Here is a 144,179-nt window from a genome sequence, read left to right on the forward strand (position 1 = left end):
ATCACCATGTCTAAGATAAAATACTTTCTGAGTGTCAGAAAAGAAAACTTGGGATCAGAAAATAGAACACTGAAAGCTAGAGAAGAAACTGAAAAATGTATTGAGTAGATATTTGAAGATAATAAATGAAATGTCAGGGAAAGAGCATGTCATACAGTTAACACAAGGAAGGATGGGGTTGAATGTACCATCATCTGCTTCCTTGTCCACTGTAAATGACAAATTTCACAGACTATTGGAAAAGGGAAAACAGACAAACATACTTTAAGCTAATTATTATATCCTGGGGACTTTGAGCCCCTAATTATTTTGATTAAATTGTTAAGCCTCCAACGGGGTTCAATAATTTGATGTATAAAATTTGCATAGAATGACTACGTTTTCTAACTGTTATTGTTGAAAAAAAGCAGTATTCCAAATTGAACTTTTTTAATTGAAGAAGGGTCTCTTTTCCTAACTCTCACGAACATGCTTTGCGGGCGGGGGGGTGGTCAGGGGCTGAAAGGCAGGGCACCGGGGACTATGGGACTGGGCAAGCGGAGGCGGCTTCTAATCATGCGTACGTGGCTGTTACTTTAGCTTGTCACAGGCATTTAAAATAAACTGAGGGCTTTATTTTCTTTAGCTTTTCCCACACAGACACAAAATCTTAACATGTGGGGAGGGCAAAAGAAAAAGCGACAGCTGTTCATGCAGAGAATATTTCCTATCTGCCTTGGGCATGTATTCTACGCCAAATTCGTATGTAATAAAAATGAAAAAAGCAAGAGAGTACAACGCTTTTCATTTTTCAGCAACTGTGAGTCTCCTGCTGCCCTGGCGGACATGTCAAGGACATACAAGGGTCTTCCTCAGACACAACTCAGACACAAGAGGGCACAAGCCAGACACACAGACGCACAAGAGGAATGGAGGGAACAGGAGGGAGGCTGCGCTCAAGAAGATGGCTCTCCAGAGAAGCACCTTACGTCCAGCAGGGCAGGAGCCGCACAGCGGCAGCGTGGGAACAAAACAGGGGGCGTCCAAGTCCAGGCGACTAGAACAAAAGCCCTACCCCCAGGACACGCCCATCCTACGGACACTGTCAGTCCCCAGAGGCGCTGAGGACAGGGAGAAATTCAGTGAGGAGGGATCTAGAGGGGACCCTCTGACCTTTGGTAATGTATGTATTTTTATAAACCAGTTCAAGTCCTTCATCAAATGATAGAGAGGGGAGAAACAGAGATACAGGGAGACAGACAGACAGACAGACTGAGAGCTAAGTCTAACAGGATTTTTTGGTGGGGGTTAGTGAGTTCTATTTTGGCTGTATTAAGTTATGAAATAACTATGGGATATCTAGGTGGAAATACTCAATAAAGAATATACAGATTGGATGAAGATCTGGAAAATCCTTTCTTCCAAAAAGCTTTGGAAATAACATAAATATTAATACCATGGGAGCGGCTGAGATTAGTAAGGGAAACGGTAGAATGAAAAGAGAAAAAAGATCAAAACGAAAAGGAGGATGGACGAGGTGCTGTGAATAATTAGCAGGAATTTCTTTCTGGACTCGGGAAATACCTGCCTGACTGCCCGAGGCTAAGCAGAAGGTTTCTTTCCAAGTAGGTAGCCTGGCACCACCTGTCTCACAGCCGTAATAACTTTTTGCTCTTATTTCATCAGTTTCATTTAATTCTTATAGTAGTTCTAACTCCCCACCTCAAAACGGAAGGGAGGAAATCACTATGAAACTACTTAGCCTCACTTACACGTGTCCTTTCAGAATGACTAACTGAAGTATGGTTCAATCAAGCGAGCATGTGAGACTGTGTCCATAGGACAACCCACGTTCCATGTGCATCTGGAACTGTCCTCACAGCACATCCTGGGGCTTGGGCAATAAGTTCACTTATTGTGACCTGTTGGTGCATTTTGAAACTATACTTGGGTGGTTTACACAGTGAAGTATATGTCTGATTGCCGTCCCTCCCCACTGCGTGTGTGCACACGCGCACGTGTTTGTGTTTCCATCTCGTTCGCTGAGAACGCTGGCTGACAACACTGGTGCCCGCCATATCCCCCACTCTCTCCACTTTCGTGTAGTTTCCTAGGATTAACTGCCAGCACCTGCAGATGTTGGAAAAGCACAGGTGACAGGCCCTGAGCATCACCCCAGCTTCCGCTATTTGGAAAATATTCCTTTTTTCATGGTTGCTATAACGAGTTTCCACAAACTTCATAACTTAAAATAATACAAGTCTGTCTATCGTACAGTTCTCTAGGTCATTAGTGCAGTGTGGTTCTCACCAGATTAAAATCAAGGTGTCAGCAGGGCTGCAACCCTTTCTGAAAGCTCTGGGGGAGGACAACATTTAAAAAAAAGCACAACGTGAGAGTTGAGAGTTGTTTTATTTGAGGCAAAATGAGGACTATAGCCCAGGAGATAGCATTTCAGAGAGCTCTGAGGAACTGCTCCAAAGAGGCAGGGGGGAAGGTCAGAGTATATGTGATTTTGGTGAAGGGTGAGTACATGAATCGAGCACATATTTTTTGCAGGTTTCTGCTAGTCTCGTGAAGGTTGCTGCAAGTCACAAGGAGCAGACATCACCACGAAGAATTTTAGTGCTTTTCTAGATATGCGTAGATACAAGAATTGGGCTCATAATATCAGCTCCTGAAAATATCTAACTATCTGAAGACCTCTTCTGCCAGTTTTTCCCAGAGCACAGAGGGCCTCATTCCTGCTCTCCACCCTGAACTCCTTTTGGGGGTGTTGAAGCTGCAGCAACACATGATTTAATCCTTGTAGAGGTAGAAGGCAAGTGCCCATGGCAAGTGCCCGTTTGTAGTTGACAGGGAGAGTCTGTTCCCTTGCTCATTTGCTTGTAGACAAACGCAATTCCTTGAGGTTGTAGGACAAACATCACCGTTTTCTGGCTGGTTGTCATTTGGGGGCTTCTCCCAGCTTCCAGGGACCACTCGCATCCCGCGTCGCCTGGTCACCATCCTCCATCTTCAAAGTCAGCAAAATGGTCCGCATCCCTCTCGCACCTGGGATGAATCTCTCCTCCGTCCTCCCTCTCCTCTCCCTGACTCAGCCAGCAATGATGCTTCACTTTCAAGGACTTACGTGATGAGCGTCGCCCAATGTCAGGCACCTAGTAAGTAGCAGCACCTGGTTTGAAACCTGGTCTCTCAGCCACGGAGGCTGGGCCCTTAACCACTCAAAGACACTGCTTTCCTAACAAAAAACAGCAAAGAGAAAGCAGGGCCAGGCTGAGACACATTGTGTACCGAGGTGGGAAGAAAAATCAGCTCTGTTGATCCTGTCTTTACCTAAAACGAGGATACTCTGTTTATCGTGGATACTTTGCATTCGTTTTGGTTTTTAAAATATTTCATAAAAATGTTATTCATCTTGATTACTGAGTTTGGGGCACCACCACCCCAAAGCATGGGCCTGAGGTGAGGGCCTCGTCTCCTCACCCTCCTCCCTGGGCCCTGAGAGCAAAGAACACACTGCTGACAGCCCTGTGTGTGAATCTAGGTACACAAGCAACTTCCCCAGACCGGGAATTATAAGCTGCTTAAAAATGACTCCACATGATGGAAGATGGGAAATGGAACCAAAATTGTTCACAACAGGCTGACCCAGAGAGAGTGACAGATCTTATCTTCATCTTTCCTGGTGATCCAGAGGAGAGATGAATAATGCACCTAGGAGACGGAACTCACTCTCCTCTTTACGGGGTGTGTTTCACTTTCCTGGAAGGCGCCCCAGACGTGTGCACAATTTCATTTGCTCAGAAGACAGAGCTCTCGGTTTTTTGTCTCCCCAGCACCTAAGGATTTGGGGTCTTTGTTTCCTTGTTTTGTAAACAGAGGATGTGTATTAAGGAGTCTGCATAGAAAGCCAAGTCCCCGTTTGAGCTGACCACACGTTCCTGCAGGAAACGTCCATCTTCCTCCCACCTCCTGGTCCTTGTGTTCCATCTGGGTCCCGTGAGCTGCCATCTGGAGGGACGTTGCCCGAGCCGTTAACCCTCTGCGGCCACTAGAGGGCCACAGACACCCACCCAAATGGATTTCAGATCCGCAAACTTCAATACATCGGTAACTACTCTACAAAGGCATTCTTTGAAGACAATCGTTCCTCTTAGTCTTTTAAAGAATTTGTTTCTTCCGTATTCATTTTATAAATAGCATTCATTTCGATCTCAAGATCCCCTAGGAAGTCCAATTAAGTTTAAAATAAAAAGCTATTGACACAGCCTCCGAGGAGTCCAATATTTAAACATTTAAACACAGCGGCAGGCATTCTGTAAGAGTCTGTGCTAGACAGTGAGGCCACAAAATTGAGCAAGGGTCAACACTCGTCTTCAGGAACAGATGAATTAGAAGCATAAAGTCATTACGCATCGGGTGGCAAGTGTCCGCGTAGACACAGGCAAAGGCAGTGCTGGTGACAGAGGTTCAGCACCTTGTAGGGGAGGGAGGTGCAGGGGGCTCAGAAAAAGACAATATGACCTATGACCCCGATGTAAAGCAGCATGCATTTCCTGTGCAAAGTGGGGCAATCTAAATACTCCCGCAGTGTTTGTTACTTGAGAGTCAGGGCGTTTCTGTAATCACCGCACACTCTCCCACAGAGATGTGTTCACCACTGGATTTACCAGAGAAAACAAATAAAGAAACAAAACACCAGGCTCATCCCCAAGACCTAAGTGCGTTAGAAATCTAAACAGGCCTACCAAACACCGTAAGAAATGGAACTTTTTGAAACCCTTTAAAGGATATTTTTAATTTTAGAAAGGGTAAAAACAAACTGTATTTTCTCCAAAAACCATGTCATGTAGCCTGACGGGGACGCTCCCTCCCCTCCCACTCTCCTCCCGCTTTGAGAAGCCAGAGGCATCTGGATCCTTGGCTGGTGTCACGCTGTGTCCTGCTTGGCGAAGGGGGACATGCCTTCTCTTCTCTTTGGCACAGGAGGAGGTGACGGAGTCATTAAAGAAAGGGAATGCCCGCGCAGTCCAGAGGTCCAAAGGGACGCTGCCATTCGTCCCACTCACCTCTGCCCCAGACTCCGAGCCAGCTCAGATCAGAGACCCGCCAGGGGAGGTCTCAGCCCTGGGAGGCCTTGGTTCAGCGCCTCTGTCCCCAGGAGCTCCCTGGATTGTAAACAGGGGCAGAGGCACCTGGGTGCAGAGACCCACCTGGAAAACCACGTCTGACACCAGGTTCTGGCCCTCAACTGTTGGAGCCACGGGCTGGGGTAGTGCCCAATGGGGGTACCTCCCTCAACTCCGGACCCTGGGCCAGCGGGGGGACTCGCAGGCAGAGGGAGAGAAGGGTGGCAGAAATGTTGGCTAAGCCATGCGGGGGACACACAGCTCAGGGCGGGGCTGTGGGGGGAACAGGTGGCTGCAGAGCCCCACAGTTCAGGCTCCTGAACAGACTTCTCTGGGGCAGCAAAGGCTGCTATGCTTTCAGGCAGGAAGACACGTGATCAGGAGGGGACGTATCTGCAGACACGAAGCAGAGGAGGAGGATGGGGCGAGAGAGCACACTGTGACTGAGGGCATCCCAAGGAAGGCCGGCTTGGAGGACACAGTCCAGCTCTGTGAGTGACCTCTGGGCCCTACACACTTGTATTTAGGCCTAAACCCCAGGGTCCTGGGGAGCAGGGTCCCAGGGACGGTCACTTAGATGAGCCCACAGCTTTAGTCCTCAGGGAACGGGGGGACACAAAGGCCGCCGCCCCCCCACCCCACAGTGAACCCTGCGCAGCTGCGGGGCACAGGGTCCCAGGTGGCCCAGGTGGGAGAGCTGAGTCGGTGGCAGCGGAGTGATGCAGCCCTGCAGGAGAGGGGGGAGCTGGCAAGGAAGCCAACAGTGGGCCCCCATGAAGTACCCAGGCTGTCAGGGAGACTGCACACACCCTCCGGGACATGCAGACATAATTATAGGTGCTCCGATGGGAGCTGGAGGTCCTCCGCTAGTGGGGATGAGGGATGAAGCGGGGCCGGGGGGCCCAGGTGACATATGTCATAGGGGGACCTCTCTAGACACAACGCAGAGGACGAGCTGAAACCGTAAGCTCTTAAAGGCAGGATCCACATGCTGTCATTTTCGAGTCACTTTGACACTTTGTGCAGTTGTGCAAAGGGGAGAAGCAAGGCTGCTCCTCGGGTGGGCGAGGTCAAGAGGAGGCAGTGAGCAAGGTAGCAAAAGTCCAGGGAGCCGTCGGGCGGAGCCGGCAGGGGCTGGGCTGGGGCCACCTTGGAGACGTGCCACCAAGAGAGGGGCGCTCAGGCAGTCAAAGAAACAGGACTTGGTTCTGAATGACAGGGAGGGTTGAGGGTTGATTTGAAAACCCAGCAAGGTTTCGAACTTGGACAAGAAGGACAGGTTGTCAAAGAGGAGTTTGGTTTGGGAAACACTGAAGGCAAGGGGCTGGGAACAAGGTAATGTGAAGTCGTAAAAAGTCGGAGGATAATACATGTCAACTGCATATCCAGGCTGATTACTGTCAATTACGTGTCGTAACTAAAATCAGGGCGCACCTCCCAGTGCAGTCCTGGGGAGCCCGAGCTGGGGAATGCACAGGAACGACCGGCAAGTGGCACCCTCATTATAAACCATGCTCCGGACACACTTGAGGGCACTGACAAACATTCTATCCATCACTTCGGTGTTCAGAAACACCCTTGAAATTGTATTCACCCCGCTAGCCTGTTCTGCCCGTGCAGGAACACCTTCCTGAAGAAAGCTCAGCCTAGCTCATCCTGTGATCAGCATCTTCATAAAGGAAAGGCCCAAGGCTGCCAGAGGATAAAACCTTGGTGATGGAGCTATAGGGCCAAGAGAGAAAATGGAGATTTTTAGATGCTGCATTCCAAAATAGCATCTTACTCCTCTAAAGATGGGCTCTTTGTTCCTGGGATTGTTTTTAATTTTGAATTTCATCTATTTCTACTCCATGTTGGTGCAAACCAGTTCCAAGAAGAGGCTCATAACCTCCAAATATTTCAATTAGGAGGTACAGAGTAGAAGTGGAGAAGCATTTCCAGCCTGTCATCGAGCTGAAGAGGCTGCAGAACTGGTAAGAGGACCAGAGTTCTCACTTTTAAGTGTCCATCTTGCCCCCTCCCCACACCAGACACAAAGTTGACGCACATGCCACTGATTTGAGAACTATGGACCGTCTCACGACTGTCCTCTCTCAACTTCGAATGCCCAGGGAGGCGGGAAGCGTCACGGCTGTGCTGTGTGGCCTCTCTCTCTAGGTTGCTCCCTCCAGCCGTCTGAGTGAAGGCTTTTACTGTCTGGGGAGAGGACGGAAAGACAGAAGAGAGTGCAGGAGATGCCAAGCTAGACTGACGTGCCATTCTGGAAACCATCAGACAACGCAGAGAGTTACAGAAGCTCTAGACATGCCCCTGAATTATTTTACCTTGGATGATGAGGAGAAGAAAGCAGATGTCACCTTGGAGGCTGCAAAGTTTCCTGCACAAGAAGCCTCGTGGTGATTAACCGCATGCAGCCTGGAGGTCTTATTAACTGAGAGACTTGGAATAAGTTCCTCAGCCTCTTGGTAGCTCTGTTTCCTCTTCTATAAATAAACCAGGACATCTGCAGTCCCTACAAATCTTCCTGGGGGGAAGGCAATGGGGGAGTAGATATTGAGCACTCAGAGGACTCCAGGCTCAGCACGCGCTAACCATCGTTGTTATGACCGCCGTCCCCCTAGAAAGAGGAGGAAAAGCCACACCGGTCATGTGCACCTTACGAAGTTCAGCATTAGGAGACAAGAAAAATGTGTCTTGTGTGTCTTGCTTAAAAATCTTATTTCACAGCAATCCCGCTCTGTGCCAGCGGCTCTCAAGGTCTTCAGACGTGTCGTGAAGAAGCTGAGCCCCCTTCCTGGGAAGAAGAGACGGGAGAGAAGCAGATCCTACCCTGCAGGCCGGGGGCCGGGGGGGTGGGGGGGACACGTCCCTAGAAACGGTGGAGATTGGGATGATGGGGGGAGCTCTCGCTGGCCTCGGGCTCTCAGCCCAGCAGGGAGATCTCTGTGGGCAGGTCTTCCCTGGGGTCTGGGGTCTGCGTAGGGCAGAAGGTGCAACTTCTAGCTTTGTTCACAAAACGCAAATGCATAGGTCTCCTGATTTTCTTCTTAAGTGTCTAATGTAAGGAGAGCTCAACTTAGCCAAAATCCATGAGAAAAAATAAAGACAATTTTTAAGAATTCATGGGGCAGGAAAAGTTGAAATACGTGTCTGTAAATTACTCAGATTTCTACCCCAATAGTCACAGCAGCACTACTCACGATAGTCGAGACGTGGACGCAGCCTGAATGTCCGTCCACAGATGAACGGATAAAGAAGTGGGGCATATACACAGTGGAGTAGTATGCAGCCATGAAAAGAAGGAAATAATGCCGTTTGCAGCAATGTGGATGGACCTAGAGATGATCATACTAAGTGACGTTGGACAGAGAAAGACAAATATCATATGATACCACTTATATGTGGAATCTAAAAAAATGGTACCAATGAACTCAATTACAAAACAGAAATAGACTCACAGACACAGAGAACAAGCTTACAGTTACCAAGGGGGTAGCGGGGAGGGGGGTGGGAATAAATCAGGAGTTTGGGATGCGTATATACACACTACTACATATAAAATAACCAACTGTATAGCACAGGGAACCAAACTCTATATCTTATAATAACCTATAATGGAAAAGAATCTGAAAAAGAATAGCTATATATGTATAACTGAATCACTTTGCTGTACACTTGAAAGTAACACAGCATTCTCAATTAACAATACTTCAGTTAAAAAAAAAAAAAGATGTAAGCTCCTCAGATTCCTGCCAGGCCGAACAGAGCAGGGGAGGGAAGCTGGTACAAAAATCCTCCCTTCTTGTTGTTTAGGATGAAACCTCCTCCGAGGGCCTCCTTTCCTGGGAGAGGCCTGAGGTCAGAGCATCTGTGTACCTTCCCTGAGATGTCTGTTAAATAAGTAAAGTGGGTCGCCCTTCACTGCATTCCTCCCCTCATTTGCTAAACACCACAATCACAGAACAAAAGGCTCTCAGACTTAACATTCTCCTCGTCTTCTCTTAGGCTGGCCACGGTCTCTCTTGCTGTTCCAAGAACTTTCAGTCACCCGAGTGTCGATGGGGAAGCCTGGGTGACAAGGTCCTGCGGGCTCTCTGCCCCCGGAAGGTCCTCTCCCCCTGACAGCAGAGCCGGCTCTGCAAGGGTCCCTGCCCTGGCCTGTAGCATGCAGCCCGGGCGTCACCCTCAAGGCTGCTCTCACCGCCCTGCCGTCTTCATGCTGGGGTGTCGCTCCCCCATGCAGGCTGTGTTGGCACCTTCCCTGATCACCCAACACTGTGGAATCTTAGCTGAGTCTGTTGTGGAGACGCTTTTGTGCAGGTGCTGCAGGCTGGAGGCAGACGGGAGGGGCACTGATTCTATTTACACAGAATTGGCTTTGAATCCTGCCTCCTACAAACTAAAACCTGAAGAATGACTTCACTGCTCTACACGTTGGCTCACTCACCTGTAAAATGATGGTATCTGGTGGGGTTGCTTGTGTCCCCCAAAAGGATACGTGAATGTGGCCTTAAATGGAAATGGAGTCTTTGCAGATGTAACTCGTCTGTAAATGCAGGCAGGTCAGACTGGATTAGGGAGGGCCCTAAATCCAATGACTGGTGTGCTTCTGACAAGAGGCGAGGACAGACAGCCACAGGGAAGAGGGAGGCAGAGACTGGAGGGGTGTGTCCATGAGCCAAGGAGCACCAAGGATTTGCCACCAGGAGGTGGAAGAGGCAGGAAGCATCCTCCCCTGGAGCCTTCCAGGGGAGCCTGGCCCCACCAACACCCTGATCTGGGGCTTCTGGCCTCCAGAGCTGTGAAAGAATAAGTGTCTCTGGGATACTTTGTTATGGCAGCCCTGAGAAACTCATACAGTAACCTAGTTCACAGGCTGCTTGGGAGGATTAAAAGCTATTATGTAAGTAAATGCTTATTGAGTGTTGGGTATCCTCCCTTTTCTTTCCTCCTCCCCGGGGACTAGGAATGTAAATACTTTCAGGAAGGGCTTTGATAGCCTTGCTGTCACCTGAGAACTCAAAGGTGAGAGCCACAGGGCTTTGATTAATCTGATTTCAAATGCACAAATTACACACAGCTGTGGGCTGCTTCTCCCCTGCATCTAGCCTTACAGGAGAGATTCTAGGTCTGAGCTGGTGACTGAATGCTTCCATTGGCTTAAATCCTGCCCAGCTTGGCCTGGGGAGTTTGGAGATGAGCAGAAAGAAGCTACTAAGCTGACTGTCCTTCTCTGTGATGGCAGAGGGACCTGAAGCCAGTCCCCTCCCAGCCTCCAGGGACAGGTCTGTAAGACGAGGGACACCGGCCACATGATCTCCAAGTCCGCCTCAAGCTCTGATTTCCGTGGCAGCAGGAGTCCAAGATTTAGGGGTCCAGGAACCCCAAAAGACCAGCCCCAAGCTGGTGGCACCTTACAGGTTGTGCTGTTCCAACAAGGACATTTCAAACACATTCAAGAGTTGTCTGCATTGTTCTGCAGGTTTTGAGACAAAAGTATCCAACTTTTTTTAAAATGCAAGCATATCCAAATGTAAAAAGTACTAGTGAAAGCAAATTAATGCATCAGGGAATAACTGTAGTTTGTTATAATCGAGCAGTTAAACAATTCATAATGGTGAAAGTCTTCCCAAAAGAAAAGTTCTCTTATGAACAAAAGTCATGAGACAGAAGTCATAACTGTGAAGTGACTGAAAGTCAGGCAAATCGGTAAATGCAGCCACTTAGCTTTGTGGATCTCATGCACTGATGAGGGGAAAGAGTCCTAACATCTAATCATTATTAAGAAATAAAGAATACATCCAAATAAGTTGGAGCTTTAGATTCCTTTAAGCTTGGAAACAGTTTAACCAAATATCAGTCTAAGAAGAAATTAGCATGTAGCTACATACCAGGAAAATGATCAAGTACCTTCTAAGCATATTTCTAAAAGGAAACTCTCCAAGAAAGAAAAGTTTAACATCTCCTTATACATCTTTAGAAAGCAATCATCTCATCTGAAAAGGTAATTTAATAGTTGAATATAAAAATATATGTTTTCACAAATGGCAGGATTTCCTTCTTTCTCATGCCTGAATAATGTACCACATTTTCTTTATCCATTTATCCACTGAAATGTAGGTTGTTTCCACATCTTGGCTCTTGTGAATAATACAGCAATGAACATGGGGGTGCAGATAACTCTTCCATATCCTGTTTTCCTTTCCTGCTGGGTTTCTACCCAGAAGTGGAAAGGCTGGATGATATGGTAGCTCTGTTCTCAAGTTTTTGAGGAACCTCCATACTGTTTTCCATAATGGCTGTGCAATTTACCTTTCCATCAACAGTGCACCAGGGTTCCTTCCCCCACATCCTCACTGTCACTTGTTACCTCTTTTCCCTTTGATGGCAGCCATCCGTACAGGTGTGAGGCAACAGCTCATTGTGGTTTGACGTGCATTTCCCTCTTAATTGGTGATGCTGAGAACCTTTTCATGTACCTGGCGGTGACAACATAGATGGATTTTGAGGACATTATGCTAAGTGAAGTAAGTCAGACAGAGAAAGACTAATAATACTGCATGGTATCACGTATATGTGGAATCAAAAAAAAAAGTCAAACTTACAGAAACAGAGAGCAGAAAAGTGGTTGCCAGGGGTGGGGGGTTGGGGGAAATAGGGAGGTTGGTTAAAAGGGTACAGATTTTCAGCTATGAGATGAATAAGGTCTGAGGATGGAATGTACAGCATGCTGACTATAGTACACCACGCTGCTGTATAATTGAAATCTGCTGAAAGAGTAGGACTTAAATGATCTCACACACGCACACATATACACACACACACAAGATAAATATGTGAGGTGGTGGTTAATTAACTAGATGGGGGACTCTTTTCACAATGTATATTATATCAAATCACCACTACGTACACTTTAAATATCTTACAATTTTATGTGTCAACTAGACCAGTCTAAAGCTGAAATTTAAAAAAGTATGCTTTAAAAATATGTTTACATTAAGAAGGATGTTGTTACACTAAGAAATGTGTTTAGGAGGCTGGTGAGCTGCACAGGTTCTAGAGAAAAGAACACTGGAAGGGGAGAAGCTATCAGCTCGTGTGTTGCAGGCCTGAGAACCAGGGTTATTAGAAGACCTGCCTTGAGGCAAGCACACCTCGCATGGCCCCTCTCCGACATCTGCTCACCTTCCAAGTGCTGACTCAGCTCTCGGGTCAGACAGCACCCACGGACGGACGTCTGGATGCACGCAGGCGTGCTGTTCAGGAGTAAACCGACACCGTGCATGACAAATTAATCTTGTGCAAGTCAAGCTTTTAGCTTCAAATGTACAAAACCAGATCAACAAGTTTAGGCATAAAAGAAACTGAACAGCCCCTGGAATCCAGGCTTGAACAGCCAAATGTTAGGGAGGTCACCTCCCCGCCCACGGCCTCCGAGCCTGTCCCCTGAAGCCACCCCCACCCCCACCCCCACGTGTGGTCTCACTGGGAGCCCAGCAGCTCTGCCAGAGCCACGTGGTTGGAATGGGAATGGGAGGGGGAGGGGGAGCCACCCCCCAAATAAGTGGCACGTTGTTGGGTGGGGGTGGGGAGGAGTGGGGATGGTGCCCACCTGGCAACACATAGACATTCATCACATGGGTAACCAGACGACAAGTAAGGAAGCTGATGTGGGGTGTTTATTTTTTTAAGACAACTTTCTGGGGTCAGATCATACATAACTCAGATTTTTATATCTTTTCATCAAGAGCACTCTGTGCTGAGACCGCTATTCAAAACCATCTTTCTGTTCACAGCCATTCAAGGCAAGCGTATGTCAGGGCTTATGACCAGTGCCGAGGACCCGCTGATCAGAGGATCCGGTCCTTCTCCGAAGCCTTCCACACCGTCACTGGGTGACTTAGCCTCTCAGAACCTCAGTTTCTCGTCAGAATAACTGAGACAGTTAACACCCGCCGTCCCTGCTGTCACAAGGAGACATACTCTAAAACTTCCAAGATCAGTTATGTTCTGTTAACTGGTGATATTAAACATGTCTTACTCTCTTTTCATTTTGGAAATCCAATCCTGGTAAATATTGTTTACCTTCCATTTTCCACAATATTAAGTGTATAATGATGATAATTAAAATAAATTCAAGTTACATTTGAAACATAATGGACAGCTTGGGACAGTTTCGGTTATCCAATTAAATTAATAGGTCATCAAAAATATCATGTCTCAATTATTCTGAATTATTAGAGGCTGACAGTCATAACAGCAGGACAAGAAAAATAAGTCTTTGTAAGTGAAGTGAGAGTTTTAAAATAATATTTAAAATATTTTCAAGTTTTTTTTAATGTGAATAATGTCACTCAAGTGTAAGAAACTCTAGGAGGTGCAATGAGGCAGACTTTGACCTTACTGATATGTTATTTTTTAGATGAAACTTAATAAGAAGTCATTGGTCATGGTCATTAGGTTTAAAGAGCACTTTTGTACTTCCCAGAGATTAAAAGTGGCCTGGGAGTGAGCAACTCGCTTTTTCTCAGAGCCATGAGATTAGTAAAAATTTTGTCTTTCATTGGCTATGACTGAGCACCTGGGAATCCCTCTAGAAAATTCTATGACATAAAGGGCAGCAGGGATGGGGGGTTGGGGGGGAGGCAGAGGACAGCAGCAGATATATGCAGACATTGACACCAGGGTATTATCAGCAGGAGTCAAATTGTGAGACATGTAGCTTTTCTTTTCCAAAGAGCAGATGTTTTAAGATCTTGAGTACTGTCAACCAAAAACAAGTCAGTATGGAAGAAATGGCATCTATCAGAAAAACTATACCGTGTGTGACACAGGAATATTATTTCTAAGCCCATGACACATAATCAAAAGAGGGTAGCATGTCATTCAAATGGTAGAAATTAAAAAGCCCAGGAAGGACAAGGTCCAACAGTTTGGTTCAGTAAACAATGAATAGTGAAATCGCTCCTGTTCATGTTCCATTCAGCACTAGAAGCAAAAACAGCTTAAGAAAATGAATACCCACATCTGATAATAAAAATGCTGAGTGTTTAACAATAATCTTAGTTTCTTGTAAACATTCATCAGTAAGGTGATATAATTGTATTATCCTACAAGCACTCAGAATTAAAGATCTTCACAGGAGAGATACAAAGTAAAATAACAGTTATTACAAAATGTTTAATTTGAACTAGTGCCTGTTGTGTAATTCACATTACCTTTGAAAATGCAATTATATATCAAAATAACCAGGCATAGTTTTAACTGTGGGAAATGATGTATAAAAGAAATTCTGTTTTCAGATGTGCATGTCCAGTAACAGTCTTACGATTGCAATCTTGGCCGGTATTCTAGATTTAGAATATTTTCCACTCTCAAAATAGAACATGTATTGGCATGTGAACTATATCTCAATAAAGCTATTAAAAAACAAAACAGGGCATGTACTGTATTTAAAACACAAACAGGGACTTCCCTGGTGGCGCAATGGTTAGGAATCCACCTGCCAGTGTGGGAGACACGGGTTTGAGCCCTGGTCCAGGAGGATCCCACATGCTGTGGAATAACTGGGCCTGTGTGCCACAACTACTGAAGCCCATACGCCTAGAGCCCGTGCTCTGCAACAAGAGAAACCACCACCTTGAGAAGCCTGTGCACCGCAACGAAGAGTAGACCCCACACATCGCAATTAGAGACAGTCTGTGTGCAGCAATGAAGACCCAATGCAGCCAAATAAATAAATAAACATATTTTTAAAAAAACCACAAACATACAAACAAGAATCACAGATAAAACACGTATACCTTCAAGAAGTATTTTCTAAACTGTGGTTCATTATTTAGCTTTCACCAATCTGAACATGTTAAAATTCTGGCACAGAACTTGTGCCTAGATAAACATCACCTAACTACCAAAACCCGGGTGAGAGCCAACATCTATTGCACACTTACTAAATACCATGAGATGTTCCAAACACTTTACATGAACTCACTGGATTCTCACAATGGCTTTAAGAATTAGGTGCCATTCAGCGAAAGAAACCATAAACAAGACTAAAAGGCAACCCTCAGAATGGGAAAAAATAATTGCCTATGAAACAACGGACAAAGGATTAATCTCCAAAATATACAAGCAGCTCATGAAGCTTAATACCAAAAAAGCAAATAACCCAATCCACAAATGGGCAGAAGACCTAAATAGACATTTCTCCAAAGAAGACATACAGATGGCCAACAAACACATGAAAAGATGCTCCACATCACTAATCATCAGAGAAATGCAAGTCAAAGCCACAACGAGGTATCACCTCACACTGATCAGAATGGCCATCATCACAAAATCTGGAAACAACAAATGTTGGAGAGGGTGTGGAGAAAAGGGAACTCTCCTGCACTGTTGGTGGGAATGTAAGCTGGTACAGCCACTATGGAAAACAATTTGGAGGTTCCTTAAAAAACTACAAATAGAACTACCATATGATCCAGTCATCCCACTCCTGGGCATATACCCAAAGAAAACCATAATCCCAAAAGAAACTTGTACCATAATGTTTATTGCAGCACTCTTTACAATAGCCAGGACATGGAAGCAACCGAAATGCCCATCAACAAATGAATGGATAAAGAAGATGTGGCATATATACACAATGGAATATTACTCAGCTATAAAAAGGGATGAGATGGAGCTATATGTAATGAGGTGGATAGAACTACAATCTGTCATACAGAGTGAAGTAAGTCAGAAAGAGAAGGACAAATATTGTATGCTAACTCACATATACGGAATCTAAAAATGGTACTGATGAACTCGGTGACAAGAACAAGGACGCAGATACAGAGAATGGACTGGAGAACTCGAGGTATGGGAGGGGGCGGGGGGTGAAGGGGAAATTGAGACGAAGCGGGAGAGTAGCACAGACATATATATACTACCAACTGTAAAATAGTCAGTGGGAAGTTGTTGTATAACAAAGGGAGTCCAACTCAAGGGTGGAAGATGCCTTAGAGGACTGGGGCGGGGAGGGTGGGAGGGACTCGAGGGGGGGGAGTCAAGGAAGGGAGGGAATATGGGGATATGTGTATAAAAACAGATGATTGAACTTGGTGTACCCCCCAAAAAAAATAAAAAAAAAAAATTAAGCAAACTCTAAAAAAACAACAACAACAGCAACAACAACAACAAAAAGAATTAGGTGCCACTACTGTCTCTGTTCCATGAAAGAGGAAACTCAGGCACAAAGAGTTTGTACAAATTGCCTGTGATCACCCCGCTGGCAAGGGATAGAGCCAGCCTCTAAGCTCAGGCAGCGTGGCTCCAAGTGCAGACACTTAAGTCAGGTCTAGGCTAGTAGAGCCCTGAAAACCAACATTAAATGCATGCTCTGTCACCCAGTCAGAGCCCACCTGGAGTTGAGGCCACGTGCTGACCTCTGGCCATATCCCCACACCACTGATGCCCTTTCAAAGCTCCACAAAAGATGCCACGGGAAGGCATTGAACTGGAAGTCGAAATAAGGGCCCCTGGAATAAAGCAGCTGTAAAATATTAGGGTCGGCCCAGAGGACAGCTAGGATACCTTGGGGCACCATCAGCATTGACATCCCATAGCCCTAGAAACTCCAGGACCTTCCTTCCAGAGCTGATTTGGGTCAGAGGCTGCTCTAGGAATGAGTTTGGACCAGGGACTCCCAAGGCAACATGGAGCAAGGCAGGGCTGCATGACCGGCAAGTGACCGGGTACTGGGTCAGCTCCACCACAGGCTGGCTGAATCTGAGGACAGCCAGCTGTATCATCACACCAAATGTTCCCTCAAGACCACGAGCCTGGAGGAGGGAAGCAGGGCTGCTTCCTCCCTTTCCTGGACCCTAGAGAGGGAGTCCTGGAAGTTTCTCTGTGCATTCTTCTCCGTCCCATCAGCATTCCACCCTAAAGACTGGAGCGACCCACATGGTCCTGCTGCATGTCTCTGATGGGCTGAAAACTTTCTAGAGAGGTGACTCGGCCGTTCTGGAAAGATACACCAATGTTTAGCAGGTAGAGACATCCCTAACTAGCCCTAAGCCTCCTTCCGAATCGTAATGTAAAAACATGAATAAATAAAAGTGCCCGCTTTCTCCCCTGCTTCCGCTCTAAACACCTGCTGCTAATTACAAATTAACCTAATTACTACTTTCTCGTTTGCATTCAAATATTTTCATGCTAAGATTTGTTGAGTTTACCTAATTTCAACCCTTCCTTCCAGGTGATCAAAACATGGTATTACTCCACCTTCAAACTTTCTCAGCTGATGAAAAGGTAGCTAAACAAAGTTTATCTAGAATCTCTCCTGTAAGGCAAGATGCAGGGGAGAAGCAGCCCACAGCTCTGTGTGACACAAGGAATTCAAGACAGTCAGGTGGCACATGAGGTAACTTCCGACTTCATGGAACTATGGTTGTGTCCCTTGATGGAAGCTTTCCCCTCTCCCTCTTTGTTTCTCTCTCTCTCTCTCTCTCAATTTTATTGAAGTATGTTGACTTACAATGTTGTGTTAATTTCCTCTGTGCAGCAACGTGACTCGGTTGTACATACATATATATATATATTCTCTTTATATTCTTTTCCATTATGGTTTATCACAGGATATTGATTATAGCTCCCTGTGCTGTACAGCAGGACCTTGTTGCTTGAAGCTTTTCACTCTTGAAATGAGAACTGAGGCATCTAAACCAGCAGACCTCAAGGCTGTGGGAACAGAAAGCAAAAACTCTTCAGAGGGGAATGAGGTCCTCTCCTATAGTTCCCAGACTGTGGGACAAAGATCACCACCAACCCACCACTGGCTTAAGACACACACCATGTCCTGTGGGATGGTACCCACCTTCCCGAGGGGCTGCCTCCCAGCCAGCACTGGCTGCTCCTCTGTTCTTTCAGGCCACTGATGGGGTACGTGAGGATGGTGTAAGTGGTGAGAAGTGAGGAGCCCAAAGCTGCACTTCTTCACCTGGATGGAGGATGCTCCCCCATGCAGGGTACCATGGCCATGGGCAAGGGGTGTCTGAAGCCCACAGAAGCATTTCCGTCAGGGAGGACAAATCCATACCCGGAAAGGATGCCTTTCCATTCAGGACGAATCCATCATGATGAGATGAGCACAGCGTTATCCACTCACTGCTAGGTTTCCGGCAGCACCTCCCACCCCTGCCCTCCATGGCCACCAGGCAATAGCATCATTTCAGGGACTCAGTATTGGCCTTGCTGTTGGCAGATTGGGCCCTCAGTAGTGCCTGTACCCAGGTTAACTTGAGAAAGAGGATGTCCATGCTGAGCCGTAGAAAACCTCCATCCCTGCTGCCATGGCCCACTGAGCCTCCAGGTAGCGGGAGGAAGATGCTGTCCTCCATGGAATGGACCATCTTGTCCATTCATTATTGAGTCTTCTCTACAGCAGAGGTCCTTTGATAAGCATTTACAGGAACAAAGATGCTGAGACCCACTGTGGTTATAGGTCTGGAGGCAAAGGCAGGTGGCGAGAAGAGACTCCAGCACACAGTCCTTACACAGGAAATCCTACTTTCCTCAGACAGGGAGGAATCTAGCAAGAGAGGCTGGAGGAATGGGGGGCAGGGGTTGTCAAGGTTCTCAGTTGAGTCCACTGAAATGTCTCCTTCCCAAATCCCTGGGTCCCACCTCTCCCCCACTAACGCCACGAATTTAACATAAGGGATTTAGTATGGTTGCCATTTCTGCTGCCCACACAATCAGATCTTGGGCCTGATCTTCAGCCATGCCTGCCTTGTGACTACAAGAAATGAATGATGGTTTTAAAACAGGCTGACCTCTGGAGGCATTCATGCCTAACCCAAGACTTCCAGCTCTGAACTGGGCTGTCGTTTAGGACACTCTCCAGCACCATCCTTGAGACCATTATTACTGCACATCAGTGGAAGGCAGCCTCTAGTTAGTATCCCAAAGCCTTTAACCCAACCAGCATCCCAACTCAAACAACAGGGGATGGTTTAGGCAGTCGTGACGCAAATCCATGTCCTCAGTGACAATTCCCCTCCCCCATCTGCAGGAAGGGCACCTCCCTGTGCTCAAGCAGGGAAGCAGCCCGGTCCCCTAATCCCGTCCTGAAGATCTGATTCCGGCACTAATTCTGGTACCAAGAACTCCATCAGCCAGGGACCAACTTGAAAAACAAAGATCATTTAAAGATTAACAGTAGAGCGAATCTAATGAAAGGAATTGGTTATACAGGTGATGGAAAGGCAGAGAAGCCAAATCAAGGACCCAGTCAGAGATCAGTCACACAAGAAGACACCCCCATGCTGGACTGGAGGGACAAAGGAGGCGGTGGGGCTCCTGGAGCCCAGGGAGGTGGGAACCATGGCAGGCCCATCTGACAGAGGCTAGTGCCAGAGAGGAAGTGCAGCCACTGCCTGAGACACCCCAGGAAACACGGAGGGAAACCCTGACGACTTGTCCCTTCCTCCTGCTCGGCCAGTCTCCGACCATGCACCCCATTTGCTGAATCAGCTAGAGTCTGGGAAATGCAGCCTTCTGGGGTCACCCCCCGAGTGACAGAGAGCCAGACAGAGGACAGGTGAGGAGTAGACCTGATAGCAAAAACTGCCAGGAACCAACACCCTGCCTGGCAGGCTTGGGATGAGTAGAACCCAAGTGCTAAAGCAGGTTGTACTCAAAAAGATGCGCTCTGGTGTGCAATGACCCCAAGGATTTGGGGTGACGCTTGTGAATGAACTCTTTTTTTTTTTAACACACTTCAAGATATCTTTAATTCCAAGAGATTAATCTAGATGGAACAGTATCACCTTCTACTATTTCTACGTGTACAGTAAAGCAAATAGTGAAACAACTTTCATAATATACTACACAGATTTTTGTTTCTTTTATAAATGTTACCTTGGTATGTAATACGTATTTTCATAAATTATTAATGACCTGGTTCCATTTAAAAAAAAAAAAAAACAGAAAAATTTCAGCAAATGTGAAAAAAAATCTTGTTGTTTGTCAATTCATGATGGTAAAAAAAACAAAAGAGAGAGAGAATACATTCTTCCACAGAAAAAAGTAGGTTTAGAGACCAGTTCTGACAGCATTTCACATGGTAAAGTATCAAAAGGTCTGATAAGTAGCCCCCTTCTCAGGGAGAAGAAAAAATTATTTCAATGTGTTCCTCCTTTGAACTTCTCAGTAACCCCAAGTGATTTTTAAATTGGGAGGTAGATTACCGGCAATAAGTTCATCAAATTTAGATCTATCCTGAACAGGCACACTATAGAAATCAAGAACATCTCTGACCCTGCACATCTGGTGAAGCCTGGAGTTAGGCACTGCATGGCCTAAGTCATCAGTTAAATGTGCCAAGAAGCTGAACTTCAGATGAACATCTTCCAGGGAGATGTCCTGCCAATTGCTAGGAGTGTACGAGCCAAAAACTTCTTTGATGTGAGATTCCAAATGACTCTGGAGATCTTCAGGTGGTATGTATGTTTGGCTTCGTAAGGGCGGACACACCAGGATAGGTTCTTTCTTCACCTCTTCTACTGTCTCAGCCACCACCGGCTGTTTCTCTTTTCTGAATCGAGACCAAAATTCTCTACATGGAGCCCCTGAGACTATCCACGTGAGGCTTATTCTAGCAGCGCCGGACACCCAGAGCACCGCCATCTTCGATAAGAGCTTCAGGACCGTGAATGAACTCTTGTGACCTGCAGATAGAACTACTGAATGTGAATAAACACTAAAAGCAAAGAAAACATGATGTAGGAAAAAATCGAACAAGCAAATATTCATGTCAGATAAGCAATTCATCATTTCCAGTGTGATGTTCTGGGCCCAGCGGATCCCTTTAATATGCAACGGAGGTGGGCCTGGACGTGCTCTGGGGAGAGCTGGCCCAGGCGGCCATCTCACCCTCAAGACACTATCTATTTTCAGGAGGAAGAAACCTCAAACATTACATTCACAGGCAGATACAGTGTTGTAACTCCTGATTTGTAAAGTTACCGTTTATTTCCTTTTCCAAAGGGAAACTGTGAACCATGTTTTCCTTAAACTGGCTCTTGTGCAGCACGATGTGCTCACCGCCTTCCGCTACCCCACAGCGGAAGACATCTGCACCCCAAGAGGGGCGTGACTTGCTGCCCAAGGTCACACAGCCAAAGGCAAAGCCCAAATTTAAAGCCCACCTCTGCCAACTCCTAATCCAGTGCTCCTTTCTGTTTCAACCAGTGGTGGTCGCCAAGAACAAGAGAAGTGCTTTCACGCGTACCCTGGGAGATTCAAATGAGGCCACAGCCATCTCAGCTGCCCCCGTGGCCCCTGAGGCCAGCCAGCCCTGCGAACCATTGCACCAGCCCAACCTGCGTCGCAAGAGGACTTGAAATATCAGTCACGACTGTAACAGACAGTACTTCAAATGAAAAATCTGTTTGAGAGAAGGCCAGACTTGGGACCACCCTGGCTCTCACGTGGGAAGAAAGCACATGGTACAGTATTTCGAATTCTACGTGTCACGTACATTTCTTTATCTTTTGTCTGCTTCTCATTCTGGGCTCTCGTGGAACGTGGGGCAAAATGTCTGTGAGAGCAGAGGTCCCACAGCACTGCCCCTCCTTCCTGCACCTGCCCCCCACCTGCTCTAGGTGCTCACCGCTCTGTGTCTCTAGAAACAAGTGGTCCCAACACATCGTAGCGCTTGAAAATACTTGCTCAGTAGATGAATGCGCAAAGGAGTAGAAGGTGATGGCCAGTCATCACACTTTCTGGAGACTGACACTTCCTGTAGCTCTAAAGATGATGTGCCGCATGTACACAGTTGGCTGCTCTCTTCCATCAGCCAGGCAATATGGGTGAAGCAGGAGCAGGTTAAGTTAACAGTCTTTGATACTGATTTCTAACAAGCCTAGATCTGACACGTATAATTCCTAACGTATTTGTTGGAAGGATATTCACAGGCGGTTTGTTATTGCCATATAATATCATATAGCATTCTACCTTAGGACCATATAAAGGGCTACTATGAACATTCTTGCTTTTAACTCAGAAACTTTTCTTAACTATGGAAATATGCCCTTTGATATCTTGTTTTTTAAATTCATTAATATTTTACTGAGTGATTTATTTAGAAAATTATTTCTAGAAAGGAAAACGAAAAGAGGAACTCAGCAAACATTAACACAGACACAGATTGGAAGGAACCTGAGCTCGTGAGCTTGGGTTGTTGCCCGAGACGCCCGTGGTCTCAAACTGTGCGCCCCCGGATGTCGACCCTGGGGCAAGCCCACAGGTGCAAGTAGTGAATGTGGAGGTGAGGCCTGGAAGGGAGGACAGGCACTGAAGGCTGTGACAGTGGGGCAGGGGCACGGGCACAGGCAACAAGGACTCAGCAAGGGCATCCCGGATGACTCAGCACCGTCCCCTGCAGAGGAGAGGACGCGGGGGTACTCGCCCACCCACCCCGTCCTCACAGGTCGAGCCGCCCCTAGGACAGCGTCTCCCTGGCACCTCGAGCTGGCCAGCCATGGTCCCAGGCAAAGCCAAAGCCGACAGCTCCGAGGAGAGCCGGCCGGGTAGGCCGGGAGGACAGGGGCCTGACCCTCTGCCCTTTGCCCTCTGCCCTCTGCCCTTGCTAGGCTTGGGAACGCCGGGGCATCTACACACACACAGGTATTATGAGGCCTCCTCACTGGCGAATACCCACTGCGGTGGCCAGTCATTCTCTAGAGCTTATCTCGGGGCCGCCCGAGGTTCCCTGGATGGTTCTGGCCACCCCGAGTGAGGAGCGCTACAGTCCAGTGGGGACAATGTTGTTGAAATACTACACTTTTTTAATGAAAACCATGCACTCCAATTATATACACTTCTGTATCAGAAACGTCATTTCAGAAACAAATATACTGAGAACTGATTCACTTGCAAAAACAAAACCAGGGAAGCTACTCATTAACTACTCTCTAAAAAAATGTCAAATGTGCTAGAAAAAAACATCGTTTAGCTTAACAATTGGCAGCCGATCTACTAAGTAAGAATGAACAGTTTGTACCTTTTGGTACTTTTCAGGGAAACCTCAAGGAGAAGAGAAGGACAGAGACCTTGGCTCTGCTGCAAAGGACAGAGACACGAGGAGGGGTCGGCCCAAGGAGCGTGGAGGGCAGACCACCGCAGGGCAGGGGTGTCCCAGCTCCTGACGGGCGGCTTCTGCAAACACACGTGCAGTGGACACAGCGAACCCAGTCTTGCCCCGGGGCCGTGCCGGGGCTCACAGGACACCCTGCAGCCATCGTGAGAAACACTCCAATCCCTTCCTGCCACCACTCCCAGCCAGGGCTCCATCTGTATTCTGATTTTTGCTGACGGACCCCCTGATACCCTTTACAGCCTTTTTCCCCCCGGCACAGCAAAGCGCCCAGGATCTGCTGTGGCATCCCTTCGCCACGCCTCCTTAGTCATCTTTACTCTGGAACATTCCAACAATTTTTTTTTTAGATCTTTTATGACGTTGCATTTCTTTTTTTAAAAATAAATTTATTTATTTGTTTATTTCATTGGCTGTGTTGGGTCTTTTTTGCTGTGTGCGGGCCTTCTTTTTAGTTGTGGTGAATGGGGGCTACTCTTCGTTGTGGTGTGTGGGCTCCTCATTGCTGTGGCTTCTCTTGTTGTGGAGCACGGGCTCTACGTGCGTGGGCTTCAGTAGTTGCAGCACATGGGCTCAACAGTTGTGGCTTACGGGCTCTAAAGCGCAGGCTCAATAGTTGTGGAGCGCGGGCTTAGTTGCTCCGCAGCATGTGGGATCTTCCTGGAGCAGGGATCAAACCCGTGTCCCCTGCATTGGCAGGCGGATTCTCAACCACGGCACCACCTAGGAAGCCCCATTGCATTTCTGAAGAAGAATTTCCTCCCCCTTTTTAATGGAATTGCCCTCATTTAGGGTTTCATGCATTCCTGGCCAGTAAGCCGCATAAGTGATGCTGTGTCCACTGCAGACATGAAGCACCCATCAAGGCATCAGCCAGCTTCCCTACTGCATGGTTCTACTGCTTCCCTGCAGTTAGCAAGCAGGCTGTGGGGCGACACAAGGGGGCCGGTCCTCGTAAAGTGTTGCCCTTGGACTTGGCATCCATCAGTAATTCTTGCCTGAATCAGTCTTTACTGCGGTGGCTGCACACGACTTCCGTCGCTGGCACTTCTCAACATCACCACCAACGCTCGGCGTTCCTGTAACCCTTTCTCTCCTGTTTACTTATCCTTTAATTATCATCATGAATTATTATCATAATTATCATCAAGGATGCCTACTTTTTTTTTTTTGAACAGTTAATAAGTCATTACTGTCCTTGTTTGGCTGCCGAAATCGGGCCAGATTTAGCCAATGACAGTCCCATTGAGTTGGCTCCTGTGTCCTTCCGACGTGCCCCATCTTTTTTTTTTTTTAATCACTCCTTATGTTGTGGCATAAGGTACCCAACACTCATGGACCTACACTGTCCTAGCTCTGAAATCAGCCATTTCTCGGAGGAGTCCTGGCTCCTTCTGGTGGGAAACAGTACTTGACACCAAGGTCTGGGTACAAAGGTGCTCACTGTTCCTGAGGTGTACTTGCTTCTAGGCCTTTCAGTGGACACAGCACTCAACGATGCCTTTAGTGGCTGAACAAATGAGTGCATTTCTGTCATGGGGGTACCCTTTCCAAGGTCAGTTTTTATTGGAACCAGCATTAGAAAACACAGTTCTATGTTCTCTCCCAGGAACAAAGAGTCCTAGAGTTCAGGCTACAAGGAGAAAATCAATACAGACACTGATAAAGGACTGGGCTCTGGGTGCAAAAGGGCACCGCTCTGAGCAGGAGCTGCCAGGCCTGAGAGCCCCGCTTAGGTCGGGGCTTTCAAAATCTGACCCCTGGTACCAGTCACTTGGGTTTGAATCTTTCCTGGGACTTTGGGCAGCAAGCCACCAGATTATTTTAACTAGAACGCAGAGCAGTGAACTTTCTGGGACACGTATGGAAGTGACGGGAAGCTCCTTGAACTCCTCACCTGCCATCCAGTCAATGAGATGGACTTGAGGACACCCGGGCACGCACCTGGGGCAGCACCTGTGCCAAAGAGCACGTGGCCCACGTGCATTTTGAACAATTTCAAACACACACAATCATGAAAGACCCTATGTGGCCTCACCCAACCATTCTTAGTTTATCTGCAACCCTTGCTCCCCCATACTTTTTGGCAAGAAAATTTTAAAACAAATTGTAAACATACCCCAACAGTTAAGGACACCACCATTATCATGTGCAGCAAAAAGAAAAGCAATAGTTTAATGATCTAATATCTAACAGTATCCAGTCCATGCTTAATTTTCTCCAAGTGTCTCAAAAATGTCTTTTTACACTTGGCTAAAATTAAGGTCTAAACAAACGAGGCCACACATTCGATGTGATGGATCTATCTCTGAAGAGTATTTTAACCCATAACAGTGCTCCCTCTGTTTTAGTCCCATTTACTTGTTGAAGAAACTGGGTTCTTACAGAATTTCCCACATCCCGGATGTGGCTGACTGTCAAATTGGCTCTTAATATGTGAGGAATGTTTAGCTCAGGAGAAGTTATCCAGTAACCCAGTGAGTGGTAAACCCAGTGGGTGATACGGTGATAAGTTTGAGAGAAAGGTCACATCCCTGGAGGCCATTTAGCAGGTGACAAAAGTCCAAAGGAAGGGACAGAAAGAAAGAGGCATTTCTTTTCTTTCTTTTTTTTTAAGTTTATTTATTTATTTGGCTGCATTGGGTCTTTGTTGCTGCATGCGGGCTTTCTCTAGTTGTGGCGCATGGGGGCTACTCATCGTTGAGGTGCGCGGGCTTCTCATTGCAGTGGCTTCTCTTGTTGCAGAGCACAGGCTCTAGGCTCTCAGGCTCAGTAGTTGAGGCACACGGGCTCAGCAGTTGTGGCTTGAAGGCTCCGTAGTTATGGCTTGCAGGCTCTAGAGCACAGGCTCAATAGTTGTGGCGCACAGGCTTAGTTGCTCCGAGGCATGTGGAATCTTCCTGGACCAGGGATTGAACCCATGACCCCTGCATTGGCAGGTGCATTCTTAACCACTGCGCCACCAGGGAAGTCTCAAAAGAGGACTAAGGAAAACGCCTCTAGGAATTTGACATGGGTTCAGCTGAAGGAAGGTGTACCCCCGCAGGCAGCTGACAGCTGGGCACCAAGAAACTGGTTTTCACAGGAAAACCCAAGTCCTCTCTTTCAAAGCTGTGGAAGTGGAGTCTTTCCACCCGCTTCCACCATGTGGCTGCCAGCACGCATTTCTGATAAACTGCTCTCTCCATGGTGGTTCATGTTACAGAAAGCATCACATTACCACCGTACTTATCACAAACAAAAACACACCTCAGTTCATTTTACAGCCTTGCAAACAGAATGCTCCTTAAAATTCTTTTACTGTTCATTCTTATTTAACTGACACCCTTATTTTAATCTTCTTTGTTTGCTTAAATATCTGGATTTGTTATGAGGCCAAGATCCATAGGTACAGAGAGACGCATGACCAGTTATCATGCAGGAAAATGAGGGCCGTTCAGACCGTCCTAACCAGCCGTCTCAAATAGGGCGCCTCCCGCTTTCTCCCCAAAGCAGTCTCCTGGGGCTGCCATAACAAGAGGCCACAAACCAGGAGGCTTAAAACAACCGAAACGGGTTCCCTCGCAGCTCTGGAGACCACAAGTCCAAAACCAAAGTGTTGGCAGGGCTGCGCCCTCTGAACCCTGCAGGGGAGGGTCCTTCCTGCCTCTTCCAGCTTCAGGTGGCTGCTGGCAGCCTTTGTCTTTCTGTGGCTTAAGGCTGCGTCACTCTTTTCTCTCCCTTCATCAGCACAAGGCGTTCTCCCACGGCATCTGTCTCCACGTGGCCATCTTCTTCTAAGGACACCAGTTATCCTGGACGATGGTCTGCCCGGCTTCAGTAGACCTCACCTTAAGTCATCACACCTGCAACCACCCTATTCCTGAATGAAGTCCCTTCCTCGGGTACTAGGGGTTTGGATGTCAACATGTCTTTTTCGGGAGATATAATTCAACCCATAACATTCCTCTCACACGTACGATTTCAATATAAATAAGCACGCAGATGTAGCTCCAAATAAAGTACAGATGATCAACCTCCCTGCAACTGAAAGTCACACGTCTGCCTCATCCAGATCAGCGTGTGAAATCCCACAGGCCACCACTACCTGGAGGTCTTGTACAATGCTACTATCTTGGGAAGCAGCACATCAACATCCCTTTACCTGTAACGAATAAATGCAGCAGCTCTTACAAGCCAGACTGCAGGAAAGCTTGCCAGGGAGGAGCGCAGAGATGCCGGGCACCAGAGGCAAAAAGGTTGCAGAACGGAGAGCCAGGGCCAGAAGCCCGCACCTGCACGAAGCCAGAGTAGAGACGTAAGACTCAGAGACACGTGGGTCCTCTGAGCCGAGCAACCTTCTGCAAGTCACTGAGCTTTGCTGAATTTCAGTTTCCTTCTCTGTAAATGAGACACTGACTGGGCTTGCAGGGCTGTTGTGAGGGTGACGTGAAATGATGGATGCAAGATGCTTAGTGCACAGTGGTCGGAAGTGGTAGGGATGGCCACCTGCTTCTGTCAGACACAGGCAGCACAGAAGAAATGCTGGAACCTCATCTGAGGATTTGCACTCCCTGGGGGCATGTCTGGCTCCCACTTCCTCCCAGGCTTGTCAGGGTGATGTGCACTCTTCAGACGCAGGCTCAGCGGGGACATCTTCCCTGCGGGGTCCGAGGGGACACATGGCAGGCCAGCCCCGTCACAGTAGCTGGGGGCTTGGAGAACCATCCTGGGTTGTCTGAACCTCAGACAACAGGAGTGAAGTCTGCGGTTCACCCAAGCAGCACCTTGACCAGGTGTTCATGGAGTAAACATTGACATTTAAGGTCTGCGCCACGAAGAGATGTGGAAAAAACAAAGATGACCGAAGGGTACCTCTGCGGCATTCGTGAGCAGGTGAGATGACCGGCCAGTGATATTCCTGCAGGCGGGGTGCCTCGTCAGCTGGGGTGAGGAGGCGGAGGAGAGTCATAACACGCCTCGTGCAGATGAGAGCTAGGTGTGCGGCCGCCCACTGGTGCACCCGGACGGGGGTCGTTACACAGGGGAGACAGCTCTCAGCTCGGGGACGGACACACATGGCTCCAGACACACAGAAACGAGCGAGAAGGCTCTGGGGCTGCAGGTGTGGGGTGCCAGCTAGCAAGGCGACTGGATTCTGCACCAGATGCTTCCTGGGCTCTTCCTGGCAAACTGCGCCCACACGGACCCTGAGGTCGTGATCATGCGTGACCCAGGACTGTATCAAAGGTCTAGATGACGGAGGAGGCATCAAGAGCAAATAAACCCCACACCGATAAGACCCAGCGAAAATCAAACGGGCGTGCAGTGTCCACGCAGGGCTTCCGGCCAACGCTGCTTAATGCACTTCATGGAGGCTGACTCTTCCCCAGCTGAGCTGAGCAGAGCGGCTTAGAAGAGCTCACCCCACAGTCCATGCCTGTGACTTTCACCCTACATTCATTGTGGATGAATATAGACTCATTACTTCAATGTAGATGCTGGTGGAAGCGTCTCCCCAAAACTCCACAGGTTTTTCAAAGTTAGAGGCCAACATCTGAAACTTGAGAAAAAGATGTAATAATTCTTTGGAATCAAATAATTTATAGTCCTATGTAGGAGACATGTGAGCTATAGGTTCTCAATGCTATCATACCCCATATTTGCCCTTTTAAAACTAAGACTTTGTAATGCCATCTTAATCTGAAATAAGATTCCTAGATGATATCACTTACACACGCTTTTGGAAAGAATCATCACAACCACCTAAATCTAATATAAAGGAAAAATAAAATGAAAGCAATTCATAATCAAATAATAATAAATATTTCAATACGTCAATGCTTGAGGGCAGCCTTGCCAGAAGACAAAGAGGGCCTCACACATTTCCAAAATAGCCCCTAGAAGGCAATACCACCGAAATCAAGAAGCACTAGGGCTGCACTCTGTGACCAGGGCCACCGACTGCACCACGATGATCCCCTGACCCAGGGCTCATCCATGGGGTTCAGAAGACGCCAGCCAATAGGCAGCAGAGCCAGAAAGGTCCTCCTAGCATCTGTACTAGAGAATGCAAAGTACATCTGCCACCAGAAGTAAAGAGAAGGGCTGGGGACAAACTCACCAGGCAAATAATGGTACAAAAAGAGAGAATGCAACAGGAACAAACAGGGAGCCACTTGCCCCTGGAGACGGCTCTGACCCTGCTGGGTCCCAGCTCTGGCTCCATCCCATACACTCACTCTCCTACCTTCTCTTTAAGATGTCCTGACTCAGCTTCTGTGCCCTAAAATCAACATGGTCAAAATTTTGGAGTGCAAAGGAAGTTTTGATGAGGTTCTTTTGTTTGTTTGAATCTACTCCAGCGCTGGCTTGAAGTGATTTAATGGCAAGGTGAGCACCAGCGGTGAGGAGCTGTAATTTCTAATTCTTTGTCAGTTACAACCTTAACAGAGAGCTTGAGGCAAAAATGCATAACATCGCATCCATTGCAAACACGCCTTTCTCCCAGCTAAAGACTGAAAATCAGATTCAGTTGACTACTAGCGACCTTGGGACTGGAGCTGCTTGACACGCACCTGTGCACACCTGTGCTACACCTGTGCAGCGCAGGTGTGCCCACCGGCTTGCCGGGTTCTGCCCATGAGCCTCGTGGCACCCTTTGGCCAAGCTCTTCTCCCAGCAGGTGCTGAGTCATCTGCGGGGAAACTGCCAAGCAGGGAAGAGGTTTCCGACTGAGAAGGAACAGCAGAGCCTGGTGAGACCACCTGTGGCCCAAACATCCATGATGGAAAGATGGAACACCATAGACGTGTGGGGTTTTGTTCTGGTCTCCATTCTACTGTTAACCAAAATTTTAGAAACAGAGACTTGATTGAAATAAAAGGGTGTTTATTTGCATTTTGTTGGGACTGCAGCCCTGGAGACACAGATTCAAGAAGCCCTTGAATTGGGTCCCGCCCACCCGATTACAAAAAGGAGGGAAGTGTAACTATAAAGGCAAAACCACAAGATTACAGTTTGTTACATGAGTTATTTATCAAGAATTATCACTGGAGCTGGCAAGAAGTGAGGCTGCTTATTAAGTCAGGATTGGCTGGGGAGTGAAATAGTTGCATAGTTACAAGGGGAGACCTTGAGACCGTAAGGTTACAGCTGGCAGGTGTTGCTGGTGGCGTCCTTGGTACAATTCATAGACAGTTCAAGTTCTCAGTGATGCAGAGATGTGTCTGAGACCAGATCCTCTGTGGCCATTCTACTCCATTTTTTCCATGCCTGAACTGTGATCACTTTATTATAATTTCCCTTTGTCATCACTGCCAAGTCCTGGTGCTTCATAATTTGCAAAACACACGGCACACCCACTCGCTTTGAGGCTGTGTTCTCCATCACAGCTGAGGTCTGTTATACATGCTTCACCTTCTACTTGCCTTGCTCTCAGCTCACCTGGGTTTTGTGAGGACACCAAGGACCAGATGGAGCCCCAGGAGCTGGGTGACCTGCAGACCCACCTGCCCTTAAACAGCGCTGTACATGCTCCTCCTCCACAGACACCATCCCCCCGAGCCAGCTTCCAGCAGCACCCCCTGCACAAGTGGGCACCAGAGTGCTGTCACAACACCACCTTCCCAGGACAGACTGCCAGTATGGACCTAGTATCTATTTCATTTCCATTGCTTTTCTTTCCCCTTACAAGCAGTATAACCAATTTCTGGCACAGAACTTTTCTGCTTTAAAAAATTAATTTAAAAAAATGGGCCCTGGGTCACATTTTCCCTGAAAATCTGGCCCAATATTAGGTTTACTTATGGTTAAGAGGTTGAGTTGTTTCTCCCCAAATTCATATGTGGAAGTCCTAACCCCCAACGTGACCTTATTTAGAAACAGGATGATCGCAGATGTGATTAGTCAAGATGAGGCCATGCTGGAATAGGGTGGACCCTGACCCAACATGACTGTGTCCATCAGACCTCCTGTGAAGACACAGACATACAGAGGAAAACACCGTGTGAAGATGAAGGCTGATCAGGATAACGATTCCACAAACTGAGAACGCCAGAGTGCCCGCAAGCCACCGGAAGCTGGAAGAAACATGCACATGTGTAACATTTACATATGGGACATAAATCTTGTTTATTATTTTCTCGTTTGGCAATACTTAAGGCCAACCCTTAAAGGCAGGCACATTGGGCATTAGATAAATCATTTTCCTTCTTTCCTGCCCACGAGAATCAAAGGCAGGCTTAAAGCAGGGCAAGGGAAGGAGCTGGTTCCGCCTTTAGCCTCTAAGGGGAAGAAGTTACAATGAGAATACTTATCTCATCTGAATATCAAACACTGCCACAATTCTGTGGAATCAGACTCCACATTAGGGAGGTGAATGCTAAGAAACGCTCGAAATGTGACTCTCACTTTAGTAGTGCAATTCTTTGTTTTTACCCCTTAGGAATAAGGTGGGTGGATTTTAACAGTCCCCTGATCGTCAGCATTGGCAATGCAAGAGGTTGCCTAACCGTGTGTGTACCAACAAGTTAAGCGGTCCCCTGTGTGTTTTGGCTCAGTAAGGAGCATGTGCCCTTTTGTTTGGAGACAGAGTTTAGAAACAGCCGAACTGATGTCATCGACAGCAAGGTGACCATCTTTGACTAATAAACAGAGCTTAATTAAATCTCCCTGACTTGAGAGAAGGAACACGAAACCACGAAATCAAAGAAACTGATTTGAAAGGTTTGGGCTCTGAGGCTTTGTCAACAACGTGTTTCACCATGTCATCGTGTTCAAGTTGCTCTTTGACGATTGGGAAAGGAAGAAGTGCTAGAGGCCTCTGCTAACCTTTGCTGGACTGAGAAAAGCCAATGGTTTGCCTTCTTTGCCTTATGAAGCAAGTGTTGTCCCTCCTGGAGACCAGTTCCTATCCCAGCGAGGGGCGGGGGGGGGGGGGGGGCAGGAGGTGAAGAGGCCCGGGGCGCGGCTCCCAGCAGGGCTCCTGCCAGCTCTGCCAGGACAGGGGAAGCTCCACCAGGAGAAATGAGTCAGACAGATTTTATCGAGGAAGAGCATGTATGCAAACTCTGACTTAGGATTTCTCTTCCCCCCCAATAAGCACATGCCTCTTACCTGTGGAAACATGATGGGTTAATGCTCATTAACTATGGTTTCAAGTGAAGCCAGCAGCTTATTGAGCAACAGGAACAGGAAAAATCCACTGTCTGGAGTGTGCATATTCTAACTTCCTTCAGCCCAAAAAACCGGCACTGGTCCGATTCCACTTGCCACACCCAAGTCCCTTCTGGCTATTCCCAAATACTCACTTTGACTTAAAAAACTCAAACATCTGCTGGCACCTTGGAGGTCTTGCCACCCATCCTCAACACATTCACGGAAGGCACTTGTTTTCAGCCACACCGATGTTTAAGAGGAGAGAACATTCACAACAGAGCTTGTGACTCTCCTCAAAGAAGGGTGTCCGTCCCCCTCACCCTCTGAGCCCAAGCACATTCCCCAAATGGAGGGGAACTCCTGCGTGTAAACTCACCCCGACTGGCTAAGCAGAGCTGGGATTTGCTCTGAATCATAATTCTCCCAGCCTGGGGCTCATGGAAACCTGGGGTCAGTTAATCCAAGCCCACCCCACATCTGTCTCCCTTGGGCATCATCAGAGCAGCCCATGGCCATGGCTGCTACAGCAGCAAACTGTTGCATCTCCTGTATCACCCAGGTGTCAGCAGCAGGAGGAACCGGTGGCAGCAATGGCACCACAGAGACATCCTGCAGCAAGCAGCACCTGCGGTTCAGTGGTGAGCTTCTCCTTCTCAGGGCATGGTTCTTAGTTCCAGCTTGTCTGAGCCACAGCTCACCTCAAACTGACTTAGACAAACAAGGGGATTTATGAATCTTAACTCTCAGGTTGAATCGAAAGAAACTGCCATTTTTATAGGTCAGCATGTGTTAATTTATCAGCAGTATGATAGGCCTCCGACCTCAAATAAAGCCCCAAGATAGATCTGGAAGAGAGCCATGATCCAGCAGCTTAGCCAGTGTCTTCAAGAACTCAGATTTTCCCAGTCCTTCCAATCTGCCTTCCATGGGGACAGGCTCATCCCCAGACCTCATGAGTCTCCACCCCAGTAGGACCCAAAATACCTCATGATGCCAAAATGGCTGCAGCAGTGCATGACATACATCTTTACACCCTATCATCCAGGAGAAGAGAAATAGTCTCTTCTGACAGCACACACAGAGGAGGGAAGGTGTTTCACTTTCCCACGAACCCTGGCAAACAGCTCTTCTGCCTCCTTGGTTCTGACAGAGCGAAATATCCTCCCACTATGCCCAAGAGATGGAATTTTTTAGCTCAAGCAAATCAGGGCTTATCCTTGATTTAGGAGTGAGGTCAATCCTACCTGCTGAGGCTGGTCTCCTAAAGGTCAGATCTGGGTCGTGTCCCCAGAAGCACTTGATTGTGTCCCCAGCTTGGCTCAAATAAATCCCTTTCATTCCTTTTTGCTGTCATTCCTTTTTTTCTCCTCCACCATCTCCCTCTGACTCTCAGCTGACTTCAGGAAAGCAGAAAATGAGAGGTGGGAAATTCCAGTTTCCCTGTCTCCCCCCCTGGCCTCCTGGCCCTTTCACAGGGAAGGCCCTGCTCCAGGGCTGAGCTCACCCAGGGACCTGTGACCACCAGTCAGCCCCCTTCTCCACCTTGGCCTATACGCAGCTCCCAGCATTTACCTATGTGTTTGTATCTCCCACCTCTGAGGGAAAATAAAGCAAAAGCCCACCCCACCCCCTACCACCCAGCCTCTCCAGCTGCTGTCTCTCCCTGTCCTCCCTTCACAGGCAAGCTTCTGGAGAAGCAGTCTCTTCCTTCCATCTGCTGTGACCCACTCCCCGCCTTCCACTCCGGGAGCTGCTCTCCACAAGGCCTTCACGACAGTTCTGTTGCTGTTCTAGGAGAAGTTTTCAGTCTCAATCTTAGCACACTGGTTCAGAGCACGGACCTCAAAGCCAGCCTCCCAGGAGTTGGGTCCTGGCTTTGTCAAGGGTTGATGACCTTGGGAGAGTTCTCTCTCTGCCTCTGTTGCTTCATCTTTAACCCAGAGATTACAGCAGGTTTCTGCCTCCTGTGTGTGTCACAGGACTAGGTGAGGTCATAAATGTAACACCCTTCAAAGGGTGTCTGGCCCGTGGCAAACCCTACACAAGTGCCAGCAGGGCAGCACCTACTATTATCACTGGGGATGCTGAGCACTCTGCACGCTTGTGTCCTGCCCTCTCCTGGCCTCCCCGGTCCTCACACGGGTCCCACCTGGGGCTCCCTCATCTTCTCAGGCCACACACGCTTCCCAGATGGTCTCAGTGGCTTCTGCGACCACGTGTAGTGATGGCTCAGCCTGTGGCTTCAACCCAACTGGAGAGCGTGACCACCTCCCGGATGCCCAAGCCAGCCCCTTGGCATGTGGGGCTCCCCCTTGCTCAAATGTCTTGATCATTTTGCACACCTAGGGCTTCCTACAAAAACTGACATGAAAACCTTTCAATATGCTGGAGATGGCTGGGTGGACGGTCCCTGGTTACGAGATTCAGAATGAAAGTATAGCGTCGTAAGATGATACTCAAGTCATAACAACAGTTGAGCAGAATGAATAGCAAAGAGCAGCTGGCACAAGACGGGGCCTTAGGGAGGACCCCATTCAGGGGGTGTGGGAGGGCTATTCCTCTGCAGGCCTCCTGGTAAACCCCACTGAGGCCAGTGCATCTCCGTCTTTTGGGCGGGGCTCAAGATTCTGCATTTAACAAGCTTGCTGGTGCTGCGGCTGCTGTCTGCAGAGCACGTGTGGGGAAGCCAGGGTGCAGGCCTGGCCCATCTCCCTTAAAGATGAATGCATGTATATTTCACCACAATAAAAATAATAATAGTACGTAACGGATCACACTCCATATTAAGGAAGTCTTTTGCTTTTTGATACGGACAGAGTTCTGCAATTTATTGTTAAGTGAAAAAAATCTTTCCAGTGTGATTCCACTTTTCTAAAGGAACGTGAGAAATAATTCCACAAGATTATATATATTGAAATGCTAATCACAGTTATGTTTAGGTGGCCACCAATTAAAGTTTTCTTTTATATATTTCTGATTTATATGTCTTGCTTCATTTCTCTATAAATATATATAAAATAATAACTATAATTTTAAAATTCCCATTTTGAAAAATTTAAATATGTAACAATGTATTTATGAATACACGTATTTGTTCCTAGGCTCAGGCACCCATGTAATCTCCAGATGGATCCCTCTGAACATAAATCAGGTCATGTGTGTTGAAGCCAGGCTGGCCTCCTTGTTCTGCTTCATGCATGTCAGGCACCCTGCTGCCTCAGGGCCTTTGCACTTGCTGTCCCTGATCTCAGGGATGCTTTCCATGAGACATTTGCAGGGCTCATTCCCTCACTTCTTACAGGTCTCCACCCAGACGTCTCCGATTCACAGAGGATTTCCTAATCACTTATTTAAAATCACACTCCTCTTCTCTTTAGAGGGCCCACTTTACTCTTTCCGTAGTACTTTTCACTGACTGATGCTCCACGCATGTCTCTTTATTTACCCGTTGTTTGCACACCTCCCCCCAGAACGCAGCTCCCCGAGGGTGGGGACTGTGGCGTCCTGTTCAGGGCTGGGTCCCCAGGCCCAGATGGTTCTGGCTTATAGCAAGAGCCCAACGGAGAGTTTGGGGACCAATTTTAGGGAACAGTTGTGAACTGAAGAGGAATACTTTCCTTCATTCTTACACTTATATAACCAGTGGCTCTTGATTTCTGGGAAATAACAGGCCCCTTAAGAATTTAAGGAAAGTTACTAATACCCTTGTCAGAAAAACATGCACATGAACAAGACGTTTCATGTAATTTCTGGGAGTGTAACCACCCCTAGAGCTGCTTTTTAAAGTTGAAATCAGCTGCCCCAAACTTCAAGCCACTCATTTAAGCCTGACTGCTATTCAGCTGGGCCAGAAGCCACTAGAACGCTCTTTCCTTCGGGTTTCTCCCACTGACAGATAACTACTGCCTCACAGGATGGTAGCTGATTATGAGAGAATGCACGTAACACCAACACCCAGCACGATGGAAATGTACAGCTTGAGTCTGAGAACAAATCAGTAAGCTCAGTGCAGCAGCATAAATCACCGCAGGAGCTACCAACCCATCTCCACCGAGTCTACTCACCAGGTGAGCCGCCTCTTTCTTCATCCTTTGGAACACTTAGCCAACGCCCGTGACACACTGATACGCTCAGCTGAGAGTCTGCACGTCCCGACTCTAAGGAGTTAAGTGTATGTTTACCAGTTGTATTCGTTCCCAGGCTGTTTATCGTAGCTATATGTTAAATATATTACATTGTAATAATTGCAATATACTAAATATTGTCATTGCAATTACAACATTTAATTGAATGTAATGCACCTGCTCTCCAAGAAAAGCATTTGACAAAAGAATGAACATTTGAATGAACTTTAAATGATGTCCACTTTACCTGACTTTGAGTAATCAGCCGACCAACCATACAGTTAAAGGGGCTTCCACTACATTCTAAAAATAGGACGAGGAGACAGGTGACCCAAAATCATAAAGGGAAGAAAGGAAATCCTGTGAGCATTATGGAATTAATGTTTATAAGGATGTAATGCATCAGAGCTCTTTTGTTCCCCCCCCCACCCCGACATGACTCAGCAAACGGAGGAAGAATAGGTCTTCTGTAATCCCTGAGGAGGGGGAGCTTTAAACAGAAGAGGAGCACAGGTGAACAGGGCCGTACATGGCTCTGGTGAGAACAGGTTCACGAGGAGAGAAAAAAGGGTTATGGAATCCAGTTTGAACTTGAAAAGTAGAGAACCAACCAAGACTGCACATAACACCCAGTAGAGGTGATTCTGAAAAGTGACAAGCTGTGAAGAGCATTGCAGATAAATGCAACAACAGACCCCATGATTTCCCTAAAAGGATTTTGTTCTCTCTAATATATGAAAACTTTAGCCAAAAACACTGAGATGCTCCTAGTTGTATCTGCTGAGAATTCTCCTGTGAGTCAGTCACTCAGTGTTTCAGTGTCTGGGGTAAATCAGTGAACAAGCTCACACCAAGAGGAAAGAGAAACATGCTTTCTCTAGCTATTGTTGGCCTCACTGTTAAGCCTCGAACGCTGAAATAATCACTGTCTTCCCAGGAGGGGAGTGTCACTTGGGGCCCCCCAAACCTATAGGTTTTAGTTAAAAGAAAGGCTTTTACGGACTGGGCTTACTGCCAAGTAAACTTTACCAGCTTGGAAGAGTCTACAGGCTCAGGTCTGGGCCAGGTTTGCTGAAGTCATGAGATACTGCAGCTCGGCAGAGATAAAGAGTAACCAGCAGAAGTTAATCAGACTCAGCTCCAAGAGCACAGAACTTCCCTGACCTCTGGGTGTGTAACTGGCCTTGCCCTCCCTCCTGTTTGCAACTGATAACCTTCCATCCTCCCTCGCCCTCCATCTTTTGGATAGGCTCCAAGGTCTAAGCAATAACCTAGCCTCACCAGCCAACAGGATCTGACATGCTAAGAATATCAGGGGTTTGTCAGAGAACACTTTTCTCTGCCTCTTACCATTGCTGAGAAACTGCTAGAGTCTAACTGCACCTATGCTCCAATATACAAAACTGGGAACCAGCCTTTGCCTGAAGTTCTTAGAGTTCAATATCCTACAGGCTGAGGAGCCGTTTGCCAAGTGCCTTCAACACTGCCTTGGACTCAGAGCCATTGCCAAGGCTTTCAGGCAAGAGTGATATCAAAGTGGTGTCTTAATAAGAATAATCCAATAATGGGAATAAGAGATTAGAAACAGAGATGGGAGGTGGGAGACCAACTGAGGGACTTTAGTCATTTTTTTTTTAAATAAATTTATTTATTTATTTTATTTATTTATTGGCTGCATTGGGTCCTCGTTGCTGCACACAGGCTTTCTCTAGTTGCTGCGAGCGGGGGCTGCTCTTCACTGTGGTGTGCAGGTTCCTCATTGCAGTGGCTTCTCTTGCTGTGGAGCATGGGCCCTAGGCGCATGGGCTTCAATTGTTGCGGCACATGGGCTCAGTAGTTGTAGCTCACGGGCTCTAGAGGCACGTGGAATCTTCCCAGGGCAGGGCTCGAACCCGTGTCTCCTGCATTGGCAGGCGGATTCTTTACCACTGTGCCACCTAGGAAGTCCCTTTAGTCATTTATTAATTTAGTTATTCAGTCAACAAATAGATACCTCCTGTATCCCAGGAATTGGACAAGGCTTAAAGGATACACCATGGAACAGAAATAACAGCATGGACAGATGCAGGTGGGAAAAGCCAGGGAGCATTTGTAGCAAAAATTGAGAAGAGCTGAAGGCCTGAACTAAGGCGGTGACACTGGAGGTGGAGAAGGGAGATGGATTTGGGTAGACAGACCATCAGAGCTATTTCTTATTTTTAATTGCAAAAGCCATACATTTGCATTCAAACAATATATAAGAGCACAAAATACTAAGTAAAAAAGAGTCCCTTCTCTAGCTTCACATCCCTCATCTTACAGGAGGCCACTTTTAACAGAGTGCTGATTTTAGGAAGTGATGCTGTGGGTGAGACAGGAGGAGCTCCCGTGGCTGGCATGAACTGGGTGGACACGTCTAAGACAACAAACACGGGAGAAGACCACCTTCTTGGGGGTAGGGGATGTTTACTTTGATTTTGTTTAATTTTTTGCCGAGACCAGCTCGGCGACCTGAGGTGAGTGACGGGTGCCGCAAGCTTGAAGAAAACACAGACACAGACTGAAGAGAAAGATGGGACCGGGGGACTCAAGACCTCTAGGATCAAGAGCCTTGCTGATTCATCCCACGTGGCTTTTATTTAGTTCTTGACTAACACTTCCCAGGTTAATCCCATAAACAATCATACGCTTCACATGACTGGGGCAATGATCTTTGTTTGCCTCCTGGGTACAAGTTGAGCAGGTGTGGATTTGAGCTGGGCGTGGAGAGCAAAACAGCCCTGGGGGCAGGAGACCTCTCTCAGTATTAGGGGTCTGTGCCCCACCCCTGTTGGCCCTTCTGTGACTGTGCCTGTCTTAGATTGTTCCTCCCCTGAGGAATCTTACCCATCTTTGGCTAACCAGCCATCCTCCAGGGCCAACCAGGGTGATATGAGGTGTGCAAGTGAGAAAGGGGCTGCACCCCCAGAGAGGGCCAATCCTCTGCCTATGCCCCCATAGTCTCCACGCCCTGCATCCTCAGCTCCTCCACTGCTCAAGCAGGACATTCTGAATCCCATCGCTCGGCCCACATACTTTAACATTTTCAAGGTTTCAGAAAGACTCCTGAATGTCTTCCCACAATTTTTAAAATAACAGCTTTATAGAAATATAATCCCACACCATACAGTTCACCCATTTTAAATGACACAGCTCAGTGTTTTTATCCTCACGGGTATGTGCAACCATCACCATAATCAACTTTAGAACATTTTCTTCACCCCCAAAAGAAACCCCACATGCATTAGCAGCCACTCCCCTCTTCTCCCCCAACCCTAGGCAATCACCGTCTCTGTAGATTTACCTATTCTGAGCATTTCATTTAAATGGAATCATACAATATGTGGCCTTTTGCAACCACGTTCACTTAGCTTACTGTTTCCAAAGTTCTGCCATGCTGTAACATGCATGGTACTTCTTGTCAAATTTCTCCACTGCATGCATATAATACATCTTTTACCTATTCATCTGTTGACGAACACACACTTGGGTTGTTTCCACTTTTTGGCTATTATGAGTAATGGTGCTATGAACATTCATGTACCAGATTTTGTGTAAGTACCTGTTTTCAATTTTCTTGAGCATATCGAATTTTGGGGTCATAGGTAATTCTATTGTTTAAGTGTTTAAAATTGAAGTATAGTTGATTTATAATGTGTTAATCTCTGTTGTACAGCAAAGTGATTTGGTTATACATATTCTTTTTTGTATATTCTTTTCTATTATGGTTTATCATAGAAACAGTTAACTTTTTAAGGAGCTGCCATGATGTGTTCCCCAGTGCCTGTACCATTTTACATACCCACCAGCAAGCACAAGGCTTCCAAGGTCTCCACATCTTTGTCAACACTTGCTATCATCAGACTGTTTTATTATGGCCTTCCTAGTGGGTGTGAAGTGTTACCTCATCGTAGTTTTGAACTTCATTTCCTAACGACTAATGCTATTGAACACAAAGTCATTTCTGTGCCCATCAGCTCTGTACATCTTCCGTGGAGAAGTGTATAATCAGATCCTCTGCCAATTTTTCAATTGGGTTATTATCTTTTGTTGAGTTGTAAGAGTTCTTTAAAAGTCCCTTAGTAAATACATGATATGCAGATATTTTCTCCCATCCTGTGTGCTGTCTTTTCACTTGCTTGATGGGGTCCTTTAAAACACAGAAGTTGTTAATTCTGAAGTTCAGTTTATTTCTTCTCTCATAGTTTGTGTTTTTGGTATCATTATCTAAGAAACCATTGCCTACTCCAAAATCATAAAGAACTATGCCTATGTTTTCTTCCAAGATAATTATGAATCTTTTATTGTGTTCTTCAACTGGTTAACTGAGAAAATTAATGTGAAAGTAATGCTAATACTTATAAATGTATTAAATATTTCCATCTGACAATTCTCAAATGACTTTTCCTAAAGAGCTACTGATGTGACAAGCATATTCATAAAGGTGAAATAAACTCAGTTTAGCAATAAAATATTAGGGAAATGAAACAAGGGTTTTCAAAGTTTTTGAATGTTCACCACAGAATAAATGTTACTTAAAAGTATCATGTGAATTTTGAATTCTACCAGAATTTCTAATTGTTCAGTTATTTCTAGGATTCCCCCATGGCTCCAAGAATATTAAAGCAAATAGAATTTTCTTATCTAAAAATGACAGCATGCCATCTTAATGGTTTCTTAAATTATTTAGACTGAAGGTGAAATTTTTGCAACTGCACCTTTTGCATCGTTTTTCTGGAAGACCTTAGCTGCAGACACAAGCAGATTTGTTTCACTTGCTTCTCTCTTCTCTAAAGGGAATGGTGCAGATGGCATCAACCCACAGCTCCACCCCTGGAAGTAGAACTGTTTCAAGGCCAACCTGAAACCTTGAGTCAACTTCAGCTTGGTCCTCAAGATGCCAAATACCACCAGATGCAGAGAGACCACCCGGGATCAGAAAGATCTGCTGCCCACCCACGCTCCTTAAAACAACTCACCTTTATTTAAGAAATTCTACTTCCAAACTTCACATGGGATTTGTTTGGTTCATAGAGAATTTCATGACCTATGGGATTCTTTGCACCATCAGCCTTAGTAGGAAAAAGGAGTGACTAGGCAGATCCCTGGGCATGAGGAAGCAGTAGAGAGAAGCAGGAGTACAAGTCTTACCTACTTCTCCATTTTTTAGGACTTGCTCAGACAGATGCATTCTCCCACCTCACAACTAGGGCTTCATTTTCTATTTTGATGGAAATGTTCACATTTGACATTCAAAATACGTATAAGGCTGTGATTTATGTGTTAGAACTTATGTAATGATTTTGTGATCTCTGAAATTCTCAAACATCTGTTGATTGGTTACAAAATATGCCTCCAGATGAACTCCACCCCCTCCAGCCTCGCGCCTCCCCCAGTCACTATGGGGAATCCCTAGCATCCTTTTCCACTATTTCTGAGATGGATGCTGGGCCTCCTGCATAAACATCTTCCTCTCCTGTTGCCCCTCCCAGGTTGGCCCAGGCTTTGAGCAGCTGGACACAGCAGATGTAGAAGTCCAGCCCGATCCCTGCCATCATGTTTTCTTTTCCATGCCCGCTCCCCCCAGGAACACAGTAAGGCTCGCTGAGGGCAGGGACAACATGAAAGCTGTCTTGGCTAATGCCGAAGGCATAGGAATGGACGCTGATCTCTAAGGGCGACGCTGTTCTATCCCAAGCACCAGAGCTCCCCTCCCTGATACGGAGCCAAAGCAAACTGGGCCTCCAGATAAGGTGAGAGTGAACACGCATGCAGTCAAAGAGCAGAAAGAAGAGTCTGTAGGCTGGGTGGACACAGCCTCACAGAGATTCTGCGCACGGACAGGATGTGGCTTTTAATTAAATATCACAATTACCGTACAACTCGCTTTGCTCAAATTTCACACACCAAGTATCTCATCCAAATTAAAGCAAGCTTTTCTCTGAGATCCAGATGGGGGACATCCATTCACTGCACGTGTGGGCAGGACAGGCGTGCGAGCTTGATCACATCAAGCTTCACAGGAACCCGCAGAGCCCCTCCCACTTACGGGGCGGGGGCGAGCGTGGGGGACAAATGCAGGAGCACTCACCAGGGCACTGAGCTCTTGCCTTAATCCCTTTGGTTATATTGTTTATTTCCAGACACACCCTTCATAATGATGCTGAAAACCATGTCTGGAGCGGTGAACTGACTGCTCTCCTATCCCAGAAGAAGAACTGCAGAACTCCACATGGAAATCCTTGATACGGTAACATCAACAAGCAAAGAGGAGGTCCCACAGTCATTTTCAGTCAGCTACTGACCACCCACGGTTACACGGTCATGACAGCCATTACAGCAGAGCTGCTAACTTGCCTGTGAATATATCAGGAGGCAGAGCGACGTGTGTCGGGCACTTCAAGTCCATCACAAGAGGCATGATTGTGTTCCAGGCATACGTTTATTCAAATCTGAACAAAGGATTTCTCTGCAAGGTGTTTTCCCACGTGATACAGACACCTGCCCCACCGCCCTCTGACATTCACTTGAACTTTCAGTGACAAAAAAGGCACAGGGTGATACAACATGTCATTGATAATAAAAATCAATGCTCTGTAATTTAAACAAATCCCTTTCCAATGTGTTTAGTTACTTCTGCAGAACTCCACGGCTCATCAGTTGGTTAGCATGCCAATGGACAACCATCGCTAACTAGGACGTACTTCAAGTCTATAAATTCCTCTCTCAGGTTTCCACATTCAAAGGAAAAAAGCATGGGGCACAGAATAATAAACAAAGATGGGATGACTGAATCAGTCCACACCAGAGTTCCTCATGGCCCATCACCAGAGCTAAATTTCTTCAAAAATCAGATTCCAAATGTCCCACAACCTGTTTCAAATGTGTGTCTTTACAAATCAGGGAATCAACATTTCCTTACAGGAGCACATAAACAATTTTCACCTCTGAAGGAGGAACCTGTAAAACCTGAGAACCTGTATAACTGAGAATCTCTTCGGAATGAAATGTTTAAGCTGAGAGAAGGGACAGTGGTAACGTTCTCTCAAGGTTCACAGGCTTTTGTTGATGTTGCTGGTGTTTTTAATCAAAGAAGAGACGGAGTATCTTTTCTAGGTCTTGTAGGCCACTTTCTCTTTTTATTATCTATTCGATTGTTCAAGTAGAACATTTATTAGCAATCTTTAAGCTATTATTTCTGGGCCTTCCTTAATTTCCTTAAAAAAATTACGCTGGAAGCAAGCAATACCTGATTATTCGATTAGATGAAGCAGCACAAGAAGAGACCCAAGGACACCCCTCCTCACATCAGACAGACACCTTGGGTCTGAAAGATCAGCACAGTAAATGACCATCAAATAATCAGATTCCAAATGTTAAAGACAATTCTACACCAAATAGACAGCCAAACATGGTGGTATGTTTTAAAAGATTGTGCCCACAATAAACAAGTGACGTAGTGATGGAACATTAAAACAAAGCTGACAAATAAAAAGGCACACTCTAAAAGTTCAGGAGTAAAAGAACAGAACAGTTCTTTTTGGTTTGTTTTGTGTCTAATGTAGGAGGAAAGGGAAACAGGAGTATGCAAATTATTTTCACGTGAAGGGTTCTGTCAGTCGAAGCAGTTAGCAGTGGTTTCTTTCTCCCCAGACCAAAGCAGTCTTTTCTTCCATTGGATTCTAAGAATGTGTTTAGTTTTCCGATGTGTAGAGGTGATACATCAGGGCTACAACCACTGCTGAGACGGCTGGGATCACCCAGTTGGTCCACCAGCTGGAAAGAAACAGCAGTGACGCTTGCATGGTGTTGGAAGCAGGGGACTCAAAACTCTGCTCCTTCTCTTCACCATGAAAGTCACCACGGCATGTTTTTATCACCTCTCTAACCATTTTGGATGAAAAGATAACTCTGAATTGCTGAACGTAGAGTGAGTACAACACGTGTCCTGGTATAACGGCAACTGCTCTATCCTTTCAGCCTTTTAAGAAAATTAATGCCCTCCCAGTTCCACTTAGATCTATTTCTATGAACTTACACAAAGAGCTATGAATCATTCCCCCAACAGATGCCACCTAAGATCAGTGACTTATCAAAAGGACATCAACTCTGGGTTACATATCACAAATTCACAAAAGTGAATATTCCTAATAGGATTTAGTCTAGTTATGTCCGTAAGTTAAGAACTGAAAACGGCACTGAACTAAGGACCTGAAGACCAAGGTTCTCATTTCAGGAGAGCCTTCAGCAAGCCCTAGAGTCAAGGGCAAATCACGTCCCCTGAGCTATGAAGTTAAGAAGTTTGAAGTGCATGATTACTAAGGTTGCTACTGGTGCCACAGCTCAAAAGTCTGTGATTCTGTTTTGAAAATCTAGTCTTTACATGTATGTAGTAGGTTTAACATGTTAAAAAACAGCATGCCCAAATTACTCAATCTGTGGTCCACAGGTGTAAACTCACAAAAATCCCTAATTCACACATTGTTCAGTCCCAATGCATAAGGGTTTTTGATCTACTATAAATGACAGATCAAATCAGGAGCAGGGCTAGGAAGATTTTCAATATAGATTTGAACCTATAATTGCTTAGAAAACAGAATTAATGTATCATTTCTAGAATTTGAATAAAGAGCAGGTTACAGCTACATATACGTATATTTTCTGTCATAACCTTTCTACCCTTTAATACTCTTCGCACGTCAACATATTCAAAGATTAAGTTCAAAATAAAGATTTAAACTGCAAAAGGATTACAAATGTAGTCTGGTAGGTTTTCAGTTTCCGTTTAGAAGGAGACTGACATTTCAGGGGAAAGCAAGAGGAAACACTGTAGGGAATGTAGCAGAACACTGACAGCCTGGGGGCAGAAAAATTTGACAGGGCAAAGTATAACATGCAGAAGTGTGTGGCTTTGAGCTTACATCTAAAAAAATATATATGACGGCAATTATACAAGTCAGGATGGTAGAGGTGCCAAAAATGTCACTATGACCTTAAACTATAATAAAGAAATGTAGTCCCCAGAACAAGGGATTCAAACTACGCTTGGATGACTGGGTTCAATTTTAGGACCAACCTAGAAAAGGGATTGGTCCGTGGTTAGGGAGATATAATCAGGACAATTTAAGAACGGACCACATATCAAATGCAGAAGGAAATGGAATGTTTGCCTGGAGATTAAAAGACGGCCCAGGCCACAGGACTGCCATGGGGTTGCAGGGTGGGGGGAGACTCGATTTGCTCTGTTCCTTAAGGCTGATGCAGCTGGAGGGTGAGATCTGGGGTCGTTCTGAAGTGTCCACAGTCAGAGCTGTCTGACAGTTGAGGAGGGAAGGCCCTGGGTAGTCTGGGTGCTAAGTGGGGATGACCCCTGGCCTGTCCCCTGAGAGGGACACAGCGGAAGCCCAAGCCACAGAGGCACCTTGGGTGGGGGAAAGAGGCCCCCAGTCCAACTCTGATTCTAGGAGCCTTCTGATCACAAGAATACTTTTAAAGGAAACTACCACATACCTGGAATTAGAATCAACAGTAGTAATAAGAGTTTCCTGAAACACAAGAGAAAAAGTAAAGTAAGTGAAAGGGAACATCTGAACATTTATTCAATTGACTAACACCTGTTTTAAAACAAGATCACAATAGTTGATTCAATTCATTCTTCTTAGTCAACGCATTTGTCAAAAAAAGTTGAAAGGGAAAATTACATCATAAATTTCTCAGTTAAATACCTAATTTCTATGGGAGGTTATGCCTAGGTTATAAGCAACTACTACACCATTAAAAACAAAAACAAAAAAAACCCCTAATTTCACCATTTTTTTCAGAAGAAAAAATTAGATAATTTGAAAGAAACTTAAAAATTAATAGGCTATCTAAACTATTTTGTACACAATAGACATCTAAGTACTTTAACATAGAAACCAAATACAGACACACGTATACGAGGATGAGTCAAAAATTATCCGCACTCTGGTTACATTAAAACTTCTATAAGTTCCATAGCCAGAGTGTGGATAATTTTTGACTCATCCTCATATACACACAGAACCTATCATTATCTTTAAGGAGAGCAGTTTCATTCTTCAAAAGCATGAACGAAACGTTCAATAAAAACATGTTATTTCATCAAATCTCATAGGAAGTAAAAGTATACCCAGATTATATAAAAAGACGTGTCAACCAAAAAGAAAAAATAAGTGTCATTTAAATTGGACCACCTTTCCTGGCCTTCTTTAACTCTGGCAAGAAGGCTCTAAAAAGACACTAGAGACCTCACAGGCTGACTTCACACTGCCACCCACCAAGAAGGCTTCAAATGCCAGGGTCCTTCACGGTTACAGCCTGTTTTACTTTCCAGCACTTTCTGAGAGAGACCCTTCCTGTCAGTACTATGAAGAAGAAATGTGGATGGCTCTGGGAAGATGCACAGTTCCCTAAACAGTAGGGTAACTAAGGCCTAGTGAAATGTAAGCTTTTTTGGGCTTGAAAACTTGTTAAGAAGCATTCTTTTGAAGCTCCACACCAGCAAAAGTATTAGTGGCTCAAAGGAAGGTAGCCAGAAATAAGGCAGCTTCACAGAGTTCTACCTGTGAAGTTTCCCAAAGCACAAGACAAAAAACCATCAGCAAAACAATCAGCGATTTGCAGTGAGGCAAAGCTACACATAGCAAGGAGCATTAAGGACATTCCCATGAAAAGGCAGAAAACCTTCCAGGGAAGAGCAAGCAAAGCAGTTATGAGACCCACCAACCTGGAAACATGGCCTTTAAGATTCCTGACACAGGAGGAGGGAAAAAAATAGTCATTTAAAAAGAAAACTTCAGTTATTATCTTTTTAAGCAATATTAAATCTCAGCGACTACAAAAAGTATTCATAACTACTGCTAGATGAGCTTTCAAATTTTGTCCAGGTGAATAAAATTAACAAGGATTACTAGAAGTAATTGGACAATGCGAAAACATTATTTAGCTATTAGAGACATATGAAGAAAGACATAATCAGTTCTGAAACAAATACAACAGTTCATTTAAGGTAAAATGTTATGTCACACTAGAAAGCTAAGCCTGAAACAGTAAACAAAAGGCAAACACGGATCTGTTGTTTTGTTACACTGAGCACATGCATTTCACCAAACATGCTGACAGCTCTGCACGGAACTCGGGAACTCAGCCAGCCTTGCACTCCTGGTGCATCGTCATCACCACCACCACCACCACCAACGAGCCTCTAAAGAGCCGAACTGTGAAAGACCATATGCGTTTTTCATTGTTTATTATCTGTTAGGCTCTTTACCCAGGGATGCTTGAGCATTAAGGCAAGTTTGAATTACCACTTAGCTTGGGCCCCAGCTGGGTTCTGGTATGTAACTAACAAATCTGTCAACAAAAAGGGAGAAAAGACTCCCCTCTTTATTATAGTCTGTGCCCCCCCACCCACCCCATTCACTTCGTCACCTTGAGGGGTTCAATTTCAAGTAGGAAAAGGTTAACAATGAAATCAGTACATGATAACGCTCAATAAAAGCATGCAAAACCCATCAACCTTTTGAAAATCAGAGTCACCTCATTTATAAGTTCAGCTAACTTAGCCCATTCCTTCACTGGAAGGCTTTCCTAAAAATACTGCTGATGGAGTGATGCCTTTTATGCGAAGGCTAGAACCTATGGGGGCTTGAGGGACTGGCAACCACCAAGCCTTGAGTGAGTGCTAGCAGTGGTTCTGCAGTGAGTGACCTTGAACAAAGCTGAGGCTTGAAATGAGGTTGAGTTTCATTGTCTTCACTTTCCCGGGAAGGTCCAGGGATTCCCCCGTGATATCATGAGAACGACATCAATTCACTTACATAGCGATGCTTTGAAAACTGCAACCACAAACACCTATCAGTAGGCATTGCCACTACTGATATCCTTCATGTCAAACTGATAGATACGGATTTGCTTACTTAAAAATGCATCATCTCTACCCCCCAAAAAAATAAAATAAAATAATAATAAAAAAAAAAATGCATCATCTCTGTGTCTACAAATATCTTAAGTTGGCAACTTAACCTATTTCCCTTTGGGCAAGCTAATAATCTTTGGTGCATCTTATTTCCCAATTCAGATATTTTCAGCAGGCAACATTTCGGAACTTCTGACCACAGTGTGCATTCATCAGCCTGGAGATAGACAGATGGTTATTCAAACACACACAGCAAACAACACTCTCTTCTCCTGGTAAACCAGAGCACAAGGAAGATAAAGCTAGAAAAGTGGTCATTTATTTTCTTTCATTGTGTTCGCTTATGGCCTCTAAGAAAAACAGACAGTTCCTGTCCCACATTCTTCCAGTTCTGATCTAAAGTCGGCAAAGTCACCCACGTTCTAAAGGAGGAAAGAGTCTGTCTCTCAGAAGTAAAGCAGTTATGTAGGAGACCTTAGCTCTAATTGGTGCTTTCTGCTGGTAGGAATCATGGTTCAGGACATGGTTGGACTTACATTAGTTCTAAGTTCCGGTAACAAGCCTTAGCAGGTCCTTGTTTCACTATAGCTGAATGACATGCACCAAGATTACTAATCAACTGGATGCCTAACAGGAAAAATTACACTTTTTCCCCGACTCTGGAGAAAAAGCAAAAAACTTTATGCATCTCAGAATTTCAGCAGTCCAAAAAGGAGCCTCAAAAAAGGTACTAAGTCATCTAAGTGAGTTGATCAGTTCAGAGAGAAGGCCTAGTGAACTAGGGCGTAAAATCTGTACTAGAATTGATTTCCTTTCCTAGGGTAAGATGTATCAAAAGGTTCTTTAATTAGCATTAAATTCAACCAACAAATATTTATTGAACACCTACTATGTCTCAGAGAAGTGCAGAAATGGTAGAAGACATGGGTAGTGTCCTTAAAATTTAAGACCTCTGCTCAGATTTTAAGTTCTCTGAAAAGAAGGCTTATGTCAAATCCTTCAGATCAGAAGCACAATGTTACTTATAAAAAGTAGCTCTGGATGAAAAAGTTATTTTAACCATCGAGAGTCTTGTGAAGAGAATTCACAAGCTATCCTAATGAAATATACTGATGGGTCTAAACAAACAAAATATTTTTCTAAGCCAACAGGGTACATATTCATCTAACCTAGAAAGACCTGTGCTGGCCTCAGATAAATAAATGACCTGTGCCCTCCAGTTTGACAGGTATGAAATACAGCGAAGATTACTACAGCCACTGATATACTGGATATGGTCACACATACCGATGGCTTGGTTATCTTTGGTCTGTCATCCTGCAATAAAAAAAAACAACAACCCATTACAAAAGGAAAAACATCTGCAAAACTACCATTTCCAAAGTGCTCACTTTTCCTGAGATTTTTTTAAAAAAACATTACTATTCAGTAATTAGCAGTTTAGGTTCTGTCTAGGTTATTAAATACACAGTTTGATCCACCTGATTGCAAAAAGTAATAGCAGATGAAGTGCCGAGAGGTATTTCAATCTAGAGTTCCAAAGTTTAAAACAGCACCCGTGATAGTCATATTTATATGCTGATCTGTATACACGTTTATTAGACTCGGATTCTGATCTGTAATTCAGGGAGCAGCTGAGACCTAATTAGAGTCTTCCTTTCTATCCTCTGAAATTCCATTTGAGGTGTGTGTGTGTGATCTGTAACCTCAGTGAATTCCTGCAGTCTCCCAATTGTAGGGTCATAATCTACTCAACCCTCCAGTTCAAAATAAAGTGCATCTGAAGGCTGACCACAGGTGAGGCAGAAACGCTGCAGTCACAGCCTGAAACCCACCTGCTCTACCCCCACAAACTTCAGAATGGAAAGAATAAGGACAGGATGGAACACTTTAAGGGCAGGCCTCTGTGAATACAATTACTTCGCTTTGGTGAAGTATGAGGATAAAGATTAACACGTGGGAGAGTAGACTTTCCTGATAAATGAAGCTTACTTCCTCCAAGTACCATCTCCTACCACCAAAACAACCACCTCCCCACTCAACAGAAACTGCTCTAAAACAGGTTTCCTGCCTTCAGGCCTTCCCCAAAGAGCCCACCTCAACCTTTCCTTCATTCATGGTCATTACAAGAAGCATCAATCAGACACAACAAAACTTTCCATACGGCTATTGTTCATATGGTTTCTTGGGGTGCTCATTAGGGTTGGGGCTACTTGCTATGCTTATTCTTGTTGGAGCCCACTTCTAGCAGCACCTCCACCCCTTCAGATTGGCCACTAGTAATGTGGCCAGAGCTGGGGGAAGAGAAAGGAAAGCACTGGCTCAGAGGAGAGGTCCAGACTCTCTCCAGAGGTGAGAGGGATCTACCTGTCTGCTCTGGATTCCAAGTTTGCAGCTATATACCTGATAACTTTGGCTGACAGACAAGGGCAGTTATACATGTACATTTTAAAAGGTTGCAGAAGAAACTGAATTCCTATTACAGCCCTGGGTTTACATAAAAGCTAAAACAAGCCTATGTTTTCCCAAAGCCAGTCTATGGATTGGCACCAAAGGTGATGTTCTCAAAGGTCTCAGGTAGAGTGAGAAGGATGATGACCGTTTTACAGAAGGCAGAGTTTATTCACTTAACATAGCTGATTTTTTTTTAACTTCTAAATCACTTTTAGAATTAAAATATCCTCAAACTAATGAAAGTAGGAAGGAGTTTCTCAAGAAAAATATTTTGATCGAAAAAGAAAAAAATAAAAAATAACACCACTCTGGGTCACTCCCCACCTCCTAAAATCTGCTGTGCAGGGAAACTTCAGAGTCTGAGATGCACTGTGCCCAGGACATGACCCTACAGGGAGAGGATTCTAAGTGCTAGTGAAAAATGCAGCCAGGGGAATGCAAAGAAATTTCCAGTCAATTTATGTGTGATGAAATGGTGTTCTAAAGTCAGGAGGAACTGTTTTTTGCTTTATTCCTTTTTAAATTCTGTCATATGCACGTCTCCAGCTTGGAGTATGGCCAGCCCCCAGCCTTAGGGAGAAACAGGCCCCGACGGGCACTCACCGGGTGCAGCTCCCCGATGATGAACGTCTTGGACAGTTCTCGGGCGTCCGTAGAGTGTCCCACATCCTCGAAGTTTTCAGTAGCATCACCTCCAGCTTGTTCCCTTAGGACTTCTTCCCCACCAGGATGCTGTTTGAAGGACAGATAGAAAAATGAATCTTTTTTTCCAGGCAAATGAATTAAAAGGAAGTGGCCAGTTCACCTAACCAAATAGGCTACTCCAGAAGTCACGCGTGACAATGGGGCAGTATAACTCATTTGTAACCTGGGTGAAAAACGATTCCTTTGTATTCAATCTCCTTCTTGAAAGTGCAGAAAAACTTTCTCCAATAGTAAGATGTTCATTTCCCAGTTATTCATATGGCAATAAAAGCATCAGGCACGCATTTTTAATCCTTTAGGAATGTCCTCTCTGCTTTTCCATAAAGCTCTCAAATCTCAAAAAGCTTTTCTCAATCTTTACCAAATCTATTTTTAACTGAGTCATATACCTTGACCTTTGGCTTCTTTTGTCTAAGTGTGGACTTACTACACCTGAGACAATTCATCTTGGAAAAGCACTCTGTGTGCCTGGCAAGTACAGCAATGTCCAGCCTGCTGGACAAGGAGGTGAGTCCCCTCCCTCGGGCTGAAATTACTTCCTAGTAGAAAGAAAAAGCAAAGCAAGCAGGTGCAGGAGTGACTTGCTCAAGATGCTCACATAGGGACATATTATTGATCGAACAACAGAGGCAAAGAAGAAAGCCCAATTCTACAGGGGTTAGGGGGTAGAAAGACCCTCCTGCGGAATCAAAGCATTCCAGTGCTCTTAGCTGCTTTAACTGGTACAACAATGGATGGTCACCACGTAGGGACAGAGGACTGACAAGTGCGACCCAGTCACAGATACAGAAGAAGACGGCTAAAGACTCTCAGATACAGGAAGGGGTTCTCAGACAAGCCAAAAAGAAACAAGTGCTTGCTTATATCATCCTAAATACTTCTGTAGGGGAAAACCTTCTTATCCTAGATCAAATTCACCCTGCCCTTGAGCAAATCACCCACAGTGTCCAATAACAGAACAAAACAGTCCTCGGAACTCTCTCATTGTACCTGTACTAGCTCTCCTGGTGATCTCACCTGGTCTCCCACCCGGACTATCACCTGTTCTCTAGCAAGTGTGGTTCATTAGTCTTCCCCTGAGCTCCAGACTCCTCCCACACGCAACAGCCTACTGACCCGTTCAAGCGTGTCTCCTGAACGTCCGAACATAGCACAACCAAAACCAAACATTTTACTTCACCCCCAGATACACTCCTTCCCAGTCTTTCTAGTATCAGTGAATGTTGCCACCATGCATCCGGCTGCTGCAGCCAAAAACTAGAGGTCAAACTTCATTCCTCTTTCCTTCTCACTCCCATCCATCAGCAAATCCACCTGGCTGCCTTCAAAACACATTCAAAATCTAACCACCTCTCCCCACTTCCACTGCTATCACCTTGGACCAAGCCACCAGCACCTCGCGAATGGACAACCACAACTGTCCCCTAACTGGTCTCCCGCTTCCTCTCAATCCTTCCCACAATCGACTCTCCTTACTCCATCATGGCACAAGGATTTTCAGATGTTAGCTTAGTCCAGAGTAGCTGGTCATAGTGAAAGTGAGAGAGGTAACGGGTAAAACAGAAAAGCAAAATAGACACACTTCAGTGACAGACTGAAGATGACCCCCCCACACACTTGCAAATATCCAGAGTCTTCCCACTTCCTACAAGGGCTGCACGTGCACGCTAGGCACACAGGCTTCTGACAGGCCCTCAGACTTGCCCAACTGGTTGCCCATCTCAGAACCCCCACGTTTGCCCCATGTGGAATGCTCTTCTCCCAAACCTTGGTGAGATTTCATCTATCCCCTCACTTATCTCTGCTCACATGTCAGCTTTTCAGAGCCCTTTGCTGAGTTGGCCATCCAGAGGAGGCTGCCCCGACCCCCACGCCCTGGTCTCTATCCCCTCCCTGCTTTTTCCTTCACAGCACTCAGCACTCCTGAAGCTCCATTTTACCAATCATTTGTCAGATTCATGAGGGCAGAGGCTTTTGTTTTACTCATCACTCCTGCCCAACACCTAGTTCAAAGCCTGGCACATGGCAGACACAAAGAAATATTTGTAAGTAAGTGTGGATAAATAAAGGAGATATGCACGGCTGATTACACATTGGTCCTCGAACTAGTATAGACAACTGGTTAAGTGACTGATGACAACTTTCCCATTCCAACTATTCTAGTTCACACCTCTTTCCTTCTCCGGAACTATAGTAGTTCTTACCATTCAGAAACCATATAATTTCATATTCAATTGCTGTTTAATTCATTTAATCAAAATATTTATGTCTACTATGTGCCAAGCATTGTGTGGGACACACAAAAATACATGAAAAATGGACATGATTAGATCCTAAAAAAGCATACAATTTGAGGTTAAAGAAAAAAAACACAGAAAAGACCTTGGCCTTCACTGATACAGCCTCATAGTTTTGACTATCCAGGCGTGACCCGACAGGGCCTAACACAGTAACAGTCAACACTGCTCAAGCAAGAGTTTTAATCCCCTTCCCTGAGAGGCAGGAGTAAAGGGTCACTTAGCTACCACTTGGTACTGCCCCAGCGGCCCCAGCGTTCATATCACAGAGCAGTTTCACAATTCTCAACTTCTTTTCAATGCAGTGTTTTTTGTTACTATTGTGATGAAAGCTTTGGTTTGTGTGTGTGTGTGAGTGTGTGTGACAAATGGCTCCAAAAACAAGTCACCTTTTGGTGAAGAAGTGAAGAGACAATCAAGAAGTACAGCAGAGGAAGGGTTTTGTTGCCAGACATTAGAAATTTTGTTTCCAGTAAGATGTAAATTCAGAAATGGCTTGGAATTGTAATATAAACAACTGCACCAAATGCTCTATCTGTATGTAAACAAACAAATGAAAAAAATTGGTTCCTTCCCAAGCGCTGCTTTAGTGAGAGCTCCAGATCTGTGCTGTGTTAGAACTTTTTGCAAGGCTGAAAATATTCTATATCTAAACTGTCCAATATGGTGGCCACAAGTGGCTACTAAACACTTGAAATGGAGCTGAAAAACAATGTAGATTTTATTTAATTTACTTAAATTTAACTAGTGACTTTTGTCTATTAGCCACTATATTGGAAAGTGTAGCTATAGACAATGCAAACATCTTTCAAGAGATAGAGACAACCTAGGTGAAAACTGAAATGGCATTTCATTTGCAGTGAAAGACGTGAACACTTATTTACTCTGTGTGTGTGTGTGTGTGTGTGTGTGTGTGTGTGTGTGTGTGTGTGTGTGTGTGTGAGAGAGAGAGAGAAAGAGAGAGAATAAAGGTGGGCTCAGTACATCGAGAAGGGTGCGCCTTTGCATAATGTGAGGATGAAAGAAGTGGTGGCATCAGGCGACCCCACAGCCTTGGCAGGTCCTCTTCAACGTCAGGAGGCCCAGAGTTAAGGGTCACAGCTAGAACAAAATTTCAACACAAACCCAGCTGCCTGGGAAGAAAAAGCTTTTGTCAACTGACTCATTCCAGGAGAGGCCACCATAAAAGCTGAAGATGGCTACGGACTGAACTGAACTACTCTTCTGTGTCAGGTTGTAGGATCAAGCCTGACCTGTTTTACCATTTTACCAACCCTTGGGCATTAGAGGGTGAGAGTAAGAAGTTCTTCCCTGTATAATGACAATGCAATAAAAGCTTGCATGTCATAGAGTGCTTTACTTTGGTTTATATTAATTTAACATAAATGTTTCATGGCTTTAGTCTTCCTTTTATAATCACTAAAGGTCTGAAGTGGTCTCTGGGGCTTTTCAGTTACACTTTATTTAATGTGGGAAATACAGGTGCACCTGTACTTTTGAACTTGAGGATTTATCGAAGTCAAGGGTCTGCCAAATACATACAAAAATGAGTGGAATACAAATAAGGCAGAAAACGGAAAGTCTTAAATGAATATCAAGGGACTTCCCTGGAGGTCCCCTGGCTAAGATTTCGCCTTCCGATGCAGGGTGTACGGGTTCAATCCCTGGTCAGGGAGCTAAGATCTCACATGCCTCGCAGTGAAAAAAACCAAAACAGAAAACAGAAACAACACTGTAACAAATTCAATAAAGACTTTTAAAACGGTCCACATCAAAAAAACCTTTAAAAAAATGAATATCAAAATTCAAGGAAAGGATCGCTCATTCCAGTTGGAGGACAGGCAATAAAGGAATGTTCAATATGACAGATGACCAACAGGAAAGAGAGGTTACCCTCCTGCATTAACTGGTCACCCCAATTAATGCTCCTCGCAGAGTCTGTATGGTACTCAATGATCTAAAACATGTATCCCCTGTTTTCTAAAACATGGAGCTCAGAAAGGAAGAAAATATTACAAACTTGATACATTTTTCTTCACTGGACTCCAAACATCCACAATGAATTAAGCAATATTTAGAGTCCTTTGGACAATGCTAACAAACAGAAAGCTCAGATTCTCACATCATGTTTTTTTTTCAGTTGAAGTATAGTTGATTTACAACATTGTGTTAGATTCTCACTTCATTTAATTAACAGTGCCATGCCAGTGTTTTCAGGTAAACACTACTGAATTAACCTACTGTGAAAAATCCACACACAAACCCGATGACCAACATGTCACTCTTCGCTTACAAAGCTAGCCTAGCCATGGTCCCATGCACCCTACCTCTTTCCAAATGCTATACCCGACTGGTAAGAATTTGCTTTAATCTGAAAAAACACTCAGTGCAGGTGGAGTTCAAGTGTTCTCGGGATTGCTTCCTTCAGTTATCAGGGTTAACCCCACACTGTGGCCTCCCCTCAGGGGCCACAAGATAAGCTTCATTCATGACCGAAGTTCCAAGAATCCCACGTGGGCCGTTTAAAGCTACAGAGCTCCATGGGGTATCCCCCAGGCCATTCCAAAAGAGAACATGACCCACACATGACAGGCAACGCCCTCGCGGCCCAGCGATGCCACACCACACTGCTCAAGAGGTGAAGGCCAGTCCCTAGGAGGACTGCACTCCATCCTCTAAGTCCCGGATATTCTCCACTTTGGTGACAACTAGTACTGAGAGAGAGACAACATACAACATGCAACTTTTTTTCAAATAAAAATAAGAGTCCAATTTTCCATACACAGGGGGCAAAAAAAAAGAATATCAGAGTAAAAGAGCAGAAGGTGCTTTACCAGATCATAACAGTGCAAATACATCAGAGGTCGGGTACAGAATAAGTACAATCCGTGAAGGCAAGGTCTTGGATTGCTTTTGTATGTCATGAGGCCAAGAATTCTAGGGTCAACATGAGAGATATGCCTCACATCCTTTTCAGAATGAGGCCAAAGAAAAATGCTAAATAAAGTAATAAATGCATTATTAGAGATTCCACAAGATCAAGGATTATTTTACATGATAGGTAAATTCTACTTCATATTTAATAGGACAGTAAATGATAGTAATAATACACTAAAAATGGATTTATAAAAGCCGGCAAGATAAAAAAGAGAAACTTACATGCCACTCCTGACACAGATGCTTTCAATAAATAAACTCAATATGAAGGCAATAATCTCAATAGGGAAGAAAATGTTGCGGGTAAAATCCAAATGTTCACTCACTCTAGATTCAAATATGCAGTCTGTAACTACTATTAATTTGGACACTGATTAGCAAGTGAAAATACTTTCCAGGTCCATTCTGCATGCCTACTGTTTGCTTCTATGGCCATTTACAGTTCTGTAGATGCTCTGCCCAGAATATAAAAACAGGTCTGTATTATCTTTTTGGAATTATCTTTGCTAGTTATGTTCCTCTTTCATATAAATAATTTCATAAATGAGATACTCTTAGCTTTGATACAGGAAAAATGTATTTTGCTTATTCTTTGAACTTAACTCCTAGAAGCCCTAAATTTTAGTAACTTTGGCAAAACAAGTCAAAGTCAAAGGTTAGAAAGTCTTGTTTGTATGACAGGAAGGCCTTACATTCTTATAAATAAACCAGGTAAGTGCTTATCATCAAATTCACGGCTCCAGCCACCAAACTGGTCTTCTCCTCTCCAATCCCTTAGCCCATTCTTAACCATCTTATATATCACTGCTAGAATATTCACCCTCAGATATTGTTTTCACCCTCCCCCCATCTCACTTAAACTTTTAGCTGGGAAATGGCTACTTAGAGATTTTCCCAGCCTTCCTTGCAGCTGGGTATGCCATGTGATTAAATTCTGGCTAATGGAATGTGAGCAGAAGTGTCAGGAGAACCTTCCAGAAGTCTTCCTTTCAGAGTGATGTGCACCCTTTGCTCTTTCTCTTCATCCCTTCCTTCATCTTGCTGTCTGGAACAGGAATGCGGCCTTTGAAAATAAAGATGAGGGCCAGACTCTGGGGAGAGGTGAGAAGTGAGCCCGAAGGAGAGCCCCCTGAGGACCTGATGGAACACAGCAAGCACCCAGACCTGCACTGCAAAGCTCGGTTCTCTGTGACAGGTGAATAAACGTCCTCCTTATTCAAGCACAAGGGGGTTCTTCTGAGCCTAATTCTAATTCCAACATCCACCACTCTGTCAAAAAAAAATACCACGTGGCAGGCACTGTACTACAGTCCTGAACACATAAAAGTCACAGATAAACATAAGTCCCTGTCAAGAAACTTAAAACCAAATTAGGACGATGCTCTTCAAGTACATTAAGAAATTAGACAAATATTAAGGGATCATCTTAATGGCTGACTGAACAGAGTAGAAGTCTAGAAAGGTAGAAGCTTTTAAAAAATAATCTAGGCTGCTTTAGGAGAGTTAGGATTTGGATAAATAGGGTGGATAAAGATGAATAAGCTCAAGGTAATGAAAAAAGCTGTTACCAACACAGTGCTGCAGTTTCTGAATGTCAGCTACAATTTGTTTTTAATTTTGTTTTTGGTATGTTTATTTGACAAATTTTATAATGAATTTTAAGTTGGAAATAAAGTTGAAAAGAAAAAAGAAAAAAAAAAAAGAGGGATGTGAATGTGAATGCAGCCTCACTGGCTGATGTAATATGCATGGCATACTTGGGGTGAGTGAAGAGGTAAGTATAAATAAAGTATGTGAGGCTGTCTGATGGTTTACTTTACGTGCCAACTTGACTGGGGTCCAGGGATGCCTAGGTGAAACATGATTTCTGGGTGTGTCTGGGAGGGTGTTTCTGGATGAGATTAGCATCCAGAGATTTGAATGAGATTTGAATCAGTGGAGTCAGCAGAGGAGACGGACCTGCCCAGTGTGGGTGGGCATCATCCAATCCATCCAGAGCCTGAACAGAACAGAAGGTGAAGGAAGGAGGAATTCACCCATTTTCCTGTATCACTACTTGAGGTGGGACAGCTCATCTCTTCTTCCCCTGCCCTCAGACTGGGATTTACAACCTTTGGTTCCTCTGGTTCTCAGGTCTTCAGACTCAGACAATCACTCCACCAGCTCCACTGGGGCTCCAGCTGCAGATGGCAGACGGGGGACTTCTCATCCTCCATAATCGCAGGAGCCAATTCCTTATGATAAATCCCTTCACGCACGTGCGCACACACACACATATGAAGTATGTATGAGTATCTCCTACTGGTTCTGTTTCTCTGGGAAACCCTAACAACACAGGCTGGATGGTTAGAAGGACCAAACTATGAGGGCCTTGAGAGCCTATGAAGTGGAAACCAATGAGGGCCACTGTGGGTTCCTGAAGAGCAGACGCACATGACAAAATGCCAGACGGACCTGTCATGGTTAGAGCAGAGAGGCTCAAAATCCAGACAGGGAGAGCCCAGTGCAGACATGCGGCCACCTGACCAGTGTGGGTGGCACAGGACGCGCCTCTCCAGCCTTAATAACAAGCCACTCTCGGATTCCCGGAAGTCACTGTCCTCCATTTCATCTGCGAGCACAACATCAAAAGCATAAAACACAACTGGAGATCTTAACTCAAAAGGGCAGTCTAAAGATTAAATCTCAGAAGTTCAGAGTTCAGAAGAACCTTCAGAGACCCAACATCCTTACATTCACAGATGGAGAATCTGGGATCCAGAGAAAGTAACCTCACATCACACTGACAGTTCACAGAGTAGCAGAACCAGAACCCTGGGGTCTGACTTCTAGGTCAACCTCCCCTCCCTTTTGCAAATGGGCAAATTAAATGGCCATTTTCATGTTTCTGAACAAAGTGACTTTAGATGCCTTAAAAATAAAGTTTCTTCGTACATTTCTCTTTTGGATCTTGTGGGGGAATCTCTCTCACCCCTAGACCCCAAGAAATGCTGTCATTTGTCCTGCCTTCCTGGGCCTTACCAACTAAGGAAAATTTAAATGACAGACATGTTTCTATCTCAGGGTTCTGTCTGGCTATGAAGTTGTCCCAGTAAAAAAAACCCAGAAGGGCAGGCAAAACTACACAGCAGTATTGCAATACTCATCAGGCCAAAGTCATTCCTTTTGAGTGCTTGCTTAACCAAGCAAAAACAAATGATAACAACAGAAAAACCCTTTCCTAATGTAATGTTATGTGGACCCAACGTCTACCAGTTCTGGAGTTTTCAAATAGTATCTTTCAATCCAAACACTTAACACTGCCAAAAAAGATGGCACAAACAGACTGCCCATAAACAATGAGTAAGCAAAAAACAAAAAACAAAAAAACCCATTATTTAAAGAGATTATCTTCAATAGTTACGCCAAAAATGAAAACAACTGTCTGGAGAGCAATTTATGTAAGATTTAGAAAAAAACAACACGGTAGCCGAACGTTTCCTATCCTTTCTAGACACTGTTTTTCTGAGAAGGCAAAGGGTGATGGCCTTGAAGCTGGCTGGGTTCCTCAGGCTGCTGTTCAGCTCTGCCTCCCTGTGGGCTGGGGACGCGGCTGGCACCTGTGCCTGCACTGCCTCGGGGCTTTCTGTGCACCTTCTCACTGAACCCTCAAAGCTCAGGGACGAGAGGCTCACTCTCAAGATGATGGGATGAAACATAAAACAAGGCCCATCTTTGCATCCACCCAGCTGGCTTATGAGACCCACCCACTCACTCAAACATCTGCCAAGTGCCATCCAAGCTCTGTGGTTTTCAAGGTGGGTAAGTCACAGCCCCTGCCCTCAGGGAGTTACACCCCAGTGATGTGCAGACAAGTAAGAGCTAAACATAGTTAGCACCAGGTGCAGAGCCAGGCAAACGGAGGGAAGGATGAGCTCTCCAGGAGCTGGAGGTAACTAGGGGCCAGGGCGGGGTGGCTAAGAAGGGGATGCTTGGTCTCCGGTGTGAAAGGTACACTGGTGGCTGCCAGGTGAAAAGGGGTGGCGGAGGGTGTTCTATGCAAAGAAAACAGAGAACACGAAGGCCCAGAGGCAGAGACACAACGGCACCTTGGAGGAACTGCAGGCACTGTAAATAACCGGATTTTACAAGAATAAAAATGCACTGTTTGATCACATTTCCATTTGTTTTTGTTATTGGACTGAGGGAGGCAACCAGAAAGGAGAAGCAAGCACATGTCACCTCCTGATTACTTTATAAATAACCCTTCCCCATAGCACTTGTCAAAATGTTAAATCAGACCCCTCAGTAGTCAGGTGTTTGGCCACAAGCCTCTGCACCTTTGTTAAGTTTGGTCTCCAGCTGTCTCAGCCTCCACGTCCAGGCCGTACGGTGTTATGGAAGAAGCCCAGATTTGGAAGCAGAGGAAGCTGAATTCAAGGTCCGGCCCTGCCACGTCTTACCAGAGCGACCCAGGAAGGTCCCAGCTCTTGCAGAGCTTGTTTCTCCACCATTAAATACCTCTCCCACTTAAAATACCGAGATTAAATGATATAACTAGAACAATGCCTGGCATGTAATAAGTGTTCAGTAGTATCAATTTAGTTCCCTTTCTTCACCACCCCATTCAAGACTGCCAGAAAGAACCTTGCTCAGAACCTTACACGGCACCTGGCCCCTGTAAACTGCTGAGGCCAAGTCCAGCGCCAAATCCCAAGCCCCTACGGACCCCTTCTTTACACCTTGCCCTTCATCTTCAAGAGATTTCTGAGGATTAAGTCAACTGGCTTGATCCTACTAAGCCACAGAACCAATGACAAGCATTAACAGAAACAACATATCGTAAGGACAAAGAACATTCTCTACAGGAAATAATTCTTAAAGGTCATTAGGATGAGAAGAGATAAGTAACGCAACTGTGAGCTGGTAAGCATCCTGCAGAATGCTGTCAGTGTTCTCTCCTTGAAAAAGAAGAGATGCAAAATCATTCATGGTTACTTTTAGAGTCCAGAGAGTAAATGTTTGGCCCCAAATTTACCATTCATCAAAGGTAATTTGCATTTAGTCAGTGTGCCCTGACATATTTTTCATTCTACCATCACTAAACTTGTCTCATTAGGTAAAATAAATGAGTTCATTGGAGAGATAACCACTGCTGCGGTCTCTGAAGGGAAAGTTAAGTCCCAGATTGAGAAGCAATGACCCTGGGGGAGAGGAAGCGCCAGGGACAGGTCTACCTCTGAAGGACAAGAGCAGGACACACGGAGGCCAGGAGAGGAGCCGGCACACACACCGCTTGCCTTGTGACCTGACTCAACCCAACATTCATCAGAACAAGCAAAGCCCCAAAATCGAGGGACCAGCGGCAGACAGGTTAAGATCTAAGGGAGCTATTCCTCTGTCTACTCTAGGATCCAAAGACAGAGGACAGGACACGGTACAACTGAGGCTGAAAGTGGAAGGAAAGGGGGATTGAGTGTGGAACCAGTCCTCCTCAATACCAAATCATTAGGCCTATTTTTCCTTTTATATCTAGTGTTAAGAATAAAAAATTTGGATAAAACAGGCAACTAGAGGCAAGAGAGAAATAAAACAAACTGTCAGGAAATTATTCAAGCTGGCCCAATGGCTGTTCTTCATCGATTTTCTAATATTTTACACTTATAAACTTTTACGTATTCATTCAATAAATAACTACTTATTGAGTCTTTTCTATGTGCAAGCATTGTTCCAGCTGCTGGGATGTACTGGGGAATAAAGCAGAAAAACTTCTGCACTCACGGAGCATACGTCCCAGTGGAGGGGGACAGAGGAGCAGTCAACATGATAAACAGGTTATACCTGTTTAAACAGGTTAATGTGAAAAGTAACATGTGCTACAGGAAGAAGAAAAGCAGGGCAGGATGGTGGGCTCAGGAGTGCAGGGGCTGGGGAGATACCCAGTGGTAAGCGGGGGTCAGAAGAGGCCTCGTTGAGGAGGTGAAGGAGTGAGCACACTGCTACCTGGGGAGGACCTTTCAGCACCAAGTGTGTACGGGGGAGGGTTCCTGACCTGTTCCTAGAAGAGCAAGGGTGTCAGCCTGTGCGACACAGGACACACCAGAAGGCAGTGGGGATGCGACGCCCGAGCTACAAGTAGATGGAACTGGGCCCCAGTGGAGGGGGGGCTTATACCAGATGTGAAAATAAATATACTTGACTCTGATATGATTATACAAAAGAGCATGGATGCATTTCAAATGTTAGATATTGCTACTATAATCAAATGATTTCATACTGACCTTTTTATCATGTTTCCTCCCTGTCAAGCACTAAAAAGTTGAACCATTATACTTTATATCTGTAATGATACAGATTATGAAAATTTCCCCTCAAACTCATTGCAGCAGATAACTTTTTTGAGCCATTGACTTCATTTTATATTTAAAAAAATATGAAATATCATTCTGTCATTATATTCGAATTAAAATTGTGCATAATGCTTTGGAAAAATGGGTCTTTTATAGGGAAAAAACTGGGATAACTGATTTCTATGGCTTTCAAAGCTAAAATATATAATATACTAAACCAACTCTAATATTGCTTCTTGTGTTTTACCGTCAGATTAAATTACAGCTTTTACGGATGATTAAATTTTAGTACATTTTCAAAAAAATAAAAAATAAATAAAAAGGTGCATACCACAACCACCACCACCAACCTGAAAGGACTGTTTCAAGGATTAAAAGTACAAATGCAAAGGAGGGTTTTACACACAAAAAAGCATTTAGTGTTCTACTAAGCACATACTGAACATCAACCAACAGTGAGTGCGTGTCCACTGCCGTCCCTGGGAGCCCGCGGGGGACTAACAGCAGGGGAGCGAGTGTGAATAACATGTACTCAGCACTTTCAGAAGACACGGAAAGAGGGAAAAGCAGGCTGGATACACTGTGTCCCGGCCAGTCTCTGACACCACTGTGTGACGCTCAGCGAACAGCCTGACAAGGGTTAGCAAGAGCAGGCCCTCAGAGAAGCAGGTAGAAACTGTGAGGCCCAGGGTCTCCACCGCAGAAGGGCCTTGGCTGCTGCCCCCAACACCGGGCCCAGATGACGCCCGACAGAGCCCCCAGGCAGTTCACGCCGCCACCCCTCCTCCTCCCCGCACCATCCACGCAGCTTCCCGGTCCTCCAGCATCAGTGTTGATGAATGCATGGCCTTGACGGGAGACACAATTCCGCGGGTGTAAGAAAGGGACTCCCTGCCGTCTTCCAGCGGACGGCGGCCCTCACTCACCCGCGCTTACTCACCAGCAGGCTGCACAGCCACACCCCCCTCACCCACGGAGCCCCACGGCTTCAGCTCACCCTGCTGGTCCCCTCACAGGACCGAGTGCAACACAACAGCCAGGGAACAAACACACGTACGTGAATGTTTCCAAGAAAACCAACTTCAACACTCTGGCTCTGAGCCACTGCTACTTAAATCCTCAGCTAGTCCGCTACCTTAGCCCACTTTTCTGAGTGCTTTAAAATGGACTAGTGCTGGCAATTACGGCTAATTTTAGGAAAAACAAGGTATTACTAGCTGCAGCTGCACTTAAGAGAATTAATATGCAGAAGGGGCTAAACAAATGTTTCCACATGTTTCCCCGTCTGACAAAAATACACAACAAATAATTCAGGAGAGGAGGTGGGCAATCAACCTAGTCTCTCAGTTACTAAGCAGACCTGAGACCTGAGGAAGACACGCTCTCCCTGGGGTGAGCCCTTGTGTCACTGTGCTCACTTGGTGTGGCCACTGTGGGCACCTTGGGATATGCAGAGACCTGTAAAAAGTGTATAACCTTTCATCCAACAATGCCACTTATTATGATTTATCTAAGGAGATAATCACAGGTGGGAAATTAAACCACAAAATGTGCAGAAGCGAGGAATGGTACGTAATGGATACATGATGATACATCCGTTTAACAAGGATGCAGCCAGGTAAAAACAGTGGGGGGGGGGGCAGATTACAAAACAGCGTGCAGAGTATTTTACCATTTATGTAAAACAAGTCAGTGTACAAGGGTGAATGTGTCTGGAGAAAGTTCATCAGAAGATTCATGGCCATCCCCTCTGGGTAGTGAATTGTGGGCAGCTTTGATTTTCCTCTCTGTACTTTTCCACACTGTCCAATTCCTTACAATAATGATGTAGTCTTTTCCCCCGAAAACAATAAAGTTGTATTTTTTAAAAAGCTCCAGAGGAGAAATATCTCATTATGCATAGCATATATTCATGAAAAATTATCCTTCAAGTGAATATTATTTACTGGCTAACATTATAATTTCTGAGACATGTTCCTACTAAATACTGATCCCACCACATAACAAAAAATTATAACAATTTATAAGAAAACTTTGTTAATCAAAATATTAACATATTCTTCCAAGTGTTTTCACACATATTATTCTGCCAATGTTCACAAACCTGAAGTGGAGGCAGGTGCAGAATACTCCCCATTGAGGAATGAAGAAGATGATTTAGAGAACTTACCTGCCTTGCCTGAGATCACCTCAAAAATAGTTCCAGGACTAGATCTAGTTTTCCTCACCCCCCCCCCCCCCCCCCCGCACAATACTTTCCCGTGAATGTCTAGTGGTACAGGGGTTGTTCTGACTCCATGATGTTAACTGGTAGTTATTGGTTGCCGTCTATGGTTTTGGAGGACTTTTAGAATAACAGACACCTGCATTAAGCAGAAATAAGCATTATTTATTCTTTGACTTATCCAAGCTGGCCTGTAGAATCTGTTCTTCCTTGGTTAGAATTTCTATCCACCCAAAGAAAAACAAAAAGCAAAAGTCAACAATGTCAAGTGTTTGATTTTTGTTTGCTTTTTCCTTTTTTTTTTTAAACTGTTTGGAACAAAGTAGCCTCATAAGCACTCCTGGACCCTCTTCTCAAAAGTAGCAAAAAGTTACCACACACACAAAGAAGCAGAAAGGAATAAAAGAGGCTTTGCCTGCAGGCTCACACTCACCACTGTCAGAGGAGGCTCTGATGCCTATTTACCCAAGGTGCCTGAGCCACCTTTACCACCAAGGATCCCTTTATACTTTCCTCCTATGGATTTCATAGTTTCTGAGTTTTATTTACCAAACTATGTGCGTTAAATAATAATAACTTTTCCATTTTAGACTCATCAAATACATGTTTGCAACTGCAGCTTTTTAGCAATATAAGATTCAGAATATTATCAAACTTCCTTGAAAAAGGCAAAGATATTTCAGATTTTAGCGCTAAATATGACAGCCCTACCAAGAGTAAAGACGTAGGGTCCTCTGTGTTTTTCAAAATTAAGGACACTGAGTTTCAAGCACCCACACTCTCTTCTTGGATCCCAGGGCCCTGTGGTCTCCCAGGCGTGGAATCACTTGTCTCTACAAAGTAGGCAGCCATTTTCAAGGAAAACAACAAAAACTAAGTCCCTAAAACAAAACCTGTTAAAAAGAACACTGCCTAAGACTCCAAGAGCAAAATGAGGCAGGAGCCAACTGCTTTGTAAGGCAGAATGCTGTTACAGAACATCTAAGATGCAGACACAGAGCATCAGAATCCCAAGATCACCAGGAAATGTTCTGTAGAAACAAGTTTCCATTTTGATCGTGTAAAGAAGGGGGGCAACTTGACACAAAATATTATGCTTTATAACATTTTCCACAAACTAAACACATAATGACTTGAATTGAAAGCAAGTTAATACTTCTGCCATCAACTATGTGATCTTTTCTTCTGGTATCCCACATGCCCAAATCACAGAAAGGAGAAAGCAAACCATTTTTCTCCCTGGCCCCAAATGCCTATGTTTTCATTCAAAGTTGTATAACCATTAACCTTGCTAAGAATATAACCAGAACTTCACAAATATAAATTTAAAAACTAGAACTCAGAATAGAAAAAAAAACCCACCTACTCCAAAATATGTAGGTAACAAGGCTCATAATCTCATAGGTCAGTATCAGATAGTAACTTAACAGCTGCTGCTATGTAGATGCCAGCAATAAGGAGCCAATCTTCCCTCTCAGGTGTCTACCTGTCTCTGAAAAACAAAACAGCTTAATAAGGCTATTATTTCAGGATGGAGCTCATTGCACAACTTAGAAATTTCACTTGTGTTCTTGACCAGAGGGTATAATTTTTATAACCCTCTCCTGTTTCCACATCACCTGCCAGATTTACATCTTCACCTAAAATCTCATATTAGCACTCAGCTACATACCATGCTACATAAAGAATGCCATGCCCCATCCTGACCTGTACAGGTACAGGAGTTTGTATTTACTGTGCAGACCGTATGCTTGCCATTGTGTTATATGTTTAACCAGCATTATTTTGTTTAGTTCTTATCATAACCCCCTGAAGTTGGCACTATTGCCATCCTCCCATTTTACATTAAATAAGGCATATGAGGCACAGAGAGCATGGGCACAGACTAGGACCCCTTCCACTCATCACGGTACAGACTGTCTCAACATGCATGTAAATCTATGATATACAAGGAGATCTAGCCCATAATGAAAGTTCCCTTTAGAGGTACGAAGGCAAAAAAACAAAAAACAAACAAGAAACCTTTCATATTTGGGTAAATTAGGGAAAGCAGAATATTCTTTAGTTACTATGCAAAGGCTTCATGAATTTTTAGAGCTTTTAAATGATGGAACAAAGAGGGCAGGGCAAGGGGGGAGAAACAGACCTTCTGGGTTCTTTTCTCTGTTTCAAAAGAAGGGATGAGACAAATAGCAATGCCCTAATGAAGTAATGGAAAGGGAGAAATCTAGGAAGAAGTGAAAATTCTGGCGGAGAGCCCTTTAGGTCTCTGAATGAGATGTGTGTTTAAGATGCAGGAAGCCACTGGCAGGAAATCCTAGGATGGCTGGGCTGGGGCAGGAAGCCAAAGCCTAGAACACTGCATTAATCCAAGATGGTCACAGAAAGTGAAAACAGAGAGTGAAAACAACAAATAGAGCATACGTCCCCCCAAAGTAGAATCAGATGTTCTGGGAAGTCTGGCCCTGCTGGTGACCAGCTAGAACAGGTTGCGCAAGCCTCCTCCTCCCTGCATGCCTTCATCCTTCTGATAGGTCCCATTTCACATTGTCAGCCACTGTCCTGCTCTCGCTTAATCCACACCAGCTCTGGGAGCCAGTCTGTCAGCGCAGATGTGAGGCCCTACTCGCCAGAGTCGATGCCTGACACCCCACACAGCCACTCAGGGTCCACTCCCCACCGCTGAACTAGACCCTGGCTGCTGCAGCACAGCTCTGTGTGTCAGAATTCCTGCCCACACATTGTTTTCTGTGTTATTCCTGCTTCCTCAAACGGAAGCTTCTGAGAACAGAAACGATCTCCTTTCCTCTCGAGTTCCACAGTCTCGGCTATGAGAACTCGGCAGATACAGGATCACTGATCTAAAGGAAGGGTGTGAGTACCAGAGGTTAGTGGTGTCCCAAACTCAGGTCACAGGTAGGCTATTCAGGGAGTTTTTTATCAAGTAGCAATTAAAAGTTTACTACACAGGAACCCCTATAAACCTGGTTTTTTTAATATATCTCACTATAAACAGTAGTTTCAAGTTATCTCACTATAGGTATTAGTTATCAAATATTAGTGATAAAAGCGATTCATCACATTTTTCTTGAGAAATGTTCTCCCCAGGCTGCTTTTAAAGAGAGAGTATTGAAAACTGAGAAATAAAGGAATTCGATGTCAGCTAATTCACCCATTAAACAGCTGGTTTGCATCTCTTCCAGTTTTGCTTAGAAAACTTTGTGCAATTCCTTTTCTGCCTCATAAGAATGAAATGTAAAAGTAAATGGTTTATAGTAAAGTTTAATAATCTTCCCTTCCTTATCTTCTGAGAAATGTACCCATAAAAGTTATGCAAAATGTATCTTAGGGCAGTGACTCTTGACTAGGAGTGGCTTTGTTGTCCCCAAGGGGACATTTGGCAATAGCTGGAGACATTTTTGGTTGTTACAAAGCAGGGGGGTGGGGGGGGGAATACTGACATCTGGTTGGGGGAGACTGTGGAGGCCCCCTGTACAACACAATGAACAGGACAGACCCCACAAAAAATAAAGAAGAAAATGGTAAATGGTTCATAACATAAAATATCCTTTTTTTTTTTAAATAAGTGCTATTCTTTTTTATAGACACAAATGAAGAAAGCACACACTAGATCTTAAAATTCCACAATTACATATACCATGAGAAGGGGGAAGGAACAGTTGTAAGTAGACATCTGATATCAATTAGACCTGATGTTATGACACAGGACCATTCACTCAAGAAACTCTAATATAGCAAAAAAGCTCTGTAGCTCAGCAGAAGGGACAGGAGAGATCAGGTCTGACCCCCTACTATAAACCACTCTTAACCAGATCCAGACACTACTTTACCTTCTGGCACATCACCTGATGACAACTTAACAGTAACCTCTCTTACTAATAAACATCAACTTCAATCTTTAAAAAAAAATTTTTTAAACATTCTCTGCAAAACAAATGTCCTTTGATATAAATTGTGATCCAGTTGTGACCAAGCCTCTATCTTCACTTTCCTCACAAACTAGGTAAAAAATTCCCATCACTAAATATTCCCATTTATTGCCTGGGGGAATGAAGGAGAGTGTTACATTAAGATATATGATTGAAACTCCCCCACAGTGATAAAACACAGCCAGTCGTAGCAAAGAAAAACTCCTCAGAATTTATTGCAAAAATTACAATCAATGCAAAGGATCTTATCAAAGGAATGTTTTCCTCTAAGTTAGGCAAAGTTATTTTACAATTCCCAAAGCTGCTTAATGACCAAGTTGCACTGGCAGTCTCCACTCTGTCCCTCTTCCTTCTGCATCAAAGCCACACACACACACACCCACGCTCACTTCCAGGAGTCCACTACTGTACCTCACTAAAGTCATCACTGGATACCTTAAATATCACTGGGCGCCTTCCAGGTGAACAGCGGGTGGGTGGGCGTGGATGGTGGGGTGGGCTTGTGGATGCCAGGGGAAGAGCCCGCGCAGACCACGCCTGGACCTCCGAACTCAAGGTTCCCTCTTGTGGGATCCCAAAGCTCTCGAGGTGGGTGGTCTCTAACCGGCTCCAATTAGGAATCCATTCGAGGAACAATAAGTGGCACGACCCCTGTTCTAGATGAAGACCTGATCTACGCAAACTCAAGGATAAAAAGAATCTTCAAAAATCGCTCCGTAGTTGCGCCCTCTCTTAGGAAGGCAGCCCCAGATGCGATTTTGTTTCCCACTAAGTGCGAAGTGGTGCTCTCCAACACGCCCGCGCAGGGTCTCTAGAGACACTTCCTACCCTACAAGGGCTGCTAAGCTGGCTCACCTGGCCGCGGCACTGACTTGTGCACCTCCGGTCGCCCACAGGTGTGCGCACACGGGGGGTGCAGCCTCCGGGGACGCACACGCGGGCGCGCAGACTCAGGTGTACAAACTCGGGGTCCGCTCCCACGTGTGCTGACTCAGGGGGCGCACACACAAGCATGCAGGACACAGGTGTGCGTACGCGGGAAGTGCTTCCAGGTGTGCAAAGCCGGGTGCGCACGCACAGGGGAGCACACTCAGGTGCGCACACAGAGCCGCGCAGGTCACTCCCGCCACGCTGCGAACGACAGATCTCGGCAGGAAACCCCCAAACCGCAGTCGGCATCCTGCCTCCACCAACTCACCTCCTCCAAAAATTTGGTCAAATCGTACACCTTGTAGTGCAGGATCAGCCAGGTGCTCTTGCTGTTGTTGTGCTTCTGGATCTCTTCCAGGGTGTAGTACTTCACGGCTTTGTCGGACTCCTCGGCCATCTCGGAATGCGGCGAGCCTCGGGCCCTAAAGGCAACAGCGGAGCCGGGCGGAGTGGAGCGGGCGTCTCGGCGAACTCAGCCCGGGACATTCCCAGCACCCGGCTCCGCGCCTGGGCTGGGAGGCAGGCGCCGGGGAGGAGGACGGGCCAAAGCACTGCCTCCGATGATTGGCCACAATTCGTGTCACTCAAGGGCCCCGCCCTCGGCCTACACTCTTCACCAACCCCAGCGGGCCCCGCCCAGCACGCGGGTGTCGACTGGCTGAAAAAGGTGCCCTTCACAATCACGGCCGAGGGAGGCTGAAGGGCGGGACTCCCCTTGCGTCTGCGCAGAAGGCGGCGGCGACGCCGAGACCTGCGCTGGCTCCGAAGTTCTCGGGTGTGGGTGAACCGGGAGGTCTGGGGCGAGGGTGGCCAGGGAGGGCGGGTCCGATGGGGCCAGCGCAGAGTCCACTTTGTGCAGGCTAGCGACCTCACATCAAAATCGCCGCGATTCCCCAATCAGGCCAGATCAGCCAGACCCGGAGGTTAATGTGTAACCAAGTGGTTCTGCTGCGAGTGCGGGGTGAGCGGCTCGCGTGAGAGGAGACGTAAACGAGCCGCGTGGACGCTGAAACGCGCAGGCCTCGGCGGAACAAGTATGCTTCCCTGGACAGTGCTCCGTAATTGCCTAACCTCTCCCCCTCCTGCCCTACCACTGCCCCACTCTCACTGGGTGAACAAACCCAGGGAAATTGTTCTATAAGAGCAAAAACGTCCTAAAGAGCTTAGTTTGTCTGTCGCTCTGAAGTTATTCGCTGTTGACCCTAACTAGACGAGTAATTGTATTAGTGTCTTCTGTCTCTTCTCAACAGTATATTGTTTAAGGTAAATCCTGAAGGATTGACAGCTCTTGGAATAGAGTCCGGAACAGTACCTCCCCGTTTGGGCACATGTAGGATGATTCACAAATGTTCTATTTTAAAAAGGCAGGGGAGAGAATTCCAGCATATTAAAAAGTCGTCTGATATTTATTAAGGCCTTTTTCGGCAATGCTATTTAATTCCAAAAAGAGCTACACAATAGGTTACACATGTAGGTCATCCTCCCAGAAATTAAGCACAGTTCTCCCACACTAGATGCTGCTGAATGTTAGTCTCCTATCCCCCTGCTTACCTCCTCCATAGGAATCCAAGGCCATGGAAAAGACATTTTCCCAAACATTCCAAATAGTCTAGCCTTTTCATATGATGAAATACATTGATTTTCAAATATTGCACTAGCCTTGCATCTCTGGAATAAACCTCACTTGCTTATGATGTATAAGCCTTTTTTTAAAAAATTTGCTTTTAGATAAACTTTAGTTAATTTACAATGTTAGTTTCTGATGTGCAGCAAAAAGTGATTCAGTTATACATACATATATTCTTCTTCATATTCTTTTCCATTAGTGTATTACAAAATATTGAATATAGTTCCCTGTGTTATACAGTAGGACCTTGTTTATTTTATATATAGTAGTTTATATCTGCTAATCCAAAACTCCTAATTTATTCCTCCCCCCCCCTTTTCCCTTTGGTAAGCATAAGTTTGTTTTCTATGTCTGTGAGTCTGTTTCTGTTTTGTAAATAAGTTCATCTGTATCATATTTTAGATCCCATATATAGATGCTATCATATATTTGTCTTTCTCTGACTTCATTTAGTATGTTAATCCCAAGGTCCATCCATGTTGCTGCAAAAGGCATTATTTCATTCTTTTTTATAGCTGAGTAGTATTCCTGTGTGTGTGTGTGTGTTTGTGTGTGTGTGTGTATCATATCTTTATCCATTCATCTGTCAAAGGACATTTAGGTCACTTCCATGTGTTGGCTATTGTTAAGTAGTGGGGCTATAAACACTGGGGTGTATGTCTCTTTTTGAATTAGGGTTTTCTCTAGATATGTGCCCAGGAGTGGGATTGCAAGATCATATGGTAACTCTAGTTTAAGAAACCTCCATACTGTTCTCCATAGTGGCTGCATCAATTACATTCCCACAAACACCCTCTCCAGCATTTATTATTTGTAGACTTTTTGTCGATGGACATTCTGACCAGTGTTAGATGATACCTCATTGCAGTTTTGATTTGTATTTCTCTGATAATTAGCAATGTTAAGCATCTTTTCACGTGCTTATTGCCCATCTCTGTCTTTTTTGATGAAATGTGTATTTAGATCTTCTACTCATTTTTTGATTGGGTTGTTTTTTTCCTTATTGAGTTATGTGAGCTGTTTGTGTAATTTGAAAATTAATCCCTTGTTGATCACATTGTTTGCAAATATTTTCTCCCATTTGGTGGGTCATCTCTTCATTTCGTTTATGATTTCCTTGGCTGTGCAAAAGCTTATAAGTTTGATTAGGTCCCATTTGTTTTTGCTTTTCTTTCTATTGCCTTGGGAGACTGGCCTAAGAAAATATTGCTACAATTTATGTCAGAGAATGTTTTTTGCCTATGTTCCCTTCTAGGAGTTTTATGGTGTCATGTTTTATATTTAAGTTTTTAAGCCACTTTGACTTTATTTTTGTGTATGGTGTAAGGGAGTGTTCTAACTTCATATCAGTTGATAATTTCTAATCAATTGAACATCAAAGGCTGAAATGAGGAACAGAGAGCAACAGATATCATCTGATCACAAAGCCAATACAAATGTCTTAAGTTCCTTGCTGAGGTAGGGCAACTTTCCTCAGTAATTTCAGACAAAGACAAGTTAATTATATGTAGGACATCTTATTGTAAATACATTCTTAGGCACATTTTCCTTGTATGTCCATCTTTAAGTAGGAGGAGGTAAATAAAAAGATTAAATGTTTGATTGTACATGATTGCAATATTAAATTTCTTTTTTAAAATCTTTTTGTCTCCAACACAAGTAAACAGAACAAGAATAAAATGGTATAGATAAGGAATATTCCAGATATCCTATTTAACTTTGTAAAGGGTTCAGGGTTCTAGACAGTTCTATGAAATACAGCTGATGGTCTTATCATCATCAGGTCACCCAAGTGAGAAGCTTGGGAATCATCTGGGTCAGTCTCTTCTCTTTATCCCTACTACCGCTGTCCCAGATTTGCCTTTCATGATTACCTGCCTATCGGTTTGTAATAACTTCCTAACAGGTTCTTCTTGCCTCTAGTCTTGAATTCCTCAGACCCATCTTCCATGAGTAATGGATCCAAAACTAAAATCTGATCACATCACTACTTCCCTAAGACCTTCCAATGTTTCCCAATAACTGAAGTTCAAATTCCTTACCAGAGCATCCAAGATCATTCAAAATCTGCCGCTCTCTCTAGCTTCATCCTTTGTCATTTCCCCCTCAAGCTTTATAGCCTAGCAACAGTAACCTATTTTTAGATCTCCAACATACTGCATTCTTTCCTCACTTCCATATCCTTGCTCAAGCCCTGTCCTCTGCCTCTTACCTTAAGTTTACCTCTTACCTCTTACTCTCCTTACCTCCTTTATCCTAATTCCTTTATCCTGGCCAAGGACTCAGAACCCTTTTTGACTCAGAAGTCAACTGTGGAGGAGGTATGTGCTGACCATACCCTTCCCCTCCAAGCAGTGCCCTCTCTGCTTCTTTATTCCCCAATCATGGCTATCACGCACTCACTACATCATCGGTCAAGTGTGTCTGTCTTTCTCACTGGTTCAAGAACAGGAATGGTTTGTCACATCTGTATCTCCAGTGCCTGACACTCAGCACATGCTCAATAAATATTTTTGAATGGATAAGGGTATAAATGTGATATAGAAGATGGCATGTAAGTACTTGGAAAATCATAATTACACTACAATCGTACTAAGAAATGTGGATTAATTCATCTGTCACCTAGCAAAGGTTATTAGCCAAGTTTTTAACTTTTCCCAGGACATCTACTGAAACCAGGGGTAATCATTAGTTAGATCCATTACACCTGTAACCTGCCGTCACTGACCAAGCTTCCTTTAATTGTTTTTACAAAAACTTAACTTGGTCTTCAAGTATCACATAGCCTAAATAATAAGAAATGTTTCCCCAAGCTGTTTATTACAAACTAGGAGTCAGCTGTGTCCAGTTCAAGCTCCAGCCAGTTAAGACTGGTTAAGATGGCGGAAGTGTCCACATGGTAACCTTCTGATTCAGAAGCCCCAAAACTCCACTCTCAGAACATGCTAACGCCACCATTTTCTGAGCACGTGTCCCAAGAAGAAGCCCATAGCTTAGTTGCACAACGATGATTACCTCACCTTTTTCTTGTCTCCAGTTACCTTTCCTAACACTCCTCATGCTTCCAACACCTCAGCTTTATCCCATAAATATCCCGGGTCCCTTGCCTTTGGGGAAGTGGATGTGAGATTTGTTCTCCCATCTCCTCACTTGGTGGCTTCGAGAATAAACCCTTTCTCTACTGCAAACCTCAGGGTCTCAGTGGTTGGCTTGCTGCATGTCAGACAAACAAACCTGGTTCGGTAACACTACTAAAACTGTTTTATTTCTTTCCCAGTCTAGGAAACAGAGGAAAAGCTGCATGCAGCAGCAGCATGAAAATAGTTTAAAATGAATGTGTGGATCTAACACCAGTCCAAAGTGCTCAATGCAGCCACATAAGTGTACAAGTCACATGAATAACGGAGAGGACAACAGAGTTATTGAAAGCTGGGAGCCTCATATCAGAAACACAGCTATCTACCAGAAAAAAAATACCACCTAGGACCTCTAGGGCTGAAGCTAGAAGGAAGTAACATTCATTTCTAGGTATGCAACTGCATCCCTCCATATCCTTCTTTCCCTGATTCTCTCACTGATTGCTGATACCACTACGCGACTCTCCTTGACACTCTGGCATAAGTGTGGATAAAGAGCCCTTTCTTTGCTTTCTTACAGCAGGGCCAGAATATTCAAGTGAGCGTTGCTAAAGGATAACAAATGAATTTTCCACTATGAGAGCCTGACATAGTTCACTTGCCTTTAATAAATTAAGAAGTGATGCAAATTTGAAAAGTCTGTCTGTCAAATCTCAAGTGATTGTGAGGTACATACCCAGTGAGGACCCTTTTTAGGGACTCCCTCTATATGTTTGAGGGCAGTTGATTATACTCTACCCATAAATACAGTCTTAGACATCCAAATTCTTCAAATTCCAAGCCAAGGTTCATGCTGAACCCAACCCTAACGGCCCATCTAGATCTTGTCATCTTAGTTCCAGTTTCCTGTCTGAAGATCTGACTCTTTCCCTTCAGATCTTTAATTTTTCCTGAGAAATGACCATCATTTTCATGTGTTACTTAGCTACTCACAAAATATGTCCTAATCTTTACGTGTCCTGACAGTTTAAATATGATTTAACACAATTCAACAATCTTTATTTTCATAATAGAGATATATACAGTTGAACTAGTGGGTGGAATCCTTTAAGAGGATCCTTTCCCATCTTGAATGCCTGTGCATGAGATAAAGGGAAACTTAAGTAACTCATATACCTGGAAAATTGAATAAGCTTGCCCACAAGCTTGTCATCAAAATGTACCCTGTGAGCAAAGTTTGTCCCTGCAAAAAAATTCTTACTGGCCCGATAACAATTTTGTGGCTTTTTGTTAATTGAAAATTATGATGTAATGTTTTATACATATAAATGGATGTGCATATATATTTTGAAGAACAGTACTATAAATGAGTACCAGTGAACCCGTCGCTTGGTGTGGGGCCAGTGGCTCCTCCCATACCCCGTCCTCTACCTCCCCAAAGTATTATCATCCTGGTTGTACTCATCGTGTTCTTGCCTAGTAAAAAAATAGTTCTGCACATATGAATAGATCAACAAACAACTTATTCAGCTTTCTTGGAGAACTATTGAGCTTTATAAAAATGGTATTATACTGTATGTAGTCTTCTGGAACTTTCTTCTCCATTCAAAATTATGTTTTAAAAATTCATCCATATTGAATAGAAGGAAATACAAAACAAATGATCAAGAATGGTCTTAGCAGCATTCTTCATAATAATTCTAAGCTGGACACAATCTAATTGTCCTTCAGCTTCTGCGAGGATAACTATGTACACACAGTGGAGCCCTAGCCAGCAATTAAAGTGAATAAAATACTGCTGCCCTCAACAAAAGGGGTGGATCTCATGAACATAACATTTACAAAAGAAGCTAGACACAAGAGAGTCTGTATTGTGTGATTCCATTAATATAAGTTTTCAAAACAAGCAAAATTAATTTATGGTGTTAGCAGTTGTGATAGTAGTTACCTTAGAGGAAGTGGGTACATGGCTGGGAGAGGGCATGAGGAGTACTTTCTAGACACAGGTAATGTTCTATTTTCAGATCTGGGTGGTAGGTATATAAGGGTGGTCATTTTCAAAAAACCATCAAAGTTTTACAATAAGTCCCCTACATAATGAACCTTTAAGTTGCAAACATTCAAAGATGCAAACGTGCATTTCCATGTCCAATCACGTAACTTAGTTCATGTGTCTGGCATACACTGTCACATGTGTGCATCCTCTACAAGTGATTGTGCTTTTGTGTGCTTTACTGTACAGTACTGTTGCTGTGCAAAGTGATTAGCTTACTAATGAAGACCTGACAGAATTGGAGGCCCAGAGAAAGGATGAAGAGAGATAAGTAACTGAAGAACCAAAGAGATTCACAAGGCAGGAAATGGCAAGGGGATTTTCTTTGAGGAGGCACTGTTAGTTTTTGAGGCATAGGACCTGAATGTAGAACAGTACCCGAAGGTTGCAGCAGCCATTCAGAATGCAATCCAGTGCTACCATGTCATCTTTGATGAGAAAAAAAAGAGCTACTACGCAGACATCACTGGATCATTTTTTCAAGAGGGTAGATAGAATTGAATCCAGCAAGGAATCAGAATCTGTGCTATCGTTAGGCATGAGTGAAATTGAAGCTTGCAGTTTCATATTGTTGATATTCCATCTCCACCATCTCCCATCTGCTCTCCTTCCTCCAGTTAGTAACTCTTCTTGCCTGTTCACTTGATGCCAGGCCCTGTATGCAGCTGTTGTACTGTACTAGTGTACTTTTCAAGGTACTATACCGTAAGGTTAAAAACGTTTTCTTCATTTTTTGTGTTTGTTATGTATTATTTGTGTGAAAAGTATTATAAACCTATTACAGTACAGTGCTATATAGCTGATTATGTTAGTTGGGTACCTAGGCTCACTTTGATGGACTTACAAACAAATTGGACTTACGAATGCACTCTTGGAACGGAACTCATTTGTATGCAGGGGATTTACTGTACTTATGATATGTTCACATTTTAATTTTGAAATCTTTATCCATATTGTTGCATATAAATGTAGTTCATTATTTTTTCTTTGCTGTATAATATCCAATTATGTAAATATAATTCAATTTATCTGTTCCCTTGTCCCTGAACATTTGGGGTTTTCTTTAATTTTTGCAGTTATTTGTTTTATTCAACAAACAATGCTGTTACAAACATATTTCTTGGTACACATATGCAAGAGTCTCTTTAGGGGAAATGTATATAAGGAATCTCTAAGTCTAAGGGTATGTTAATATTCAACTTCAGAAGATTAAATCACGTTATTTTCAAATTTACAATCCTACATTCCAACAGTGTATGGAAGATTTATTATGCATCCTTACTAGCCCTTAGAATTTTGCCAATACTATGGTATTTTGTGGTCTTATTTGGATTTGATATTTAATAAGGTTGAGTATCTTTTCATAGGCTTATAGGCCATTCTTTTTCTTCTTTCTGCATAATACCTGTTCATGACTTTAGTGCTTTTTTCTATGACTGTCTTACTCTAATTGATTTGTGAGAGTTCTTTATATAATCTGGAAACTAATCACTTGTGGGTTACTTTTATGAAAATATCTTCTCCCAATTTGTTGCCTGTATCTTCACTTTATTTTACTTTTGAAAAACAAAAAATTTTTTACAGCTTTTTATTATAGAAAAGTTTAAACAAACACACCACAAAAGTGGAGAAGATAGTAAAATACATAAAAGCATAGATAATAATAGGAATCTTCACTCATTTTCAACAATTATCAAAACATGGCCAACTCTGTTTCCTCATTATCACCACCCACATCTCCCATGGGATCATTCTAAAGCAAATCCCACATATGTCGTTTCATAAATATTTCTATATGTCTATGAAATAAGGATCTTATAAGTATCTGTTATTTTGCCATCTAGAAAATAGTTCCTTAGAACAATTAAATGTACAGAGTATGCAAATTTCTGCTTCATACATAGTTTTTATAATTTATTTAAATCAAGATCCAAATATAAGCTGTACATTTCACCTTTTATATGAAGAGAACTGGACTATTTAGTACTTGGATGTTTGATGTAAACTGTCATAGGAAGCTGATTTTTCTCATGAACCTTGTGATAATTAGTCACTTACTATGATCTCACTGTTGTGGTTAAGCAACCAAACAATGTTTAAGTATTGAGCTCTTTGTTACCAAGTTAGGATGTCTAGAAACATTCCTCTTTGCCAAAACTCATTTTTCAGATAAAATAAGTAAATTACAGATCAAACATTAAACACAATACAAAATCTCATTCTTTTACTCTTTCACTTCTCAAACCTGGTAAGATGTGAGGCTGAAAAGCCGCAAATCTCCTCTAACTTAATAAAAACTCCTGACATTCCACTCATGAGCTTCCTCCTCATCTCCCTGAACATATACTGGAGTCTCCCAGGATTCAGTACGAGGACTTCTTTCTTTCTGCTCTTTCATGCTCTTCGAGATCTGTTCTGGTCTCATGATTTTCAATATCACCTATTACATACAGATCTTTCCCAGAACTTCTCCTCTTCACTTCTCAAAGTCGACGTGTCCCACTGAACTCCTCCTTATTTTCATCCACAAACTTTCTCCTCCCAGTCTTCCCCTTCAGTTAATGGCAAGCCCTTAGTACGAAGGCCCTGGAGTTAGGCTTAACTCTCATACTCCACATCAATGCGTATCCAAAGGCTATTAGACCTAACTTCAAAGGGTTTTCCCAGAGCAATCCCATCTCTTCCCCTCCAGTGCCTCTGCCGTGATCCCACCGCATTGTCTCTCTCCTGGGCCACGGCCACTGCCTCCCAACTCCTCCCTGTCCCTCTGTTCCCTTCAATCCGTTCTCGGCACAGCGCCTGAGCGCGCCCGTTACAGTGTGCCCTCCTTAGCAAGCCTAGCAGTGTCTGGCGCGCTTTAACCCCCAGGCCTCAGGTCCCTGCTCCTCCTTCCAGCTCCACCGCAGCCAGCTGGTGGCCCTCCCGCCTCGGACCTTCGTACTCGCTTTTCCCTCCCTTACAACGTCCTCCCCCGACACCCGCGTGGCCGCCCGCTGCCATCTCCTTCCCGGCCTCCAGGCCACCTTCTCCAGCAGGCCTCCCGACACTCCGTCTCCCTGTCCCGGTGCACCTGTCACCACCTCCCAGACCAACATTTGGCTCATTTATCTTATTAATCTATCCCCCAACCCTGAAGTAAAACGTAAGCTCCACGAGGGCGGGGAATGTTGTCTGCCCAATGCTCCATCACTAACTCCTAGAAAAGCTGCGAGCACACAGCAGGCGCTTAATACATACCTGTGAACGAGCCCTTGGGCCGGGCTTCTGCTCCACGCCTCGCTGCAGGCCGCCGCGCTCAGGAAGCTCCACTGCCGGACTTTCAGGGCACGCGGGGGGCCGACTTGCGCACGAGGCCGGCCAGCCTGTCAGCGCGGTCAGTGCGGGGCTCGGCACCTGCGGCTTCCCAGCAGCCACCCTGCGCGGACGCATCTACCTCTCTCTGGAAGGTAGCGAGGGCCGGCCGCTGGGCCCCACCGGCGCCACTGCCGCCTCTTCTCTCAGGGAACCGCAGACAACGGCCCAGCAGAGCGGTTGTCAAAAGCTTTGGCGGGAAAAACTGGGGCGCGCGCAGGGCATGCTGGGGGCGCGCGGGGCATGCTGGGGGCGCTGGGGTGAGGGAAACGCTGGGGTCGCGGGGCATGCTGGGAGCGGGACCCCAGAGCCGGGGGGGAGGACGCCGAGGAGAGAGGGCCGGGAGACTGAGGTGGGTCTGGCGTCGCGCGGCAGACAGCTGCTTGAGGGAGGCAGAGACGGCGAGAGCGAGTGGGGGAGGTCGAGGCTCGTGCGTCCGCCTCAGGAGGTGACGGCGTTGAAGGTGTCGCTTTGACAGGACGCGCGTCATGAAGAGCTGGTTCTAGCTTTTGAAAAGAAAAAGGACAGAGATTTCTTCTTTCACGAAGGCCCACAGGTTCCAATATTAGAGCATCTTATTTTATCAGTAATTTATAGGATCTCCTTTTCAATAAGGTACTTAAGCTAAATAAAGGCCTAGGAGATGTTTCCACCAGTTCCACGCTGTGTGAGAAAATGAGGCGCGGGGGGAGGAAACTTGCCTGTGGACCTTGGAAGCCCGCGGTGGGGCGGCGTGAGCCCCACCCCCAGGCTGGCTTTTCCCGCCCAGGGCCCCGCTGGGGGGAGAAATAATGGAGTTGCTTAGACGGCAGGTCACTGACTTCACAGCCTGGGGCCCGCAATGAGTTTGGTTTTCTGGGGGTTTTGAGTCATCAAATGGAGCACTTTGTAGGTCCCTGTTCCTTATTGGTAACACTGACCACCAGGACAGAAATGTGGTCAGCATTTTATTTTGTAGTCAGCAAGTTTTCCATTTGTCAGCTTGGATGTGAAAGATGCTCTTCTCTGAGCAGTAAGGTAACAGTTCATCCGTATGTGTTATATATATCTGAGTTTTGAGCCTGACAGTGCAGTTTTTATACAATCTTGGAAAAGAAAGCAAACTTTTTATTTGGATGTTTTGCCAATTATGAACTGAAAAAAATTGCGTTAATGTAATTCTAAATAATAAAATTAAATTAATTTTCGCCTATTCCTGAACAGGTCAGTGTTGTTTACGTACAATTTTCTGATCAGTCTTTGAAGATTGACAACAGAAGGGGAGGACATCTCACGGGAATTTCTTGGTGACTTTGCTGTAAGCTTTTAAAGGAAAAATGAGGCAGAAAGTAATTTTAGTGGGGAATGTGCTTTAGAAATGAAAGTAACAAATCTCTAACTTTTGCCCATGTTTTTGACCTATTTTCATTAGAATATGCACCGTTGCACCTCTGGGCCCAAGCCATAATCAGTTCTTTGTTTCAAATTTTACTGCATTATGGACGCCCTTTACTAAAACACTGCAGAGGAAGTGAATTTTAGCAAAATTGTGAAGTAGATTGTATTGGCCTTGAAACTTTGTACTTCATTTTTTAAAAAAAATTCGCAACAGTATTTACATAGGAAAGAGTAGAAAAGCAGAGAAGGAAGAAATGTTTCTATTTTTAATATCAGAAATCATCTTGATTAGGTATCTAGCACCTTGTGTGACTTTGTGTTAATCATTCTAAAACTACTTCCACTTTTAAAAGAACTAAGTGATTTTAATGGTGAAAATTTCAAGCACCATGGTACCTGAGTGAGAAAGATGTGTGGAGGCCAGAAGTGCATCACCACCATCCTGCACCTGGCACCAGGAAAGGCATTGGTTACTGAGATCAGACCTAAGGCTGGTCACACTCCAGATTGCAGGACTGATATGTTATTACTTTTCTTCTTAAAGAGAGAAAATATGTGGATGTTTAAAAATTTGAAGTACTAGAATCCCATTTACCCTCCCTGGATGTATTTGTGTACCCTAGAGAAATTGAGCTTAAATCATATGCTTTACTTTTACATTGCAGTTTTTCTTCTGTTATACGTAAGATAGACTCCAAAGGTATGCCCTGTTAATGATCAACTGTAAAATGTGTCCCACACAGAAGTTTGAAAGCCAGATAATTAGTGGAAAAGAAAACTAGATAAAAATTTAGAGATCTCAGTAAACATTTTCTTTTGTGTAAAATGATGAAAAATGTATTCTTCAACTTTGAAGTGCTTTATAGAGATAACCTGAAACAACAGAAGACTTTGCTCTACATTTTGATTTTTTAAAAATTATTATTGTCATAGGAAAGATTTCATTTTCCTGAAAACAAAATGAAACTTCAGAATAGCCAGAAACTTTAGAAGGAATTTGTTAAATATTGATAAAGACAATATGGTAGAAACACATCTAGTACTCAGAATACTGTAGGCATTTAATACACATCACTGGGGGTGGGGGGTGTGTTATTTGTACTCAAATTATTCTATTTGTTGTGTAGAACTGCAGGTTTAAAATTCTGGGGTGACAGAAGTGTAAAATGCATTGTGATGGTTGCAACTCTATGCATACAGTAAAAACCATTTAAGCGTACACTTTAAATAGATAAATAGTATATTATGTGAATAACATCCTAATAAAACTTGTACCCCCAAATTCTAGATTATCATTAGGAAACCTCAAAGGTTAAGTGTCAGCAATATTTAACTGCCGATGTTTGCTAACTTGTTTTTATCATCTTATACCAACACCATTTCAGATATTCTGTGATAGGTTGGTATTGAAACCTTATTGGTAAAATAGTTTACTACCGTTTTATTGTTTGTTTTTAAAGGCCTGATTACTGAGACATTCAGTCAACAGGAAAATATGAATGATTCTAGGCAGCAGTCACTGTTCTTCGTCACACTTCCAGATTTACACAAACTCTGTGCTGTCAGGGTAATGTTGAGTAGTGGAGTCGCAGATACTGAGATTAGGAGTAAACAAATGAAGATATGCAGGTAAAAAAACACATCTTATAACTAAGACTTTCTAAACTTTTTGAGAAGAAAGAGCTACTATATAAGAGCTATAGTATTATCTCCTTTAAAGCAAAATACTCATTTACTCAATCTGTTTATGTAATTTTAAAATAAAGGAATTCAGTTTTGTTCTGACCAGGTATATTGAATTACATTTAGGGGAGGACTTAAAATACTTGAGATAGACTGTCTCACTGTTGAGTTTTTATATTTGTGACTTCTTGTGTGATATTTTAAATTAAAAATTTTATAGACATTGATGAAATCAGGCTCCCAAAACATAGAGATAGTAATTAATAAATATTTACAAAGTACCTACTGTTTATGAAGCATTTTAGGAGATACTGTAAACATTTTAGATTAATATGATTTTTAAATTTTCAAGTCGATATAAGAGTATTTCTGAAGAGTATTTCTCCAAGAACTATCTTGAAATATCTGACCCAAGATAGTCTTTGAAAAAGTTTAGTTGAAGCCTAAAGTATAACACTGTGATTACTGAGGACCCACCATGTATTTATTTAGTCCCTTAAATTGTTTGAGGCACTCAAAAGAAGAACTCTTAGAATACGTAACAAGATTATATCTGTAACTGTAATTTCTTGGAGAGGAACAAACACTTATAAGATTGCTAGGGGCCAGAAATAAGACACTCTTGGGGTGTCCTCCATTTTGCTCTTATTTATAAAACTTTTCTTCTGCCTACTGTATATTTTCCCATTCAAATGCATACAGGAGTTTGTACCCTTCCTGCTGGGGTATAGTTTGATACCCATTGAGCATTTACTTGTGACCCCTTTGGGAAACAAGTAAGTACAAAACCTTGAGGGATTTTCTGCTCTTCATCCTCATACTGAAGGTGGTCATGCCCATAGAGAGGGGTATTTTCATTCATCATTCCAGTAACTGACAAAGAGGCTGGAACAGAGAACAGAGACCTAGTTGTATGAGACCTGGTTGTGTCAGACAAAGGCCGGCCTTGCAGAAGCCTGCTGTACCACAGTTACAACAAAGATGAGGCCACCAGAAACAGGTTGACCCATCTCACCTTTTGATGTAACCCCACAGACACGCACTTCTGGTTTTTAAAATTTGTTTCCTTGATGATTAGTAATTTTGAAAAATTTTATATTTCCATCTCTATTCCCTTTTGTGTTTTTCCCATCTTTTCCAACAAAATTATTGATGGTAATTTGAATTGTAATGATTGTTGTTCATGTGGCTTTTGAATACTAAACTAAAACCACTACCCACTTCATTCTGGCTTGGAAAAAAATTCCTTTTTGAAGGAAAAGAATCTAGTCAATAGTCCTAACACTGAAGTAGTTGATAACTTCACTGATGGGTGAATCCTTAGACTCTTTCCTCCAGTGCTTCTGACCACCACTTAAAAAAAAGAAAAAAAAAAAAGAAAATTGAAGAAACCAGAGGTAAAAGAGCTGGATTCTTCACAGTGCTTAGAGTTTCCAAGTGTATACTTAAGTTAGAAATGGAGTTTTAAGAGAGAAATTTTGGTTCACAGATGAAAGAGGCTAGGAAACAGATGCACGGGCAAGTTTTCATATTAATATCATATGTAAAACTTTGTAATTCTCTTAATTCAAATTTTGGCTGATTGCTTACAATGTTCAAGGTACCATGCTAAGTGTGGGGAGAAATACAGAAATCTATAATACAGTCCTTGCCTAGAAGAAACTTAAACTTTTGATTGGAACTAAGCAATTTTTAATTGTTCTGATAAAGTAAAAACAGAGTAGTCAGTCCATTTTAAAATTAATACATTTCATCTCCACAGGCAATTGCTGTTTTTGCACCAAGATATCCTTGCATCACCTGTGCCCGGAATATTTACCCAAATTTGGGTGGTGATGGCGGTTAGTATTTTAACATTTTATAAAGTATTATTACTAATTAGGAGCAATATTGATAAAAATTAGTTGAGGTATTAATTATAGCTCAAATTGAAGATGGCTTATAAAGACAAATTGCATTGTGTTGTAAGCTGATCAAACCATTAACAGACATTAACTTTGATATACCTGATGTTTAGGATCCATTTTTATGGCTCTAAATGCATATTTAGTTTTCTCTGTCATTAATGTTAAAATAAAGATTATTAATGAATAAAACATGTTACAGCATAATTTTTAAGACAACACAGACTTAATCCTTTTCTTACATTTTATTCTTTAGAATTACATTTAATGTAAAAGAAGTTTCTCATTCCAATTGTTTTTAAAGGACTTAGGTCAATGGTATTTTTTAATTTGGAAATTTCATTAAAAATTTTTTTCTTAGTAAAACAAGAACAAGAAATATATTTTCCAGTGTTGTATATAATTGGGAATGATAAATGAAGTACCACGAATCTTTATAAAAGTTATTTTATCCTGAGATTTTTTGTCAAAAATCTTTCTGAAAATCCTCTTATTCTGAGATTTTAATTCTACAGAATCCAGTGAAATCAATATTTATTAACAATGCTGACAGACCCTTCAAAAGCTTCAGATCTTTTATTTTTCTTCTAGGTTTTATGGTTGTATGTCCATCTTTAGTCTTCTCATCCTTAATTTGCTTTTTAAGAAGCACAAGCTGTTGATGAACAAGTAGACCATCATGTCTCTTGTGTTCTTTTCTACCTGAAAAATTTATGAAATGAGGAGGGTGTTGTTTTAGAATTCTAGTAAATTCTAGTATCCTAATCTTAGCAAGAATAAGAGGAAAGTTACCATCTGTTTTACTTTCTTACAAAGATATTACATGCTGTAAAAAATATTTTACAGAAATATTTAAAATAGAAAATGGGATTATTATGCGTAACTGTTTTGAAACTTACCTTTTACTTCCTGTTTAACAGCCTCTCCTGAGTATAGTTCTGTGTCAGTATATATATTTTACTCATTTTTAAGGCTGTGAAATATTTGTTTGTATGAGTATATAATAATTTATTACCTTCTAAAGCTCCTCTGAGTTTCTACTCTTGTGCTGTTACAAGCAGTATTCAGAAAGCATGGAAATTATATCATTTTTATTTATCTGGTAGTTTCTGTGGGTTAAATTCTTAGATGTTGGATTGCAGCACATTTTAAACTATAACCTACATACTGCTAAACTGCACTCTGAAAAGCTTGTACTAGATTACATTTAATAAATAGTGTATGAGAGAACTTGTATTTCAGCATCCTCATAAACACTGGATATTAGCAGTCTTTGCATATCTGCCAATTTGTTAGGTTAAAAATAATATCTTTTAATTTCTATTTCTTTCATTGGTTAGTTGGAACACCTTGGCCTTTTAAACTTTATCTTCCACTTGTGTCCATTTTTCCCTTATTCATGTCTAAGAAATTATTGTTTATTAAGAAAGGTATTAAATATTTATTATATGAAATGTATTGGTCTTTTCCTTTATGTGGTTTCTGGATTCAGGTCACTCCCAGAAAGGCTTTCCTCTCTTTGGAATGTACCCACAGATTCTAGTTCAGAAAGAGAATGATTATCACCTGCTTCATTCTTCAGGGCATAAAAACTATTAGGATGATGACCCTCTGCTGTGCTTTACTGTAAAATGTTTAAATTCTTTATGTAGTGCATTATTTAATAATATATGTTGTCCTTTTTATAAATGTGGATTTTTTTAATAGATACCATTTTATAAAGCTGGAAAACTTAATGCCTATATTGAAAAATATGGAGCTAAGGTAAGTTTTAAAAAGTACAATAATTCCAAATGTTGTTTATATTGATTTTGTATTCAGCTTCTTTTGTCACTAAACAAAAATTGGAGTATCTTTCTCATAAGTTACTGCTATGCATGTGAAAGAACCCAACATTTTTTTCCCAGAACAATTATTTTGTGCACATTTAGTAGAGAAAGAAGGGAAGAGGCTTAATTTTGTTGGGTACCTTCTTGCAGGCATTTTATGTGGCATAATTTCATTTATCATCTATATCTTCCAAGAAGTGAATATCCCCATTTTTACAGATGAATAAAATGAAACCCAGAGAGGTGAAAATATTGTCCACAATCATATAGCTGATAAGTAAGGGAACAAAACAATATAGATTGTATTCCCCATGGTGATGTGTCTGGATCTTAGCAAAGGAAAAAAATGAATACTTGGAGTTGAGCACCTCTCATGTCTCAGTTACTAAGGCATTACTGCAGCTTCCTTCATGTCTCTGTATGGGTCTCCAAGGCACTGCATCCTTGATTATTCTAGCAGTCCATCCAGGCATCACTTCTGGCCTCTGTTCCTAGTGGGATTTGGGATAGTAAGGTTTTTGGTTATCTCCAAGATGAGATGCTTTCCTTAAGTTCTAGGAGAATGATAATGTCTCAGTAAAACCCAGAGATGCTTTGCAGTTCCCTGAGAAATGTTTGAATAACCTGAAAGCTGGTTTTAACCATCATTCACAATCTGTGGGAAAGCAGTACTTTCTCACCCTTGTTGAGCCTTTATGATGATGCTCAATTTTCTTTATATGGCTACTTTCTACATGATAATACTCACAGCAGATATTTATTGAACATCTGTAATATACTGAGCTGAGCACTTTACTTGTTTCTGAAGATAAAGCTATGAACCAGATAAACTTCCTGCCCTTGGCAATCTTAAAGTAGGAAATAATTCCCTCCTTACATACTGGGTGGCAGTTCTCCTTGGCTCTCTCACTTTTCTGCATGTCTTGCTAGCAAAGGCAGTGGTGGTGTTTTCTTTGGGGTTATATTTGCAAGGATGTTTGTATAGAAAACAGCTCTGAGAAGTTTCCTCACATTCATGTGCTATTCCATATGCAACTGAATACTCAAGGAGGGACTCTGCTGATCTCAGAGTTTTCTCTCTGTGCAGCTCTCTTCTCTCAATACTTTGCCCCCCAAACTCTAGCTCCCTTGGCTTCCCTGGACTCTCAGTTCTGTCTGCTCAACCCAGGGAGCCCACTGCCTCATCCAGGATTCCCCTTCCTGCACTGCAGCCTGGAAACCCCCTTTAATCAATATGCTGGGATACTCATCTGATCTTTAGAAATTCTGTACAAGTAGAGATACTCTGCTGGTTGCATGTGTGCCCATGTAAACATTTAATTGTTTTTCTGATATTGAACTAGAGTGAACAATAATGAAAAAAATATTACTATATAGTTCTGGACTTGTTTCCTTTGTGTAGAGCAGAATACAAAGTAAAGTTTAAAGTTCTAGCACAGGAGCTCCAAAAGTTTAGGCTTATTAAGCCAGGATAAGCACGTAGAATTTGGCCATTATAGTCATAGTTGCAAAGTGAATGTACTTTAATACTTCTTTAACTTTAGAACCAGGTAGGATTAGCTGTGGTGACTATAACTTATATCCAGGATAGCCCAGTTTGTTAGGTGGTGATCTGAACACAGACATTTTCTTTGAGTTTATAGGGACATAACAATTGCTGTGAACTTGCCCATATTTTGTGCTTTAATATTTTTAGGTGGAGGCTCCACAACAAGTAATTCCTGTAATTCTTCAAAACTGCCTTTCATATTCACTCACGGCTAGACTTGCTCCAGCCTGGAATAAAGCTGGCCATCTCTTGATACAAGGTGACTTTATCTTTTTCCATCATTGGGGCTTTCTGAACTAGATTACTTCTGTTATGTACATCTGTTTTTAATTTTAAGATATATTATTTTTAGGGAATGGTTTTTAAAGCATAGCCCCAACCAAGCATTCTCAAACAAGCCCACATCAACATAAATGTCATCTTCCTACTTTGGGATATATCCAGATGCCTCCTAGTGTATCTTTGAAAAAAAAAAAGTCTTTATTATAGAATACTTGATGTTCAAAAAGAAATAAATATAAGCTATGTACCATTATAATAAAATGAACACAAATTGCCAGTATTGTTGGAACCAAAAGTTTATTCAAATTTTGTGTTGAGGTCTGTTTTCTAAATATTTTATACCAAGAATAAATATTTGAGGGAGGAATTGGGTATTTCTGTCCTTTTAATTGAAGAGATACTTTTTAAGTGATTATATTTTTTTGAACTGTCATCAGATATTCGTTTGTATAAAACTGCATTTTAAGTCGTTTTCCATAGCTTTGATAATTTTACATAAGAAGGTTATATTAAGCATGATTTATGAGTTTTAATAATATGGCATATCCTATGAATTTTTTAAGGAAGAGAATTTCTTTCTCAGATGGGAAAGCAAAGTGCTGTTGGTAAGTAAAAATGCGTAAGTTAATAGATAAAACATTAATATAATAAGAGTTCTTTAAAGATTTCTACAAAATGTTGGGTTATTAAAATCTTGATGATTAGGTTATATCAGAATTTAATCAGATATTGTGATAACCACAGTTTCACTTAGGAAATCACCTCTGGTTCAAAATACGTATATTCTACTTACATGAGAAAAAAAAATTCACTTCTCTTAATTGAAATAAAAGCTATATTTTTAATTCCTCTACTTAAAGAAAATTATGACTAAAAAGGGGTTTAATTCTACAGGCATTTATAATGTATTGTTTCCAGAGCTGTATCATAAGAATTCTTTAGTGCTGTTGTAAGTAAAAACTTTATTTCTTATGAGTACATAACTCTTCTTCTCTTCTTCTAAAGAGACACAGGTGATCTAAAATACACACTTTACAATGTGGTCTAATCTAATTCTTTCATTGATGTGCGTGGCTGTATTGCAGGTAGACATGTTCCTAACAGTAGTCCAGAGATAGCAGATGGGGGAAATCCTGAGCCAAGTAGACAGTATTGTCAATCACGGTAGCTTTCACCACCGTTTGGCCATAGCCTTAAACCTTGGACTAGCACCTGTAATCAAAACTATTCAATCTGAGTTGATCAACTGAAGCCTATTTGCCCTGCTTGTTATGGTTTTATGTTTAAGTTGGACAGTGGCAGTCACTGTGCTTTAGCTCTGGATGAATGGGTTCATTACCTAAATTTAGTTTCGTCCCCAAACACTGTCAGGAGACTACAGCTGTCAGAGATTAAAGATAACAGTTTTGGAGAGCAAAATTCCTCACTCATGTGAGGAACTTTTTTAAAGAATTTTTTCTTTTAGTTTTACTGAATGTAATATTGTATAGCAAAACTAAGAAATTGTAGATGTATAGTTCATTGGATTTTCACAAACTAATAATGTCCTTGTAACCAGTTCTCAGACCAAGCAACAGGACATTACCAGTATACCAGAAGCCCCCTTATGCTTTATTCCAGGTACCACTGTCTGACTTGTATAAGTAATTTAATTATAAGAAAGCAAGATAGAAGCCTTGGGGCTCTGAAAGATCTGGAATGTATCTGCCAGTATATTTGAGGACATTTGTTAGTAAGACTACTGAAGGCAGAAGCATGGCATGGTACCTCTTCTAATTTAAGAAGTCTTCATTTTTCACATATAATGGATGTTAGACTTCTAAAAGGCGTTTGTTGAGTTTTCCTCTCAATTGTGGATGTCTCATTTTTTTTATTATAACCCTGCCCTACACAACCCACATATGTGTTGTTTCATGCCTTTGTCTTCTTTTAGATGTCTCATCTGTAGATCATCAAATATTATACAATATACGGTGACTTTTTAAATTTTACCATGTGTGAAAAAAATCCATTTTTAACTGAGTTTCTAACTTGAATAAATTGAGTCAAAGTAATTTCTTTTGTTACTAAAATACTTAGATAGGATGGAGTAACAATTCCAGAAAGTTCACAGTTATTAATTTTATTTTCAGTATTAGACATCAATGTAACAGAAACTCAAGTTTGTCTAAGTATAGAAGCTTACACAATCAGACTGCCACCACCTCAGGTACCACATGTTTTTATTTCTATAATTAACCTTGCTGTACGTACTTTATAATTAATATATTTATTATTATGATGATATGCTAAGAGGTTTTAATTTTTAACAGGAAGAGTGATAAGAAAGTTTTTATTCTCAAAATCCATATTATTAAATGATTGCTATATTGATATTGTTCTAAACCTGTTTACCAAAGAAAACATCATTCTGTCAATTTAACAGATCTAATTCCCTTGCTCAAAAATCTTTTTAGGTGGCATTCAAGACTCCACAGCCCTGCCCTACCTCGGCACCCACTTCTTGCCTCTTCTTTCACCTCCAAATGTTAAAGAGCTATTTCAGCTGGTACTAAATGTAATAACCACCCCCCACCATTGGCATTATTATAGCTTTTTTTTTCCATCTGTTTTTTACACATAACACTTTTTGCCTTCTTAGTAGAAGGCTATGTCTTTTATTTTGCTAATTCTTATAGCATCCAGCATAGAATCTTACACATTAATGATAGCTCAATCAATGTTATTTTCCTTCTTCTATGACAGTGGTTCCCAATAGAGAAGGGTGGAGAGTGAAATGAGTTTTTGTTCCCCATGAGACATTTGTAATGTCTGGAGAAAATGTGGTTATCACAAAGTGGGAGAGGTTTGTTGTTACTGGCATTTAGTGGCTAGAGGCCAGGATGCTGCTGACTATTCTGCAGTACACAGGACAGCAGCCTTACTCCTATCCCCACAAAGAGCTTTCCAGCCCAGACTGTCAACAGTGTCCAGATTGAGAAACCCCAGGCACAGGACAGATGACTCTTCCCCTGTTTAGAGTGGCTCTAAATTCTGCTTATTCTTTAAGGGCCAACTCACATGCTACCCTGCTCATTTCTCTATAATTTTTTGATTACTTGTTAGGTTGAGGCAATAGACAAGTCAAAAATATAAATAATTGGAATTGCTACTGAGTCCAAGCTCGTACTGCTGTCATTTTTCACCTCCAGACTGCTATAAAAATTAGTTTCATACGTGTCCATGTTCCTACTTAGTTGTAATTTCTTTGAGAGTCTGGGTCCTGCCTTATTTACCTTTGTTTCCAACGTAGACTAAAAGATAATTGGATTGAATTTTCCTTTTATCAAAATCTAGTATTGGTTATAGGTCCAGAGTGGGGAATAAAGATGAGGAGGAGGATATTTACCTTCTCTCTCCTTTGATCTTCTACACTTTCATACCCCTTATTAAAAATCTACCATGGCTTCCATTATCTATAAGATAAAAATCTCAACTCTTTAGTAAAATATACAAATTGACCCAAATCTACCACATATATAGCCTCATCTCCCATCATTGCTCTTCAAGTAGCCAAACTACTAATTGTTCCTCAAAGATAACATGGTCTTTCATACTCTCATGCATTTGTTCATATTGTTCTCCAAGCTTGTCATGCCCATTCTTGGGTTCATCTTCCCACTCATCTTCCAAGGCTTATCTCAGATACCACCCCTCTGTGAAGACTTACACAACTGCCAAGGCTCATCTCTCTCTGTGCTTCCCTGGCCGTGTGTATCACATATTCTTTACATAAATCTCTCATTAAACTTAGAAGTCTTAGAAGGAAGGGCTTGTGTCTTATTAATTTTCATTGAAGCCTACCATAGTACCTGTCACTCCCATAAATACTTGTGGAATGAGTGGAAGGTTGAGTGGAGTTGAAAACTAATTTACATGTTGAGCTAAGTGACGTTTGAACTAAGTTTCTGTATTCTATTTAACTCCTGTGGGCTACAAATTATAGTAGTTTTCTAAATTCTGATCTTTGATCCTATCTAGGCAAATTTTAAGACAGTTCACCATAATTCATTATGAGAAATGGGATTTTAGCCTTCATCTGTAGAGTTTAAATGGATTCAGTACATATTTTGAAATGATAATTTACTCAGTTATCAAATTTTAGACTATTTTAAACTTTAAAACAATACATACCTGACAGTTAAGTGTTTAAAAAGAAATTTATGTGCATAAACTGCCATTTTACTGATTAATGCATTGAGATTATAATTGAGTCCAGTTACATGAGGAATATATTCCAGAAAAGCGTTAGGTAATCTTAAACTGTTGGCCTTGACCATTTAATTGTGTGGAAAATTTGGGAAATGGGCACCTGGAAACAAATTTGTATTTATTCCATAGGCAACTATTTATTGGTTGTCATTATGTATATGTGCAAGGGGGTGATGGAAGACATCTTTTCCTTCGAGAAATTTTTATCTCAGTCAGAAGGAAAGGCATGCACACACGACTTACCAGCAGAAAGGAACATTTACTCAGTACTGGTTAAATTCAAGTACCCAAGAAATTCAGTGTAGGCTTAGAACTACATTAAAGTCCCTAGTTCTGCACTTATTAGCAGTGCCTCTTTGGGCATGTTACTTAATCTCCCTGGATCTCAATATACTTGTAAATTGAGGGTAATGATACTTACCTCATACAGTGTTAGGAGGTTAATGGGGTAAAGTACATTAAGTGTACATAAGATGACTATTGTTATTATTTTATGAGTAAATTGAGACATAGAATTTAAGTAACTTGCTTTAGGTCATAAAGGTAAATAGATTCAGGATTTAGATTTTGTGCTTCCGTTCTGTTCTTTCTACTATGCTCCATCATGCTTCCTTTACATCATACTGCCTTGGGTTCCTTGGCTCAAATTTTTATGTCCCATAGAGCCTTACAGAAGTACATACCTAATGAATATTAAGAAAAAAACACAACAATTAAATATCAGGGTTTTTTGGCAATAGAGTGTCAAAATGATCGATATAGGCACTGTTTTTCTTTAGGAGTTCAGTGGAAAAGGAGATGTCTGAGGGAATTCATATTTGAAACCTTTGGAACTTCAACACAATCTTCCTTCCTTTCCTTCTTGAAATCAGCTTCTTTTTTGATTTCTCTGAAACTGTTTTTTTTTCCCCCAGAGCCACCTCCTTTCATTCATGGCTCATCTTTCTCTTATCACACTGTATATGTTGCTGGACCCCTAGGTTCCGTTTTCAACCCTCTTTTCTTCTTCACAGGCTCACCCATTCCAGTGGTGAACCTATACAGTGATACCTCCCAAACATCCTTGTATAATTTCAGCTCATCTGTCCTTTCTTGGATACTTTTACATGAACGTACTAATGGTTCTCAGACCCAGTTTCATCTAAAACGGAATTATTTACTTGTCACCCTCCCCAGCCCCAGCTCTGCTCCTCCTGTGAATTTACTCTCTTGGTCACTGGCATCAACAGCCAGTAAGTTACCCAGCCAGAGACTTCAAGGTCATCTTTGGTTCTCTCTTCCTATATCCAATCACTCTTTAATCTCCTACCTTTGTCTCTGAAATCTCTTCCTCCCTTTCTTCATTTCCATTGTTCTAATTTAGACTCCTTTCCTTTGCTTCTTATGTTGGTTTGTTCACATAAGAACAAATAATAAATATTTGTTAAGTAAATAAATGCAAATAGTTAATAAATGATAGATAAATTAGAGTCTGTTCGGGTGTATAGTGAAGAGGTGAGTGGTTTGCTGGTCTTCAGAAAACTCTTAAGTTGAGAAAGACCAGTATAGACTAAGTGCTAGCATCATGGAGATCTTTGCAGCAATTGCCTTGAGTCCCTGAATAGTGTAGAAAATACTCAGAAGAATATAAATTTGAGCTATGTAAGTAGGTGTATGTGAGAACTCATAAACTGTAAACATTTGGACATGATACCTACCTTCTCTGAATTCGATTTCAGGTTCTGTTTTCCCTTAAATAGTTTATTCATCCACCTGCAGCCAGTCTTTTCTAATGGTCATAGCCATTTCTGCACTGACCATCTTTTTCTTATCATATACCTTAGGCAACTAATCTCTTAAGCACAGAATATCACAGCACAAGATTTATCTCCCATGTATAGCACAATAGGTATCTTTTCATTCTTAGTGTCCTTTCAACATGACCAGTGCCTATCATCTCCCTCTTCCTACAGCCATAGTTTATTGCTCTGCCCTGCTCCCCATTTCTATTAGTATAATGAATGCAATGGAAATTCAGAGAAGGATAAGTCACTGAATGTGGAGGGGAAGGGTCTAGATCTAGGCCCGCAAGGTTTGTATTGGTAGAACTCAGATAAATCAGAGTGAGGGCAATGCTTTAAGTCATTGCATTGTTAAAATGCTTATGACTTGTCCAGGCAATAAAAAGTTGGCCAGGTTAGCTGGAGTTCATTGAAAAGCAGCAGGAAGTAAAGTTAGAATGTTGTTCTCCAAAAGATGTGTATGATGTTAAGGGCGAGGGGTTTGAGCTGTGCTCTTTAATCTTAATACAGTCCTCTCACCCATTAATACTTTATTTTCCACCTCACTTCGGGTCTCTCCAATCTCTGGCTCACTGTGAGAAAATGTCCCACACTTCCCAGGGTGATAAAACTGTAAGTGGCGAGTTGTTGGCTGCCTACAGGCCTAAACACCCTACAGACAGGGCACCTGAGGATGAAAGGAAAAAGCATTCCAGGACATGGAAAAGGGATACAAAAGGAGAGTGGGAATATTGGCTTTGTCCTCTCCCCTCTGAAAGACCAGATACAGGCATAACTCCCTAATGCATCCTCCAGTTAAAAAAATTTTTTTTTAATTTAGTTAAGATGCTGTTCTGACAAAATGTGGATACCTTCCTTTGGACAGAGATTCGGCTTCCTATAAATTAACAAATTAAAGAAACTGAAAACCAGTTCAGATAAGTATAAAATAGAATTCTGGGTTTGGAAGATAAAAGGGAAAGCATGAAATGTTTGGTGTACTGTATACAGGAGAAACAGGGTGAGCTGAAACATTCATTATTTTATGTAAAATGGTTATGTGTGATTCAATGTAACAGCCTTTGAAACTACTTCATAACTGACTCTGTGTGTGTAATCTGTTTTTTAATGTTTTCTTTTTGCTTGCCAAATTCTTTTGAGGGCTTACTCATTAAAATCTTATTTCTATTAAAAGCTAAGAGAATTTGATATTTCTCAGAGTATTATAAAGGATTTTGAAACTAACAAGAATGCTGTTATTGAGGGACATTCGATTTTAAGCAACTGGTGCTATGTTTTGCCAAGGTGAGATTTCAATTTGTAATATCTAGGGTGTGTTCAAGATATAATAGTTTTATTTTGCTTTAGCATTGGTATGTGCACAAGTATAAACCATTTTTGTGAATTTTTGAAACCGAATTGTAACTTTAAAAAGGTATTGAAACAATATTGTCATATTTACAGAAGCCATCAAATTACTAAAATAATTTTATTATACATTTACATTTTTATTAGACTTAGTTATAAAACAGTAAAATTTCTAGATATCTCATTATGAAATTACAACTATAAAATTAATAGAACCTTATAAACTTGTACATCTATTTAATGATTCATTATCATTTGATATGAGCTAAGTTTTAAGTTTGTACTATCTTCAGGGGAAAAAGTGGCTTGTTATTAAAATAAATATAACTATTGGCATGAAATTTTAACCTGATTAGGAAAAAAGAACTTTAAATAGCATATGCATAATAACTTGATCATTGAAGTAGAGAAGAGGTAGGTAGGCAACACAGATTTTACTCTGATTCATTCAACTCTTAACAGACTTTACCCTAAAGTCTAACAATTACTAGGCATACCTCTGTGTGGCAACACTGTGTTAGTCATTATTTTGTGTTTATAACTGGCATATTGTTTGCATCAGTTCAATTTTGTTTTTCCTAACAATTCTTTGTGAAGAATTTAATACAATGTTAATTTAGAACTGGGAATATTTAGATTGCTGTGTAGCACAGGGAACTCCACTTCACTGTACCGTAGAAACTAGCACAGCATTATAAAACATTATAAAAATTTTTTTAATTAAAAAAAAGGAACTGGAAGCAAATGAGTAGCTTATTACTTATATATTGATAGTTGCTAAAATTTTTGAATGCTTTCCAAATCACATCATTAACTTAAACTATATCTAAGCACTGGCTCATAGTACTTTACCAACTCTGTTTTTTATAGTATGAAAATGGGACAAATAATAAGTATTCTTCACACTACACCCCCTGACTGTCCTTTTCACTCATATGAAGATTTCCAGATGCACTGGGATGACCTGGTAAGGAATAGAAATGTATATTACATTGGTAGCTATTTGATTTTGCTTCTTGTATTGTAACCTTAAGTTTAGCTTTCTCTCAAGAGAACTTCAGCTTTGTTCTTAATTTTTAGTATGGCTATAAGCTTCCAGAAGATTGTGGAACTATTAAAATATATTGCAGTATCTTCTTCAAAATGATAGGAAGAAGGATCTTCACATATCCTTTACAGGTGCTCTCTGCGCACCTTATAGTCCAGGCTTACTCCTGCCCTGATGTCATCATCATTTTCAACCTTTCCTAAGTTCAAATGAAGCTACTTTCCCCCTACTTCTTTTTATCTGAATGAGTGTTTTTTGTTTTCCTTAGAATTTTCATATTTTTGTTTGAGGATGAGATTAATAAAGCTATTTTTTCCCCTTAAACACCATTGCAACAATTTAGACAGCAGAAGAAACTTTAGATAGGAAAATTGTTTACATGATTTCTAGTAGGAAGTAAGAAAACAATTGTAGCATTTTCCTTAGCTAAGGGCTCCCTCCCATGGCATGTTGGATATTATTGAAAGGGTGAAATTAAATTAGTCCTGTAATGAAATTTTCTTTTTGAAGAGTACTTAATTTTACAGGCAAAATTTAGAGAATTTGAGTTGCACTTAATGCATGCCATTGATATAAGAAAATATTTTTCTTAACATTATTTTTAAAAATCTACACACAGAAGAGCACAAGTGTTCAGGTGAAACTCTACTGTCTTAATTAGTACTGATTTCACCATTTCTGTCTCTTTGTATTCTGACCAGCTGGAGTTTCCAAATGGTAGAGGGAGGAGCCTAGTGTTCTCTTTCTGTAGTCTACATTTCCTAACCCAAATTTTAATATAAAGTTGAGGTTGACACGTATCAATTTTTCCCCTTCATTAGCTGCCAAGACATTATTCCAAGTCTTCGCAATATTTTTCATCAACAAAAGTAACAGCTTTTTCTCAAAGAACTGCTTTTAGAGCTTGAATACAATCTGTATGTGTTGTTTCTCTGTACTGAATTTTTACTGCTCCTGGAGATGCAATCTGATTATTGTTTACTATAAACACATTTTTATAATCTATAAAGGTCATAGTGTCTTTTTTATAAATCATTTTTCATAAACCTTAGTTTGCCAGTCTGTGTAGAAAGCCATATAGTAAGGGTACTGTAAGTTGTCTTTATTGCGAGTATTAAAATTTAAGGAATTAAGATTCCTGTGAGAAAACGTGCTTTATAGCTTTGGATAATATGGAATAAACAATATATAAACTAATTAGGATTTAGTTATGTCTGCCTTTTTAGCAGTTACTATTTTAAGACCTTTTTACTTCCATTAAAAAATGCTGTGTCCTATCTACAAAAAATGTCCCATTGTTCTTTAACAATGTTCAGATACCCTCTCAGTTGCATCAGAAGTCAGCCCATACAGTTCTTTCCAAGGGTGGATATGGAAGGCGTGTTGAAAAGTTTTCTTTCAGATTTAAAATCTAAACTGCCCCATATATGTGGCTTTCCCATAAAGATGACAACTAAACCGTGCTACTACACACAAGAACTGACTAAACTGCATCTGCAGGTAAGAGATTTCATGTCCTGCCAAGTTCTCTAAGACATGCTATGCTCCTGTATTACTTGGATCTCTTGCCTTCAGTGATGGACTACCTAACCCACTGTGCTATGTCTTTTCTCTCAGTTCAGTGTTTCCCTAATGCTATTCGTTATTCTTGTACGTAACCATTTGTTACTGTCATTCTTAGTGTTATTGTATTTAACTTGGTATTGTGGTAGTAGTTATTTCCTGGTCTGTTTCTTCTAATTTAGCATGACTTCCTAGAGGGCAGAGAGCATATTCATCTTCTTATTCCAGGTTCCTGGTACTTAATAGGTGTTCATTAAATGTTTTTTCAAAGAACAAATGAATAAATTGATCATATAGGATAGTTTGGAAATGTTTGCCTCAGAAATCCAAGTTTTCTTTGAAATTGTGCCACTTCATTTGAGTCTGATTGATTGACAAAGCCTTTGAATAATTCCATTTATAGAAATTGAAGTAACTTGGTAACATTTTCATGGTAAGATGATATGCTAGGTGAAATCTTATTTTTGGGAAAAAAAAGAATAGCAATTGCAGCAACGTCGATGAAGAAAATATGATGGCCTATCTTGACACTCAATAGAGTAAGATTTCTTTGTCAAAAGGAAACAAAATTAAAAGGGAAGTTTTTGAAGAACAAATGGAAATTTAATTAAAATTTTTCAACAATGATCTTTCCTTTAAATGACAAATATTGTGTGTTTTCATCAAAAGGAAAGACAAAGGTTTGAATAATTTGAACAGTTTGAAATGTAATATGAATTATTTGAACATTTCTGTGTCTTCTGAGTCTCCTTTTTTGACTTACAATACTAGTGTCTTGTTTTATTGTAGCTTCCACTGCTCCAGTGATTGAGGCTTTCATGTGGTGTTGACTTGCTATGGCTCAAACACTATGCTTCGTGGCATTTTTTTCAGCTTTTGCTGCCATGCTGTTTGCTTCATTCTCTTTATAATCCTCAACTAAAATTCACCAGAGCCAGTATTTGGTAGACCCTTCTATCTTTTCAAGGCAGGTCACATCATCTGTCACTAGCCAGCATATGGATCTGGTATCCTTGGGTTAGGGGCCAACACCTCATATAAATGCTATAAAAACATGACAGCCAAGGTATCAGGTGCTATAGGCAAGGCCATTTCCTTAGAAGGAAGTGTGGGTAGACAAATACCAACTGACATGTTTATGATCTTTATGAATCTTAAAATTTTGCTGAGACATAACATTTTTAAAAGTTTAGTTGTTGGCCAAGTCCAAATCTGAGGAATTTGGCAGATATGTCATTACATCATGCATTTTTATTGAATATATTTATTGAATACCTAATATTTCCAGCCCATGTCTGTTTTGGAAATGGTGAATCCAGACAATATATTTGTGAAAATTTGCTTCTTAAATGTAAAATAACACTTATTTGGAAATTCTGGTCTTTATTTTGCTTCTGACAATTGGTACATTGATGACAAGAATTTCCTCTCAGTTTTATTGAGTGCCTTCTGTGTGTCTTCTCACTTAATCATCAAAATAGACTCTTGGGGTAAAAAAATTGTTTTCTTAGTTTTGCAGAAGAGGAAACTGAAGCTCACAGCATTCAAGTAATTTAACCAAAGCCACACAGTTAAATACATTGCAAAATTAAAACTGAAACCCAAGGAATCAGATTCTTAGTTCTAAAACTGGAAAAAGTTTAGAGTTGTGGTTAAGAGCCCAGACTCTAGAGACAGGCTGTCTAGGTTTGAACTCCTTACTACTTGTATAATCTTGGGCAAGTTATTTGATCTCCCTGTGCCTCTGTTTCCCCAGTTGTAAAATGGAGCATAGTCATAGTGTTAGTAATTGCGCTTGTCACAAATTGGGCTCTCTAGGCGGCCTACTCTGAAATGGAGTCCAGTGAGTGTGATGCTTATTGAGAACTGCTCTTGGAATCAACACCTACAGAAGGCAGGGAAGGAAGAAGATTGGGTAAAGTAAAGCAGGTGCCAAGTAGCCATGGCCAACCTTCTAAGGAGCACAGAGGCTAAAACGGCCCATCACAGTGTTTCTGCATTGGCCAAAATAGCCAGGCCTTTATACCCCTCTTCCATCTGTCATTGGATTTGGGCCACCGGGAGACAGGCAAGTTCTAGGGTGAGATGAGTCTCCATAACGAGGCAGTCTCTGCAGGGGCCAACTACCAAAGGTGGTTTGCTGACAGCACCCTGGCAGTGGGGAGCAGCCCTTTGTTGAAGGGAACCTGGGCAGCACATCACCATTTCCTTCCCAGTACTTCATGGGTTTTTTGTTTTTTGTTTTTGGATTAGATAATCCTACTTGGAACAGTTCCTTGTACTTAGTGAGCTCTCAATAAATGTTAGTTCTTATTGTTACTACAACCTTGTTAGCTCTAAGATTCATGAAGTACTAAAAAGAATAAATTTTTAAAAAATGAAAAATAAATTGATCAAACTACTTGATAGAACTCAACTGACTTAAAAAAGTAAGTTAGCAGGAGTACTTAGCTAAACTAGCTTTTTTTTTAACTTATAGGAGTTCTCCAAGATATATAAAAGAAATTACTATAGTATAATGAACTCTTGTATACCTATCATCTGGATTCTCCTTGATGTATTTTTGGGGTGGGGATAAACTGTAGTATTTTAAAACAAATCCAAGTTTTGCTGTTATTTTAATCTGTAAAGATTTTAGTATGTATCTTTTCCTGATAAGAGCTTTTTAAAAAAATTCTTTAACAATAATTCATTAATATCATCTAGTACCAGTTCATACTCCAATTCCCTATTTATCTCAAAGATTTATTTTAGAGGTTTCGTTTAAAGCAGAATCCAAACAAGGTCCACATAATTTGGGTATTATATCTCTTAGATCTCTTTTATTGTATAACATTCCAAACTCCCTTCCCTTTTATTTATGACAGTTATTTGCTGGGAAAACTGTATCCTTTACCCTGGAAAAGTGCCCCATATTTTGCATTTGAATGATGGCTTCCTTATTGTCACATCTTTTAAACTTAACACATTCTCCCGAGCCCCATACTTCTTACAAACCTGTAGTTAAATCCTGGGCTTACCTGAATTCTGGTTCGACTTTAATCAAGAAACACTCAGGTAGTACAAGATACAGAACCAAACCTTAATAGAAAAAATACATTAGATCCATGATTTTGGTCAGTCCTCAAGCTTAATTTAATCATTTCCTTAATTCCAGGCCTCCATTAGGTATCCATTCATATCTAAATATAGGTTAAAGCTTTTAGTTTCCCGCTATAATTTTATGTTAATGTACAAAGTTATATAGATTGTATGTAAAGTTCTAGAAATTAAAAGTCAGCTGAGTCACAGTGACACCTGGCAGAATAATGGTAATAGTGTGGTAAAGCATATTTTTTTTGTTAGGTTATGATTCCACAAAGCTTTGGTTTGTTGATAACTTAAGTATTTTAAGCTCTGTGAATTATTTATGATTTCATCTGCTGTTTACATTGGCCCTTTTTGTAGTCTTTTTAAAATTTTTGAATATAAACCTAGAGATTTCCTCCTTTGGGCTGTTTACTATATAGAAATTGAAAGAATGAGTAAATAATACATTGACAGGCTAGGGGGCAAAACAAGCTCCTGGAAATTATTTCCGTCAGATGTATATTCCTGAGAGACAGGTGGGTGTGAATATAAACACTTGAGATACATATTCTAGATGTTTTATATCAGAATACAAGTAACTTATTCTTATATGAATCTGCCTAAAACGAGTTTTTCTTTTGGTATCTCAAGTAGTAGGTATGTTGTTTAACAGTTACTACAATTTATGAAAACCAAGGGTCTAAAAACGTTCTTTGATTTTCTATAATTGATTTCAACTTAGTTCTTGAACTGTTTTTTCATCAAATGGAAAAAATTCAATCTAGACATTTTAAGATGATTTTCAGCCCCTTCTGACAAAACATTTTTTGAGGTAGAATTTCATTCAGATTTAAGAATCATTCTCCCCATGATAGCATCTATGTACAGGGGAAAGCCTACATGGGATGAGGGCAGTGGTGTGTGGTGAAGTGCATTTGGCATGTTTGCCTAATATGGTCCACATCAGGAGAATGAATGCCCTAAGCTCTGTTTCCAGACACCTATAAAGCTAGTGAGTGGACACTTGGGCTTCTCCCAGCTCTGCAACTGAAAAACCAAAAGCATTCATAAGTAACTTTTCAGTGGAAACTACGGAAGTATGACTTTACCTCACTTCTTCCTTCCAAGTATCATATGAGTGCATCTGATTTGTTGATCTTAAATCACATCCTGAACCCTAGCTGCAAAGGAGAAGATGTTCATTTTAGATTTCCAGGCTCTAGAAGGAATGCTAGAAGGAGGGTGAAATGGGTGTTGAACACCAGTCCACCATATCCGTCACATCCATCACGCAGTCACAGCTGAGGAGTGGAGGGGAAGGAGGAGGCATTCACTTCTCGACTTGGATTAGTCTGATGTTGCTGGTCTCATGTGGTGTCTTGACAAAAATGGTGTACAAGGTTTTCTTCTGGCTCCTTTGTACTAGATGGTCCTTAGAAGAACAGCTGCACCCCCCTCTCAAGTTTCTCCAGAACTACATGTCAAACCCTGTTATGGGTAGAATTGTGCTCACCACCCCCCTCCCCCCAAAAGATTGATATGTTGAAGTCCTAACCAGCAGTACCTCAGGACGTGGCCTTGTTTGAAATAGGGCCGTTAAAGAAATGATTAGATCCTGGAACACTTGGGCCCCTAATCCAATGTGACTAGTGTTCGTATATAAAGGGGAAATTTGGACACAGACTTGTTTGCAGGGAGCATGCCATGTGAATATGAAATGGCCATCTACAAGTTGAGGGAAGAGACCTGGAACACATCCTTTTCTCATGGCCCCGATTCCCCCAGCACCTTTATTTTGGACTTCTCACCTCCAGAACTTTGAGCCAGTACATTTGTGTCGTTTAGGCCACATAGTTTGTGGTGGCTTTGTTTGAGCAGTCCTATCAGATATTACAAACCCCTTCTTGATGCATGCTTTTTCACTCAGCCTAGCAGTCTCCTGGTGTTATAAACCAGCTCTTAATCCTCAGTTAACCTCTGCATCCCTTCACTCAGGGTCATGAAAGCTGGCTGGGTCCTCTTCTGTGCCCTCTGATAATTATGAGGAAGTAAAAAGGGGTGGCTTCTTGCCCTGCTGACATGGATAAGACTCAAGCTTGAGAAATCTACAGACAAAAGGGAGCCCAGTGACCTACTTGGAGCATCACTCAAACCTTACCCAGGACTTTCTTGGGGACATCCCACTTCTCCCAAGAATAGTCACGATGGGAGGAGGAGCATTGTTCTCTGTGGTGACTTTGTGTTATGTCAACTTGAGTACTCTGTAGGCATGTGTCCTGGAATTCCTTCCTACATCGTTCTGGCTTAGGATGACATGAGATTGGGAAGGTGGAGGTGAAGCAAGAGCTACATTCACACAGAGAAAGTCTTTGTGAGGCCAGCATTGCAACTCAGCCTCATCAGGATAAGCTCTGGAAGCTTGTTGATGTGGAGTAGAAGTTGGGCCATAGCTCTGTCCGGCCCGACCACACCTCCTCATTCAGCTCTCTAAATCCTGTATTGGGTTTGTGTGCAGCTCCATTGCCAAATGCACCAGCCCTTCTGTAGGCCACCTGTACTATGACGTCAGACGCTTGAAGTTGGTAAGAGACTGACTGCTCTCTGACATCTACTCCATTTTTCAAGGTGGCCACAAGATCACCCAACCACATGCCCTTCTTATCTCAGTATGTTCCCTCCCCTTGAGTCTCGGCAGGCCTGTGACAGAATGGTGTTACATGACTTCCAAGACTAGGTCATTGAAAAGCAGTGTTTACCTGTCTCTTGGGACACTTGCTTTGCCACATGTGAGGGATCCCAGTCCACATGGAGAGGCCACCTGTAGGTCCTCCAGCTGACAGCCAGTGTCAGCCATCACACATGTGAGTGAGGAAGTGACTCCAGCCCCAGAATCATCTAACCACAACTGCCTGAGAGACTCTGAGCTAAGCCACGCCAAATCCCAGAATCAAAAAATAAATAAATGAATTTTTTAAAATCCTGGAATCATGAAAAATAAAACATAATAATTGTTGTTTAAAGCCACTAACTTTTGGTATGATTTTCCTAATAAACAACTGGATCACTCACTTAACTTTTCCTCTACCTATTCACAACTCTTATCTCCTAAAATTCTGTCTTGCTGTTCTCCCAACCACATTCAACATCTGAATCTCTAGTAAGGGAGAAGAAAATCAATTGTTCTGGTTTGAATATTAGTCCAGATAGTTTTTAAAAATTTTATTTCAAGTTGTGAATATATGTGTTTTTTATGCCAGAAGGTGAGAAAAGAACTCTGTTCAGTGTTTCAGATTATTGTCGCATGTCACTGTTTTACAGATACAAAGACTTAATAGGTATGTATTTTAAAAGACATTTTATAAACACTTCCCAGCAATAGATGAATGGGTAAACAAAATGTGGCAAGTACATATAATGGAATATTATTCAGCCATAAAAATGAATGAAATTCTGACACATGCTACAATATGGATGAACCTTGGAAAGCTAAATGAAATAAGCCAGACACAAAAAGACAAATACTGTGATTCTGCTTACATGGAGTACTTAGAGTGGGCAAATTCATAGAGACAGAAAGGGGAATGGTGGTGACCAGAACTGCGAGGAGAAGGAAACGAGTTATTGCTTAAAGACTACCAAGTTCCTATTTGGGATAAAGATAAAGTTTTGGAAATAGATCATGGTGATCATTACACAACAGAAGTACGGTGGGGAATGTACTTAATGCAACTGAATAGTATGCTTAAAAAAGTGGATAAAATAGTATATTTCATGCTTTATGTTTTTTACCACAATTTTTTAAGAAGACTATGAACACTTGTTTCTCTTTGACTTATCTGACAAATCAGTTTGACAAATACCTGATGAATTGCTTCCAAGTACCGGGCACTCTGGTAGGCAGTGAGACTACAAAAGGGTTAAGACACAGTCACAACCCTGTAGTCAAAATCCTACTTATTCTGAAAGGCCTAGTGTAGATGCAATGACTTCCTCCATTAATTTAATTTCTTTGAATAAATGTGTTGTTAGTGACTGTGTGAAGGATTTAAGAATGTGAAGGATGTAAGAATAACTCATGGTTCCTGCCCTCAAAGAATCTACTGTTTACTTAGGGAGACTGAACATGCACACTAAAAGATAAGAGCACTACCTTGTCCTATTTTTTTGGTGACAAATAAATACTAGCTGATAGAAGATCCTTGAGAAGTTGAGAGGGAAAAAAATGGAGCAAAGAGGGAAAGGCAGTATGAGCACATTTGGAGGATGATGGTAGTAGCTAAGTGAATAGTTTTTATAGTTGATTTATATATAATTTAGAACTTAATTTTATCTTAAAATATTATCTTGAAAGGATGATATCTAAAGAAGGTACAAATCATAAAAAATATATACATGTCCTCAATAAGGCTCAGGTTCTTTTTGTTTTTCTTTACCTGTTCTATATATTGTGTTACTTTTTATTCTTATTTTGATGATATTTCTTTTCTGTTAAGGACATTATTACATTTTCTAAATTTCCTAATCTTTATCCTTTCAGGAAAACAAAGTCAAGCCAGCTAATTTAACCTCTAAACAAAAGTTCAGGTCCTCTGTGGCTCAGGCCCCTTCCATGAGACCTGCCCAGGCTCAGAGTCTTGCACCACGTTCAGCAGCTCTGGACCACAAGGTGGAGCTTTCAGTCAGCCAGCCAAAGCCCTGCGTGTGCTCAGCTCTGCACCTCCAGCCAGAATCTGTTCAGAGCAGAAAGGAATCCCTGTCTGACAAGGCAGCACAAATACATCTGGAAGTACCAAAGCTCAACAGAGGAAATACTCAAGTTCAAGACAAAAATGTTAGCTCCCCATGTAATGTTACCCCTAAATTCATACCAGTTTTCAAAAATCGACCATTACAGATGAACAAAAATATCTTAGAACCTGACAACCTGAAAAGAAAACAACATGTTGTTGAAGAATCTAAGTTGCTTTCACTTAAAACTAGTGTGATCCAGGAAGATAAACTGAAATCAGATCCAGTTGTTAAAAAAAGGTCTAATCGCAGCACTCAGATAAATGCTAGAAATTTAAATCTGAAGACCTCTAGATCTCTGCAGGGAAAGAGCACCGAGTCCTGTGAAAATATGGCAAAAAATCCCCCTTCTAATGGAAAATCATCAATTGTGAGTTTAAATGAAAGTAGACAACTATCTAATAGTTCAGTATTTCAGATGTCAAATCACAAGTTAGATATGATAAAAAGTGCTGTTGACTTCCAAGTGAGTGGAAAAGAAAATTTGACAAGCAAATATATAACACAAATTTTAGGGAAAGGCCATGAGTCACTAAAAGTGAAAAGACAACCACACATTTTTGAATTAGACACAGAAACAGAAGATTCTCAAATGCTACAGCAACAATTATTTGATCAAACTAAAGAAACTGATGTAAGTGACCACCGATTAATAGTGAGCAGAACAGCCCACAGGTCTAAAAGGAAATTATGTCAGGACTCTTCAAAAACGTCAGAGAAGCCTCACTCCAATACTGTCCATTATGGACAATCCAGATCTTCTAGGAACCAGGTAAAAAACAATTTTAATCTGGGGACGTTGATCACGATAGACCTTTAAAACCCCTAAATAAAGATTTAAATGATTTGCCCAAGAAGCACATTAAGAAACAAAATATCTACTCTAACACAACTGCAAGTATATACAGTTAATCTATAACCAAATGTAATTCTTCAATCTGGTTACAGATACCTAACTTGGACAAGTCAGAACCTAAGAAATCTCTCATCATTCCCAAAGCTTAGGACATGGATGTGAAAGAAGGAAATATCCACCAGGTAACTTAGGTGATATCTTTTGATTTATTTTTCATTACCTTAGCCAAATTGGAATTACCAAGTTTAGGGATCCCCAATCTCGTGTACCAAAGGAGCTACTTTTAATTCCCTGAAGCCTTAAAATCAGCAAGGAAATAGTAAATGGTGGGAACAGTACAGCCCTTGACTAGGGACTGTACACAGCAACTGTAACATGTTGTAAAAGCCCCTAAAGAGGGATGAGGTAGAGAGAGGTCCCATCACTGGCTCCCACCCACTCTTTTCTGGGGTCTTTGCAGATTAAGAAGAAGGTACAGCAGCAGGAGACCACATAAAGATATAGGATTTCAGAAACATTTGAACACCAGACTTCTGGACTCTTACCCAAGATAATTAACCTTAAATAATGATTCAAAAGTTAATCATTAAGTTCGAGTTTACTCCAAAATTTTTTGCAGTGCTGGCTCAAGTTAAACTTGAGATTTAGCTAATGCTGAGTCCACAGCACTGAAATCACAAATCCATGCATCTGGAAGTTGCATTTTATTCTGTTCTGCTATCTGTTTAATCTGAGAAGAAACATATTAAACCCTAAAATATCCACAAATACTTTTTTTGTGTAGAACTATAGGAATATTTTCAATTCAAATTTATTATGAACAAACTAGAAAGCATGTTCTTATTTTCTCTTCCAAATGCTGTTTCTTTCTATAATTGAGTTTTCAGCCTGATTTGAATTAACGAAAAGGTACTGAAGTCTATTTTCATGTATTTTATAATGTTATGTTTCATGTAATTTTTGATGTCCTGCTATACGCAGTCAGTAGGTGATTGAGGAAAAAATACATGTGCTAGAATAGAATTCCTTGAAATTTTTATTTTCATTTTTAAAAATAAATCAAATCTCTATATTTCATATTGGTTTAGAAGTATAGCATTTTCCTACTTTGCATTACTTAAGACCTAACACAATTTTTAACAATTAAAAAATCATTTCATCTGCTAGAAAGAATAATATAATGAGAAAAATCATAGGATATCATTAATAGAAAAGAACTTCCCCCAGTATAAAATTAATATATCTCCCTGTAAAATTGTTAAATAATACAAAACAGTTTCAAGAAAAAAGTAAAAAAAATTTAAAAACCATGTGTAATTCCTCTTTGCAGAGATAACCACTCTGAACAGTGGATGGATACACACGTAGTCCTGTGAACATGGAATCAGGCTCCCTGTGCTGCTGTGGAAACTCTTTTTTCACTCAACAGGTTTTTTCATAGTTGGATAGTATTCCATAGCATGAGGACACACTGTATTTAACTCTCCCTACTGACTGACGTTTAAGTTGTTCACAACCTTTCACTATAACAACAATGTCATATAATTAGTCTAGTACAGATCTTTGCAAAATGTTCAGTTATATAGTAGTTTGTTAGTTGGAAATATCTTTATTTTGCCTTTACAATTTTTATTATTGAAATTTATTTGAATTCATTATTTTACTGTTGAAATTTTCAAACCACACAATGTGCAGATAATAGTATAAAAAAACCTCTGAATATTTATCACTCTGCTTCAGCAACTATTAATATTTTGCCACTCTGTTTCATCTGTTACTCACAGATACACTTTTTTTAACTATACTATTTTAAATTCAATACATCATATAGGTTTAACCCATAAATACTTTAGTGTATATCTTTTACAGATAAGGTAAAGCATAGTTTTAAAGAAAAAAAAAGAATGTGTATATATACATTAAATTTGGAGGGGGTCTGCTGTATCTTTCATTCACTAAATTTCATTTTAGTTTAAATATGCAAACTAACAGGAAGCCCTCAATAAAAATAAAATCTATTTCACAGAACTATAGCCTTCAATCATATAATCAAAATATTGGAGGGAGATTTATTTGTCCAGCCTTATTCATCAAGCATATGCTATGTGCAGGTAGTAGGCTATTCACTGGGTTACTGAAATGATGAGACTGCAATAGGCTATGTGATCTAGTCTCCACAAACCCATTCTGGGTTGCTGGCAAAGACGTAGGAGTGTAAATGTATTGAAGCAAATGTCAACAATGACATTTGGTCCATGTTACAAATAAATGATCTAACATATAAAAAGAGGGAAACAGAAATGGAGCTTCTCTCCTACCTAGTATTATTTTCTGGCTTTCAAACATTTTAGATATTTAATTTATAAAACATGATATAATTGTTGTGGTAAGATATTTAAAGAAACCAAAAATCCTCATTATATTCCACTGAAATAATCCTTCATTTAAAAAGAGCCAGCAGAGAGTTAAGTATAAGTTGAACTTAGATTTTTTTAGTGTGATTTACTGCTTTTGCTACTTCACTAAAGCATTGCAGTTAAAGGCAAAAATGAATACAAACTTTACTTCAAAATTGTAAATATAATTCTTACTCTTGAAATTGTGCCTTGCTAATTTACTGTATACCTTTACTGTAAATGTTTCTACTTTCCAGAATTATCTCTATTTTACAATTATTTTACCATTTTCATAGGGAAACACATCTGGTTTAAAGCCTATTTTGAGTGTGCCTGTCTCATTCTAAAACTAGTATGATAGATAACTAGTAGACTGCAGTAAAAAGTGGTATGTCACTTTGTGAGGCTATGGTGAAAGTGTTTGTTTATGAAAGTGCTGTTGATAAGGATATATATTTGGTCACTTGGTCAGTCGTCCGCAACATGTGCTCATTCTTGAAACCAGCCTTCTTTCTGCTCCATGTATCTCTAGGCTGCCTCCCTGCTACTGTCCAGTTGTCATGCCTCAGGCAATAAAAACTTAGTTTACTATTAGACTTAGCAAAATAATTTAAAAAGACAAATCCACTGCTTAAGTAGTGTGTAGTGTCTCTCAATTCTTTATATAAATAATCCTGATAGCCCCACCTCCACTCTGTTAGTGTCTAAAACTTAGAATTTATATGAAAGCATTTCTTTAGGTAAATATTAACCTACATGGCAAGGCCTGCTAATGTTAGCATCAGGTTATTTTCTTGAGTAAAGTAGGTTTATTTTTCATCTTACAGTGTTTATCCTAGTGAAAATTTACCAAAAAATATGTATACACATATAACATAAATACATATGCATGTATGTGTGTGCATATATATGTATATGATTTACCATAAAGACAAATTGATTGATTGATTATTTACTAGTCCATGTTCAGAGACAAGGGTCCTGACCAAACTGTCGTGCTCAAATTCACTGGAAGAATCAATGGAGATTTTCATTCATTTCAAAGATTATAATTTTGAAAGCCAGAATAATTCCAAATCTAATTAAGGAAAACTAATTGTACTTGCTTGTTTAAACTTTTGGTAATTTATATGCATTGTGGAATATCCCTCACCCTGCCCCCAAATTATTCTTCACATTCCAATTGTATGTCAGTTTTAGAACCATTATAATTTTAAAATCATAAACAAATGATTTTGTTTGCCTATGTATAGAACCTTAAAAGATCAGCCATTACATTTAAAAACCGAGTGTGCTGAAATTAATGCTAAAAGTCACCTTCATAGAAATGTAAAGAAACTTTTACTGTACCTTTCATATTTCAAATTTCAGTTTTTTGCTTACTGTATTACTATTTCTTTTATTTATATTTTATTAGATATTACTATATTATATTATACATTATTATATATTATTTTATTTATATTTGATTTGTTGCTTACATAGCAAATAAGTAAAAAATAGGGGTTAGTCAGTGATTAGCTTTTATCTGATTAACCAGTTCACTAACCAGTTTTTGCTCTCTATTTCAAATTGCACATCATCTGTTATTATGCTGGAACTGACAATATATTGGGTATTTATTGATACTTAAGAATGGTCAGTATTGATAAATGCTTAAAGATGTTATGGTTATTATCTATTGGTGCTTAAAATATTCATGTTGTGTCCTATGTAGTATCATAGTGTCTTAATTTTAATTAAAAGGTATTTCAAATAGAGGTATTTTTCTGTGTCAGAGTGACTCTATAGGAATGGAAAGGCTTAGATAAATTACAGATTCTTTTACCTGTGTGGTTCCCTTTCTTCACATGCATTTGCTGCTGGGCCCATGTAAACTATTTTAGATTTTCACCACTTAACAAAACCTTTATTCTCAAAGTCTTTCATTCTTTCATTCAGCAGACATTTATTTAGTATTTGCTGTGTGCCAAGAGCTATTGTAGATGCTTAAGATATATCAGTGAACATTGGCAGGGAGAGACAGACGATAAACATAACAAGTAAATTATATAATGCATTAGAAAGTGACAAGTTTAGGCAAAAAAAAATATAACAAAATAAGGGACGTGGTTTAGGTAGGCTTCCTTGAGCAAAGACATGAAGGAGGAGAGGGAGTTAGCCATATGGATATCTGAAGGATGAGCTCTCCAGGCGTGAGGAACAGCCTATATTTTCAGGGAGACATCAGGGAGCCCAGAGTGGCTAGAGAGGAGAGGCCAGGAGATAAGACCTGATCAAGAACATGTACTTTTACCCTGAGGGAAATGGAGTTGGGACCAGAGGGGTGACAGATCTGACTTAGATTTCAGCGGATCGCTCTGACTGCTGTGTTGAGACTAGACCTGGGTAGAGAAGAGTTCAGGAGAAGAAACAGCGAGACCTGCTGAGAGGCCATTGCAGGAATCCAGGCAAAGATGGACGTGGCTGTAGCAGAGGAGGAGATGAGAAGCTGACTCTGGGTGTGTTGTGAAGGGTAAGGCCCACGGGATTGGAGATGTGAGAGAAAGAGAGCTGTTGAGGATGACTCCAGGGCTTTTGGCTTGATCGCTTGGGAAGACGGAACTGTTATCAGCTGAGATGAAGAGCAGCAGGCTTTGGAGCAAGAGGAGGACTGGGGATTGACCATTTCACAACGTGGAAGTCATTGTTGACCCTGACAAGCAATTTCTGTGTCATGATGGAGGTGAAAGCCTGACTGGGTAAGTTAAGAGAGAAGAGGGGACACAGCAGGAATTGGAAGTCATGAGTGTAGACAGCTCACTTGAGTCACTGGTGGACTTTTCTAACTCCTTGTCTTCATTTACAGCTTAACAATATTGTCTTTCAATTACCCCTTTCTTGAAACACTGTTCTCCCATGGCCTCTGTAATCTTACATCTCTGAACACAGTTTTTGTGTTTCCTTTACTCACTGGCATTGAATACCCCAGAGACCTTGAGAGGTGAACAGTGGTTATGCCTGACACTTTTGGGACATGGGAGGAACAGGATGAAGGACATTCCAAAGAAAAGAACTAAAATGAGCAAAGGCTCGATGAAGTTACACGTGTTTAAGGAACACCGAATACTGCTTCTGGTGTGGTTAGCATGTGCTTCATACAGGGACCAGAATGAGTGCAGACTGGGCCATGGTGGTCATGGAGAGTTTTAGGCATGTAGAAATCATTTGGAGACTGTTCCAGAAACCTAATCCAGGAGCAGAGAGTGGAGAATAAGATGGTACTGACAGACCTAGAAATGGCTGGTCAGGGAAACTTGCTGTTGATGTTGCATGCTGGAGAGGTAGGCTCAGAGATGAAGCTGGATTTTCAAGCTTGAACACTGCAGGAAGAGCATTCCCTTTAAAAATGCAGAAATGAGGACTTCCCTGGTGGTGCAGTGGTTAGAAGTCCACCTGCCAATGCAGGGGACATGGGTTTGATCCCTGATCCAGGAAGATCCCACATGCCACAGAGCAGGTAAGCCCATGCACCACAACTACTGAGCCTGACTCTAGAGCCTGCAAGCCGCAACTCTTGAGCCCTCGAGCCACAATTGCTGAAGCCTGCAGGTCTAGAGCCTGTGCTCCGCAACAAGAGAAGCCGCCATAATGAGAAGCCTGCTCACTGCAGCAAAGAGTAGCCCCCACTCGCCTCAACTAGCGAAAGCCTGTGTGCAGCAGCAAAGACCCAACACAGCCAATAAGTAAGTAAATAAATAAATAAATAAATTTATTTATTTAAAAAATACAGAAATGGAGGAGTGGTAGGGAAGATGTAACAGGAAGGTGACTCATCCCGTCCATCATAAACTGGGTTGGACTGAATCAATAGACAACCTGATTAAAACTCAGGACATGGTATCGTTTGGGGAGTCATCCACATAGAAATTTTAGTTGAAGGCATGTGTGAGCCTATAAGCAGCGAAAAGAAGAACCCAAATGACAGTTTTGAGGACAGGATATTGATGCATAAGGAATGGGGGAGAGGGAGAAGGTGCAGAGAAAAGCAGTCAGGATAAGCCAGAAAGTAGAGCCAAGGGAAAGGAGGGTGCCGGCTGGCAACATTGGTGTCGGCTGGCGACATTGGTGTTGGTAAAAGCCCAGAAGAAGGAGGCCTGAGAGACAGCAGGCTTGGTCCCAGAGGTCCCTAGTGGCTGCTAGGTTCAAAGGTGAAGCAGAGAGGATGGTCAGGTGTGCAGGAAGCAAGTGCTGGAGTTCTCTCTGAGAAGCTGGACTGTGAAGGGAGGATGGTCACTTGAGGAGATGGCAAGATCAAAGGAACATTTGCGATCTGAAACAGAAGTACAAACAGTTCAAAATAACCAGGAAAAAAAAAGAAATGGTGAGAATATATCAATAGGATTTTTCAATTTTAAGCTTTTCATCTATGATTTTTAAAATTTCTCAAAACTGCTACCACTAAATATTAACAGAAACACTCATAAAAGGTTGATCATTTTAGTTTATCAGCTTGTGTTTTTAAGAATGCCCATGATTGATTTTTTTTAATATTACATGTATCTTTCACATATTTTCTGCCAGTGAAACTTTTCCTAGTTTCCACAAAAAATAAAATGCATTAATGTTTTATTGTATCCCACAAAGATCATCCTTGCTATTTTATATTATTAAATTTCTGAATTTAAATATTCAAGGAATGTTTTACTTTTGACATTCAAAGATGAAACAAATTATGTATATAGCATGCATGTAATATTTTAAAATTTTGTTCCAGAGCATCAATAGGAATTATTTCCAGTTGGTAGACTACGTTCCTATGTAAAAAGTAGAAATCCGCTATCATATTCAAGGAGAAATCTGGCAAAACATAATTGGCTCCATGGTTCATTATATATCAACTTATCACTAAAATAGTTTTGGAATAAAATATGTAAATCTCTGAAGAATATGAGTTAATCTGCTTTAAAATAAAATCTTGGGTCTGCATGTAGAGGGAACATATGTCATATAATCACTTAGCTAAGATGAGTGACATAATGGAATTTTATAAACATGCTGTTTAAACCATTATAAGGTTTTATTGCTAAGAGTAAAGATTTTATATAAATTCTTTTTCAAATCCATTTCTAGCTCTACTCCTTACCAATATTGAAGAAAAGAGATAAATATAGGACTTTTATGAAGCAAAGACAGCCTCACTACCCTTGTTTCCCTTTGGTTCTCAATTTGGTAAATGCTTGTTTTGGTCTGAATCAAAATTTGAAAACTAGCTAGGTTTCTGGAGTTCCTATTTTTGATAATGGCAATCTAGGTTATTCAAACTAACCCTCTCATGGAAAACAACTAACAACGCTGGATGAATTTTTTAAAGTTCATGGAGACATCCAAGAACCAAAATGACAGAAGGAATTACAGTCTAAACACTAAGAAGAAACCAGAAAGGTGAACGGAGAATTCAAAATCACTTTTGCTCTTAAGATAAATGACAATCCAGACTTGAGCCTGAGCTGTTTTGATGACGTCGAGGAGTGAGGGGAACAGATATGTAAAAGCCCGGAGCCTGCAAAGACGGAAAGCCAAGCTAGAGGTGCCCACACCTGCAGCGCACACGCTTTGCTGGGATCCTGAAGGCTGCACCCACAGTAAAGTACAGGCAAGCCATCAGTCTCTCCACCCCCAGGGGCCACTGGGTTGCACCGCCTTAGTGGAGAAGAGTAGGCAGAAATACCCCTGTAAAGGGGCCCCCAGTAGATTTCTGCCCAAGCCTATATCACCAAGGTGATCCAAGAAACCTCAAACCAAGAATTTAGTTTAAAATAATATCATAAATGTAAAATAATCAGAAATACCAAAACCTTTAGGGAGAAAACTAAACTTTATTGAATTATATTAAAGAATATCCAAATAAATAGAGAACTATGTCATGTTCATAGATTGGAACTCAGTAATGGAAAGATTGAATGCAATTTTGATCCAAATTTCAACATGTTTGTTTTAGAACTTGACAAGCTTATTGTAGAATTGATATGGGAATGCAAAAGTCAAGAATAAACAAAAACTCTAGCCATTGTTACATTCTAGTGTTACATTTCACACTGGAGAAAAACAAGGGAGAACTTGCTCTCCAGAGAGCAAGATTTATACAAAGCTGTAATAATTAAAACAATATGGTACTGGTATGCAGATTAACAAAGCTCTGGAACAGAGTCCAGAAATGGACCAGTACGTATAAGATTTCATACTGTTACTGTTCGTAATAGCTCAAACAATCTAAATGGCCATTATGAGTCTTACAAACCTAAAGAATGAAAACATGAATGAGCATCCATTCATGTGTAGTCCAAAATAGGACAGATTCAACCATGTTGTTTAAGGGTGCATATATAAGTGTAAAAATTGTGAAGAAAGGCAAAGAAATTGTTATTTAAAAATCCAGTCTGGTGGTGCCTCATGAGGGAGGGAAGGAATTGTGACTGGGGCAGGTATATGGAGGGTGGTAGGGAGGCCCTTCTGGAACAGTGGTCATATCCATTGTACTTCTTGTCCTGGGTGATAGTTATACAAGTATTGACTTTATAATCATTAAGCTGTACTTACATGTTTATGCACTTTTCATTGTATGGATTATATTTCATAGGGTGTGTGTGTGTGTTATTTTGAGAAAAATAATACCAATATAACCCCACAAAACCCTCATGCAGTGTAGAAGCCTGAAGGATCTTACCTTTGGGGCTGTAGGGTAGTGAAATGGGGCTGTAGTTCATCACGGTTGCATTCCGACAGTTTTCTGAAGGATGGTGGACGCCCAGGGCTCTGAGAACGTAGCAATGGCTTGAAAGCAGAACGAGCTGCTTTATGGTGGGTTGTGGGGATGTGCAGTGAGGGCAGAGGGCAACAGCAGTGCAGCAGGTTGTGGGGTCACAAGGTTGTTTAGTCCTGTGAGGCTCATCTTTTCCTGCCCAGAATGATGTTAGGATATTTCTTCACGCTTTCCCATCCAGCAATTCAACTTCTAGAGGTTTATCCTGGCAAAATTACTGGATAAGAAATCAACTATATATATATGTGGTTTCTATATACGTTGTTTTAGGTGGTAAAAGGAAACACTGCAGACACCTGTCAAAACAGTATTGTGTCCATATGATGGATCCCTACACACTATTAAAAACGATGCTCATGGTAAGTGGAAATGCAAGTTGCAGAACTGTATGTGACGTAAACTAATTTTCATTTTTTTAAGTGTGTGTAGTCATAGAAAATGTCTGGAGAAATATGTGCTTAACTATTAAAAATAGTTATCTTTGGAGAAAAGATAAAATATGGGTGAATTCTGCTTTCTATTGTATACATGTTTGAATTGGTCGACTTTTTAAATAGGTGTTTTATAATGAAAAGTTTTCTATTTTAGAATAAAAAATATGTTTTATTGTCATTGGATGTAGTATAAGTGATGCTGCCACCTGTAAAAAGGGTTTCATGGAACTAGTTTTTGTTAGACCTGCTAGGATGCAGCAGTTCACTTAGCATTTTCTTCCTCTGGAGGTGCTTGATGTATTTTTTTTTTGGATGGTAACAGACTGCAGTTAGAAGACTTGTAACGTACATTGAACACTCTCTGTATCAGGCAATGTTCTAAATGCTTTACAGTAATCATTTTCCTTCACAATAGTCCTTTAAGACACATACTGCTCTTGCATCTTACAAGCACTTACATGCTCATTTGCCCGAGGTACAGACCTTTCTTCAACTAGTCATTCTCAATCTTTTCTCTCCTTCACTGTTCCCACGTAAAGCCACCCCCTTCAGGAACATTTCTGATTTCACTCAGTGTTTCTCAAGGTGAAGGGTGAGGGCTTGGGGGTGGTACATGCAGCTTATAAGTTGGAAAAAGCCCTTCAAGAACCAAGGTGTGTAGGAGGAGAGCTCCTTCCCTCTTCTCCTCTGTTTCTGTTGAAAATCACTCTTAATTGGTTTGGGCCAGCACCCAGAAGTCTTCCCAGTCTACTGCTCCGAGAACTATTTGAGAAACCAGGGTAAACTGCTCTCAGTTATCAGCAGAAAGGCCTGCCTCCTCAGAGGTCATGATCAAGGCTTCCACAGTCAAGCTGGTGTTAACAGAGTTCCCTGCTGACCTCACCCGGCCCATGCGATCGCTTTGTCGATGGTGAAGCTGTAGGACTGCAGAGCCATCTGTGCCCACCCGAGCCCATGCGATCTGCCACCTCAGAAGATCCCCACGTTCACCGAGATTGCTTTGGCACCCCATATAAAAGGCAGCTAATGATTATGACCTAGACTTTTATGGCATATCTATAAAACAAAGAACTTATATGTTATAAAATTGAGCAAGCTCTGTTTCCCAGAGCAATAAATCCAGCCTGCCTTTTCTCTCCTAAGAACTAGTTTTAGTACTGTGTGAACTAAAGAAAGCCACGCTATATATGGGGCTGCTAAGATGAAACAAAGAAAAGTATTTTTAGTCATATTTCTCTTTAACCAGATTTACCACATTTCATTACTTTGCTGCCTACTCTTGCTCTGCGGTCCCTAAGGAAATAACTAGATGAAATTGAGAATAAAAACAACATAAAGTCGGATATTCAATACCCCAGGTTGCATATACCCAGTCGGGTTGCACAGTGATTAAATTTAGCTCTAGTTAACCTGATTTCAAGTGCCGTTCGATTCTGGGGGCTATGAGAAACAGAATGCTTGCTCTATATTATCAGAAAATATTTATATCAAAACATATGGTTTTGAGTTTCCCTTTCATATAGGAACATTAATACACAACAGGCGGGTTCTCCTTTGAGAGAGAGCTGAGCTTAGTGTTTGTACTGTCAACGTGACAGATTTTATTTGGCCAAGGAGAGCACAGCCCAGCATTCCTTGCTGCTCTGCTCTCTACCCTCGCACGTGACCTGTGGCGTCTCCACCATGCTGTGCTCTAGGAAAGGGTATGGAGATCCATCTGGATCTTGGGGACCGTTTCTAACAAGCAGCTCCATTTAGCCTTAGTCTCCCAAAACTTTTCAACTTTGAATGTATCGTTTCATTTGAAAAGAGGCCCCAAAGCATAGAGCATCTGTGTAACTCGGAAGAATTTTCAGACATTTAAAGTTGATTATATAACAAGGCTGTGTGATTTCTTCCTGGGAAAGGGGAGAGTTGGATTTCCAAATCAAATTGGGTCATTCTTGGCTGGACTGGCTTTAATTAACTGGTAATTCTTCTGGAAAATATGAAGATAGACCAGATGTCCTCTCAAGGTTCCTTCAAACCTGCCTACTCTTTGGTGAATGATAGAACATAAGACCAGAAAGAAATCTTGGCCAAGGAATCCAATTCCTTCACGTAACAGTGGGGGAACTGAAATACAAGAAGTAAATGTAGTTCACATTATTATTATGAGGAAAAAATAATTATGTTGCTGTCTAGTCCCATCTTGCTCTTAAAACAACAACAACAACCTTCTCACTGTGAAAAATATCATGGATTCAAAAGAGTTTATAAGGTGTATATGTGCAACTCAAAAGCTTCCTAAGTGCCTCTTCTGATCTCTTTCCCTTCCTGTCCCCAGAGAAGTGACTGTGCTCTTGAATGGTTTGTTAATCATTCTCATGCTTTTCTTTCATTCAGCATTGTTTTAAGGTTCAACCACGTCGATGCTCTAGTGGTTGCTTACTCACATTCCTTTCTATAGGCTATCTCACTGTGTGAACATACCATCATTTATCCATTCTACTGTTGATGAACTTTGGATTGTTTCCAGTTGGCATTTTTGTCTGTTTGTTTTGACTTGTTTCATGTGTGATTTGCATATGTGCAACTTTCTCAACTCTGGAGTTGATGTATGAAGGGAGAGCCAGTCATTGGAAAAGTGACATTTGAGCTGAGTCCTGGAAGGAGAGGCAGTCATGTGAAGAATGTTCCAAGGAGAAGGAACAATATGCAAAGGCTCTGGGATGAGAAGTCTCAGAATGCTAGAGGAAGAGCAAGACAGTCCAAGTGGTTAGAGCATTAGAATTCCATGGGAGAGTGGTAAGAGGTGAGATCCAAAAGGTAGCAGAAGCTAGATCATTTAGACATCGTGTCAAATATGCAATGGGAAGCTGGTAAAGAGGCCTCTTTGGGTGATGTGTGGAGAACGGGTTATAATAGAGATGAGACATAAGGCCTGGAGAGCAATGAAGAGCCTGCTGAGGTCTTCTTGACAAGACATGCTGAAGGCTTAGATAAGAAAAGAAGTATTGGAGTTGGAGAGACTTGTTTGAACTCAGAAATATTTTGGAGATGGGGAGGTAAGTTGGGTGAGAAAAAGAGAGCAATCTAGCTGGAATCCTACATTCTTACCTTGAAAAACAAGGTGACTAATCATAGGAGTTACTGAGATGCAGAAAGCTAGGAGAAGGACAGGTGCTTTGGAGAGATGGAGAAAATAAATGTTTTTGTTTTGGCAGTGTTAGATTTGAGATGCCCAGTAGACATCCAGGGGGAGAACCTGGTAAGCAGTTAGATCTGTGAATCTGGAGAAAGGTCTGGCCTGGGAAGGTGAGTTTGGAGTCATCAGCATATCCTTGGGATAGAGTAAGATTGCCCAGATGAGGAGCAGAAGGGAAGAGGTCCAAGATATAATGCTGAGGGAGGAGAGCCAGCGAAGGATGGGCAAGCCGGAGGAGAACCATAAAGGTATTATGGAAGCCAAGAGATGAAACAGTTTCTGGAAGGAATGTTGCCCAAAGGTCAGATAAGATGAGGACAGAGAAATGGACAGACAAGCAAAGACAGATGGTATCCTTGGAAAAAACTTCTTTACCTGAGTGGGGGGACGATACCTGACCAGAGTGGGTGCAAGTGAATATGAAGTAAGGAAGTGGAGAGAGTGACCAAGATCAAATAAAGGGAATAGATCAATGAAGGGAAGGAAGAAAGAGGTGGGAGCTGGAGATTGGTATGCATGTTGATGGGAAGAATTCTCTAGAAAGAGAAACGCTGACGTAGCAGGGTGTCTATGGCAGGAGGAAGCCCTTAAGAAAGTCAGGATCCAAACATAAGAGGAAGAGCAGACCTGTGATTTGAGCAGAGGTGCTCACAAAGATTTATATTCGATATGCTCATTATGGAGTAATTTTTAACAGAAAAAACTGGGAAACAACCTACATGTTCAGCAATAGGAGAATACTTTCTTAAAAGTTACAGTATATCCACAAAGTGGAAGGATGTAAAAGTCACTTTTGGGGGTCCTGTTTTATATAGACAAATGTAATATATAAAAACATACACTCAAATTTTGAAAAGGAAAATATGCATCTATGTTACATGTACAAAAACTTCTGAAGGGTAATGCATTAGAACATTACCAGCAGTTACTTTTTGTATTGTTTGGGGGTGATCTCTTTCTTTACTTACTTTTTTAAATATCCAAATTGCCCATAATAAACATGAATTATTTATATTAGGGAAAAGACAATTCATGTTATTTTTAACAAATAGATGGAGATTTCTCAGCCATAAAAAAGAACTAAATAATGCCATTCGTAGCAACGTGGATGGACCTAGAGATTGCCGTACTGAGTGAAGTAAGTCAGACAGAGAGAGACAAATATAGTAAGATATCACTTATATGTGGAATCTAAAAAAAAGGGTACAAAATGGACTTATCTACAGAATACAAACAGAGTTACAGATGTAGAAAACAAATTTATGGTTACCAGTGGGTAAGGGGGTGGGGATACATTGGAAGATTGGGATTGACATATACACACTACTATATATAAAATAGATCACTAATAAGGACCTACTGTATAGCACAGGGACCTCTACCAGTATTCTGTAATGGCCTATGTGGAAGGGGATTCTGAAAAGGAGTGAATATATGTGTGTGTGTGTGTAGCTGAAACTAACACAGCATTGTAAACCAACTATACTTCGATAAAAATTTTTAAAAAATAGATGAAGCAAGACACAGCATTTTTTCCTTTTGGCCAGACAGCCACTTCCTTTTGCTTTATATATACAAACATATCACAGGAATGATGCTATTTAAGTTTAGGTTAATTCCACTTGGTTTTCCTCTTCTTATGTTTCATCTTCTTCATGACATTAGGCATGTTTTACTCAGACATGTGCCAAGTCATTGCTTATGCTCTTTCTAGGGCACTGGGCAATTGCCCAGATCCTTTCAGTCTCAGCAGAGAAGCATGACAGGAACACTGCCAAAGAACCTCATGCAGTACCTTTCACAACAGGAAGATGAAAAGGGGGTGCCCTGGAGCCTTATAGGGAATCCCAATAACTCATTTAATTGAGAAATTGCAGTTTCAAGTAGTCGAAGCCACAAGAGCAGATCAGCTTTCTTAATGGTGAATACTTAAGTAACTGCTGGAGCCACAGTAAGTACATACTTCCCAGGAACCACACGGATCCCCATACAGAATTCAGGGCGTTCGTTAAGCTGGAACAGCAAGTGGATGATGGGAAACAACCAATGTTGACCGCGACCTGTACTCCCAAACCCTGACCTCATCGACTTGTAACCAAAAACTTAGTGGTCATATTTCCACTAAGATAGGCTTTCATTCACTTGTCAGATATTTAGATAGTGCCTACTGTGTGCCAGAAACTGTGCTGTGAGCTGGATATACGGTATCAGATGTAACAGACCCAGTCAGTCCTCCCCCAGTCCAGCAGGGAAGAGTGGCAGTTACGCAGGTTGTGAAGAGACGTTACATGCTACCGCAAAGGAAGTGCAATGAGCTCTTATGGAAGCTGTCTATAGCAGCAGCAAGGCTTCCAGAAAAAGGAGACGTTTGAGGTAGGATATTTCTGTGGGTGGAAATTCATAGTGTGCCGTGGAGGTAAGAGTGGTCTAGGCAGAGGAAACGTGTGTGAGAAGACCCAGAGGAAGACACGATAACTCTAAGGAAATAAAGAAGGTCATTGAGGCTAGAAGGAGGCAAGGAGGAAGGAGTAGTGAGAGATGCTGCTGGACAGAAGGAATTAGGGGTTAGAGTTAGATTTGGGGCTAGACTGGCTACAGGGGGATCTGTTAGGAGGCTGTGGTAGCATGGTGGAGAGAAGTAAACTGATTAAGAAATGTTTAGGAAATAGACCTGACAGGACTTAGTGATTAACACACGTGGTGGAAGCTTAGAACTCAGATCTTTCTCTTTTCTAATATAAGCATTTTTAGTACTGTAAATGTCCCTCAAAGCACTGCTTTAGCTGCATCTCATAATTTTAATCTTGTGTTTTCATCTTGATTTAAAATACTTTTAGATTTCTATTTAGAAGCTTAATTTTCAAATATTTATGACTTTTCCAGAAGTTTTTCTATTATTGCTTTCTAATCATTCTACTGTGATCATTTATTTTAAATTTACTGAGATGTGTTTTATAGTCCTGTGTATGGTGTATGTACTGGGCCACCCCAAGTCCAGTTGATTCCCTTTTTATCTGGTTTTACCTTGCCATTCTGACTGTTCCTTCTTCTTTCTCTTTTTCTTTTTCAATGATCTCTCTTCCAGTGCAGAGAAGTGAAGAGAAGGTCAGCCTGTATGGATTTCCTACAGTCTGGGGATCTTTTCTCAACACTGCCCTTGAGGAACAGGGCACCAACTTCACAAAAGTAAGCAATAAAATATTGGCATGTTGTAATATAAATCCATATTTGGGAGAGAATCACAATCTGCAGAAATGTGACTCTGACAACAGTAATTACAACCTTTATATTATTACGCAGAGGAGTTTGGCTCCTTGGAGCCAGAGCCACATGGTTTCAAGTATCTCCTTCCCAGAAGAGGGTCTTTCTCCATCAGGGTGGCTTCCCAGAAGAAAAAGATGTTAGGCCTCAAAGACAAATTCAACCTCTTATCTCTTATGAGGCAGGAAATTGATGCTTTTTTCTGTTCTCTCTTCATCTCTCTTTACATATCTGGTCTCACCGAGAGTCACTGTGTTTTATTACTGTTGTTCAGTGAGGAAGAGAATCATGTGTTGAGCTGGGAATTATAGATTCTGCTTTGCTTTCCATAAGTAGTTAGAACATAAGAATAACGTCCAAATTCAGGTGGGTACCTATGGATATCTAATGCCAGCTCCTAACCCCTCTACCTTCTCCCTTTTTCTAATTGTAATAGTGTCTGGAAAGTTCAACTGAGACCTTCTTCAACTTAGTTCTTACAATATTGGAATTCTAGTAAGTTTTAAGGCACTGGTCACTTCTCTTGTCACAGAAGATGGAATCCCCTTAGTTGGATCATAGGTATCCTTAGGAAACCCTGTGCAGGTCTCTGCCTTGTGAGCTAACAATCAAAAGAGCAGTTGATAAAAATAGGTGAAGAAATTCTGGTGTAGGTAATTTGAATTCCTGTAAGTCCTTAAAGTCAAAAATTCTGGGGAATTTAGTGGTATTTAAAGGGAAGAAAACAAGGATCATTTTTTTTTTCTGTCATTCAGAATTTTGTGCTTTGAAAGAGGAAGTGGGCTAGAGCAAGGGCTGTGAAATGGGTTAGGGAATCATGTGGGAGCCTGCATCAACTTTAAATAGAACAGCTTGAGGGCACTTTTTAATTCTCTTTTGGCGGTTGTTTCTTCTTGGGTTACTTAAAACCATGTCTACCCACATTCCTTAACTGGAAACTGTCAGCCACATCCATCCCACATCTGAGATCACATTGTGCCGGAAGTTCTACTCTAGCAATCACCCTCACATTTTATTTTATTTTTCCACCAGGCTCCAGATTTGCATTCCACAAGTCCTTACTTAACTGCAGCCTAATGAGCAAAGATATCATATGTTTCTCTAGTCTCTCTAATGAATACTGGAAACCTCCACATCCCCCAGGCTGCCAAGTCAGGGCAACAACTCAGCTTCTCTCCAAGTGAGTATCTGTCCCTGTCCTTAGACTTCTGGCCAAGCTTATGTAACATCACCCAGCAGTTACCAGCTGCTAAAGGTCACCATGGCCCCCGCCACAATCACGGAGGACTTTTTCTCAAGTTTTCTAAAACAAGGTCGTGTTCTAAATGTCACTGTCAACCATGGTCACAGTTCAGAATTGTTCATTTTCGTCTGGATTTGTACCTTACAATTTTCTACTGGCTTTCTGTTGAGCAGTTCCTATCTGTCCTCCAGGTGGACTGGCACAAGGTGGGTGTTGTAGGAGCTGGTCGTATAGAAGAAATCTAGGAGACCGCGTGTTTGTGAGAAAGCAGTGGCAGAAATTACTGGATAGGAATATGGACCCAGCAAGGCATGCCATTGAGTCTGTTGCCTCAGTCCCTGACTACAAAGAGCTATCCACCCAAATGCTAATAGTGCTGAGGTCAGGAGACTGAGCTGGGGAAACTAAGGTGTATTTTCTGACCATCATCACCCAGAGGTTACAGCGTTGGGAGGGTTATATTTTCTCTAACCCAGAGTTTGCAGAAAAACGGGCACTACTCTGCAGGATGTATTTACACGGGGAGAAACTAACTTTGACACACAGCATACCTACTGTAAACTAACGAGCGGCACACACAGTAAGTGCTCTCGGAGTTGAGAGGACAAACATTCCTCCCGGAATCTGCCTTCTGTCTGGGATAGTTAGAGAAGACTTCTCTGTGACCTTGAGACTCGAGGAGAGCCTTGGGAAATGGGTAGGAGAGGCAAAAGAAGCACATTTGCAAGCATGATGTTGGAAAAGTACAGGTGTGTTTCCGGACAGAGAATAGACCGGGTTGGGTAGAGTGGGGCTGGTAGGAGTGAAGGTCGTAATGGCGGGTTGGGGCCAGTTAGAGATGTTAAGGGGCTTTGGAGTTTATTCATAATGATGATATAGTCATTGATGAGCATTTGGTAAATTTTTTAAATAAGTGGTAAAGAGAAGAAGGAAGGTATGCGTTTCAAATTCTCCTCCCCCGAGGTGTGTGGCCTCTAACAATTTTATTTTACACATTTGCTGCTTTCCCTCCAGCCACAGAGAGGGGACATCATCATGCTGCAGGTAGGAGGTGGCAGTGTAGGAAAATACAGCAGATACAGTCGACAGTGGGAGCCAACAGCAGGGAACCCCACATCCCCAGTATCCTGCATTCATTCATTCAACAGATACTCATTGAGGGCCTGCTGTGTACAAGGTCCTTTGAACATTAGGTCATTATGGAATCATAATCCTAGGTGAGAATTAACCTGAAATGTAATCCAGGGCCTCAAACAAAGGCCCTCAATAACCTTGAGTGCAACCAAACCTGTGGCTTGAGTGAGCTCCCCCAGCCGGAGATGACAAAGTGGAATACAGCAAGTTGAAGTCTGGTGTTTCCTGCCTGTAGCTGGAAAACACAGAAGAACCAGTTGCCAGAGGCTACGGGGCCAGTAGGGGGGAAAGCTTTAAAGTTGTGTCTTATGCTGGGAGATATTAGGAAAAGGAAGGTTGTCACTGTGCCAGAGTGACAACCTGTCTTCTGTTGAGTTTTCAAACCATAGAAACAGCACTCAGTGGTGCTGTTGGTGTACCACAGTTCAGACTCTGCATACAAGTATTTCCAAACCCAAGTCTCAGTCCCAGCTCTCCTGCAGTCCCACTGGCCTGTGATGATTGTCGTCTACCTGTGGAGCCCATCGATACGTGAGAAAGCGGGACGATTGCATGGTACCTCTCACTGAGAATCAGACCAACTTGGCAATGCGTGGCAGGTGTGAGTTCCCTCCCTCAGCGCTGTTTTCAGACAAGGACTAGCTTCTTGCATGAGGTCACAAAGGCCGCACTCTTCAGAAGCAGCTTCCAGAAGAGGCTTAATATAAATTGAGGACTGCTGCCCTCCTTGTATTGGGGGAATTAACCCAGGGAAGAAGGAATAACTGCTGCTCAAAGGGATAAACCCATGGGTTCGGGCTTTGGGGAATAAGTAACAGGAAACCATTTCTAAATCCTCCTTGTTTACGAGGTGCCGCCTCCTAAGGGCCTATCCGCGGGACCCCGCTGATCTCGGGATGGCAGCCTGCTAGTGGGTGGAGGTGATCCCTAGCAGGTGTGGTGTGTTAAGAGCAGGAAGCTCTTAGAAATACTAGCTTATCCTTTACTTCGGGAACCAGGTGGGCAAGCAGATTCCACTTGCTTTACACACAACGGCAGCTCAGGACTGCTACCAGCTGCGCTGTCAAACTTCCCCCTCCCACTGCTTAGCGGGCTTCCCCACGTCTAAGTCCAGTTCCACAACCGCTAGGTCGCTCTAAAGACAGTCATATTTATTTTAATATGTAAATCTCACATTTGATTCACAGCCCTCCTCCTCCCACAGTGCAGGCTAGAATCGTGGCCCTAGGGGATTTGCACATTGTGTGTGTATATATGCACACGTGTGTGCGCAGAGGGGTGGTGGGGAACATGGGGGTGGGGGGAGCTCTGCTCTTTCCCCCCTACTTCCCCCTCCTAGCTTACTCTCTGAGAGGGGCAGGGAGGATGAAGAGGGAAAAGAGACAGAAGCCTATGTCCTTCATGTCTGTTCTGACAAACCAGCCCCTCCCCGCCCTGGCTGATCATAACTGCAACTGCAGCCTGCCGTCAGGAGGGTCACCGTGCAAGGTATCAGCCAGCAACCCTGTGTGTCCAGCAGAGCCAGGTGAAACCCTGCTGCCCCTACGAGGCCTCACCCTCTGGCTGCCTGGTGCCACAGGTCCAGGGAAGCCTGGAGCCTTCACAGCCCCCTTGTCCCTGCCTTTTGGAACTGGAACCTCAGGACAGTGCATAAGGTTACATATATTACGTTATTATGCCTGATGATAGATGTGTATAATTATATGATACTGGTAAAATATGCATAGAATATGTATATAACATATGTATCCCTTCCTCCTCATTTTCCTGCTACTGCTGAGCTCTGACTCATCACGCTGTTACCTGAATTGCTGCAGTAGTCTTCTAAACTAGTTCACGAATCTCTAGTCCTGCCCCCCCAAAACGGATGCCTTCTTATGCTGCAGGTTGAGTGGTTACTCTAAGGTTTAATCTTTCCATTTCCCAAATTTTTAATCTTGACAACTCTTCCAGCACTTTTGGGGGATCATCCTAAGTTTTTGGCTCACCCCCCAAGCCTTCTCTGGCCTCATCAATTATCATGTCCCCGTAATTCTGACTACCTGCCTTTTCACCCCTCTACCTTTGTGAATCTTTTCCCTTGGCCAGAATTTCGTTTCTCAGCATGGCATCAGTTAAAACCCAGCCCTGGCGCCTGTGCCCAGTCACTTCCATGGGACTGGAGGTGCTGTCCGTCATCTCAAGGTCACTCAGGCTCTCAGGGTCACTCAGACTCACTGTCTCCCCCCCAGGCCATCAGCTCCCTGAGGGCAGATCCTAGTCTTATTTGATTTTTTTTGTTTTGCCCCCAGCATAAAAATGAGGAAATAGTAAAAAGAACTTCAGAAATCCTGAGATGAATTGCTTTTAGATATGTTGTTTATTATTGTGATAATTCAACTGGCTGCATAAATTAGACAGACACTTTCATTTTAGCTTTGCAAACAGATGGTGGGGCCTGTTCACAGAGTGAATGACCATGAGAAGGGACTATAACTGTGGCAGTTTGTGACAAAGGCTTAGAGGTGTGATAGGATCAACAAGCTGTGAAGTCGTCCCACTTCCTACATACACCTCTTGGTGCCATCTGTGTCCTGTATTATTACCTTTCCTATTAATTGGAATTACAGATAAGATGTCAGATATAAATATGTAGGCACACACAAGGCAATGCCGGTAAAATGTTAATCAACGTCCAAGTACAAAGATGTTGGGAACACGTTCAAATTCTGGGCTCAGAGAGCCACAAACTGCACTGCCCTTGGGCCTGCCTAGGACCAGTTTGAACACATGGGCCCCACAGAGCCAGGGGGGCTACAGGTGTGCCTTGGAGAATGCGTTGTGTTTTGATGAATGGAAATGCAGATGCAATAGCAGATTCTGAAACTGGAAAATCCACTCTGTGTTTAGGGAATTGGTTGGATTCACACACAGCTTTTCAGAACACAGTTGTGTGAATTGAGGTGCTTTTATACTGTGCAACTGCACTCAGGTGGCAGAGAGGCTGGATAGCATCTTGAATAAATGCACAAATCTCAATCTATGTGGACCTACTCAATCCGTGGGTCAAGACAGACAGGGCCTGAAAATGCCCTTCAGTTGCTACCAGTTATTTGAATCAGCTGTTAAAAGACTGGTGCAGCCTTCATGACAGTGGTTCCCCAAACCAGTGCCTTTGGTCTTTTGTCAAATTGAGTTTGGGAATCCCCAACCAATAGAATCGTGACTCGGACGTTCAGTCTGAGGTTGCCAATTTAGGGTTGGAGCCTGTAGCACAGAGTTTGGGGAGTGCAACTGTCTCTCAGCCAGAGAAGCAGCCCAGTTGACACAGCTGGGCTCTCTAATGCGGGGCGTCTGTTTAACGTCACGAGGGTCCACGTGCAAGCTGCCTTCCCAATGGCAGCAAGACCAAGGCTTCCGAGTTCTGTTCCCAGGCTCAGCGCAGGCCTGCCGTCCAGGCACATGGTGCTCACTATTCCTTCCTGCCCGTAACTGTGACAGAGTCTGAAACCTGGAAAGAAAGGACAGACCTATGATAGTCACAATTTCTTACAATTTAACTGGTGTCAGAGTCCGTTCCTGTAGTAAAATAGGCTCTTTTCAAGAAGTAGTTGTTCAGCTTCTTGTAAGGAAACTTAGTTCGTCCTGCCTTCATTTGTCATCTGACACCCACCAACAAATTCTTTCCCCTTATTTTTCACCTTCCTACTGTGATCCCCCAACCCCAGCAATTGATCTTTGACCTTCCCTAGACAGTGGGGAGGAGGAGCGAATCCCAGGGCGGCCTGCCCACCTTCTGTTAGAAAGTCAGAGATAGGCAGGCCCCAGAGCTGCAGGGGGCTGCTAAGGCCAAGGAGAATCACTTCCTCTGTGTGCGGTGGGCCTCTGTGCAGGCGGTGGTCCTCTGAGAGCACAGACAGCGTGCCTCCCATGAGTGCATGTCCCAAATACTCTTCTAATTAGGTGCGAAAATTACAAGTGGCAGAAGGTTTAGCATTTGGGTTTGGATATTTTTATTTGCTAAATAAAACCACCAATTATCTAATGCCTACATTAGAACCAATTAATCCATCTAACACAGTTTCTATAAGTATTTGTTGTGTGAATGTGTTTTGTGTAAAATACTGTATAAGCCATATCATGCATTACAGTGAGTTTAGAAAATAGATGGAAAAAATTACTCATAATCTCACCACCATAACACAGCTATTGTGGTTTTTGTGGTTTTTCATTTATTTTTTATATACATTTTGTTTCATTCTCATCATCATGTTCTGATAATCTTGCGGTTTGATTCTTTCCAGATTAACTTCATACCGTGATCAGCATCCCATGTCCTATCTGTCTGTCTGTCTATCTGTCTACCTATCTATCTGTCTATCTCCTGTAGGTTCTGTTTCTCTGGAGAACCCTGCTGGGCACAGAGATCCTCATCTTTCTTCCTCCACGTTGCTCTCAGAACTCTAGCACCAAGCCTAAGTCCTCCAAGCAAGAGACTGAAAAATACTTTTCTAGGGGTGCTATCCAGCTCAAGAGGAAAATCCTAAAACACAAATGCTGTTGTCACAGGTTCCCAAGTTACAAACTCAGCAGATCCCCCCACAGTGAACCCTAGATCCACAAAGCCCACCCAGATCCTCAGAGCTACCAATCAGCTACTTAGTCCCTGATCCTTAAATCTGAGAATCACCAGACATCTGCCTTTCTGACAAAAGATGGAGACCAACAGACAGGAGACAACCATGTGTTGGAAACAGAGATTCCATAGAAGAAGAAGACTTCAGAAATGCTATCACTAGCATTCTCTAAGAAATAAGAGAAAATATTTCACTATGAATAAGATTACTGCTTTTCAAAAAAGGAAAACTCAAAGAACAAAAATAAAAGAACTCTTAGATATTAAAATATGATAGCAAAATGGAAAACTCAAGAGTAGAATTAGAAGATAAAAGTGAGGGAATACCCAGAAAATAGAGCAAAAAGAAAATTATGGAAAATTAGAGAGAAAAGATAATAGAATGGAGAATAAGTCCAGGAGGCCTAATATCTAAAAAGGCAATGCATACAATATCTGTAAGAAAGGAATGCATCAAAGAAGTAATTCAAGAAAATTTCCTAGAAGTAAAAGAAATGAGTTTCCTCACTAGAAAAACTCACTGAGTACTTAACACAGTGGATGAAGCTACACAGCATTGTGAAATTTCAGAATATTGGAGGCAAAGAAAACATCCTACAAATGGCCAGAAGGAAAAAATAGGTGACACACAAATGAGGAGGAATCAGGAAAGCTTCATAACTCAACAGCAGAAGTGAAAAAGCAATGGAGTCCAATTCTCCAGTATTCTGAAGGGAAAATAAATTTCCAGCTTAGAAATCTATGTACAGGCAAACTGTCAACCATGTGTCAGAGAGACCAAAGACATTTAAGGCATGCAAGGTCTAAAATATTGTAAATTAACTCCTGTGCTCCCCTTCTCAGAAAGCTTCTGGGCCTTACAAGCTGAAAAAGGGAGGGGACCTCCAAGGGCTGGGAAAACATTTATCCCAATATTCCCAATACTGTTCCCTGCCACACCCTGCCATGTGGTGTGGGTGGTCTTATCTTGCAGTGGGTTGAAATTGGGAGAAAGTTTCCTTGTGAGTAATATAAACTTTGGTCAAAAATGTACACCTTTTTGGGACTTCCCTGGTGGTCAAGTGGTTAAGGCTTCAGCTACCAGTGCAGGGGGTGATGGTTCCATCCCTGGTCAGGGAGCTAAGATCCCACACGCCTTGCAGCCAAAAGTCCAAAACATAACACAGAATATTTTAACAAATTCAATAAAGACTTTTAAAATGGTCTACATAAAAAAAAAGTTTTTAATAAATATTAAAAAAAAAGTACACCTTTTAGATTGGCTTATGGCCAACGGGCCAGGACTGCTGAAAGAGGACCAGCATCTCTGAGAAGAAGATATTATCAGCATCTCCTTGTATAGAAGAGGCAGCAGGATAGCACTGCCAACAAGCTGCAGAGCCAATACTTGAAACCAGGTCTGTCTGACTCTTTCCACTGTTCTATGCTGCTGCTTCACCTTGACATTTTTTAAAGGTGCCATGACAGTTAATTTTATATGTCTTCCTGACTGCATCACAAAGTGCCCAGATGTTTAGCTAAACATTGTTTCCGGGGGTGCCTGTGAGGATGAGATTAGCATTTCAGTGCGTGGACTCAAAAGAACAGATTGCCCCCCACCAAAGCAGGCGGGCATCTCCCAATTTACTGAGAGGCTGGATAGAACAAAAGGCAGAGGAAGGGCACATTTTTTCTCCCTCTGCCTACTGGTTGAGCTGGAAGATCTCGTCTCATCTGCTCCCACCTGTGGGTTGGGGCTTACACCATCCTTCTCCTGGTTCTCAGGACTTTGGCCTCAGCCTGGAACCACATTCCTGGCTTCTGCGGGTCTACAGCTGGCAGATCATAGGGCTACTCAGCTGCCGTAACTTCATGAGCCAATTCCTCATAATACATCTGTGTGTGTGTGTGTGTGTGTGTGTGTGTGTAAGAGGAAAAGGGGATGAATATATATATTCCATGGGTTCTGTTTCTCTGGAAAATGCTAATATAGCACCTTTCTTCAAAAGAATTCTGAGTTCTCTCAGGAACGTTCTACATTTATTTATTTCTACTCTAGCCTGTAGTAGGAATCATGAACCTGTCCAGAGCGTCCCGATTTACTGGGAAGCAAGGCAGAGCACAGGGAAGATACTGCCCAGGGCTGTGCAGCTCCCACAGCCCTCTTGTCGCCACAGCGGGACCTTCGGCTCCCTGAGACAGTGCTGGCCTCTCTCCCTAGCCCGGCACACAGCAGGCTCTCCCTGCCACGCCCGAGCAAGGGCATTCCTGATCCAATTGCAGAGCACTGCACTTTGCTCTGTATGTGGAGCGTAAGATCAGAGGTTACTAGTTCTTATAATTTCAGAAATTCAAACACATTCATTGCACGTGAAATACTTTTAATTGGGTCTCACGATCACATAAAGAGCAGGAAAACGGCCAGAGCAGGGAGAGGGGCCAGCAGAGCCAGGGAAACGTCAGGGCTCTCCCAATCATCAGCATTTCTATGTGTCCACAAAGAACAGCTGGTTTTGTTTTGTTTTGTTTTTCCCCTTGAACTTGGCCATCCCAAAGACGCCAGGCTAAAATGAGAGGAGAAAATAGGACTGGGCATATTGATGAAACGCCCACATTTTGTGGACTTTTTTTACAGGGTGCTGTTCTTTCTCGATTTAATTCACCTTGAAACCTTACCATTGCGTGTTTTGAGGCTATTATTCCTCATGCATTATTGAGACCTGAAGACAGCAGACAGCACTCAGGTTTCCTGTGCGCTGGGGCTGGCCTGGAGGTCCATGCGGTGGGGCAGGAAGCAGCCCCTCGCTCGTCCTCAGCCTGTGCACCCGCTCTCCTTGGGCTTCATGCCCCTCTCCACTCACTCCCATGCACATGGCCTCACTGTGCTTCCTCCTCTCCCACCCCAGCCTCACCCTTCGGCTTGAGCACGGAGACTTGTCCACCCAGTCGTCCTCCAGGCCACCATCCCTTGGTTCCCGCCAGGCCGCAGCAGGTGAGGCCCTCCAGTCCTGCCAAATGCTTCTTTCTGTGCAACTCCCAGATTTGCCAGTGCTCTCAGGGCAAAGAACTCCACGCTGACTTTCAGCATTCTGTCCCCTAACCTGGAAGTCACCTGGCCTTCCTAAACGGAACACAGGTGGCAGACTCAGCTCGGGGAGGCCAGGGCCATGCATTCAGCACATTGACCGGGCATCTCGTTGTGTGACAGGGATGGGACACAGTGAAACAAGGCCCATGAGGGTCTTCCCATCAGAGCCTAGGGTCTGGCAGCCCCTGATCCATGTGCAGGTGACATCACCCCCAGGGTAGACCCCAGGGGTCCTTGTACCTGGTGGGGCACTAGGGAGTAGAGTCATGAATGATACAGCTGAGTCCAGAGAGATCAGTCCCCTCCTCTGTCCAGAGGAGGAAACCGGAGCCTGGAGGTCAACATCGCGAGCTGGGATTTGCCCAAGACCACTTAGAAAGGCACCAGGAAAGCAAGGACGAAGAAGCAGATCCCCCACCTCTGGGCCCGGGGTCTTCCCACCTCACCATCCTGCTCAGGCGCACAGTTAAATGCTGGTAGCACCGTAAATTCGGTTCTAGACCAGCTGGCGCTTGTCAGGCACACGCCAGAAAGAACAAGGGTTGGATCCCAGCACCATGAGAGACGGAGGAAAGAGAAATGCTTCAGGACTGTAATACACAATGTTTTCTTATTTCTTAGACTCGCAAACGCTTGCCCAGCCCCAGATCTCTGGGCACGTTCTCAAGAAACACCGCTACTTACATCTATTACAAGAGCTCCCAGGGAGAGCATGGTGAGTACTTACGGTCCCAGTTTTTGTATTTGTCTCGTGTTTCCCAACTTGAAATACCACAGTTAGTGTATCAACATTAGAAACGCAGCGCTCAAGGCATATACTAACATTTAGTTTAATCTTACATGGCTCTGGCACTTGGAGAAATTTGGAGCCTGGGGAAAACAGTGATTAGCAACCATTCGAGTCTTAGACGGCCCTGCAATTGCAAAAAGCACTTTTAAAATATGCACTCCTCAGCACCTCTCCCATGAGAAGGTAGCTCTGCTCCAGAAAAGTTAAACTGGGTAATTTCCACAAAGCATCATACCGGTGGCAGAGATTAGAATTCTCCGAGTTTTCAGTTCAGTTTCACCACTTTGTGTAAAATATGGGGGGCACTTCCTCAGCACAGAGCTGGAAATACACCCAGGATCAAGGGGGCACCCTCTGAAGCTCTCCTCCCCTTTAGCAGTAAAGAAGGAAGCCCTCACCCTGGTGGGCTGTCCGCACGCAGGACACACACATCACTTGTGTTACTTTTCTCTGACATGGGAAATCCCAACCTCCTCGTACTTTTCCATCTCATTCTATAACATTAAAATAATTTAGGGGACCATAGTCTTTCAGATGACACAAACGTCCGTGCAGGAGCTGTGACTCTCTCTCTTTGGCTGTACAGTCCAAATAGCTGCAGGTCTGAGGATGCCCTGGCAGCCCCAGAAAGAGGACAGCATGAGTGAAAGTGTTTCTCAGTGTCCCTTATTTTAAAAGGGGGCAGTTATGCCTAACATAAAAGAATGCTTTGCTAATCATGGAATTCCATGTATCCGCAGGGTTGGGGTGGCTGGAAGAGGGCTCCTGTCCTTGAATGTCTCAACTCAGACAGTGGCAATCTGCCCTGAAGATGACACGGCTCCTACAGGCCTGACTCCGTGAGTGTACTGTAGGAGGATGGTTCTCAAACATGTGAGTCTGATCGGGGACCCGCATTTCTTGCAAGTTCCCAGGTGATGCTTCTCTGAAAACCACTGGGCTGCAAGCACCTTATTCAGGTAACCTCATGTGCCTGGAAAAGCATCTAAACCTGCCTGTCTCTTGACTCGCTGTGTTGACAAGCACTGGATTTGAACCATGGTGTGTGCTGCAATGGCTACCTGCAATATTGTGATTTACAGCAAAAATGTATATTTGGCCATTCAGGTGAGAAATAGTATAAGAAACAGATATCTGGTCATTTACCCACAGTTCCTGGTTCACAGCTCCCCAAACCCTTGGCATTCCCTGAGCGATAAGGGCAATGAGATAGCATTTGGTCTCTTGTCCTCCGTTCCTGAAAACACTTCAGGGAAGGTGACTTCTGGATCCCACGCCGGGGGTGGGGTGGGGGTGGGGGTTGCCATGAGAACCATGTGATTAGAGGATGGAACTTTCAGTCCTGCCCCCTGATTTCCAGGGAGGGAAGAGGCCAGGGCTAGAGGTTGAATCAGTCGCCAGTGGCCATGATGTAATCAACTGTGCCCGTGTCATGAAGCCTCCGTAAACCCAAGAGGACAGGGTTCAGAGAGCACCAGGCGGGTGAGCACGTGGACATCCGGGGAGAGTGGCACCTGGAGCCAGCATGGAAGCTCACGGCTCTTCCCGTACCTTCCCCAGTGCCCCTTTCCATCCGGCCGTCGATTCGTGTCCTTTAGTGTCCTTTTATGATATTTCGATGGTCTTGTAAGAGAACAGGTTTCCCGAGTTCTGTGAGCCATTCCAGCAAATTAACCGAACCCGAGGAGGGGGTCGTGGGAACCTCTGATTTATAGCCAGTCGGTCAGAAGCACAGGTAACAACCTGCACTTGGAGTTGGCATCTGCAGTGGAGGGCAGGCCATCTTTTGGGACTGACACCTTAGCCTGTGGAATCTGACTCTCTCTCCGGGTGGATGGCGTCAGAATTGAGTTGCGTTCATCAGCCGGCATCCGAGAGTTGCGTGTTGCTGTGAAGGAGCCTCCATGCAGTGCTGGAATTGGGTCTGGGAACCCAAACGGCCATCCCACCCTCATATTTTCTGCTTACCGTATTTAAAGTGATTTAGGCCAAATCATTTAAGGTGAGAAAGAGAGACTATGAACTGCTTTGGGATTTGTGTTTAGAGAACACTCCTAGGGTCTGGAACTGCCACCTTTGAGAGGGGATTGTGTCCATCTTGTTCCTGTTGAGAATCTTGAGCTCCCCAAGCAACGTGTTCTTTTCCCGCTTCCGAATCTTAAAATTCACACTTCCTGAACAAGTGCTGAGCTTATCTTCTCTTTCCAGCACCGAATTATGTAAGGGCTGTTATTGATATTTTTTAAGGGAAGAGCAGAGAAATATTAAAGAGCCCCGTCTAATAGAGGGAAAAGGAGATGCAGACATGATCTGAAGTTCTGACACATTTCAGTGCTCTAAAAAGCCAGTTCCAGGCTGCCCCACTTGCCACAAAATGACCTGACTCTACCCACAGCTGTGTCTGGGGAATAGAATCAGAAGAAACATTGCCCCTCAGTTAGTAGTCCTTCTCCTCCCTTTCCTCTGGTAAGTTCTAGACGTTTCTCATGCAATCAAAAAACGTGAAAATGGGGTGGAAGTTGATAATAGAGAAATGAAAATAAAAAACAAAGAAGATGGAGGGAGGGCCCTGGGCCCTCTGAAGACAGTGCAGTCATCACTTTGTGGAGGAAAATCAATGTTCTAGAGAAGCCGTCTATCAGACTCAGTCAGTTTACACTTACCAGCCATCCATTTGTTGGAGGTAGTGCTGCCTATGTTGGACTTGGGGATGAGAAGGGTGGAAACTAGAAGGACCAACACAGGCGCTCCCTTCAGGGTCTCACAGTGCACAGGGAGGGGCCAGAATGATGGCCCCCCAAAGATGCACGGACCTAATTCCCAGAAACTCTGAGTATGTCACCTTCGGTGGTATAAAGTACTTTGCAGACATGATTAAGTTAAGGATCTTGAGACCAGGGCGTTAGCCTGGAATATTCATGTGGGTCCAATGCAATCACAAGGGCCCTTCGGAAGGAAAGAAGGAGGCAGGGGAGTCAGAGAACGAGATGTAAGGATGGAGCAGAGGTGAGAGAGAGATTTGAAGGTGGTATGTTTCTGGCTTTGAAGATGAGGAAGGAGCTGTGAGCCGAGCAGTGAGGTGGCCTCCAGATGCTGGAACGAGCAAGGCTCCCGGAGCCGCTGAAAGGAGCACAATCCTGCCCACACAGGACCCATCCCAGACGCCTCCAGAACCCTAAGGTTATTAGCATGTGTTGTCTGACACGTTAGGTTGGTGGTAATTTGCGACAGTAGCGATAGGAAACTGGTACAGAGGGACAGGGAATTAGAGAGAAACATCAAGCAGCCTGAGTCCCCCACACCTGGCCCTGATCCGGGCACCAGCCTGAGTGCCCCACTCCCAGCCCCGATCAGGGCCTGGGCACAGTCATCTGTTCCCACCTGGAGTGGGGGACGCTGACCTGGGTTTCCATTTATAGTGTAAACAGCCCTGCCCAAGGGTTTTCTTCACCCACAAAACATGGAGTTGGCCCCTTCACCTCCATTGTTGACTGGAAATCTATAGAGACTCAAAAGGCCTTAAGCTAACCTGGATAGATTAAAAATTGTGGAAATTTTAGTACAGTATTTTTCAGACCCTCCTCCTGCCCCCCCATGGAAATGGGATCTGAGAAACAGCTCCTCCAGGGGAGAACCCACTTAGAATTCTCCATCAGCCTAGGAAAACAGACTACACGGTACCCGTGAGGAGGGAACTGGGTTAGGGACAGAAAGATTTATTAACAAAGGACACTTTCCAATAGTAGTATGAATACTGCATGTGGACAAGCCCTATATTAAGCATTTGGGACTGAAGACATTGATTTAAAGCCATTCACTAAAGGAGCCAAAAATAATTGCCCAAGAGGCTTGGGATAAAGCCAAGGAAAGCACAGAGCAAAGCCCACAGAAATACACGAAGCCCTGAAGTACATTTGATTCAAAATTTGTAGCTTACCAACCAGTTGAAGTTGGTCCTCCCTGTCCTGCTCCCTATTTAAAAGGAGACCAAAAAGAGGAAATATATGGCCCCCCAAGTGCTGGTCAAGGGGAATAAATGTCCCCCAGTGGCTCTGAGTATAACCTTGGTTCAGCCAGTTTCTTTATGTGGCAAAGAGATGAGACTTGTTTGCTTTGGAGGCTGCAATAGGAAGTGTGGCAACTGGAAAGAGGACCAGGTGTTACTGAGCTGAACTCTACCCATCATTTGTTCCCCAAGCTGCCCAAAGCTGTGCTGGGCAGTGGGACACACAGATACAGGTGGCAGTTCTGTGCACTCCAGACCCCACCGTGTGAGGCAGAGGGTGGGAGTAGAGTGGCTGGAAAGGTGTAAGCCATGAATTATGATGTAAAATGTGGAAGAATGGCATGTGGCCCCACAGGGACATACTTGGTGGGCAATTGGTGGTCTTGTCTTACTCAGCAGATGGCTGGGCCAGAGTGTGCAGGCTGACAAAACTTGGAGGGAGAGTGGGAGAAGAAGATGGTTGGCTAAGCTTAAGAGGAGATATGGAAGGGATGAGAGAGAAAAAGTAGGAATGAAACAGCTGCTGTAGGGAAAAGGAATCTTGGAGAAAGAACATTTTAAAGAGGATTTTAGGACTTCATGTGCTTTGCAGTATAACATCCTTCTCCAGCATAAGTAAAATCAACATCACTCCTCCATGCTGCTGGAGTGTGTGAGGGAATCTGGGGTGCAGAGATATGCAGGTGTATCACTTAACATTAAATTTGGGCTGCACATAACAGGAAAATCCTAGGTCTTTCTAACTTGGGGTCAGGTACCATCTGCAAGCTCCTGCTCAGAGCCTAGCACTATCCATGCAAAGCCCAAGCCCCTGACAGGACCACACGCAGGCGCTCAAGGCTACACTCAGACCAGAGCCTGACCCATGAGGGAAGGTGCTGTCTTGGATGTGGGCCTGTTCCTGCTGTGGGTTTTCCAAACTCTAACCCACGGAATCCATGAGCATAAAAACAGTTGGTTTTTATAGTGTGCTACTACAGCAGTAGCAACCTTGAGGGAAAACAAACATATTTATGTCTCTGAATCCATGATCTTTGTAGGTCTTTGTGCTTACATAAGTCCCCTTTATGTCCTGTCTTAAAATTATGTCTTTTCTTCATAAAGGGCATATACATCTTTTATTAGATTTATCACTAAATACTTTTGTTGCCTCTATTATAAAATCTCTACCAAAAACATTTTCTAACCATTTTTGCTTCTAGCAAAAAAATTTCTTATTAACTATACTTAACTTTTAGTTGATACCTTTTATTCTTTAATTCATTTGAGTTTTCTAAATAATAAATTCTTTCCGGTTTTTTACATATGTAATCATGCAATATAAAAAATACTGACATTTTTATGTCTTTCTTCTAATGTTTATAACTTTTATTTCTTTTTCTTGTGATGTTGCATTGGCTCAGGCCTCCATTTAGTACAGTGGATTTCTTTCTGCCTCATCATTTTGTTTTCTATTTGCCTTCCTTTCTATTTGGCTCCTTCTTCACCATTTCTATTTTCTACTGGATTTATCAAATTTTCTTTAGTTCCCCTCCTTTTTTTCCTCCTGATTGGGAAGTTGCAGTTTGTATTTCTATTCTATTTTGACATGCATTCTTAAAAAGCTGTTTCTTTTAAACTCTTTAATTATTAACCCCCGATCTATATGCCCCTCTGGGCAGGCTCAACACCCTGGAATCTTCTTCCAGTCTCCCTCTGAATCAAGCTGCTCTGAAGGACAAGGCATTAGGAATAGCTTCAGCCTTTTCTGATCTAGAAGATTCTGATTTCTGGAGCTCTTTCCAAGCAGTAATGCTATGGAAGACAAGATAGTAGGAGAGATACTCTATATTTAGTTATTGTCTAATGCTCAGCTCACTCAAATTATTGATCAGCAGTATCTGGTGGCTGCCTCTCCCTTTCCTACTTAATGGTCACGATATCTTCAGAAAAGTGGTTAGCAGGGATTGGCCTTTGACAAGTTGCCACTAGACTCCCAGTTTCAAGTGTCTTCTACCAAAAAGTCCGTGATACATCCCCCAGCCTTTCACTAAAATACCAAACATCAACAAACACCACTCACATTTTCCTAGGGTTGTATCCAGGTGGTCAGAATCCATTTCAATATTTATTGCTGAAACAGGAGACTGGAATTCCAACTTAATAATAGGGTGACAGCTTGACTCTTCTCCCCTCAAGGTTTGGTTGACTTGAATTTCCTAATTTAACTCTTTTAAATTTTAGTAGCTAAGCTAAATTCCTTATTCTCCGTTTGCACAGTAGGTTTCTCCATCAATTAAATCTTCTGCAATTAATTCTTCCCACTCAGAATTAAATTTAATTAAAATTTCTATCATTTTCTGGAACAAAACCACTCCCTCAGAATGTCTTCATTCCCAAGTCCTTTCCATTTTCCACATTATTTTTTGTCAGTTATTTTTTAGTTCCACCTTGTTTTTAAGTTTCTCCAAATTCATCATTTTTAACAAATTGGGTCTTTCACCCACTGTACTTCAGGGGTTCCACCTTCTTCTCATTGGATATACCCCTTAGTAATTCTTTCAGAGAGGGCTTGGCCTGGCAAATGTCTTAGACTGAAAATGTTGTTATTTTACCCTCATTCTTGAATGATAAGGTAGCTGAATAGAATTCTAGGCTGACAGTTATTTTCTCTCAGCCTTATTCACTGGCATTTATTATTACTGATTAAAAGTCCATTTTTGTCCAATTGTCATTCCTTTGTAAGGGATGTGTGATTTTTCTCTGAACTTTGTTTCTTTTTATCTTTAATATTCCATAGTTTCTTTATGATGAATCTAATGTAGAATTTTTTTTAATTTTTCCTGTTCAGGACATTTTGTGCTTCTTCAACTTGAAGACTTAAGTCTTTCTTAAATTCTAAAAATCCTCGATCTTTATTTCTTCAAATAGTTTGTCTTCCTCTGCATTTCTTTCTTCTGAAGGAAACCTTGTGGAATCCTTCCTTTCTGAGCCAGTTGATATATCCTGCAGACCCGTTGAAAGTTTTCATTCTGTCTTCCACGTTGCTTAATGTCTCATATTTTCCTTCTCTTTAACTCTCTGTGCTGTAAGGTGACTTCTTCAGATCTATTTTCCAATTCATTAATGATCTCTTCAGTGACATCTACTGTGTTATGTTGCCCTCTATTGAGTTTTCATTATAATAATCGTATTTCTTATTCCTAGAGTTTCTCCTCATTCCTTTCTAAATCTTCCTGCATTTGTTTCATTTTCTCCCCTCCCTTTTGAGATTTGAAGCATATTTATGATGATGTCTCTTCCAGCTTGCTCTGTCATTGGTGCTTCCTAGCAGGTTCTTTATCCCAGTTGCTACATCTGATTACTCTCAAGTGGTAGTGTTTCTTCACATGATGTGTACTATTTGGCTGTGAAATCAACTTCAGTATGAGCTGTCTCCACATGCAGTCCTGCACCTGCCCTGAGATGTGGGAACATCCCTCGGGGCTCCCTGGGTTTCATCATTCCTGGACCAGAGTCACATGTTAATTTCTCAGCTCCAGGTTTCTGCACCTCCTAGGTGGTATGATTCAGACTCTACACCTGCAATTAGGATTCTGCTGATTCTTGTTGCACCATAACCCAGAGTGGGTGGTGTGCTTCTGAGCCACGTCCCCAGTCAGAGGAACAGAAGTTTCTGACCCCTGCTCACCCCTAATCTTCAAGGTGATTAGCTCCCCGCTGTGGGGTCCTTCCCTGGCTCCACAATGAATGTCAAATCCCAGCTTCACACTGAGTGTGGAAGACAGTCACCTGTGTCTCCTTTCCATCCTTCTTGCAGGTGGAGGAAGAGTTTTGAGAGCCTCACAGGCCACTAAGTGTCCATCCTGGTTCTCAGCTATGGCTTTGCGTTCCCTTCTTTCTGGCACTGGGGGATTTTCAGACTGGATCTAAATGTCCAAATGTGTTGTTTTATCGAGCATTTTTGTGTGTTTGGAGCTGGGCCATCATGGGAGGTGGGGGTGGGCGTCTCCCATTATCAGCTCCATTCACCGTGTCATGTTGACCAGAAATCTGAGATCGGGGGCAGAACTGGAATTTTCAATTAATAAAATAACCAAGTCCAGCTTGATACAAAAACCCAAGAATGCTGCCCTAGTGCCAGCAGTTCACCCTTCAAGCCTGAAAACTGCTCTGCTCCCCTGGACTGTGAGGAAGGGGCAGTCTCTGCATCTCCTTTGAGTTCAGGGGCCCAGCACTGTGCCAGGCCCAGCCTACGTGCTCAGACAGCAGTAGCTGCTCTCTGCTCACGCTTCACAGGCGTCTCCTCTATTGCTCATAACTTCTCGAAGTCGGTGCGCTTTTAACCCCCACTTAAAAATGCAGAGACTGGGACCCAGTGAGATTAAGTCACTTGTCCAAGATCGTTCAGCCAGAAAATGGCAAAGCTAGGAATTCTATCTGAGGTCTGTTCAAGCCCCAAGTCCATGTTTTTGACCCCTACTGCTCTCTGGAAACTTCCAGATGTTTGCTGAACAAATGAGTATAGAAGAGGAAGGGGACTTATGTGCATGGCCTCAGTGGTAAAATGAGGTCAATGGGCAGAAGTTAAATGGAAATTGATTTTGACTCTTATGAGGAATTTTTATACCAATTAAAATGTCCAAATGGGCCTCCTTGGATGGTAATGAGCTCCTGGGCATTAGAAGAGCTCAGATATTGACTGGATAACCTGCAGGGATATTGCTAGGATTCCCTGCAATCAGCTGAACTAAATGATTAGACTGGCAGGGTTTAGGTCCTTTGCAGACCCTGGATTCTGGGACTCTGGGACCCCAGCAAAAGCTGTTTTCACATCTATTCAGAGCCGGCCATTCACTGGACTATAATGCCTCTTTGATCTAATTGATGACCCAAATAGCTTTAAGCAGCTCTCAGCGGGTGGCCCAGCCATTGTGCAGGGTATCCAGTTCAGGGAACTGCAGACACTGGGCGTGTTTCCTCTCCCCCATGGGCACAGCATGGTGCCCCCCAGGGTCAGGATGAAGGAGATCTTTGGCTGGTAGGACCTCAGCCTGCCCCCACGTGACGGTCCACAGCCTCACCAGGGAGCAGAGGGGAGTGGAACTGAGAAGGAGAAAAAGAAAAAGAAGAAAAGAGAGAAGAGTGTAGGGAGGGTGAGAGAGCCTTTTGAAAGTGTTTGCCAGCAACTGATTTTGATTACCTTCCACCTGCATCCCTGCGGAAGGAAGCTCGTTATGCATGTGCTGACTCAGGGGCTCAGGGGACAGTACTGATGCCCAGTTAGTCCCCAGACCAATGAGAGAGATTAGCTCCCTGCTCTGGGGTCCACAAGGCAGGATGTGCCTGTCACCCAGGCTGAGGGGGTGAAGCCCCCAGCGTGACTGTCCAGCAGGCTCATTGATGAGGAGCATTCATCAACCGTAGATCCAGCTCCGGCACTTTCAGTCACACACCTCTCAGTGCCCTGTATCTCAGCCCCACGGGACAGGGCCTTAGCGGCAGCAGTTACAGGTCCTCCACCGCGGCC

General features: G+C 42.6%; 3 protein-coding genes and 1 long non-coding RNA gene across 10 annotated transcripts; 1 reads left to right on the forward strand and 3 right to left on the reverse strand.

The window, feature by feature from the left end:
• Positions 1–5,783: 5,783 nt before the first annotated feature.
• LOC130831459 (uncharacterized) lies at positions 5,784–12,385 on the reverse strand. The gene is made up of 3 exons (XR_009048059.1): positions 12,300–12,385; positions 11,485–11,593; positions 5,784–7,908 (listed from the first exon to the last, which is right to left on the reverse strand). It is a non-coding gene; the product is annotated as an uncharacterized LOC130831459 (long non-coding RNA).
• A 7,911-nt stretch (positions 12,386–20,296) lies between these two features.
• On the reverse strand, positions 20,297–36,481 carry LOC130831288 (39S ribosomal protein L50, mitochondrial). Its single transcript, XM_057699246.1, has 2 exons — positions 36,459–36,481; positions 20,297–20,827 (listed from the first exon to the last, which is right to left on the reverse strand). The coding sequence occupies exon 2, from the start codon at positions 20,784–20,786 to the stop codon at positions 20,307–20,309; it is 480 nt and encodes a 159-aa protein (XP_057555229.1). The 5' UTR covers positions 20,787–20,827; positions 36,459–36,481; the 3' UTR covers positions 20,297–20,306.
• Positions 28,787–70,816, reverse strand: LOC130831289 (cytochrome b5). Of its 4 annotated transcripts, none has more exons than XM_057699249.1 (6): positions 70,569–70,816; positions 51,532–51,660; positions 49,762–49,791; positions 46,047–46,081; positions 36,459–36,551; positions 28,787–28,798 (listed from the first exon to the last, which is right to left on the reverse strand). In XM_057699249.1, exons 1-5 carry the CDS (start codon positions 70,695–70,697, stop codon positions 36,479–36,481), a joined length of 396 nt encoding a protein of 131 aa, XP_057555232.1. In that variant the 5' UTR covers positions 70,698–70,816; the 3' UTR covers positions 28,787–28,798; positions 36,459–36,478. The 4 variants fall into 4 exon arrangements, with proteins under 4 accessions (XP_057555232.1, XP_057555231.1, XP_057555230.1 ...); XM_057699248.1 differs by lacking the exon at positions 28,787–28,798 and adding an exon at positions 30,129–31,316; XM_057699247.1 differs by lacking the exons at positions 28,787–28,798; positions 36,459–36,551 and adding an exon at positions 42,960–44,312.
• A 220-nt stretch (positions 70,817–71,036) lies between these two features.
• C11H18orf63 (chromosome 11 C18orf63 homolog) lies at positions 71,037–111,882 on the forward strand. Of its 4 annotated transcripts, XM_057700645.1 has the most exons (13): positions 83,281–83,414; positions 85,231–85,309; positions 87,080–87,136; positions 88,898–89,009; positions 89,596–89,637; positions 91,165–91,241; positions 96,239–96,348; positions 97,282–97,378; positions 97,492–97,577; positions 98,776–98,959; positions 106,629–107,651; positions 107,828–107,917; positions 109,066–111,882. In XM_057700645.1, exons 1-12 carry the CDS (start codon positions 83,281–83,283, stop codon positions 107,882–107,884), a joined length of 2,058 nt encoding a protein of 685 aa, XP_057556628.1. In that variant the 3' UTR covers positions 107,885–107,917; positions 109,066–111,882. The 4 variants fall into 4 exon arrangements, 1 of the variants encoding a protein (XP_057556628.1); XR_009048181.1 differs by lacking the exons at positions 83,281–83,414; positions 85,231–85,309; positions 87,080–87,136; ... (8 more) ...; positions 107,828–107,917; positions 109,066–111,882 and adding exons at positions 71,037–71,077; positions 71,202–71,334; positions 75,205–78,286; XR_009048183.1 differs by lacking the exons at positions 83,281–83,414; positions 85,231–85,309; positions 87,080–87,136; ... (7 more) ...; positions 107,828–107,917; positions 109,066–111,882 and adding exons at positions 71,093–71,334; positions 75,205–75,455 and having other exon boundaries at positions 88,898–88,971.
• Positions 111,883–144,179: the final 32,297 nt, after the last annotated feature.

The sequence above is a fragment of the Hippopotamus amphibius genome, chromosome 11 (genome assembly GCF_030028045.1).
Source record: "Hippopotamus amphibius kiboko isolate mHipAmp2 chromosome 11, mHipAmp2.hap2, whole genome shotgun sequence".
Lineage (NCBI taxonomy): Eukaryota > Metazoa > Chordata > Mammalia > Artiodactyla > Hippopotamidae > Hippopotamus > Hippopotamus amphibius.

Coding starts and splice junctions, on each gene's coding strand:
- C11H18orf63 (XM_057700645.1), top strand. CDS start 83,281: ATGAATGATTCTAGGCAGCAGTCACTGTTCTTCGTCACACTTCCAGAT. Junction 96,349..97,281: donor TGGTGCTATGTTTTGCCAAG/GTGAGATTTCAA, acceptor TGTTTTTTATAG/TATGAAAATGGGACAAATAA. Junction 107,652..107,827: donor CCAGATCTTCTAGGAACCAG/GTAAAAAACAAT, acceptor ATCTGGTTACAG/ATACCTAACTTGGACAAGTC.
- LOC130831289 (XM_057699250.1), bottom strand. CDS start 70,697: ATGGCCGAGGAGTCCGACAAAGCCGTGAAGTACTACACCCTGGAAGAG. Junction 49,792..51,531: donor TCATCGGGGAGCTGCACCCG/GTGAGTGCCCGT, acceptor TTTTTATTGCAG/GATGACAGACCAAAGATAAC. Junction 44,313..49,761: donor CAAAGATAACCAAGCCATCG/GTATGTGTGACC, acceptor GTTTCTTTCCAG/CTGGTGGACCAACTGGGTGA.
- LOC130831288 (XM_057699246.1), bottom strand. CDS start 20,786: ATGGCGGTGCTCTGGGTGTCCGGCGCTGCTAGAATAAGCCTCACGTGG.